Raw genomic sequence first — 144,179 nt, 5'->3', positions numbered from 1 at the left:
GAGGGGATGGGGACTCCAGGAGTACGTATTCAGATGTTTCCCTTTAGGTGAGAGATTAAACCAGTCTTGGATGTATAGATTTATGTGGCCTGAGAAAAGAGTGGCTTTGATGGCAGGAATTGCCACCTTATTCTCATGCTTTTCTAAACATCTTTTCACAACATTAAAATTATGAGGAGGCAGAATAGGAAAGACCTATTTTCTTTAAGTCCTTCCTTAGGTCAATAACTAGCCAGCATAGAATTAAAGACATTGTTAGAAAAATTAGAGGGGAACTGAGGAGAAACTTTTGCACCCAGAGGGTGATTGGGGTCTGGAACTCAGTGCCTCATATCTCATTTAAAACATACTCGAATATGGACTTGACTTGCTGCAACCCTTCATACGCTGCAGACCAAAAGCTGAAAAGTCAGATTAGGCTGGAAAACAGATGATGGGCTGAATGACCTCCTTTTGTGTTCTAAGTTTTTATGTTTCTATGAACGAAAGGCAAGTTCCAGGTGAACATGTTCTGTGCTCTCCCATCACTAACCTGTGTGCTTATTCTTGCGTTTTGGCCAATCTAGGTGTTTACAGCAGCAATCTGCTGTCTGAGCACAGAAACAAGATGCTATATTGTTAATGTTGATAAGCAAGAAAGAAAAATGCTTTAGTGGGAGCTTGCTTAGCTCTCGCTTGTATATCATGACAGAACAATTAAGCAACTGCTGTGAAATCCTTTATCTTTAAATACAAAAAAAAAGAACAATTTCTGTTACTTACCCTGTAGCTTACTCATGAATTACACTGCTTCTACCAACCCACCCACACTATATGTGAAACTAACCACATCCTGGTTACATCTGGACGTATCCTGAATCGGGCAGATTTACTGATAAAGGAAGTGGATGGTAGCATGATCTAAATAGCCCAAGCTTTAACTCTGCCAGTGAAAGGTGGAAGGTTTATAAGCCTTTATTTAAAATGTTTCAAATTACTGATTTACTATTGAAACATGACAAAAGCACGTAGAAGACTATTTTTCACCACGTCATCAGCTTTTGCTGGTAACTACATGGGCAATGGCTGGAGGCCAGTTACGCTTCCATTAACCTCATTCCAATTAGTCATCTTCCAGATATCTCACCCAACGTTTTGAGAAGCCTCCTGCAAGACTTTAAAACTGCATGATCTTTCTTTCATTATTTGTATTGGAATAGTCTTCATTCCTGCCCCTTGGGCATTGATCGACCATTGATTGCTTTGAGGACTCATGGTGTTCTGGCTGGGTGTTTCCATTGCATCATGCTCTGCTTTACACAAGTTTAGAGTTTTATATAATGGATAGACACTTGGGGTGGAAAAAAAAACTAACAATATTTTTCACTCCAGTGTTTCGTAACACTAGAATTTGAAAAAGCAGAAACTTATGACAAATGCTGTTCTGCTAAACATTTAAATGATTGATCCTCTCAGACCACCATTAGCAGTGATATTTGTTATTACACATCAACAAAAATCTATCCCCTAGTAAGAAATTAATTTAAGAGATTAATTTGTGTGAAAAAAGTATTGCACTACATTATGTGTTTGATCAGCTGAATTATGTTAGATCTATGTTAATAGCTTCATAAAGAAAATCCATGGCAGAAACAACACTTCTTTCGCTGCACTTTTCTAATCCAGGCAACAGTGAAAGACATTATTTATTGAGCATCCCTAGTTACTCTGAAGGCACTAAAATTCAATCAGATTATGTGGGGCTAGAGCTACAAGTTATGTCCGACTGGGTAGAGTGACAGGCCCCTCTCTGAGTAAATCAGTTGCGCTTTTACAACAATAAAGCAATTTCTCGTGCTAGCCGTTTCACTACAGATATCTTGAATTCAATTTCACAACTTGTCGTGGTAGAATTTGAACTCCTGAGGCCCGATTTTCAAAGCCCAATGGAAATGGGCAGACCTGCAATCTCCCATCATTGGCTGGCGTGCTGACTTGCTTGTATGTCGCTTGATTTGGCCATTTTGGATCATGTGGTTCCAAAAATGTACTGTTGCACAAATGAGGTAGCCAATTAGGCCTGTTTAAGGGCACAATAAGGCCCTTAGCCATGTTTTCTAGTTGGCAGGCACCCACCCCGTCCCCTTTCTGACAAAACAAGGCCAATGAATGGATGTGACTTCCGGGTGGGGGCCAATGCTCTACCCACCTAGAGAAAGGTCTCCCCTGCACCCAGCACCTCTCATGGCTATCAGGCCACTATTGCAACTGGTGGTCATCCAGTGGAACGGTTGTCCCTTCATAATGATGGCCTGGCAGCCAGGGTGTTTTTTAATTTGAAAATTTCAAGCTACCTTCAGAGTGCATTTGAGATGCCCTCTTTCTCCTACCTCTGTCAATGGGGCAGATGATCTGTGAGTGGTGGAGCATCTCCTATTGGCCCTCCAGCCTTGGAGGTCCACTCACCATCCTTACTTCGACAGTGAGTATGCTCCTTGTCCACTAATGAACCACATCTTCAAAGACCACATAAGTTCCCCTGATGTTAGGCACTCAATCCCATGACCAAATTCCAGCCCCTGATTTCTGGGTAGCAAATTTAGTACCACAACCAGTAGACTACCAACTTCCTCTTTAGATTCCTTTATCAATTACTGCCAAAGGCCTGCACTGAAATATTAATGCTGCTGTTTGCATTTACAATGGCACTTGCATTTGTATAGTAACTTTTGATGAGGTAAGGTGCTCTAATTTATATTAATGATTTGGATGAGAATATAGGAGGCATGGTTAGTAAGTTTGCAGATGACACTAAGATTGGTGGCATAGTGGACAGCGAAGAAAGTTATCTCCAATTGCAATGGGATCTTGATCAATTGGGCCAGTGGGCTGATGAATGGCAGATGGAGTTTAATTTAGACAAATGCGAGGTGATGCATTTTGGTAGATTGAACCAGGGCAGGACTTATTCAGTTAATGGTAGGGCGTTGTGGAGAGTTACAGAACAAAGAGATTTAGGGGTATATGTTCATAGCTCCTTGAAAGTGGAGTGACAGATGGACAGAGTGGTGAAGAAGGCATTTGGCATGCTTGGTTTAATCGGTCAGAATATTGAATACAGGAGTTGGGACGTCTTGTTGAAGTTGTACAAGACATTGTTAAGGCCACACTTGGAATACTGTGTGCAATTCTGGTCACCCTATTATAGAAAGGATATTATTAAACTAGAAGGAGTGCAGAAAAAATTTACTAGGATGCTACTGGAACTTGATGGATTGTATTATAAGGAGAGGCTGGATAGACTGGGACTTTTTTCTCTGGAGCGTAGGAGGCTGAGGGGTGATCTTATAGAGATCTATAAAATAATGAGGGGCATAGATCAGCTAGATAGTCAATATCTTTTCCCAAAGGTAGGGGAGTCTAAAACTAGAAGACATAGGTTTAAGGTGAGAGGGGAGAGATACAAAAGTGTCCGGAGGGGCAATTTTTTCACACAGAGGGTGGTGAGTGTCTGGAACAAGCTGCCAGAGGTAGTAGTAGAGGCGGGTACAATTTTGTCTTTTAAAAAGCATTTGGATAGTTACATGGGTACGATGGATATGGAGGGATATGGGCCAAATGCGGGCAATTGGGATTAGCTTAGGGGTTTCAAAAAAAAAGGCAGCATGGACAAGTTGGGCCGAAGAGCCTGTTTCTATGCTGTATACCTCTATGACTCTATAATTTGTTGTTCTATTTTTTACTCATCTCTCGGCGGTTTGCAAAGGTGGACTGAAACAATTGGCAGGAATTTGGGAGGATGATTGATGGAGTTGAATTATCAATAGGACCTGTATGAGAGTAGTATAGTTATTCTCTTTGCCAAACCCAGCACCAGGACTACTGAATATGCAAGTGATGAACTGTGGATGAGACATTATATTGTACAACACTGTAGCGCAGTGTGTTGATACGTCATGTTGCCAAAAGAAAGAAATTCCATTATGCAATGTTTTTCAGAAATATTTTGAACATTGGCAAAAAATGTAGGACTAACAAATATTTTATGGTGTCAAAGGCTAAAAAGAAAGAAAAACTCTACCCCATTGAGGAAAATGGAATTTACAAACAAAATTAATTTCTATTTAATTAGAGAAGGTAGTTTTAGATAAATCTGAAGCATTCGTCATAATTTGCTTTTTAGTCTAATATTTGTATTTCAGTATGAGCACAGTTGAGTCGAGGTGAGGATTATTGTCCAAAAAACATCAGAAGAAGGTTTATAAAATTGTTTTGTAAAAAGGAATAAAACGCCAAAAAGATAGAAAAGTGATGGACTCTGAAGACTGATGAAACATCAAAATTTATGTTTTCACCTTTCTTTCTGTCTCTGAACTTTTTTGTAATTTTTATTTCCATTTTCAAATTTACAGTTTATATTTCACAGTTAGTCTATAATCCAGTCTTAATGACTTTTTTTGGAATTACCACGGCTGTGATTCTCTGACCTCACTTGCAGCTGGGATTCTCTGATCCCATTGAGGGTCAAATTCTCTGTTCTCACTGGCAACGGTGGCAGGGCAAAAGAGACCGGAGAATTCCGGTCTACATGTTTGCGGCTATTTAGTTGCGGACAGTTGTGAATCCTTCTTAAAATACATTACTGGGACAGGTTATTTGTTGCTATATCTGATTTGATATCACTCTTTCCCTTATAAATGACATTTTTCAGTGACTCTTTTTAAATGGCGATTTCTGGTGTTCGGATAGCAAATTACACGGTATGCGGTTAGTAAATCTATTTGTGAGATTATTTTTGTAGGTGTCAGCTAATTTTCCCCTGTGCAATTACATTTAAAAGATCAAATTGCAGAAGGCAATGGAAGACCACAGTTAGAGTAAAGCAAAAAGTTCTCGATGTTCCATTATAGAAAATACATTTAAGTCAAAGAGATTCTAATATTCACAAGATTGATAATAGGAATGGGAAATTTAGCTTTGATCAGAGTCTTCAGCTACTGTGATTATTGTCATTGGGGTGGAGGAAGCTAACAGGAGTTTAATAGATGTTTTTTAAATTGAAGCATTTTAATAGAATGAACATTTATTTCCTTTAAAGAGATTAGCAATTTAAAATTGTCCCCGGGAGTGAAGGAAGAAGTTAAAGAAATGTTTTTATGCAGCAGGTTGTTGAAAAATGGAATGGTTTACCATTGGAGGTGATTGAGACAAGAAATATTGCACTCTTTAAAGGAAAATGGAATAGTATTTGATGCAGAAAATGATATAAAGCTTTGTGGGGAATGTAAAGTAATGAGAGTTTTGGATTGCTCTAGCGAAGAGTTGCCCCAGGCACAAAATGGCCAATTGACCTGTTTCTATGGTTGTATGAAATACTTGGCTTAAAACATGGTTTATTTTATTTATTATAAGCAGCTATTTCTTGATGAAATAGAAGTATCCTTTTATGATTTAGAAGATGGGCACAATTTTTATTTAAAGCTTCCAAAATGAAGAAAGGGACTATGTTCCTGTTATCTAAACTAGATAGGTATTTCCAAAGCACAATTATATTACAGCTTTTGAGTTTATGTACAGCAATTGCGATTGAGCATCAACTCAAGAACGATTGCATAACCCAGTAGTGGCCTGCAGAGCTGAGCCACAGCTGCATGAAAACTAGAAAGTAGAAACATTTTAGATTTTCTTTTTCATGTTGGCAAAGAGTTAGCATTCTGGTAATTGTCTATTTAGTGTTAAAAGTTAATTTGGTTGAAAAAAGAGAAAATAAAGCAAGAGTGAGAACCCAGGTCAGCCAGCTCAACAAGTCTGATACCAGTATCTATAGGGTAAGTTTCTAATTCAATTTAATTGCCTTCAATGACCTCATTTCTGTAGAAGTAACAGCTTTATGTTTTTCAGGAGCAACAGTAACAATGTCCTATGCATCATAATTACGTATAGATTTACATTCTTCACACAAAGTTCTGGATGTTATTATAATTAATGCTGGGATAACTAGTTCCATGCAATTCATTTGTTATTGTTCAATTCTATCCTTAGTAATATTTCAGAATTCCAGCCTCTAAGCAGTGTAATATTGCTCCACATACTATCTGCAATTTGTGGGATATTGCATTGCATTAAATCAAAGGGGACTATTCCATGGATACAAAATTTTGTAAGAAGTCTCACAACACCAGGTTAAAGTCCAACAGGTTTATTTGGTAGCAAATTTGCTGCCAAATAAACCTGTTGGACTTTAACCTGGTGTTGTGAGACTTCTTACTGTGTTCACCCCAGTCCAACGCCGGCATCTCCACATCATTACAAAATTTTGTACAGACTTCTGTGTGACTCCATGTATGGTTTTCCTTGGTTTCCTGATGATACTCTTTACAATGTCAACTCCATACCCTGTTTACTGCTCCATGGAATCAGACATTTAAAATTCTCAGCTGAATTTGCCGTTCTCATTGTATTCTAGGAGACCATGCAAAACCTGACCTTGCTAATGGTCAGGAAGTGCTTTGCAAATTAAATAGGCTGAATTCTCTGTTTATTACAGTCCACACTTTTCATTTAGTGAGCAGAGAGTTTTTTTAACAGCTGACAAAATAGACTAGTGAGAAACTTTCAAAAATAGACTTTATTTGTGCGACATGTCAATATATCCCCTACGTAGCTAATGATTAGAGAACCAAGGCAAGAGTTACCAAGAATCAAGACTTTGGGACTTCAAAATATCAAGAGATTAAAAGGACAGCTAAAATTAGATAGTTTGCCATTGCTTGTTCTTGCTGAGACCTCTCTATCCATTATGGTTCCATCAGTGAACAAATTTAATTGATCACATAAATTGTACAGATTAAGCCAAATTCATATGCAACTTTACAGTCATGAGTCGGCTTGTATAAATAACAAATATATTCTTCATAATGTAAGGTGGTCAATTTAAATTATTACAGTAAATATATCCTAATTCATTCGATGGGAAGGTTGAGGTTTAAGTTTTGGTCTCTTCAATTTTTGCACAGTAAAAAAAATTTGTTATTTTCATTATCATTTTATAAGAGAGTTGCGAAGATTGATGCTTTTATGCCTTCGATCAAATATCTTCTGCAATGAAATGGTTGAAAACAACATCTTTCTCAACAATGGAAGATGTCATCAAAACTCCCATAACTAATCTAGTTCCAGCAATTTGCTTAAACCAAAATGGAAAAAATAAGCAATGAACAATGATTTGTTTTTTAATGTCTTAATTGTTAACCAATAGTTTGAGCTAGCCTATTGATTGTAGAGACCAATTTTGTGTGTCAGAATTATTGCAAATAAGTTAGTAATTTAGCCTGTGCTTACCTTATTTTGATTGTCAAATAGTCAAAATCCCGTCTTCACTGTAAGTTATTGCACAGTTTGCTGAACACCATTGATGCACCTAACCCAGCCCCATGGCTGCAAATGTCTGATGCGAAAAACGGAAGTAGCAGCAATATTTTTATCTCTCATTGTGGCTTTATCAGATTAACGAAGCAATTTCCTGCTATTATTGGTAACATAAGTGTTGGTTACTGTGTCCACTATTTCTGACAATACCTTATCTAACCTTTCTATACTGTTGTTATAAAGTCTAGATTGTGTTTTACAGTTGAATTCAGTAGTTCCATTAAATAATTTGTGCATTACACTCCTACAATTATCAACCTTGGATACAAGTATTAATTGCTTTTTGTGGGATTCAATCATTGGTGCCTTTTAAAAACATTTTTTTTTCTTGAAACAGATGTCTGCTATTGAAGCTTAATGTTTGCAATGAAAATATCAAGTTATCCTCCTTTAATCAGCAAAGGAATCAACACAGGTCAACACAGTCCTGCATCTGATGGCCGAGCTTTGACTGCCCGACCATGACCAGTGGCCCACGTGTTATCACAAGTCTTCTGTTTAATCCCACAAACTGATTTAAGATGTGAAATTAATTAAATAATGATGAAGTATTTTAAAGCAAGCAACATTAGAGAGGGTAAAGAGAAGATTTATGTTTATGTTGCCAAGATTGGAAAATTGCAGCTATGAGGAAAGAGCGGCGAAGCTGGGTTTGTTCTCTTTGGAACAGAGGAGGCTGAGGGGAGATTTGATTATGAGGGTTTGGATAGAATGAATGGGAACAGCATATTTACTTTAGCAGAGAGGTCAGTGGCTGGGGGTTGGGGAGGGGGCATAGATTAAAAGTGATTGATAGGACGATTAGAGGGGAGATGAGGAAAATTTTCTTCATTCACAGGATTGTGGGAATCTGGAACTCATTACTTGAAAGAGTAGTAGAAGCAGAAACCCTCAAATCATTGAAAAGGTTCTGAATATACACCTCAGGTGCCGTACCTGCAAGGCTATGGAACAATCCCCCTTCTAGTCTCTGAGTTTAAAGGTTCAAGCTTGTAACCCCTCCATATCTTGTTCGTACTACCGTCCAGTGCGTGGTAGACTCTGTTGCTGCAGGTAAACATTGATGAATTGGAAGATGTTGTAGCATCTGGGTACCTTGTTATCTTCCTTTTCCATTTCTTTGTATTAAACCACTCTTTGTTGATTATGGCCATTGTGCTAATACATGGTTGTTGTTCCATCCATTTCTTGCAGGATGGACAAATACTGTGCTCATCTCCATGCCATTTCTTCCTCTGCTTCTTTCATCGCGCAGGTTATCATGGTGTCCTCTGTGATAGAAGATGGCCATTCTGTTACGAGGATGTAGTAGTTTAGTAAGCTCACCTTTCTGTTTGGCTGTGTGGTGTGCTATCCGCACTGGACTGCTGCTACTTATTTCCAGCATCGTCTGTGACACTATCATTCTGGCTGGGGATTACTCTCTGGTCACAATGTTGGTTTGATCAACAGTAGTCAGAGGATGAGGCTCACTGGTTGTGGATTTCTCTCTTGCTCACCCTCCAGTGGAGGCATCATGGTAACCATCGGAGTGGTTGGCTGATCTTTCTGGCACCTGTAACAAAAATGGACAAACCTGCTCCACAAAGAGAGAAGACAGTTCAGATATAAAGATCCAGTCAGAATACTCTTTCTTGTTCGAGTTCTTGGGAATTTGTAGTTCTGTATAATTCACAACAGTGTTTTCTTAACATGTTCTACCATTTTGAGGAGATTCAGGACTACACAGGCATCTCAGCTCAAATGAAAAAAAAAACATGGTTATGGATGACATAAGTTGGCTTGGAGATTTGTTTGCCACCATACCTTAATGGTTCCAGAATCATGCCTATGACTGCAAGTCAGATTCCTCTGGGCCCTTAAAATGATGCGACTGTTGCTCGAAACCAGAGGTCTCTTAACCATGTTTCTTTGTTCAACAGAACCGTAACATTGGCTCCTGTATCCAATTTAAAGTTTGTGAGATGGCCATTAACCTAGATGTTTGCATGTCAATACAAAAATCTAGGAGTTGTGACCTTGTCAAGAAGCATGGCTGTGTGTCCTCTTGGTGTGCAGTTTCACCCTCATGAATCATCTTTGGGTGTTCAGTGTGTTTTGATGTTTTGACCATACACAGCTTGCCAAAGTGTTCAGTTCTGTCACACCGGAAGAATTAAAATGAAACTTGCAGGACATTTATCTCACCTGTGGGTCACTTTGCTGACACAGTTGCTCTACCGGTCAGTTAGCATATTGCTTCCCTTGGTCTGGAGTGTATCTGTTTCAATGCTGTTGAACTAACTGGACTGTGGAGTTTCCTTTGTACGATGGTTTACTTTCTCCTCTTTTTTTTTTATTCATTCATGGGATGTGGGCTTCGCTGGCTTGGCCAACATTCATTGCCCATCCATAGTTGCCCTTGAGAAGGTGGTGGTGAGCTGCCTTCTTGAACTGCTGCAGACTCTGTGCTGTTAGGAAGGGGATTCTAGGATTTTGACCCAGTGACAGTGAAGAAATGACAATATATTCCCAAGTCAGGATGGTGAGTGGCCTGGAAAGAGACAGCCAGTATTCCCAGGTATCTGCTACCCTTGTCCTCCTTGGTGATTGTCTGCCACACATCTTGGAGATGCTATACACTGTTGCTACTGTGGGTCGGTGGTGGAGAGAGTGAATGTTTGTGGAAGGGATGCCAATCAGCTTTGTCCTGGATGATGTCAAGCTTCTTGAGTGTTATTGGAGCTGCACTCCTCCAGGCAAACAGAGAGTATTCCATCATGCTCCTGACTTGTGCTTTATAGATTGTGGATGGGTTTTGGGGAGTTGGAAGGTGAGTCACTCTCTGCAAGATTCCTAGCCTCTGACCTGACCTGTCCTTATAGCCACAGTATTTATATGGCTAGTCCAGTTCATTTTCTGGTCAATGGTAACCCCTAGAATGTTGATAGTAGGGGATTCAGTGATAGTAATGCCATTGAATGTCAAAGGCCAATAGTTAGTTTCTCTCTTGTTGGATATGGTGATTGTCCTAAAATGGAACTGTGCTGCACATAGTGTTCAGATTGCCTAACAATCTTGGTAGCTTTCTCAAGGGTTAGATTTTGCTTTACTTGCAGCATGTCTGAAAGTGCATTGTCTGCTATTCCTACAACTATCCTATCCATGAAAACTTCAGATTTTAGGTCTTTATTTGCAGCCTTCAGCCATCCTGTACAGATTATTAATACATGAGACAACATGTTTTCTGCACTAATGAATGAGACAACAAATCTTTTCTGCACTCTTTCTAGTTTGATAATATCCTTTCTATAATAGGTTGACCAGAACTGCACACAGTATTCCAAATAGCGCCTTCCCAATGTCTTGTACAACTTCAACAAGACGTCCCAACTCCTGTATTCAATGTTCTGACCAATGAAACTATGCATGCTGAATGCCGCCTTCACCACTCTGTCCACCTGTGACTCCACTTTCAAGGAGCTATGAATCTGTACCCCTCGATCTCTTCATTCTGTAACTCTCCCCAATGCCCTACCATTAACTGAGTAAGTCCTGCTCTGGTTTGATCGACCAAAATGCATCACCTCGCATTTATCTAAATTAAACTCCATCTGCCATTCGTCAGCCCACTGGCCCAATTGATCAAGATCCTGTTGCAATCCTAGATAACCTTCTCCACTATGCCACCAATCTTGGTGTCATCTGCAAACTTACTAACCATGCCTAATAAATTCTCATCCACATCATTAATATAAATGACAAATAACAATGGACTCAACACTGATCCCTGAGGCACACCGCTGGTCACAGGCCTCCAGTTTGAAAAACAACCCTCTACAACCACCCTCTGGCTTCTGTCATCAAGCCAATTTTGTATCCAATTGTGCAGTAAGTGACCCACTTCCTGACTTTCCAAAACCTTTTCAGTACCTGCAAGACATAAGATGGGAATTGACGCAAGACAGCTCCAAAAATACTCTAGAAGCTCAACATCATCCAGGACTATGCAGCCTACGTGATCAGTCAACCATCCACCACATTAAACATTCACTCCCTTTGCCATCGGTGCAACATAGCTGCAGTGTATACCGTCTGTAAGGTGAACTGGAACAAGTCTTGAAGCCTCATTTGACAGTACCTCCCAAACCCATGACTTCTAATCCCTGGAAGAACAAGATGAGCAGACTCATGGGAACACCACCACCTGCAAGCTCCTGTCTAAGTGACACAACAATTTGGAAATATTTCACCATCTCTTGTGGGTCAAAATCATGGAAATTTCTCCATCTGCTGTTGTTTTAAAAAGTGGTTCTGCACCCCGCTCCTCAAAGACCATTGGAGATGGACAATAAGCGTAATGGAAGGGCAATGTTTGCAATGTCAACGATGCCCACATTCTGAATAAATTAAAAAAGATCGATTCTACAGAAAAATCTGTAGAAGTGCTTTTGTTTCCACACAAGAAAGGGTTAAAATGGCTTCTGTGTGATGTTATTGTAGGATCAGGAAATCTAGGGCAATCATGATAATATACAGAACACACAAATAGACATTATGAGAGAATTCAAAGAAACAAAAGGAATTAGGAAAGCATTTCCTACGGTTCCATGAGACTCATCCAGGGATTCTGTAGTAGGTCTGGCCATTTTAAATTTGAGGAAAGCTATCCTTCCAGCTTGTCCGTTAGAAAGCGATTTTTAACCTTGTTGGCTACTGATGGGCGCGGTAGTCAGCCTATCAGCAGCAAATACACTCAGAAGCTGGCCTCTGATAGGACAAGATGGAAATAATACAAAGTCAGGATGAGAGTGTGTGTCACTGGGAAGGTGGTGGTAGTGGGGGGGGGGGGGGGGCGGGGGGGTTGGTGGTGAGTGAGAGAGGAGGAGGAGCAGGAGGAGGAGACCCCTAATTGAATTCTGCACTCCCGCCTATGACCAAACCTGCTGTGGCGGGACGGGAGAATTCCACCCCAAGTGTTTTGTTTAGTCCCTACATTCTCAGGTCTTTGTTCGCAAAGGAATTGCGCACAGGTCCAGATAAAGAAAAGTATTGTTATGTTCCAGTTACTGGGCCACTTGTGGGCTGGTGAATTTGATGGCATAGGTTGGAATTGTCCAGCCATCCCTGGTCCCACTAAGTTAATGGCCATTTGCGTTGCTCGCCAGCTGTGCCCAGTGGAACATGCCATGGGGAGGAGGGGGTTTGCCTTCTGCGGGACCGGAAGATCCTGTTGGCAGGAAGGGCCAGAAAATCCCAACCATGGTTTCTATCCCTGATCAGTAACATTTTATTTATATAAGCCTTCATGATTCATTAACATTAGCTCTTAGCTAACAGTTTGACAATTCATTTTCAGAACAACTTTAAATAATTTCTCTCACACAATGATCATGCTGATCTCCTCCATTGCTGAACAGCAAAGAAGGCCAGAACTTCAAAATCCATGAAACAAACTTGATTTGTTGATGTATGTGTAATTTATCTCCTTCTGTTTTCCATTGCTTCAATCTACACATGTTCTCCAGCCAAGCTGAGATGCCCATCTTTTAATCTTTTCTAATACCAAACCGGGAACAAAGTTATGACTAGATCAGCATGCACACCATAAATGGCTTGCTTGTCTCTTCATGGAAAACTAAGCCAATATTGATTAATTAAAAGGATTTACCCCAAAATGAGACATTCCATGGTGGCACAGTGGTTAGGACTGCTGTCTCACAGCGCCAGGGATCTGGGTTCGATTCCTAGCTTGGGTCACTATTTCTGCAGAGTCTGCACGTTCTCTTTGTGTCTGCATGTGTTTCCTCCGGGTGTTCCGGTTTCCTCCCACAGTCCAAAAGACGTGCTGGTTAGATGCGTTGGCCATACTAAATTTTCCCTCAGTGTACCCCAACAGGCACCGGAGTGTGGCAACTAGGGGATTTTCACAGTAATTTCATTGCTGTGTTAATGTAAGCCTACTTGTGACACTAATAAATAAACTTTAAAGATATCTTGCCAAACTGGCTTTGTATCAATGCAAAGCTCTAACTGGTTACTATCCGAACAAAAAGAGCCTGACACTCCAACATATCCAAACTTGACTCATTCTTCCATTTAATGGTATGATTGACATGAAAAAACCATGGGGAATCATTGTCGCAAAGCCTGTGGTCAACATCTCCACATGGCAATGCATTTAATTCCAATATAATTGTACATTAGGTACAAATACATGTCCTGTATTATAGTGACAAATAAAAAAAAGTTCTGTCAGGTCTTTTGACTTCTTTTGCTGCTACTAGAGAGCCCTCTGATGTTCAATCTGTTAGTATTGATGCAGCCTTATTGTGGTTTTATGCCTGTAGTCATCATGGCCTTTATTTGAAATGAGCTGCCTTGAAGAACTTTTTCTGGCAATAGTTTTGTTGTGGTCTGATGCAGGGTCATTTAGACTCGAAACGTTGGCTCTATTCTCTCCCACAGATGCTGTCAGATTTGCTGAGATTTTCCAGCATTTTCTGTTTTTGTTTCAGATTCCAGCATCCGCAGTATTTTGCTTTTATCTAAGTTGAAACTGTATTGTACAGAGGGATTGGTGTTTCCTCATGCATGAATCATAAATAGTGTGCAGGTACAGCAAATGATTGGGAAGGCAAGTGGAATGTTGTAATTTATTGCAAAGGGAGTGGAACATAAAAGTAGCAAATTTTGCTCCAGTGCATTGTTTGACTATATCTGAAGTATTGAGTTTTGGTCCCTTTATTTGAGAAAGGATATAATTGGAAGCTGTGCACAGAAGTTTACTCGACTAATTCCTGTGATGAAGGGGTTGTCTTACAAGGAAAGGCAGGACAGCTTGGGCCTACATCCATTGCAGTAGAAAGAGGTGACCTTATTGAAACATATAAGATCTTGAGGGGATTTGACAGGGTGGATGTTGAAAGGATGTTTCCCCTAATGGCAGAGAATAAAGGTAGAGGCCACAAAATAAGGGGTCTCCCGTTAAGACAGAGATGAAAAGAATTCTTTTTCTCCCAGAGGGGTGTTCGTCTGTGGAATTTTCTTCCCCAAAGAGCAGAGGAGGTAGGGACATTAAATAGTTTTAAGGCTGAGTTAGATAGGCTCTTGATTGACAAAAGAGTCAAAGGTAATAGGGGGTAGACTGGAATGTAGAGGCCATAACCAGGACAGCCATGATCTTATTGAATAGCAAAACAGGCTCAAGTTGCCAAATCACCTATGTCTGCTTCTAGTTCATATGCATGTATACTTGTATGTAAAATTCAGCGGGAAAGTGAAAAAAGAAATAAGAGAAGAAATATCAGAAGAGACTGGCAGCTAACATAAAAGGGAATCCAAAAGTCTTCTATAGATATAAAAAAATAGTAAAAAAGTGGTAACGGGAGGAGTGAGGCCAATTAATAACCAGAAAGGGTATTTACAGGAGACAGAGGCATTGCTGAGGAACTAAATTAATATTTTGCATCTGTCTTTGCCAAGGAGGAAGATAGTACCTAATTCATAATGAAAGAGGAGGTAGTTGAAACACTAGATAGCAAAGTGTTGGTATTGGACAGGCTGGCTGTACTTGAAAAGTACCAGGGCCAGATCAGATGCATCAAAAGAAAGGGTAGAAATTGCAGTAGGACTGGCTATAATCTTCCAATTTTCTTGAGGACTGGAAAATTGCAAGCGTTACACCCTTAATTGTTCAAAAAAGAGTGTAAAGAAAGTCCAACAGTTACAGATTAATCAGTTTAATCTCAGTGATGCAAAAACTTTGAGAAATCAACAATCACTTGGATTAGTTAAGGAAAGCCAGCATGGATTGTTAAGAGAAAATTGTGTTTAACTAATTTGATTGAGTATTTTGGTGAGGTAACAGAGAGGTTTAATGAGAAAAATGTGGTTGATGTGGTGTTCATGGACTTCCAAAAGGCGTTTGCTAAGCTGCCACACAATAGGCTCGCCAGCAAAGTTAAAGCCCATGGGATAAAAGGACCCTGACAAATGGGTACAAAGTTTGCTGAGTGACAGGAAACAGAGAACAGTGGTGAACAGTTGTTTTTCAGACTGATGGAAGGTATATGAGGCTTCATATTAGAACCATTGCTTTTCTTGATCGATATTAATGACCTCAACTTGGGTGTACAGAGCACAATTCCAAAATTTGCAGATGACGCACAACTTGGAATTATTGTGAATTGTGAGGAGATTAAAGTTAGACTTTGAGATTGTGGATAGGTTGATGGGAACGTGCTGACATTTGGCAGAAGAAATTTGATGCAGCGGAGTGTGAAGTGATACATTTTAACAGGAAGAATGAGAGTCAATACAGGATACAGGTTACAACTCTAAAGGTGGATCAGGAACAGGAAGGACCTGGAGCTTATGTGCACAAATCATTAAAGGTAGCTGGGGCGATTGAGAAAGCAATTAACAAAGCACATGGGATCCGAGGCTTTATATATAGGGTCATAGAGTACAAAAACAGGATTACAATGTATCTTTATAAAATGCTGCTTCAACCTTCTATGAGGTCACTTGCCATATTCTTGGCATCATATCTTAGGAAGATTGTGAAGGCATCAGAGAGGGTGCAGAAAAGATTGAAGGTTCCAGGTATGAGGGAATTTAGTCATCTGAATTGATGAGAGAAGAAGGGGCTGTTCCCCTCAGAGAAAATTTGATAGAAATGTTCACTATCATGAAGGGTCTGGACAGAGTAGGTAGGGAGAAACTGTTGTTCCCTTTGGTGGGATGATCAAGGACCAAATGACATCAGTTTAAGCTGAATGCCAAAATAAGTCAATGCGACATACTACTCTTAGAATCCTAAAATGCGTAGGTTAGAGGGATTAGCGGGTAAAATATGTGGGGGTAGGGCCTGGGTGGGATTGTGGTCGGTGCAGACTCGATGGGCCGAATGGCCTCCTTCTGCACTGTAGGGTTTCTATGATTTCTATGACATGAGCAAAAGCTTTCACACACAGCGGGCAGTTAGGATCCGGAATGTGTTACCTGAGGGTGTGATGGAGGCAGATTTAATTGTGGCTTACAAAACAGAATTGAATAACTATTTAAAAAGAAAATATTGCACGGCTATGGGGGAAAGGCAGTGGAACTAGCTGGGCTGCTCTAAGAGACAGCCAGCGCAACACCACAGGCTTAATGCCTCCTTTTTGTTCGATTGAAGTTATTCACCATGAGCATGTGTAGTTAAAAGTAAGGTCCCTATAGAGTATACAGCTCTGTGGGTAAAGTTCAGGGATAGTCCCATAGAGATGGGAGGGACTCAGTCGAGAATGTTTTTCGAGATATTTCTGCCAATAGAAAATAGGTAAGTTTATGAACAGATTTAGTATTTTTATCTCTGGACATTTCTGAAACACAGACATATCAGCAGTAAAGCTGGATGTGTGCAACATGCAGATTTGTCTAAAAATTGGAAAATCATCAATCCCTACCTCTGGCTCTCCCCAATTTCAGGTAAAAGGTATATCAGTGAATTAAATGTGGTGGGATTTGTTTTTTCAGATTATCAGAGTGTCTTACCGCATCCATGTCTCTGAGGGAAGATGTCAAATGGAACTTTGTCTCTCCAATGGGGGAGGGGGTTGGAGATGGGGGAACTGATCCTTGTATGTTTCCTCAATGGTTAAAAGCTTGTCTGACAGCATCCTGGGGGAAGATGACTTGATATACAACCAAATATGTGACTTGCTGTGTGGTAAAATATTTATCCACTATGTGAACACAGCAGCAAAGTAATGACACAGTAAGTGTGCGTAGAACCCAGTGAAGGGCATTGCACCCAAATTAGCAAAATTTAGTTTGTCAGTGAGTTCAACAAAACTGCTTCAATTGGTTACATTGACAAAAAAATTAAGTTATTTCCCCCCCCTTCCCCAGAATGCTCCTGTTTCTCTGCTGTTTGTGAGGCAGCATCAATGAGAAAAAGTAGAAACTCCCCTTGGGATTTAACAAAAATGTCAATGCTTTTTTTTTGCAATGGATTATTCAGTACCTAGTACACTGTAATTCAATTTTAATTGGTTCTTGGTGCTTTAACATTTTATTAAAATAGGAAAAGTAAGTTAAATGCCACAAGCTATATCAGTATTCAACTGTAAATCTCACATCAAAGCCAGTAGTCGCAGGATAAGATGGAAAATAATGAACATTTTGTACAAATAATCATCAAGTTTACAGAAAAAAGACATCAGAGAGAGAATGATTTACAAACAATTAATGTTGTTAAGGAGATTGGTGACCAACCATTTAAAATGAAAATAGTTTAGGTTGTGAAAGAATAGGATTATAAACATGGGGCCAGAGTTTCATCATGCAGGTGGGTTGCTCAAGCTGAAAAATTTCCCGGCTTGGGACACTACCTTGGAGAAAGTGCCCTGAATGACATGAGGGTGGGGGATGGGGCTGAAGGTGATGCAGGTGAATGCTGCAGCCAACCCCGGACCAAATTAGACACAGCTACAGGGTTTGCCAAGTGGTGAGGTAGGCTGGTTCTATGCAACTTTGTCCCGGCTGTTTTGTTGAATATTAGGTCCTCTAGCCCTCACCCCTCATCACCCACTTTCCATCTATACGAGCTAATGTCCCCACCCACCCCCAATGGCTCCTCATACCCTCCGTGTCAACTCATAGCATGTGCAGAGCCAATGAATTCCATAATAACAGCAGCATGTGTAGAAAAGCTTAAAAATCAGCCATCATAACTTTCTTTAAAAATGCTGCTGCAACAACCCTAATAATGGCAATTATTAGGGTTGGTTTAGCTCAGTTGGCTGGACAGCTGGTTAGTACTGCAGAGTGATGCCAACAGCATGGGTTAAATTCCTGTACCAGCTAAGGTTATTCATGAAGGCTCGCCTTCTCAACATTGCCCCTCGCCCGAGGTGTGATGATCCTCAGGTTAAATCACCAGTAGCTCTTCTGAGGGATATAGCAGCCTATTGTCATCAGGGACAATGGCAACTTTACCTTAACTTTAATAGTGCCAATCAATTATATCTTTAAAGTATCAAAAAGTAAAGTTTATTTATTATTCACAAATAGGCTTACATTCACACTGCAATGAAGTTACTGTGAAAACCCCCTAATGTCCCCTAAAATCCCCTAAGTAACAGGAACTTGACAGGAACCATAGGTCCTTGAGAAACTGACCTGACTCCTTGAAAATTGCAGAGGGCTCGGAGATGCCAAACTCTGCAATTGAATTGGCCAGGTTTTCTTTGTGCAGTAAACATTAAGCCTTTGAGAAAATAAACCTAAGAAGAAAGCACTAGTTGTCAATCAGGTAATGTTTTCCCTTCTCTGTACCTGTTTAACTAATGGAAGTCATGATGTGGAGATACCGGCATTGGACTGGGGTAAACACAGTAAGAAGTCTAACAACACCAGGTTAAAGTCCAACAGGTTTATTTGGTAGCAAAAGCCACTCGCTTTCGGAACAGGCTGTCCCTTCGTCAGGTGGATGGGAGTTCTGATTACAAACAGGGCACAAAGACACGAACTCAATTTACGTGAATAATGATTGGAATGTGAGTCTTTACAGCTAATCAAGTCTTAAAGGTACAGACAATGTGAGTGGAGGGAGCATTAAGCACAGGTTAAAGAGATGTGTATTGTCTCCAGACAGGACAGCTAGTGAGATTTTGCACATCCAGGCAGGTTGTGGGGGTTACAGATAGTGTGACATGAACCCAATATCCCGGTTTAGGCCGTCCTCATGTGTGCGGAACCTGGCTATCAGTCTCTGCTCAGCGACTCTGCGCTGTCGTGTGTCGTGAAGACCGCCTTGGTTGAGACTTCTTACTGTAGCTAATGGAAGTCAGGGCTCTCAGCCAAGTTTCATTATGCATCTAGAGTGCAAGAGGTATCAGTGAGTTCATGATACTTTTATTTCTTTAGATGAATGAACATTTGAGACAATGGACTGGATTTTATCAGAGTCAGTAAGCCCGCACCCTGCATTCCCAACCTGGCCAATTCAATTGCAGAGTTTGGCATCTCCGAGCCCTCTGCAATTTTCAAGGAGTCAGGTCAGTTTCTCAAGGACCTATGGTTCTCAGCCCCTCAGAGGAGTCAGGAATCATAGTCTGGATGTGGGAAGATTTTGAAAGATGTCTCCAAAGGACCCACCCCTGACGATGCTTCCTACCCATCACCAATGGCCCCTCGCCCTCCATGCCAACACATGCCCCTAAGTATCAAAAATCATTTTTAAAAATAATGATGGTATTGGACCTGGAAATTAATGAGCAGCTGCTAATCGACAGAATTCCTCCATTACGTCAAGTCAAGGTTGTGTAGGAATACAACAGCATCTTAACAAATTAAAATATGTATTGCATTCATTATTATAAATCAGTGGGTAGAACCTTGTGGAGGTGATGGGGGTCACAGCTGGTGAGAGAACTACATTGACTCCTTTGGTTTGTGATCTGGCCAGCCTGCCCAAATCACACAATTAAGAGGCTACTGGCAGACCTATCCCCACGATCCCAGGGGTGGAAGTCCCACACAACTGAGAACCTTGCTGGAATCAAAGGTCAACAGCTCTTTTGCTAGGCAGTGTCACTGAGGAGGTAGTGGCTGCAGAATGATAGCTTCTAAAGGCCTATGATTGCAGAGTGACTCAGGTCAGTAAGTGCTGGCGGGAAGTGTTGCAAAGTGTGAAGGTGGTGTCGACGGCAAGGGTAGGGCATGGTTCTCACTGGGGCCCCCCTTCCCAATGCTGGTTTCCTTGATGAAGTAATGAATGCCTTGAAAAAAGGACCTAACCCTGGCCCCCACAAGTCCACGTATCATTCTCCTCATGTGGCAATAGGCCCACCTGCAGCTAGGTTAATATTACTGTCAGCAGGATGATGCCCTTAAGTGATCATTAATTGTTTATTTAAGGGCTTCATTTGGCAGTGGGGCGGGATGGCCAACCATGGGACTTTCCATCCCAGATTTAATTGGGATGGAGTTGGGAAGGTAGTATGATGCTAATCCTATTCCATCTCACCCCAATTAAATGTCTCCCCGCTTCCAAACACACCACTCAAAGAGCGCAGAATATTCCACCCAATATCTTTTGATTTACCTGAAGAAAATCCATGTGAACTCTTCAATAATAAAAAAGTAACAATATTAACAAACTTACAAATGAGAAAATACAAAAAATAATGATGAGCAAGGAAATTTGAGGATATTTAGCAACAACAAATATTTTTTCACTGCCAGTGTTGGGACACCATCATTCTTTTAATTTCCGCTGGATATTTCCAATTGCAAATCTTTGCTTTCTGAAATATGGGACAACTTGCCAACCAATCAGCATCCTTTTTTCATGGAGTATAAATTATTGCCTTTTGAAATTTGACATTCTTGCATCTGTCCAGATGAGTGCAAGACAAAAAGCTTCGACAGCATGTTTCTTCTTTCGGCAATAAACAATCTTTTTCTTACCTTTTAGACAATTCACATCATATTGCAGCAGTAATGTATTTCAGGAAATAATGAAGTAAGTGTTTAATTTCATCCATTAGTTGGGTATAGTTCATATTTTTGTACAGTTCATTATCAGGAGGGGGTTCCAGTCATTAGTTTCCATAAGAACAAGTTCCATTGAGAAACTTGTATGAGGTAATCAAAAATTCATACTTGAGGGTAGTTGTTTGATGGTCATTCACTTGTCATACCTAAATGAAAACATAATGGTTAACAAACTCCAATAGATTTTTATGCTAAATTTGTTCACATGTTGATAAACCCAAGACAAAAATATTATACAACTGTTGTGAAATCATACTACCCAAAGTCATATGAACATTGAAATTAATTGTGCCCGATTTTACCATTGCGTCGCGTTCGTTTTTGAGCGTGAAAACTTGGTAAAGTTGGGCATGAGGCGATTAGCATGATCCGCAACCGTGTCCGTGCAGATGCCTACTTCATCAAGGCCCAAAAATGACTGTGATTCGAACTGCGCCCGAAATGGGTGCAATGGCCATTTAAATGTATTTACATGCATCTAAATTGAATTAATGGGCTGCCTGCCCAACTTTACCAAATTTTCCTCTTTTCCATTGTGTTTGCCCATCCAGATTCAGCACGAAACAGACCTGCTCGGCAAAGGTCTGTTTCAGGCGCTCCAGCTTCTGAAGAGGTATCAGAGCTTCCAACGGCTCTCTAACAGATCGGTGGGGAAAAGGGAGGCCTGATTGTTCTCTGGTGGGGGGGAGGGAGGCGGGTCAAATGCATCTTTGGTAGGGAGGAGGAAGGCCCGATCATTCTCTGGTTTGGGGGGGAGGGAGGAGGGAGGCCAGATCACACTCTGATGGGGGGGAGGGAGGTCAGATCATTCTTTGGTGGGGGGAAAAGAGGAGGGAGGTGGGTCAGATGGATCTCTGGTGGGAGGCAGGGGGGACTGCTGCCACTCTGCGGGTGATCGGTGGGGGGGAAGGGGGGACCGCTGCCACTCTGCGGGCGATCAGTGCGGGGGGAAGGGGGGCAGAGGGTCGCGATCGGTCTGGGTAGTGGGGGGGGTGGGTGGATAAGGGGGACAGTTATGTTGTGGGGGGGTGAGGTGATGTCTGTGGGGGCCATCGCTCCTGGGCTGCTATATCCGCTTTTTGCAGCCTGGGAGTGATGTGACAGGAACGCGTTTTTCAATTTTTTTTTTCACTGCGCATGCGCAGTTCAAAGTTCTGATGTTTCGGGCGCGATAAGCCCCGCCCACAGCGCAATTCAGACTTGTGATTTTTTTTTTCAGGCTAAGTGCGTATGGGGGCGCCTGAGAGCAGTTTTCCAAGTCAGATCTGAATTGCGCCCAGATTCAGCACTTAGAATCAAAATGGTAAAATTGGGCCCATTGAGTCACAAATGACTGTTAGAGTGAATCGAGTGGTATCTGTCAGTCGTTAGACACGTATCCTGCCACAAGTGACAACTTTGTCTATCTGGAACCTTGTTTATCTGAACGTCTGTTAATAGACTGATGTCTGATGTAAATCCACCTTTGTTTTGTATTTTTAAGCACTGTGTGATATTTGTGAAGACAAATCAACATACAACATCTCCCCACACATCCTATTAAGAGAATTAAGTTTCCACACTGTTTCATTTGCATTTAAATAACTTAAAGTTCAATGAATTGTGATCAAAGATGCAGTTAACAGAATTAAGAGTATAAGACAAGAGAATCTTTGAGATTTCTGATTTTGTGCTTTTGTTGCTGAACTCAATCTAAATGCAAGAACTGTGTAAGCATTTGATATGTTGGATGAATTTTACCATCCCATCCACCACGGGAATCGGAGTGGGTGAAGGGCAGACCATGGAAATGGGTGGGATTTTCCGGATTCGGGGTGGGCGAAACCGGAAAATCCCGCCGTTATATTTGTTCATCAGCATGTTGTTGGGAATGCTAGCATGTTCTGCACATCCCTAAACTGACCTCAAGGTGGTGGTGGTGAGCCACCTTCTTGAATTTCATCAATCCATGCAGTGTTGGTAAACACGAGTGTTGTTAGGAAGGAGTGCCAGGATTTTGAACTAATGACAGTGAAGGAATGGCGATATATTTTCATGTCAGGGTGATGTGTGGCTTGGAGGGGAACTTGCAAGTGTTGGTGTTCTGATCTCTCTGCTGCTCTTGTCCTAGCAGATGTTAAAGTTCGTAGGTTTTGAAGATGCTGTCGAAGGAGCTTTGGTGAATTGCTGTAGTGCAACTTGTAGATGGTACACACCGCTGCCACCTTGTGTCAGTAGTGGAAGGAGTGGATGTTTAAGTTGGTGAATGGGGTCCCGATCAAGCAGGCTGCTTTGTTCTGGGTGATATCAAGCTTCTTCAGTGTTGTTGGAGTTGCACTCGTCCAGCAAACTCTTGACTTGTGCCTTGTAGATGGTGGACAGGTTTTGGTGAGGCAGGAGGTGAGTCACTTTCCTGCCTCTGACCTACTCCTGTAGTCACAGTGTTTATATGGCTGGTCCAGTTAAGATGCTGATCATTGGCAACCTCCCTGGATGTTCTTGGTGAGCTATAGTAATGCTTTTGAACATCAAGGAGAGATGGTTAGATTTCTCTTGTTGGAGATGGTCATTGCCTCATACTTGTGTGGCGCAAATGTTACTTGCCACTTACCAGACCAAGCGATAGCCTTTGAGAAATTGTGGTTTTGCCTCTAAAGAAAACCTGAAAATTAACATTTAACATTCATATTAACCTTTGTAAATGATCCAGGTTAACTTGTTTTGTCTTGTTCAAAGATGTCTTGACATAGCAGGAATCCTCTGTGAATAGTAAACAACCTACTGTAGACAGACCAGGGCTGCACCGAATTTTGTTTATCAGAGAGCAAAATGCAGATTTGTCTGCAAAGTGCATAATCCATGTTTTAAAAAAAGCTGCCATAAGGTCACTTCAGTGGAACTATTACATTTAGAGCTCAAGTCTGTGTAGTTTTTAAAACTTGTCAGAATTCAATAATATGACCCACAGCTCTGTGGAAGTAGTAATTCAGGACTTGACCAGTGCTGGAAGGAAAAAAAAAATCCCCAACATGATGACCACTTTCTATTTTCTTTTAATCAGCTGATAAATATTCTCATCACGCCTTTAATTTATGAACATTCTTATAATAGAAACATCCAATGTCTCTACATAGAGTACTGTACAATGCAGCAACAGCCTACTGGACAGTATCTTTGCATATTTCTGAGTTTTAATGCTAATTTTAAATGTTAACACTTACCACTTTAACTATGGAGGGTATTTCACAGGTGCGCAAAGATTAAATCCAGAAGAGCTATCCCCGCTAGGCCCAGCAACATCAAATAGTTTATTTAACCTAAAATAGATTTATTAATATTTTACCAAGCAGGAGATACCAATTGAGATCATCATGCTTATCCCAACACTGACAGAATGACCTACTTAGTCCATGTCTCTTCCCTTTCAAATATTTATTTTTCCAACATTTATCTTCTAAAAATTATTCTGGATTCTGCTTCCACCAAGTTTCATATTCTATAAACTCAGAGTTGACAAAAAAGTCTCCCTTTACTCTGTTCATGAAAGTTCATACAATTTCTGATGAGTGGAAATAGTTATCCCTGATGTATCGAAACTTGTCACAATTTTGAACTTGCTGCAAAATGTTTTACCCTTCGGCGTTTGAAAGAAAATAGTTCCAGATTTCTTGTCTCTCTTCATAATTAAAAGCTCTCATCCCTGGCAGCAGCATAGTTAATCCCTAGTGCATTTTTTAATGTCAGGAGGGGTTAAATGAAAAAGTAGAAACAAAAAAAAATGAACAAAGGAAGAGGCTGGACTAACCACAAGTAGTCATGAATAAGAGTAGGAAAGGGTTAAAATATTATGCCTATGTTCCCTGGTAGTGATTGAATATTATAATTGCATGTGCATGCTTAAAAAAAAAAGAAGTAACCTAGTTGTGTGTATTTAACCAGACACAATTGGATAGAAATAATAGAATGAAAATGTGTAACTTAGTAATTGGTCAATGCAAATGCACTGTTATCTGTAACTCAGTATAAATTTGATGTTTTGTAATTCTTCAAGGAACTTGTACTCCCCTGACATATAACTTCCCTGACATATCTTATTTGGTCGTTGCAGAATCGGAGGGTATCTGAACCTCATTTCAATGCCCTGGACATTTCTCTTGACGTTAGTATACAATATGGACACACTGGGGTGTTCAATGTTAAAGGTGCCATATAAGTGCATCTACAGAGCTGGCAGATTTTGCAGCTGTATTAGACATAGAAATAGAGGAATATATGTGTCGGAACTTCATCAGTGCATATTCTCAGCTGAAATTCTGTGAAGGAAAGCTATAAGTAAAGAGCTTTTGTAGTACAAATCATTGTACCAATTTCTCACCATTGGGATTGGCCCTGTTATATAGGCTGACAGTCATTGGGTCACTGGTTGCGTTACTGATTGGGTTTGCTGCTATGCATCTATACACATGTTGCTCCTCTTCAGTAACACAGTCTATCACAAGCACTGTCCCATCAGATACCTCATTGAGAACTCCAGACAAGGACATCTTTTCCCAGTGAATTTTGACGTTTGTTCCATTGGAGACAGAGCAGCTCAAAGTGATGTTTGGTGAATTCGTACAGTTACCAAGAATCCCTGTCTCAGGCTGGGAAACTGGTTCTGAAATGGACAGATAATAATTAATCTACACAACATAACCATTGCACTTTTGAGTAATTCATTTTAGACATGAAACCTGCCAGGTTTGGAAATAATAGGTTTAATCTCGATCTGTCCTTCATTAATAGTTCTGCTGAAGTGATTCCTGTCTTAGCGTTTGGTCTCTATACATGCCACAGACTGTTTCTTCATGCCAGTTTCAAAGGTTTGCACCACCTGTTCTGCCAACCCATTTAAGAATGGGTGGTAAGGTGGTGTTTTAAGATGTTTGACTCCATTAGAAAGCATGAAGTTTTGGAACTTGCTACTGGTGAAGGCTTGCTTCTCTAGTGTTACATGCAAAGTAGTGGAACTCGTGATGCACCTCTAACTATTTTGAGTGTACATCTACCGGGATCAATAACATGGAGCCCATAAAATCCACATGCATTCTCACCCATGGCCTGCCCGGTCACTCCCATAGTTTTTGATTCTTCTGGAATAGATCACACTGTCTTACTAAGTCAGCAATATCCAAGTCAAGCCAGGCCATCAGACGTAGTTCCTGGCCAGCATTTTCATTTTTTATATTCCAGGATGGCCACTATGTAGTTCCTTGAGTATCCAGTGCCATCCTGGAAGAGGGAAAACCACTCGGGGACCCCCAAAGAATTATATTGTCCTCCAAACTGAGCTCTTCCTTTTTTAGTCTGAGTCTTTGGAGTTCAACATTCCAGATCATGCGCTTCACTTTTGTTGGGTCTCTTTGTGTCCAGGTCTTAATCTGCAGATACCAGTATGGTCTGTAAAAAATTTAAAGTCACTACAACTTCTTCTGGTGCTGGCATTGGAATAGGGCTCATGGGCAACAGAAGGCAACTCAAAACATCGACATAGCCATTCATAACCAGTGCTCTACAAAGTAATTTGTATGCAGCAAGTAGTAGAGCCCAATGTTGTATCTGGGTAGAGGCACTAGCAGGGCTTGCCTTATCCCCTTTGACTAAGCAAAGTAGAAGTGTGTGCACTGTCATTATTATAAAGCGCTTTCATAGAGGTACTGATTAAAATTTTTATGCCAAAGATGACTGCCAAACCCTCTTTTTCTCAATTTGCAAGTACCTCTGCTCGGCATCTGAGAGGGTCCTGAATGCATATGCTATTCTGTTCCACCTTTCCAGCAATGCAAAAACACAGCCCTGATCCCGTAGGGGGATATGTCACACAGGATGAGTCCCTTCCTAGGGTCAAACTAGGCTAACAGGTTTGACAACAATAATTGTTATTTTACCTTGTTGAAGGCCTTAGCCTGGGGTGCCTTCCACAACCATCATTGATCCTTCCACAGCAGGGCGCGCAAGGGTGCCAATAATATAGCCAAGTCCAGAATGAATTTCCTGTAGTAGTTCACTAATCCTAGAAAGGATTTTAACTCTCTGGTATTTTTCGGGGTTGGTACCCCCTTGATGGCCCTTACTGTCTCTTGTACAGTGTGTAAACCTTTTGCCTTCACCCGATAACCCAAATAGGTCACTTCCTTTGCCTGAAAGGCACATTTTTCTCTTTTTAGGCCTACTCCAGTTCTCAAAAATCTTTTTAGCACCTCTTCCAGTTTCACTAAGTCTTCTTGTTCTGAGTTGCCTGTGATCAGAATGTCGTCCAAGTACACTTTCGGTAAACTCTGAAGTATGTTCTCCATCGTCCGCTGGAATATAGTGTGGTGGAAAAATAGGATTCAGAGACAGTCAGTCTGATGCGCGATAAATCACACGGGAGGCAGATGTACCCGGGAAATAAAGGCTTTTATTGCCAACAATAACGGAGCTACTATATACAATATACAATCCCAGACTAAAGGGTCACCAGGCAGAGCAGTGACCTTTGTACCTCTCCCGGAAGGCGGAGCCAACTGGAGTGTACCATAGGACAATATTAACAGGTAGAACAGCCCAACCCTAACCCCAACAGTAACATATCAGACTCATAGTGCTGGCCAAACCATGGCTCAGCACTCCTGGTGGTAACCAACAATGGTTCACCACATTCACCCCTCCTTTAAAAACAAAGGCCGGCGGGGCACAAAAAAAAACAGAACAACTGTTCATCTGTCTATAAGTTCAATCGTTTTGGGGGACCGCACCGTCTCTGCGACCTCCTCAACACTGGCGATGACGCCGGTTCAGGCAATCGCGGTGACCTTCTCTCCAAGGCGGTGTCCAGTAGCTCCTCCAATTCCTCACGGGCAGGTAGACCACGAGGTGGTGACAATCCGCTGGACTCGAGCACGCCTCGAGGTGGCGACAATCTCCTGGACTCAGGCAAGCTGTACACGGGAGGAAGAGGGTTAAGTGGTGGTCCCGATACTGCCCGCGCCGTGTCAGGAGAAGAGATAATGGCCGGGGGGTCCCTAACTGGGGGTGTGGGAGTGACTGGGGTTTCCAAGCCCCCTGCAGGCGCCAGATCTCGAATCGAGACCGTGTCCTCTCGCCCGTCAGGATATGCCACATAGGCATATTGAGGGTCGGCGTGGAGGAGATGGACCTGTTCAACCAAAGGGTCGGACTTGCAGGTCCTAACTTGCCGCCGCAGGAGGACAGGTCCTGAGTACGTCAACCAAGACGGTAATGAGGTCCCAGAGGAAGACTTCCTAGGGAATGAAAACATTCTCTCATGAGGAGTAGCGTTGGTTGCCGTACACAGGAGTGAGCGGATGGAATGGAGCGCATCAGGGAGTACCTCTTGCCAACGGGAGACTGGAAGACCTTTGGACCTCAACGCCAGTAAGACAGCCTTCCAGACTGTAGCATTCTCTCGTTCAACCTGTCCGTTACCCCTAGGGTTGTAGCTCGTGGTTCTACTAGAGGCAATCCCATTTGAGAGCAGGTATTGCCTCAAGTCGTCGCTCATGAACGACGAGCCCCTATCGCTGTGGATATAACAGGGGTAACCGAACAGGGTGAAAAGATCCCGTAATGCTTTGATAACCGTGGCAGCGGTCATATCAGAACAGGGAATGACAAAAGGGAATCGTGAGTACTCGTCAATCACATTGAGGAAGTACACGTTCCGGTCTGTCGAGGGAAGGGGGCCCTTGAAGTCCACACTCAGTCTTTCGAAAGGACGAGTGGCCTTAATGAGGTGTGCCCTGTCAGGTCGGTAGAAGTGTGGTTTGCATTCAGCACATACCTGGCAGCTTCTGGTTATGGACCTGACATCCTCCACCGAGTAGGGTAGATTCCGGGCCTTTATAAAATGGAAGAGCCGAGTGACCCCCGGATGGCAGAGGTCATTGTGGAGAGCCTGTAATCGATTCTCCTGCACACTAGCACATGTTCCACGCGACAGGGCGTCCGAGGGCTCGTTGAGCTTCCCTGGACGGTACATGATATCATAATTGTAGGTGGAGAGTTCGATTCTCCACCTCAAGATTTTATCATTCTTGATCTTACCCCGTAACGTGTTGTTGAACATGAACGCCACGGACCGCTGGTCCGTGAGCAGAGTGAACTGTTTTCCCGCCAAGTAATGGCGCCAATGCCGAACGGCCTCCACAATGGCCTGGGCCTCTTTTTCCACCGCAGAATGCCGAATTTCAGGGCCTTGGAGGGTGCGAGAGAAAAAGGCGACGGGCCTGCCTGCCTGGTTAAGTGTGGCGGCCAGTGCTTTGATGCTAGTGGGCAGGGGGAGTTCGAAGAGGGGACGCATACGGTCTGGATCAGGGCCAAGGACCCCGTTTTCCACCACGTATCCGAGGATAGCTAGGCGGCGCTTGCGAAATACACACTTCTCCCTGTTGTAGGTCAGATTCAGGCGAGATGCAGTGCGTAAAAATCTAAGAAGGTTGGCATCGTGGTCCTGCTGGTCATGGCCGCAGATGGTGACGTTATCCAGGTACGGGAAGGTAGCCCGCAGCCCGTTCTGGTCCACCATTCGGTCCATAGCATGCTGGAAGACCGAGACCCCATTCGTGACACCAAAGGGAACCCTTAAAAAATGGTACAGACGACCATCCGCCTCAAAGGCCGTGTATCTTTGGTCCTCTGGGCGAATGGGGAGCTGGTGGTGAGCAGACTTCAAGTCAATGGTGGAGAACACCCGGTACTGCGCAATCTGGTTGACCATGTCAGATATGCGCGGGAGGGGATACGCATCCAGCTGCGTGTATCTGTTAATGGTCTGACTATAGTCTATGACCATCCGGGGTTTGTTCCCATTCTTAACCACCACGACTTGCGCTCTCCATGGACTAGCGCTAGGTTGGATGATCCCTTCCTTGAGGAGCCGCTGAACTTCAGATCGAATGAAGATCCGATCCTCAGCGCTGTAACGCCTGCTCTTTGTTGCGATGGGCTTGCAGCCTGGCACGAGATTCTGGAATAGGGAGGGTGGAGTAATCCTGAGCGTCGAGAGACTACATGTGGAGTGCTTTGGGCAATTTAGAGGCTGCAGTGCTCCCACTGAAAGCGGAGTGAGTGGCCCATCGTACTACAGGGTTACACTCTTCAGGTGGACCATAAAATCTAGTCCTAGGAGTATCGGCGCGCAAAGGTGCGGTAACACAAGGAGCCTGAAGTTCTCGTAAACCGTGCCCTGCACCGTCAGGTTGACCACGTAGCTCCCTAGCACGGTGACAGACCGGGACCTTGACGCCATCGAAATTGTTTGCTTGACAGTCCGAATCTGGAGACCGCTCCGCTTCACGGTGTCAGGGTGAATGAAGCTCTCCGTGCTCCCGCTGTCAAACAAACAATAAATCTGACGTCCGTTTACCTGTATGTCCATCATGGACTTGTCGAGTCTGTGAGGCTTGGTCTGGTCCAGGATGATTGACGCCACCATTGGATCGTGGGTGCAACTGCAGGCAGCTGAGATGGTTGATGACGGTCCCTGCTGGTCATTTGCAGTCAGTGCCGACCAAAATGGCTGCCCCCATAGGTCGCACGTGGTCGATGGCGCCAAAAACGGCGGCCCCTGCAGGTCGCACGTGTCTTGCGACTCCGTCGTTAGGAATGGTGGCGCTCTGGAATCGCACGTGGTGGAAGACCTCGAAGACACAGAAGACAAGGAGGCCGGCTCCGGGGAATCACACGCCGCACTGCTATGTTTGGAGGGTGGTTTGGTCCGGCATACTTTGGAATAATGCCCCTTCTTGCCACAGGCGGAGCACAATCCCGCTTTAGCTGGACATCGCTGCCGAGGGTGTTTCACCCCCCCCACAGAAGTAACACCGCGGGCCACCTGGAGCTGCTGCCGTCGTCAGGTCCGAGGCTGGAAACGCAACCGCGCAGTTTTTCGAAACCGCTGAATAAAGTGGAGTCTGCGGCTGCACCTGCCACAATGTCCCCATGCGGTCGTCGGGGTACATCTCCAGACTTTTGGAGGCTGTTTCTAGAGCATCAGCTAATTCTACGGTTTTAGTGAGGTCGAGGTTACCTTGCTCTAGCAGCCGAAGGCGAATGTACGACGAGCCGATTCCCGCCACGAACGCATCTCGAACTAGGTCGCTTATATACTGGGCTGCCGACACTGGCTTGCAGTTGCAGGCTCTGGCTAGCTGCTGAAGTTCACACAGGTACTGTTCCGTCGTTTCGCCGGGCTGCCGCCATCGAGTGGCTAGAAGGTGTCGAGCCTGGCTCTCATTCGGCGGTTTGTTGTATCACTTTTTGAGAAGCTCGATGGGTCCTTTGTAGTCTTGGGCCTCACGGATCACTAAGTATACAGCGTCGCTTACCCTCGCGTGGAGGACCCGGAGTCTGTCGGCGTCGTTTTGAACCGCTGTGGAGGCGTCAAGGTAATCTTGGAAACACTTCAACCAATGGTCGAAAGTGTTCGACGCTCCCGCCGCACGTGGATCCATCGTAAGCTGCTCGGGTTTCAGCATTTGCTCCATGGTTTTCTTTTGTTTGTGTCAAAAAAAATTTTGTTGGCAATAAAATTGATGCGCGATAAATCACACGGGAGGCTGGATGTACCCGGGAAATAAAGGCTTTTATTGTCAACAATAACGGAGCTACTATATACAATATACAATCCCAGACTAAAGGGTCACCAGGCAGAGCAGTGACCTTTATACCTCTCCCGGAAGGCGGAGCCAACTGGAGTGTACCATAGGACAATATTAACAGGTAGAACAGCCCAACCCTAACCCCAACAGTAACATATCTACAGACTCATAGTGCTGGCCAAACCATGGCTCAGCACTCCTGGTGGTAACCAACAATGGTTCACCACACAGTCATGGATAGGAACAACGTTTATTTTACTCTGCAGAGGTCGCGTTCCTCCAGCCACTTCAGAGAGTGGGGGGGATGGCGTCCCCGAGTTTACAAACGACAATCTTTATGCCTATTCTACTGCTATGCTGGCTACACAGACACACATGAGCTAATAGAATATCAGTACTTTTCCATTCTGTATTAGGGAGTTGTTTTCCCTTCTGCTGTACTTCCTTATCTTCCTCATTCAGCTAGTTCTAATCAGTCTGCTCGCTTCTGCAGTTTCTCAACCGTCCCCTTGTGCAGCTGCTCAACCTTGAGTTTTAATCATCTTAGTTCCTCCTTATTGAACTAGCCCAAGCTTGGCCATCCTGACCTGTGGTCTGCTTTATTCTTTATGTTAAAATTTTCCATTACAATTGCATATGCTAACATTACCCCGATGGGTAAACGAGTATATTCACATGAGTCCTTGTGTGTTTTGATTGTAACATACTTGCGGGGTGCTTCATCTAGTTCGAGCATGGATATGAGCATGGCTCAAATCCAGCTTTGTGAATGTCTGGCTGCCAGCTAGCTTGATGTACAAGTCTTCAATTCTGGGCATCAGGTACCTGTCTAATTTAGAGATCTGGTTGACCATTAATTTATAATCCCCACAAATGTGGACTGATTTATCCAACTTGAGGACAGGGATGAGAAGTGTGGTCTGCTCTGCAAATTGTATGGGTCTTAATGTCTAGATCTTCAAGACACCTGAGTTCAGCCTAGCAGGGAGTAAGGGACAGGTCTTACTCATTAATATTTGGGTATAAATTTTGGCTTGGATCCCCTCTTATCTTCTTCCCAAGTCCTTCCTGAAAAACTTCAGAATGTCTGTTAATGACTTCATACTTTCCTTGCTCGCCAAGCCAGAAGATCTCCAGCTAATTTAACCTGATTTGCTGCAGCCAATATCTCCTCATTAGGTTCAGTTCTTACTCACGCATGATAACGAGTGGGAGTTGAGCTGATTATAGAACAGTACAGCACAGAACAGGCCCTTCGGCCCACGATGTTGTGCCGAGCTTTATCTGAAACCAAGATCAAGCTATCCCACTCCCTATCATCGTGGTGTGCTCCATGTGCCTATCCAATAACCGCTTAAATGTTCCTAAAGTGTCTGACTCCACTATCACTGCAGGCAGTCCATTCCACACCCCAACCACTCTCTGCGTAAAGAACCTACCTCTGACATCCTTCCTATATCTCCCACCACGAACCCTATAGTTATGCCCCCTTGTAATAGCTCCATCCACCCGAGGAAATAGTCTTTGAACGTTCACTCTATCTATCCCCTTCATCATTTTATAAACCTCTATTAAGTCTCCCCTCAGCCTCCTCCGCTCCAGAGAGAACAGCCCTAGCTCCCTCAACCTTTCCTCATAAGACCTACCATCCAAACCAGGCAGCATCCTGGTAAATCTCCTCTGCACTCTTTCCAGCGCTTCCACATCCTTCTTATAGTGAGGTGACCAGAACTGCACACAATATTCCAAATGTGGTCTCACCAAGGTCCTGTACAGTTGCAGCATAACCCCACGGCTCTTAAACTCCAACCCCCTGTTAATAAAAGCTAACACACTATAGGCCTTCTTCACAGCTCTATCCACTTGAGTGGCAACCTTTAGAGATCTGTGGATATGGACCCCAAGATCTTTCTGTTCCTCCACAGTCTTCAGAACCCTACCTTTGACCCTGAAATCCACATTTAAATTAGTCCTACCAAAATGAATCACCTCACATTTATCAGGGTTAAACTCCATTTGCCATTTTTCAGCCCAGCTTTGCATCCTATCTATGTCTCTTTGCAGCCTACAACAGCCCTCCACCTCATCCACTACTCCACCAATCTTGGTGTCATCAGCAAGTTTACTGATCCACCCTTTAGCCCCCTCCTCTAAGTCATTAATAAAAATCACAAAGAGCAGACGACCAAGCACTGATCCCTGTGGCACTCCGCTAGCAACCTGCCTCCAATCCGAAAATTTTCCATCCACCACCACCCTCTGTCCTCGATCAGACAGCCAGTTACCTATCCAACCGGCCAACTTTCCCTCTATCCCACACCTCCTCACTTTCATCATAAGCCGACCATGGGGGACCTTATCAAATGCCTTACTAAAATCCATGTATATGACATCAACTGCCCTACCTTCATCAACACACTTAATTACCTCCTCAAAAAATTCAATCAAATTTGTGAGGCACGACTTGCCCTTCACGAATCCGTGCTGACTATCCCGGATAAATCCGCATCTTTCTAAATGGTCGTAAATCCCATCCCTAAGGATCTTTTCCATCAATTTACCAACCACCGAAGTAAGACTAACTGGTCTATAACTACCAGGGTCATTTCTATTCCCTTTCTTAAGCAGAGGAACAACATTCGCCATTCTCCAGTCCTCTGGCACCATCCCCGTGGACAGTGAGGACCCAAAGATCAAAGCCAAAGGTTCTGCAATCTCATCCCTTGCCTCCCAAAGAATCCTAGGATACATTTCATCAGGCCCAGGGGACTTATCAACCTTCAGTTTATTCAAAACTGCCAGGACATCCTCCCTCTGAACATCTAATTCCTCCAGCCTATTAGCCTGTAACACCTTCTCTTCCTCAAAAACATGGCCCCTCTCCTTGGTGAATACTGAAGAAAAGTATTCATTCATCACCTCAGGTTATCTCTACTGACTCCATACACAAGTTCCCACGACTGTCCTTGACCGGCCCTAACCTCACCCTGGTCATTCTTTTATTCCTCACATAAGAGTAAAAAGCCTTGGCGTTTTCCTTGATCCGACCCGCCAAGGACTTCTCATGTCCCCTCCTAGCTCTCCTAAGCCCCTTTTTCAGCTCGTTCCTTGCTAACTTGTAACCCTCAATCGAGCCATCTGAACCTTGTTTCCTCATCCCTACATAAGCTTCCCTCTTCCTTTTCACAAGACATTCCACCTCTTTCGTGAACCATGGTTCCCTCACTCGGCCATTTCCTCCCTGCCTGACAGGGACACACCTATCAAGGACACCCAGTATTTGTTCCTTGAAAAAGTTCCACTTTTCATTAGTGCCTTTCCCTGACAGTTTCTGTTCCCAACTTATGCCCCCTAATTCTTGCCTAATCGCATCATAATTACCTCTCCCCCAATTGTAAACCTTGCCCTGCCGTACGGCCCTATCCCTCTCCATTGCAATAACATTACTGTCTGTAAGTCACTGGAGTCACTGTTGTCATGTATTCTTAATGGTTCGCCCTTGTAGGTGGCTAGTCCGGCCTTTGTGTTTTCCAATTTCAAATGTTGTATACCGTTTTGTAAGTGGTGGAAACTCTAGCTCCTGTGTTCACTTCTATTTTCAAAAGGTGCCCATTTACCAGCAGTTATACCGTTATTGGAGTGACACTGGTCGTAACAAAATGATTTAGTTGCATTGTTTCTTGCTCTGGCGATGGATGTACCTCCATGGTGCGGGCCAGTACTTCTGGAGCAACACATGTTTCATTTACTCCTGCAACTGTGCCTTGGCTGAGTCACCTGGCTGTGCCTACAACAGTCTGACATTTGGCACTTGCAACCTTCCAGAGTATATTCTCCTCCACATTTGGGGATATCATTACATTTCCTCAACTGCCTGGTGACACGAGCTGGGCTTCAATATTGTAATGGAAACTCTGACATTTTACTTGCACAGGCGCCCTCGGTTGAGGAATGGTCACTACTGCTCATGGCTCCTCTCCTTATCTGGAGAATGTCGCTTTCTGATGTCCCTTGCAGCTCCTCAGTCCCTTTTTCTGCACTTTGCAGTGACAGGACTATTTCAATAGCTCTCTTTAAGGTTCTACCAGTAGTTTCTTTCAATTATCAAGTTGTTCATTTCACACACGAATCTGTCTCTCAACATTTCATTCAGAACTGATTAGAATTCACAATATGCTGTCAATTTTTGCAATCTGGCCAAAAATTCTGTAATGGAATCCCTGGGAGTTCTCTACCTTGCTGCATTAAAGTGATATCAGAGTGCTTTGGATCATAGTGGTATTTAGCCAAATGTACAAGTTCATTGAAAGTCTTCAAATCATGGGTGCCTGGGTGAGTCAGGCCTGTTGTGCTGAATGTCAGGTGAGTACAATTACTTTCTGTCCTTCATCTCCCTCAATATTATTTGTTCGGAAGAAATAGCGCATGTGCTCTACATATTGTGCCCAGTCTTCTCCTTTCACATCATAAAGTTCGGGTTTACCAAAGAAAGACATTTTTTAGAGGAAACACTGCTTTCTGCTTGATGATAGAGGTTACCAGGAGTAGAAAATAAATCTTGTTCATCTTCATTGCCGATGTAATAACCTCGCCAAGGCCAGTCCTTCAGTATAACACCGTTTTATTAAAATAAAGGAAAGGCTGTGTCCGCAGCTAACAATAAATCTAGGTCTGCATTCTGGACCTACACAACCCCCGGTTGAGGCTGCAAGTGAGTTTTTAAACACCCACCACTCGTCTCTCATTGGGCGAGCTCTTGCTCACTCAATAGGGTATTCCATGAAGCCCATGTGGAAACCTATTAAAGACTCCCTATGTCCTTCACAACCATTATAACAGCATGAATGAGTAGAAATTTTTCAAAAGTTGCCTGTGGAAGAACATAGTTGGGCCAATGGATCCAGAGCAGCATTGATGATGAAACTAGTTATTGTAAGTAAGAAAAGAAGGAAAGACTTGCATTTATATATAGTACCTATCATGATTTCAGGATGTCCCAAAGCACATTGCAATCAATTATGTATTTTTGAAGTGTAGTCATCATGCTGCCAAGTGGAGGCAACATGGCAGCCAATTGCCTCACATTAAGTCCCAAAAACAGCAACGTGATAACAACCTGGATAATCTGTTTTTTTGTATTGATGAAGGGATAAATATTGACCAGGGCATTGGGGTTAACTCCCCTGCTCTTCCTCAGAATAGTGTCACAGGATCTTTTATATTGATCTGATAGGACAGACTGGGCCTTGTTTGAATATCACTCCTGAAAGACTGCACCGCTGACAGTACAGCATTCCCTCAGCATTGTACTGGAGTCTTGATTCTTGTGTTCAATTAAGTCCTGGACTGAAACTTGAATTCACAATCTTATGACTCAAGGGAGTGTGAATTACAAGTGACAGGTTGGTGTAAAATCTTACTTATTGCATTTCTGATATTCTATGAAACCTTTGGTCCAGTTCATTACTTCATGCAAAAGCTGATCAAAAATGATAAAATACCACTTATAGTATTGAACACTTACCAAATACATGCATCCTGAATGTAATTTGATCACGGTTTTTCAGCTCTGTCCCATAGTAGTCAATGTGTATTTCATATTCTCCAGTATCATGAACCTGTACATCATTCAGCACCACAAAACCTCCATAGATTCCAACTCTGTGTTGGTACAGTGGGTGGACAATGTGCAGCTTCTCCAGATTATTGGATTTCCATGTTAAAATCTTAAAAGCCAATGGAAATTTCAATCTAAATGTTACCTCATATTGATCAGTACCATTGTATTGTATAGGGAACAGGACCTGTTCTCCTGCTGTGGCATTAGTGATGGTATCAGGGATGATGAGTAATGTTTCTCCACATGCTACAAACAAATGGAATACTGGAAAACATAAACATAGATTGCACATATCACTTTTCAGGTGTTGGTCTGAGAACAATCAAATGTATTATCAACAACTCATGGCTGGTGAGAATGGATGAAAATGTAAGTAAACTTTTTTAAGTGGAGCGTGCATCAAGACAGTCTGTCAACTAAATTAAAGGGTACTTGCTGAGAATTGGAAGGATTGGTTCACTGCTTAAAGGAGTCTGCAATCTCCCTGCGCTAATGAACTGCATGAATTGAACATCTTCAAACCCAACAGTACTACAATGACCACTTGTTGGGGAAAGACAGCGTTGGGGGAGGGTGATGCAACATTGATTTTTCTAATCATCGCCTACTTTTTTCGGTCCCAGTTAAGTGGCTATGTTCAGATGATGTGGAGATGCTGACGTTGAACTGGGGTAAGCACAGTAGGAAGTCTCACAGCACCAGATTAAAGTCCAACAGCACGAGCTTTCAGAGCACTGCCCCTTCATCAGGTGAGTGGGAGTTGTGTTCACAAACAGGGCATTTAAAGACACAAACTCAATTTACAAGATAATGGTTGGAATGCGAGTCTTTACAGGTAATCAAGTCTTAAAAGTGAGTGGAGAGAGGGCCAAGCACAAGCTAAAGAGGTTGTATTGTCTCCAGCCAGGACAGTTAGCGAGATTTTGCAAGCCCAGGCAAGTCGTGGGGGTTACAAATAGTGTGACATGAACCCAATATCCCGGTTGAGGCCGTCCTCATGTGTGCGGAACTTGGCTATCAGTTTCTGCTCAGCGACTCTGCGTTGTCGTGTGTCATGAAGGCCGCCCTGGAGAAGGCTTACCCGAAGATCAGAGGCTGAATGCCTGTGACTGCTGAAGTGCCCCCTCCCCCCGACTGGAAGGGAACACTCCTGCCCGGCAATTGTCGAGCGGCATTCATTCATCCATTATCGTAGCGTCTGCATGGTCTCCCCAATGTACCATGCCCCGGGCCATCCCCTCCTGCAGCGTATCAGGTAGACAACGTTGGCCGAGTTGCAAGAGCACGCACTGTGTACCTGGTGGACGGTGCTCCCACGTGAGACGACGGCATCCACGCCGATGACCCGGCACGTCCCACAGAGGCCGCGGCGGCAAGGTTGTGTAGTGTCGTGGTCACTGTTCTCCTGAAGGCTGGGTAGTTTGCTGTGGACAACGGCCTACCTGAAGGCAAGAAGTGGGGGCATGGGAATGGTCTTGGCGAGATGTTCGTCTTCATTGATGACATGTTGAAGGCTCCGGAGAAGATGCCGTAACTACCCCACTCCAGGGAAGTACCGAATGACAAAGGGTACTCTGTCCGCTGTGTTTGTCCTCTGAGGAGGTCGGTGTGGTTCCTTGCTGCGGCACACCGGAACTGTTGATTGATGAGTCGAATGCCATATCCTGTTCTTATGAGGGCATCTTTCAGCGTCTGCAGGTGTCTGTTGCGATCTCCTCATCTGGGCAGATCCTGTCTTACGAAGGGCCTGTCCGTAGGGGATGGCTTCTTTAACATGTTTAGGGTGGAAGCTGGAGAAGTGGAGCATCATGAGGTTATCCATGGGCTTGAGGTACAGTGAAGTGCTGAGGTGACTGTCCTTGATGGAGATGTGTATGTCCAAGAATGCAACCAATTCTGGAGAGCAGTCCATGGTGAGTCTGATGGTGAGATGGAACTTGTTGATGTCATCACATAGTTGTTTCAATGATTGTTCGCCATGAGTCCAAAGAAAGAAAATGTAATCGATATATCTAGTGTATAGCATCGGTTGAAGATCCTGTGCGGTGACGAGGTTTTGTTCGAACCTGCATAAAGATATTGGCATGTTGAGGTGCGAATTTGGTCCCCATGGCTGTTCCGTGCGTCTGGATGAAGAACTCACCATCCTGGACCACAACATCTTGAAGGTGAAGATCCTGGACCACAACATCTTGAAGGTGAAGATGTTGTGGTCCAGGATGAAGCGGATGAGTTGTAGAATTGCATCTGGAGATTGGCAGTTGTCAGCGTTGAGTTGCAGCAATGCCGTCATTGTGGAGAATGCTGGTATAGAGTGCCGAGACATCCATTGTGACGAGAGGTGCTCCTGGTTCAACTGCTCCATGTGTGCTGAGTTTCTGTAGGAAGTCCATAGTGTCATGATAGAAACTGGGGGTTCTTTGTAGAATGGGTTTCAGGATGCCCTCCTCGTAGCTGGAGAGGTTCTCACACAGGGTTCCATTGCCTGATACGATGGGACGGCCGGGTGTGTTGGCCTTGTGTATCTTTGGGAGGCAGTAGAGATCTCCAATGCAGAGAGTACGTGGAATGAGAGCATGGAGGGTGCTCTGAAGGTCCTGTTCAAAGGTCTTGATCAGTCTGAGTTGACGGGCGTGTTCTTTGGTCGGTTCGACCAAATGTGTGAGAACCTCTCCGGCTACATCGAGGGCATCCTGAAACCCATTGTACAAAGAACCCCCAGCTTCTGTCGTGACACTACGGACATCCTACAGAAACTCGGCACACATGGAGCAGTTGAACCAGGAGCACTCCTCGTCACAATGGATGTCTCGGCACTCTACACCAGCACCCGCCATGACGACGGCATTGCTACAACTGCCTCAGTACTCAACGCTGACAACTACTAATCGCCAGATGCAATTCTACAACTCATCCGCTTCATCTTGGACCACAACATCTTCACCTTCAACAACCAGTTCTTCTTCCAGACGCACGGAACAGCCATAGAACCATAGAAAATTACAGCTCAGAAACAGGCCTTTTGGCCCTTCTTGTCTGTGCCGAACCATTTTATGCCTAGTCCCACTGACCTGCACTTGGACCATATCCCTCCACACCCCTCTCATCCATGAACCCATCCAAGTTTTTCTTAAATGTTAAAAGTGACCCCGCATTTACCACTTTATCCGGCAGCTCATTCCACACTCCCACCACTCTCTGCGTGAAGAAGCCCCCCCCTAATATTCCCTTTAAACTTTTCTCCTTTCACCCTTAACCCATGCCCTCTGGTTTTTTTCTCCCCTAGCCTCAGCGGAAAAAGCCTGCTTGCATTCACTCTATCTATACCCATCAAAATCTTATACAGCTCTATCAAATCTCCCCTCAATCTTCTACGCTCCAGGGAATAAAATCCCAACCTATTCAATCTCTCTCTGTAACTCAGCTTCTCAAGTCCCGGCAACATCCTTGTGAACCTTCTCTGCACTCTTTCAATCTTATTTACATCCTTCCTGTAACTAGATGACCAAAACTGTACACAATACTCCAAATTCGGCCTCACCAATGCCTTATATAACCTTACCATAACACTCCAACTTTTATACTCGATACTCCGATTTATAAAGGCCAATGTACCAAAGGCACTCTTTACGACCCTATCCACCTGTGACGTCACTTTTAGGGAATTCTGTACCTGTATTCCCAGATCCCTCTGTTCGACTGCACTCTTCAGAGTCCTACCATTTACCCTGTACGTTCTTCTTTGGTTTGTCCTTCCAAAGTGCAATATCTCACACTTGTCTGCGTTAAATTCCATTTGCCATTTTTCAGCCCATTTTTCTAGTTGGTCCAAATCCCTCTGCAAGCTTTGAAAACCTTCCTCACTGTCCACTACACCTCCAATCTTTGTATCATCAGCAAACTTGCTGATCCAATTTACCACATTATCATCCAGATCATTGATATAGATGACAAACAACAATGGACCCAACACCAATCCCTGCGGCACACCACTAGTCACAGGCCTCCACTCAGAGAAGCAATCCTCCACAACCACTCTCTGGCTTCTCCCATTGAGCCAGTGTCTTATCCAATTTACTACCTCCCCATGTATACCTAGCGACTGAACCTTCCTAACTAATCTCCCATGAGGGACCTTGTCAAAGGCCTTGCTGAAATCCAGGTAGACAACATCCACCGCCTTCCCTTCATCCACTTTCCTGGTAACCTCCTCGAAAAACTCTAATAGATTGGTCAAACATGACCTACCACGCACAAAGCCATGTTGACTCTCCCTAATAAGTCCCTGTCTATCCAAATATTTGTAGATCCTATCCCTTATCACACCTTCCAATAACTTGCCCACCACCGACGTCAAACCTACTGGCTGATAATTTCTTGGATTTCTTTTGGAATCTTTTTTAAACAACGGAACAACATGAGCCACCCTCCAATCATCCGGCACCTCCCCCGTGAATACTGACATTTTAAATATGTCTGCCAGGGCCCCTGCAAGTTCAACACTAGCTTCTCTCAAGGTCCGTGGGAATACCCTGTCCGGTCCTGGGGATTTATCCACTCTGATTTGCCTCAAGACAGCGAGCACCTCCTCCCCTTTAATCTGTAAAGGTTCCATGACCTCCCTACCAGTTTGCCCTATTTCCATAGACTCCATGCCCGTTTCCTCAGTAAATACGGATGCAAAAAAACCATTTAGTATCTCCCCCATCTCTTTTGGTTCCATACACAGTGTACCACTCTGGTCTTCAAGAGGACCAATTTTATCCCTCACTATCCTTTTGCTCCTAACATACCTATAGAAGCTCTTTGGATTTTCCTTCACTCTGTCTGCCAAAGCAACCTCATGTCTTCTTTTAGCCCTCCTGATTTCCCTCTTAAGTAGCTTCTTGCACTTTTTATACTCCTCGAGCATCTGATGTGTTCCTTGCTGCCTGTACATTTCATACAACTCTCTCTTCCTCTTAATCAGTGTTACAATCTCCCTCGAGAACCAAGGTTCCTTATTCCTATTTACTTTGCCTTTAATCCTGACAGGAACATACAAACTCTGCACTCTCAAAATTTCTCCTTTGAAGCCTCCCACTTTCCATTTACATCCTTACCAGAGAACAGCATGTGCCAATCCACACTTCCCAGATCCCTTCTCATTTCATCAAATTTGGTCTTTTTCCAGTTCAGAACTTCAACCCGAGGACCAGATCTATCCTTATCCACGATCAGGTTGAAACTAATGGCATTATGATCACTGGATCCAAAGTGTTCCCTCACACTCACATCCATCACCTGCCCTAACTCATTTCCCAATAGGAGATCCAATATCGCATCCTCTCTAGTTGGCACCTCTATGTACTGATGTAGAAAATTCTCCTGAACACATTTTACAAACTCTACCCCATCTAAACCTTTAACAGTATGTGAGTCCCAATCTATATGTGGAAAATTAAAATCCCCTACTATCACAACTTTGTGTTTCTTGCAGTTGTCACCTATCTCTCCGCTGATTTGCTCCTCCAATTCTCGCTGACTATTGGGTGGTCTATAATACAAGCCCATTAATGTGGTCATACCTTTCCTGTTTCTCAGCTCCACCCATAGGGCCTCTGTAGACAAGCTCCCTAATCTATCCTGCCTGAGTACCGCTGTAACATTTTCCCTGACCAACAATGCCACCCCCCCACCTTTTATCCCTCTGCCTCTATCCCGCCTGAAACATTGGAACCCTGGAACATTGAGCTGCCAGTCCTGCCCCTCCTGTAGCCAAGTTTCACTAATGGCTATAATGTCATATTTCCACGTGTCTATCCACGCCTTCAGCTCATCTGCCTTCCCCACAATACTCCTGGCATTGAAATAGACACACCTCAAAAAATTATTTCCACCACACTCTACCCTTGCATTTGTGATTTTGCTTGAACTAACCTGTCTTTTTACCCCTGCTCCACTATCTGCTCTGGCACTCTGGTTCCCACCCCCCTGCAAATCTATTTTAAACGCTCCCCAATAACACTAGCAAATCTCCCTGCAAGTATATTGGTCCCCTTGTAGTTTAGCCATGGGGACCAAATTCGCACCTCAATATGCCAACATCTTTATGCACAGGTTCAAATAAGACCTCTTCACCGCACAGGACCTTCAACCGATGCTATACACGAGATACATTGATGACATTTTCTTCCTTTGGACTCATGGCGAACAATCATTGAAACAACTATATGATGACATCAACAAGTTCCATCCCACCATCAGACTCACCATAGACTACTCTCTGGAATTGGTTGCATTCTTGGACACAAGCATCTCCATCAAGGACGGTCACCTCAGCGCTTCACTGTACTGCAAGCCCACGGATAACCTCACGATGCTCCACTTCTCCGGCTTCCACCCTAAACACGTTAAAGAAGCCATCCCCATACGTACAGGCCCTCCGTATACACAGAATCTGCTCAGATGAGGAGGATTGCAACAGATACCTACAGACGCTGCAAGACGCCCTCATAAGAACAGGATATGGCGCTCGACTCACCGATCGATAGTTCTGGCATGCCGCAGCAAGGAACTGCGCCGATCTCCTCAGAGGACAAACACGGGACACAGTGGACAAAGTACCCTTCGTCGTCCAGTACTTCCCCGAAGTGGGGAAGCTACGACATCTTCTCTGGAGCCTTCAACATGTCATCGATGAAGACGAATATCCCGCCAAGGCCATCCCCATGCCCCACTTCTTGCCTTCAGGCGGCCGCACGGCCTCGGGCAGGCTGTTGTCTGCGGCAAACTACCCAGCCTTCAGGAGAACAGTGACCACGACACCACACAACCCTGCCACGGCGGCCTCTGCGGGACGTGCCGGGTCATTGACGTGGATGCCGTCGTCTCACGTGGGAGCACCGTCCACCAGGTACATGGTGCGTGCTCTTGCAACTCGGCCAACGTTGTCTACCTGATACACTGCAGGAGGGGATATCCCAAGGCATGGTACATTGGGGAGACCATGCAGATGCTACGACAACGGATGAATGAATACCGCTCGACAATCACCAGGCAAGAGTGTTCTCTTCCTGTTGGGGAACACTTCAGCAGTCACAGGCATTCGGCCTCTGATCTTCGGGTAAGCGATCTCCAAGGCGGCCTTCACGACACGCGACAACGCAGAGTTGCTGAGCAGAGACTGATAGCTAAGATCCACACACATGAGGACGGCCTCAACCGGGATCTTGGGTTCATGTCACATTATCTGTAACCCCCACGACTTGCCTGGGCTTGCAAAATCTCACTAACTGTCCTGGCTGGAGACAATACACATCTCTTTAACCTATGCTTGGCCCTCTCTCCACTCACATTGTCTGTACTTTTAAGACTTGATTACCTGTAAAGACTCGCATTCCAACCATTATCTTATAAATTGAGTTGTGTCTGTATATGCCCTGTTTGTGAACACAACTTTTCACTCACATGATGAAGGGGCAGTGCTCCGAAAGCTTGCGCTGCCAAATAAATCTGTTGGACTTTAACCTGGTGTTGTGAGACTTTTTACTGTGTTCAGATAAACAGGAAGTCCACCCCATTACCAGGCCAATGTTATCTCTACATGTGTGAATTGCACAGCAATATCTTTATTTGTAAACACAAGGATGGTGTGTCACCATTAACTTGTATTACCTGAGGCAAATGTGAAGATGTGAACATTTAGTGGATCTGTGAAATGCATCATGTAATTCAGCATCGAATGACCTTTTCCTCCTTTGCACAAAGGGTTGGCTGACCCTATGAACCTAAATTAAGACAGCAAAAAAAAACATTATTCTGACAGGAAGTACAATGCTTCACAGGGAGTCTCCTGGAAGCATCTGCTACCTGGGCATAAACAAAGAGAGACTTGCATTGATATAGCAACTTCTGTGGCCTCAATGTCCCAAAGTGCTTTAAAATGAATGCAGAAAACACAGCAGCCAAATTATGTACAGTAAGATCCCACAAACAGCAATGTGATAATAAACAGATAATCCACTTTTAATAATGATTGTGATAAATATTGGCCAGAAATTATTTGGGAATGGAATATGAATAGAAAGGTGCAGACTCACCAGGAAGAATGCAACCTGTGTGCTAACTGATCCACAAAACCTTGCAGCTATAGTATGTGGTACCAATTGTAGTGAAGCTCACCATTAATTTTCACAATTGCAGATCCTTCTGTGTGAGTATTTAGCTGTCTAGTACAGTTTGAAATAATTGTACAGTCACAGTTAATCCTGCTGTACTATGGCACACATAACTGTAAGGAGTCTAACAACACCAGGTTAAAGTCCAACAGGTTTATTTGGTAGCAAACGCCACTAGCTTTCGGAGCGCTGCTTCTTCGTCAGGTGAGTGGGAGATCACATACTGAGTGATGCACATCAATTGGACACGAGGCTCGAAGCTTCAGTAAAAGAAGGCTTTTATTAACTAACAATGAAGCTATCAGAACTTTAACACACTATCCAGACTGAAGGGGTCCCGCCCGAGCAGGGAGTCTTATACCTCTCCCAGGAGGCGGAGCCCGACTGGGATGTGCCACAACAGTAACAAACACAGGTGTAACAATCCCACCCTAACCCAACAGCAACATTAGCACAATCCCACAGTAACCTATATACATTCCTGTAGTACTGGCCAGCCCTGGCTCAGTACTATCCAGTGGGAACCCACGATGGTTCACCACACTGAGGACACCATTTGTGTTGCCACATTACAGATTGCAATGCAAACATGGCAGTTATGCAGAACAGCAGTAATGCAGAAGTTGCTGGTAGCTTCATAGTGCAACATGCCGGAAGAAAAGAAATAAGCAAATACACTAAGCACTAAGAGAAATTGAAGAAACGTTAGTTCTAATTGAAGTAGCGGTAGGAAGCTGGTTTGTCAAAGTTCCCTTGTACCTCTATATATACTTGAGGTTTCTTGTGCCTTGGCTGTTGCATTTTCCTTAAGTTGATCAACTTAACTGCTAACCACACTCACTTTAGAGACATTTACATTCCGTCTAACTCCAGTTATAATAAGTTACACTCTATTTGAAACTTCAAATTAAGTGAAGCGATTAACTTCCTGATTTACCAAATATGGATATTTTAATATGATGGAAAAGAACCATAAAGACGGGGAAATAAGAATACAGGTCCCAGCTAGTTTCCTAATGTGTGACTGATTGTAACTTGGCTGCTGCTGGTTAGGTGGCAGATTGAAATCAACATCAGCAAAAAGGGGTGTTGTTACATCTGTTGTGTGGGCAACTATCTTCCAAGTCAACGGTAACTGCGATTGCTTTCTTGCTGAAAGTGCAGTCTTATACTTATTTCTGAAGGTGCCCTGGTGTCTCCCTGCAGCTACTTGGATAACTGAACAAATCTTTGCAAGGTTTGTATTGCGTGAAACACAAACATATCCTGTGTTTAAACTCTTTGTCTGTATGAATCGTCAAGTCAAAAGTGAAAAATGTTTTTGTCCCTTCACCTGAAGTTTTCACTCCTGTGCTGGTGATCGGCAGCCAGTTAATGCCTGCAGGATTTTGTCGTCAAAGCAGACTTTGCTGAACCTCTCTTTATTTCCACCTCACAATAAAAAGAGAAACTTTAATGTGGAAACTCACCTGAACCTTTTCCTGAAATTCTCTCCTCCCAATAGTTGTTGTGTGTTGGCTCCTTTGTGGAAACTTTGAGCAATCAGTGAATAGCAGCGACTGAGCAATGTCTCAGTGACAGTCAGGCTGAATTCAGACACATTCATTACTGTCTGTGTAAACTCACCAGCTCGTGTTTGAGGGGACTGGTTCCCTCCTGTCCAGGAGCTGCTTCCCAATCTCCACACACTCACCTACTTCCCCTTATTCACACCGAGCTGAACTTTGCAATCAGCAGCTTCTTTACTTCAACTTCACACCAGCAACTAAAGGAAACGGCGCTTCTAGCAAGAATTGTCATGGTTACAATCTGGATTGCCTAATTCATGCACTGTCATTTCAATTAACCGACTTTGGCACTGATCCATGCTCCGTAACTTGACAGATGGCGGAGTTTTGCTGAGGTATTTTGAAATGAATTGTCATTTTAGATGGTGAAATCAATATTCATGTCTTATTAGAATCTGTTGTTTAGTGCGCCCAAAGTCTGCTGGGGGATTCACTATATTGTAGTTTACTTCCAATGAAACAAAGCACCCAATGACTGGCATTTCCCTTTCTCTTAATAAGGAGTTGGAACTGATTGGCGAGTAGTTTTGAAATTAACAATAACTGGAAAGATTCACTTCCAACTCACAGGAATTACCCTGTTGCCCAGTGTTCCATTTTTAGATGCACTCTCTCTATGACTCGGGGAGGACTTTTTCCCCCATTTTTCGGTGGAGTGTGGCAGCGGGCACGGAAAACTGGGTGAAGCCGTCAGCCCCATTGGTGACTTTCCCCATCATATTGTTTGACTGATAGCTGAAAAGAATGAAGGAGCAAGTCCCACAATGTAATCCCACGATTTAGTATAATTGTGTGTGGGGAATCTAGGATGTGATAACATATCTGGAGCATTCTTGATGCATACTTTAATGACTGGATGTGATTCAGAGTCCATTAATGGTCACGGACACTGATTAGGATCTCTCTAAAAATGCAGAAAATGAGGTTGTAATGTTGTCAATTTTGCTGTAATATCAATGTCCCTGTGAAATAATCCTGAAGTCTACCTGCTTAACCATTCTGATGAGACTAAATAATCACCAGGTTTTATTAATATATGTGTGCAGTGAATGCAAGGTAAGTCTGTGAGGTATGTAACATATTGCACAGCCCAAAACATAATTAGTAGATGATTTGCTGGATAGGTATTCGCCACCCCTTGTAGGATGCTTGAGGCACATGTAATGTTCCTGACAAAGTACAGCAAAACTCAACTTTGTCCTGTAAAAGTACCTTCTAAATGTAAAGGTAGAGGGAGATCAGGTTCGATCAGACTAACAGCTTGCATAATTACCTTTACTGTGATAGTCGTTCCGATCAGGATGAATATGGTCACTTGGGATTTACAGATGCACCATAGAACGCATTCTTTCTGGTTGTATCACAGCTTGGTATGGCTCCTACCTGTCCAAGACCACAAGAAACTACAAAGGATCGTGAAGGAAACCCAGTCCATTACTCAAACCAGCCTCCCATCCATTGACTCTGTCTACACTTCCTGCTGCCTCAGAAAAGCAGCCAGCATAATCAAGGACCTCACGCACCCCAAACATGCTATCTTCCACCTTCTTCCCTCGGGAAAAAGATACAAAAGTCTGAGGACATGTACCAACCAACTCAAGAACAGCTTCTTCCTTGCTGCCATCAGACCTTTGAATGGACCTCCATATATTAAGTTGATCTTTCTCCACACCCTAGCTATGACTGTAACACTACATTCTGCACCTTCTCCTTTCCTTCTCTTTGTACGGTATGCTTTGTCTGTATAGTGTGCAAGAAACAATACTTTTCACTGTATGCTAATACATGTGACAATAATAAATCAAATCAAAGGTGACAGAGAGGCTTTGCCATTTCAGCAAAATTCAGAATAAAAATTCTCTGAAAATTGACCAGGCCTCAAAATGATTGAACAGCAGTTTTAGTTCTTGGAAGTTGCACTCTGTGAATGGCCTCTGTTTTATGAGAGTCAGGACTTGTTCCTTGTGATGTGATTACAACTCCCAGATATGCCACTTGTTCATTGAATTGTTAAACTTTCTGCAGATTTAATTTTAAATCTGCTGGAGTAAGGATTGTTAGCAGCTCACCTGATAGGAACAACCATTCATAAGAACATAAGAAATAGAAGCAGGAGTAGGCCATCTGGCTCCTCAAGCCTGCTCCGCCATTCAATAAGATCATTGCTGATCTGATAGTGGGTTCAGTTCCACTTACCCGCCCGCTCCCCATAACCCTTAATTCCCTTATTGGCTAAAACCCTATCTATCTGTGACTTAAACACATTTAATGAGGTAGCCTCTACCGCTTCATTGGGCAGAGAATTCCAAAGATTCACTACCCTCTGGGAGCAGAAGTTCCTCCTCAACTCTGTTCTAAATTGACTCCCCCGTATTTTGAGGCTATGCCCCCTAGTTCTTGTTTCCATTGTAAGTGGAAACAATCTCGATGTTTCTACCTTGTCTCGCCCCTTCATTATCTTATATGTCTCTATAAGATCTCCCCTCAACCTTCTAAACTCCAAAGAGTACAGGCCCAGTCTGCTCAATCTCTCCTCATAAGCCAACCCCCACATCTCTGGAATCAACCTAGTGAACCTTCTCTGCACCCCTTCCAAAGCCAATACATCCTTTCTTAAATAAGGGGACCAAAACTGTACACAGTACTCTAGGTGCGGCCTCACCAGCACCTTGTACAGTTGCAGCATGACCTCCCTGCTTTTATACTCCATCCCTCTCGCGATGAAGGCCAACATTCCATTTGCCTTCTTGATTACCTGCTGCACCTGCAAACTGAGTTTCTGTGATTCATGCACAAGGACCCCCAGGTCCCTCTGCACAGTAGCATGTTGTAATTTTTCACCGTTTAAATAATAGTCCCTTTTCCTATTATTCCTTCCAAAGTGGATAACCTCACATTTACCAACGTTATACTCCATCTGCCAGATCCTCGCCCACTCACTTAACCTACCCAAATCTCTCTGCAGACTCTCTGTGTCTTCCACACAATTTGCTTTCCCACCCATCTTAGTGTCATCCACAAACTTTGTTACTCTACACTCGATCCCCTCCTCCAGATCGTCTATGTATATGGTCAATAGTTGAGGCCCCAGCACCGATCCCTGCGGCACGCCACTAGTCACGGATTGCCAAGCAGAAAAGCACCCATTTATACCCACTCTCTGTTTTCTGTCAGACAACCAATCCTCAATCCACGCCAACACTTTACCCCCAACTCTTTTGCAGTAACCTTTTGTGAGGCACCTTATCGAAAGCCTTCTGGAAATCTAAATACACCACATCCACCGGTTCCCCTCTGTCAACCACCCTCGTCACCACCTAAGAAAACTCCAGTAAATTAGTCAAACATGACTTGCCCTTCCTGAATCCATGCTGCGTCTGCTTGATTGAACCATTCTTATCCAGGTGTCCTGCTATTTCTTCCTTTATGATAAATTCCAGCATTTTCCCAACTATGGATGTTAAACTAACCGGCCTGTAATTACCTGCCTTTTGTCTGCCTCCTTTTTTAAACAGTGGTGTTACATTAGCTGTTTTCCAATCAGCTGGCACCTCCCCAGAGTCCAGTGAATTTTGATAGATTACAACTAATGCATTTGCTATTACCTCTGCTTCTTTTTTAGTACCCTGGGATGCATTCCATCCAGACCAGGGGACTTGTCTACCTTTAGTCCCATTAGCCTACCCAGCACTACCTCTTTAGTAATAGTGATTGTTTTAAGGTTCTCACCCCCTACAGTCCCATGACCGTCTATTTTTGGTATGCTATTTGTGTCCTCCACTATGAAGACCGACACAAAAAACTTGTTTAAGGCCTCAGCCATTTCCTCGTTTCCCATTATTAAATCCCCCTTCTCATCTTCTAAGGGACCAATCTTTACTTTAGCCAATCTTTTCCTTTTTATATATTTGTAAAAAAATTTAAAATCAATTTTTATATTTTGTGCTAGTTTACTTTCATACTCTATCTTTCCTTTCTTTATTGCTTTCTTAGTAGTTCTTTGTTGCTTTTTAAAGCCTTTCCAATCCTCTAATTCCCCACTAATCTTGGCTACTCTGTATGCATTCGTTTTTAATTTGATACTTTCCTTTATCTCCTTAGTTATTCCTGGCTGGTTATCCCTTTTCTTACATCCCTTCTTTTTCACTGGAATATATTTTTCCTCAGTACTGAGAAAAATCTCCTTAAAAATCCTCCACTGTTCCTCAACTGTCCCACTAATTAGTCTGTGTTCCCAGTCTACATTAGCCAACTCTGCCCTCATCCTATTGTAATCCCCCTTGTTCAAGCAGAGGACACTGGTTTGGGACCCTACTTTCTCACCCTCCATCTGTATTAGAAATTCAGCCATATTGTGATCACTCATTCCAAGAGGATCCCTCACTAGGAGATCATTTATTTTACCTGCCTCATTACACAGGACTAGATCCAGGATAGCTTGCTCCCTCGTCGGTTCTGTAACATACTGTTCGAGGAAACTATTGCGACAGCATTCTAAGAACTCTTCCTCAAGTGCACCGCGTCCAACTTGAGTTGACCAATCAATGTGGAGGTTAAAATCCCCCATGATTATTGCTGTTCCATTTCTACATGCATCTGTTATTTGTTTGTTTATGGCCTGCCCCACCTCGAAGTTATTATTTGGGGGCCTATAGACTATGCCCACCAGTGACCTTTTCCCCTTACTATTCCTTATCTCCACCCACCTTGATTCCACATTTTGCTCCTTCGAGCCTATATCATCTCTCACTACCGCCCTGATGCTATCCTTAATTAACAGAACTACCCCACCTCCTTTTCCTTCCTGTCTATCCTTCTGAATTGTCTGATACCCCTGGATATTTAGTTCCCAGTCCTGGTCACCCTGCAACCACCTTTCTGTAATGGCCACTAGATCATACCCCTATGTACTAATTTGTGCCGTCAACTCATTCACTTTGTTTCGAATGCTACGTGCATTCAGGTAAAGTGTCTTTATGTTAGTCTTTCCTACCTGGACCCGATTTGTTAGTGCATTACTTTGTTTGCCTGCTCTGTCCCTTCCTATCACAGACTGGCTTTTCTTCCCCAGACCAACTCCCTGCGCTGTGTTGACCACCTCCCTTCTCATACTTGTCACCTCTTTTACTCTGCCTGAGATTAGATTCCTGTCATCTTCTATACTCCCCTGTTCTCGTTTTCATTCTCTTTTTCAATCAGCTGGCACCTCATGCTAAAAGGATGCCATCTACTTATTGCAACAGGCACTCAAATTTCAAAAGATCTCTTTGAATTGCTGGCATCTGCTTGTGAAATATTGTATGGGCATTGTCAAACCCCTGAGGCAGGCAAGTCCAATTGTAACTCTGATCTTCAAATGTAAAAGCAAATCTGCATTGATCTTCCTTTTTAATGTGAATACTCCAAAATGTCTCTGGTGGAAGAATACTTGGAACCAACTGAAATTATTGACACTAGGGTGAGACTGTTCTCCACAACAGGAGAACAGGCTGATGATTCAGAATTCACTTTCCAATAATTGCTTGTCAACCTACAATTACCATTCAGTTCCTTTATTAGCCACAGAGGTGAATTTGTTGTAAATGTGCCAAACTTTACAACACCCTGTTTAACTAGCCCATCATCGTGTAGCATTCAGAGTGTGGTACTATATCTGATTGTGACAGGTGAACCTATGGCAATCATCGTGTTCTCGTGTTAGCCTTCATCAAAAACAACAAGAATGAATGGTCTACTATTAGAATCACGTCGGAACCTCAGTACTGATCATTTGAAGGAAGCCTGATGACTTCATTGGGAACCCAATCCCTTTGCTGCAGAGGCATCAGGCCTGGAATTACCCGAACAGTTCACAAATTGTTCTTTGTAAATGACTAATGCTACATTGGCCATTCCTTTGCTGAGAACTTATTTACTTTTGAAGTCGGGAATGGGTTAATAAACTTCAAAACTCAAAGTGTCAAAGTGACCTCTGTGATATTTAGAGCTTGTATGAGAAGTGCTGTAGAATTCATTGTTTTGGTTAGAATTCATTGTTTCTTACGTTCGGACCAGATAAGGGAAAACCGTTGTCTCCTGAATGTATATCAGATTAACTTGTTTGTGCAAAACCTGTAATATTGTTTCAAGGCAATGACGAACGATCGCGGCCTTGGAGATTGCTCATACAGCGAGAATCTGTACACCGAGGGGTATAAAACTCTGTTCTTAACTCATATTCGATGAGTCCACTGTTAGGAACCTCACTTCTCCCACAATTGTGAAAATAAACCTGCACTTTGATCCACTAATAGGGTCAGAGGTTTTTTTTACCTACAACACTTTCATCTTCCATTTCAGAAAATATCAAATTGGTACCTTTCTGCTGTGGGACATTTTGAGTTTTGCTGATATTGTTGATTATACTCAGGTCACTTCTAATTGATGATGGCGGGGTGGGGGGTTGATGTGAGGAAGGTTTATTCCTACTGATGCACCATCAATCGAGCAAAGACTAGTTTGTATGCAAGAACAAATAGGCTTTTATTAGCAAAAGACTTGGAGCACACCCATGCCGTGAACTGGTCCAGACTGAGGCAGGCGGGTGGGGAGCAGTCACCTTTATACCTGGACCGGGGGGGGAGGAGTCTCAGGTAGGGCCGGCAGGGACGTGTCGAGGCATGTCACATATACAGGTAATAAGCTAACAGTGGTTTACCACACCTACAACCCCTTGTAAAATTGTCCATTTTACCACAATGGCTTTCTCTGTGCATGTTGATGCTGGGGCTGCTGATTTAACTATTCAACTGACACAACATTTCTCTTTGCAGTAAGGGGGAATTTTGGACTTTTCCTTCACAGAATCTTGAACAGGCGTCCATGCATTAGCTTCGACCAGGGATTGGTTCCCATTGTGCTCTGAACCTTTGGGTATAATTGTTTGATAAATACACCTTTAAAATGATGTTGATTTTTCCATGCTGCTGGTATTCGAGGGGTTACTTACTGGGAGCGCTGATATAAGCCATACAGTTTGTCACCAACGACATGAGGTGAGTCTAGGAGGAGCTGCCTGGTTTGGTTCATTTACATTTATATTTGCAACCCCTGGAGCATATAAAACAGGCCCAGTATTTCTGCAGAGGTTTGAATGTTGGGAAGTTCGGGGACTGTTATCTTTTAACAAGCAGATAAAAGAATTTGTTTTAAACTGCTATCCTCCAGCTCCAAACGACCTCATCCGAAGTCTGCCCATCATCTGTTTACTCTGAGGGGATTGTCACCATCCTGAATTAATCCTAACTCTGTAACACACGCCTGAACCTCAGTGTGAGATAAGGGAACACATATTTCTTCCTCATTTATAAATGACCTTGCGAATGTAGAACAGTTGTTCATGTTACTTCAGAAACGTGGGCTGGATCTGTTGTAACGTTGGAAGGGAGTAGACGATGATATACCTGCGGGAGTTGGTCATGTCATCGGAGTGTGGGGGTCCCTAACTTTGACTATTTTTCCTGGTAATAGCAGATCTGGTTACTCCCAGTCTGACACACACACACCTCTGACAAATTTGTTTCTGGATCTAATAACAGACCTGGAATGGATTCTCCTCAAGCAACTGAGAAGGTAAATGTGTGCCGTCTCTTTAATCTCCCTTTTAGCTCAGATATCTTTGTTTGACAGCAGGAGTGACCTTCTCTACACTGTTGTTCATTGACATCTTGTTTGTTTTCTGCAACTCGTTGAGACCATAAGATGTGGGAGCAAAAGTAGGCCAATAGGAGTCTGCTCTGCCATTCAATTAGAACATGACTGATCTGATATGATCATCTTCATATTCACTTTCCTGGCCTGTCCCCATAACCCTTGATTCACTTATTGATTAAAAATCTGTCTATCTCAGCCTCGAACATACTTAATGACCCAATCTCCATAGCTTTCTGTGGTAAAGAATTCCACAGATCCACTACTCCTTAAAGCTCTGAGAGAAGAAATTCGTCCTCATCTCTCTTAAATGAGAGACCCCTTACTCTGGGATTATGCCCTCTGGTCCGAGACTCTTCATGATGTGGAGATGCCGGCGTTGGACTGGGGTAAACACAGTAAGGAGTCTCACAACACCAGGTTAAAGTCCAACAGGTTTATTTGGTAGCAAAAGCCACTAGCTTTCGGAGTGCTGCTCCTTCGTCAGGTAAGACTTACCTGACGAAGGAGCAGCGCTCCGAAAGCTAGTGGCTTTTGCTACCAAATAAACCTGTTGGACTTTAAGCTGGTGTTGTGAGACTGCTTACCGAGACTCTTCCACAACTTCTTAGCAGAGTAGGCTGGGCCTGTACTCATTTGAGTTTAGAAAAATGAGATCTTATTGAGACATATACAATTCTTAGGGGGCTTCAGAGATAGATGCTGACAGGTTGTTTCTTTTCTAATCTACTATCCATGCTAATATACTATCCTCAACACCATGGGCTCTTATCTTATTAAATAGCCTTTTGTGCACTACCTTATCAAACGCTTTTTGGAAATCCAAGTATGTTACATCAACTGGTTTCCTTTTATCTATCCTGCTCATTACCAGTACAAAAAATTATAATAAATTTGTCAGACATGATTTCCCCTTCATGAAGCCATGCAGACTCTGTTTGATTATTTAATGGATTTCTTAAATGCTCTGCTATTACATCCTTTATAATGGACTCTAACATTTTGCCAATGACAGATGTTAAGCTAAGTGACCTATAGTTACCTTTTTTTTGTGTACTTCCCTTTTTGAACAAGGGTGTTATATTGGAAGTTTTCCAATCCTCTATTCCAGAATTTAAAGATTCTTGGAAGATTACTACCAGTGCATCCACTATATCTGTATATATTTCCTTTAATATCCTAGGGTGCATTCCATCAGGTCTTTAGCCCCAGTAGTTTCCCTAGTACTTCTTCTCTAGTGCTAGTTATATTTATTGATTTCCACCCCCACCCACTTTTGCCCCTTGATTTATTTAGTATCATTGGAATGCTATTATTGTCTTCTACCATAAAGACTGACACAAAATATTTTATTTAACTCCTCTGCCTTTTCTTGATTCCACATTATTATTTTCAGTCTCATTCTTGAAGTGGCCTCTGTTCATTTTGGTGTCTGTCTTCCTTTTTATATGTTTAAAGACACTCTTACTGTCCATTTTTATATTATTTATCTGCATACCCTCATAGTTTATCTTCTCCCTTTTTATTTTTTGCTCATCTTTTGTTGGTTTTTAAAACTTGCCCAATCTTCCACTAATCTTTGCCATATTTTATGTATTTTCTTTCAGTTTAATACTATCCTTACCTTCCTTGGTTAGCCATAGTCGATTTATCCCCTTCCTGGAATCCTTCTTCCTCACTAGAATATATCCTTGTTGTGAGTCATGAACTATTTTCAGAAACATCTTCCATTGCTGATCAACTGTCTTTTTTGCTAACTCCTTTCCCAGTCCAATCCAGCCAACTTTGCTCTCATTCCTTTGCAGTCACCTTTATTTAAATTTAGCACAATTATTTCTGAGCCAAGTTTCTCACTCTTAAATTGAATGATAAATTCTATCATGATATGGTCACTGTTTCCTAGGGGATTTGTTACTCTGCAATTGTTTATTAAACCTGTCTCATTTCACATTACCAGATCCAAAATAGCCTGATCCTTGACTGGGTCCACAACATATTGGGGGCGATTCTTCCACCCCGCTGCGCTAATTTTGTAGCGCAGCCGGGTGGGAGAATCTCGCGGCCGGGCATGCATGGGATTCGCAAATGCATTCCAGCAGCGAACGCATTTCCCAGCATTGGATTTCTGGCGCCATCAGATCTGCGCTGGAAACCGGCAGGAAGACCAGGTAAGTAATTTTAATCTATTTTAAATCTGTTTTTAATGTAATTAGCGGGCCCAGTTCTGAATTCTCCAGGCCCGCTAGCATCTCCCACCTCGCCAGAATATTTCATTCAAGTGGGTAGGTCCCCACTTTCGGGGAACTATCGGGATGACCCCGCTGGAGTGAAGGGGGCAATTGGGGCCCCCCAGGGGGTACTACCCCCTGGGCATGAGCACCCAGGCACAGCCAGCCTGTGCCCTCAGCACTGTCCAATGGGGCAAATTGCCTATACCCAGGGGACACCTTGGCACTGCCCATCGGGCATTGCTGGGGGGGCAGGGCCTATTGGGGCAGGGCCGGATGGGGCAGGGCCTAGGGGTGATTGGTGGGGGTTCCTGCAGCCACTCTGCATTTGGGATCAGCGATCAGCCGATGGCGGGGGAGGGGGGGGATTCTGCCTCTTTGGGGTCTGCACTGCGGAGGGGGGGGCATAATCACTGAGGGGGGGTTGGAGATCAGGATGAGCTGGGGTGGGGTATGCCTACTGGGGGGGTTGGCAGTGACTGGGGGGGAGCTGTGGGGGGGCTGGAGATCGGGGCACTCTGGGATGGGTGGGCAGGATCAAGGCTGCCCTGGGAATGGTTGGGGGGGCCACCATCGGATTGTGAGGGTTTGGAGGGGCAGTACTCCAGGGCTCCCGGGCTCACCAGGATTGAGCTGGCCAGCGATCGGGAGGATGACACTTTGGGATCACTGCTCATATGCAGAGGCCCGCTGGTTTCAGCCTCTTGGGCGGGAATAGGCCCCACCCTCTGAAATCTAATGATATTTGCGTTGGTGACCTCTGCAGTGCACAGAGTGTGGGAGATTCTAGTCTGAACTCCCACTGAAAAAAACAGCGTGAATTACTCCAGTTTTCCCACGAATACGACACTTGGGGCCCGATTTTACCACTGCGTCGTGCCCATTTTCAGGCGTAAAAACGTGGTAAAGTTGCGTGTGAGACCATTAACGTGATCTGCGCCCACGTCCGCGCAGATTGCCACTTTACCGAAACCCGGGAATGGCAGCGATCCGCTTCGTGCCCGAAACGGGTGCAACGGCGATTTAAATGCATTTGCATGCATTTAAATTGAATTAATGAACTGCCCGCCCAACTTTATCAGCATTTCCCCCTTTACCACCACGTTTGCCAGTCCGGAACCGTGCCGTAATGGACCTGCTAAATAAAAATCTGAATCGGGCGCTCCAGCTACTGAAGAGCGGGTTCAGCGCTTCCAACGGCTCTCTGACTCAGTTCGGTGGTGGGGGGGGTGGGGGGAGGAGGGAGGTGGGTCAGATCATTCTCTGGTTGGGAGGGGGGAGGAGAGTGAGGCCAGATCATCGTCTGGTTGGAGAGGTGGGGGGGGGCGGGGGGAGGAGGAGGCGGGTCAGATGTATCTCTGGCGGGGAGGGGGGGTGGAGGGCCGATCGTTGTCTGGTGGTGGGGGAGGGGGGGAAAACTGATCGTTGTCTGGTAGGGAGGGAGGAGGAGGCGGGTCAGATGTTCCTCTGGGGCGGGTGGTGAGTGAGGCCAGATTGTTGTCTGGCGGCGGGGAGGAGGGAGGCAGGTTAAGATGTATCTCGGGGAGGGGGGCGGGGGATGGCCCAATCGCTCACTGGTGGGGAGGGACAGATGGATCTCTGGTGGGGGGGGAGGGGGGTCCACTGCCACTCTGCGGACAATCAGTGGCGGGGGGAAGCAGGGGTGGCGATCGGTCTGGGTAGTGGGGTGGTGGATAAGGGGGACAATGATGTCTGTGGAGGCCATCGCTCCCGCTTTCACTCCCGAGCTGAAAGCGGAGAAAGTGGCTCAGGAGCGATCTGACACGGGCGCGCTTTTTCAAGTTTTTTTTCTAACTGCGCATGCGCAGTTCAGAGCTCCGATTGTTTTGTCTGTGCTAAGGCCCGCCCATAGCATGAATGGGACTGGCGATTTTTTTTTCCGGGTTGAGTGCGTATGGGGGTGTTTGAAACCAGATTTCTAAGTCTACATTACGCCCAGATTCAGCACTTAGAATGAAAATGGTAAAATCGGGCCCTTAGAATTTTTTTGGGAGAATTCCGCCCATTGTTCGAGGGAAGTGTCCTAGCTTCACTTTATGGATGCTTCTTCATGGCTAGCTTTGCAATGCACATGAAGATTAAAGTCACCCATGATCAATATACTGCCTTTTTTACATGTCCTCATTATCTCTTGATTTATTCTCCATCCTACAGTGTAAGTACTATTGGGGCACCTATAGACTGCCCCCATTAGTGTCATCTTCCCCTTGTTATTTCTTGCCTCCACCCGTAAGGATTCTACATCTTCCAATCCAAGACCATTTCTTGCTATCGTGCTTATTCCATCTCATACTAACAAAGCTATCCCACAACCCTGCCTGTCCTGATCTCCTTGTAACCATATCTCTGTAATAATCCAAAATTGTGCCATTAATTCATTTATTTTATGCCAAATTCTATGTGCATTTAGGTACAGAGCTATTAATTTTTACTTCATATAATTTTCCCTCTTTGACCCTATTTGTTGCTTCTTTAATGTTTGCATTCTCTGTCTGTTCCTGTCACACTTTGGTATCATTACCTAAATAGCTGACTTGCAATGCTGCCATTTCCTTTTGCTTTGTAAGCCTACGTATCCCCTCTCTAGAACCTCCCCACCATCCCCCCTCACCCTCCCCACTCTATTTAGTTTGAAGCTCTTTCTACTTCCCTAGTTACGCCGTTTGCAGGAACACTGATCCCAGTATGGTTCAGATATTGGCTACCCCAATGGTACAGCTCCCACTTTCCTCAGTACAGATGCCAGTGCCCCACAAACTGAAACCCACTTTTCCCATACCAATCTTTGGGCCACATATTCATCTCTTTATGTATCCTGTGCCAATTTGTACATGGCTCGGATGATAATCCAGAGATTATAGCATTGGAGACTCTGTTGTTGAATTTAGTTTCTAGCTCCTCAAATTCTCTATGTAGAACCTTTCTCATTCTACCTATGCCACTGGTACCTACATGGACCATGACAACAGGATCCTCCCCCTCCCTCTGCAAGTTCCTCTCCAGCCCAGAGCAGATGTCCAAAGTCTGGCATCAGGCAGGCAACACAACCATCTGGACTCTCACTCCTTGCTACAGAGAACAGTATCAATCCCCCCCACCATACACTCCCCTATTACCACTACCTTATGCGCCCGCTCCCCCCCTCCCCACTTGAATGGTTTCCTGTACCAAAGTGCTTTAGTCAGTCAATTCATCCATCCTGTAGCCCCCATTCTCATCCAAACAGGCTTAAAGAACCTCAGACCTGTTGGACAATTGCAGAGGCCCTCTATATCCTCTTCCTGCTTCAGCGACAGTCACAACCACCTGTTCCTGACCACTTTCCAAACCAGAAGACGCGATCCTAAGTATTGTGACCACCTCATGAATCAAAGCATGCAGTTAACTCTCTCCTCCCCGATATATCTCCACAGCTCAGCCTCCAACTCAATGACTCTGAGCTGAAACCCCTCAAGCCACAGACACTTAGAAAAGGAGAAAACATCAGTTTCAAACAGCTGTCTTAATTCTTAGACCTCTTGATCCTTATTTTGCATAATACTGCCATTCTTAGTAATACACCTTTCACAAACAATCACTCCCTCCACCATCGATTAACAGTGGCAACCATGGGTGCCATCTACACTTGCCTGGATAAGTGCAACTCCAAGAACATTGAAGAAGCTCAACACCATCTGCAAAGCGACCCACTTGATTCCTACCCCATCCACAAACATTAATTCCTTCCACCACTGACGAAAAGTGACAGCAGCGTATACCATCTACAAGATGCACGACAGAAACTCAGCAAGGCTCCTTAGGCAGCACCTCCCAAACCCACGATCACCACTATCTGCGGAGCTCATTGCAAGCCACTTTGAAGTAAGAGGGACAACCTTGGAAATGTCATTGGAGATACAGAACAGTTATACACACCAGCAGCGTAGCTGCATATGTACAATGTGAAACTGCCTTAAAAATTGGAAATTCACCATCCCAACCTCTACCGCTCCCCCTGTTACAAATAAAGAATTATTTGTGAATTAAGTATCGTTGAACTTGTGCTTCCCCATATCACTGCCTGTTATACCTCATTCATGTCACTAGGGAATATTCTACATAACGATGGGTGAGATTCTGACCCTTACTTCATTTCATCATTTTCTCTTAAATTAGAAAGGAATTGTATGAAATGCTCTGTGTTCTGCCTGACAACAAGCTTGGGAGGGTGGCGGTGGGGTGGGATGGGGGGGTATTAGTGTCTTGATAGTCAAAGTTAATGGGGGGGGGGGGCCCAGATTGTCTCACTGGGAAGAATGTGTTACATGTTCATAAAGGTAGACACCAGCAAGAGCAGTTATGCTGACTGTGGGTAGTCTATTAGGGCTCAATTTTACCATCAAGTTGCGCCCATTTTCAGGCGCAAAACTGTGGTAAAGTCGGGCGTGAGGCAGGTAGCGCGATCCACGCCCACCTCCTCACTAGTTCCCTTTACCAAGACCTGAAAATGGCCACAATCGGGGGGGGGGGGGGGGGGGGGGGGGTGAGGAGTCCGTGATCAGTCTGGGTGGTGGGGGAAAAGAGTGTCAGTAATGTTGTGGGGGTGGTGCAACATCTGTGGGGGCCGGGGGAGGCATTATCTGGCCCGGGTGCAATGTGGCAGGGGAGCGGCATTCTATCATTTCTTTTCTGCACATGTACAGTTGGAGGCGCCGATCGGAGCTGCAGGATTTTGGCCGTGTTGAGCCCCGCCCACAGGCTTCTGCAGCGCGATTCGGAATTGCTGATATTTTTTCAGGCACAGTGTGTATGGGGGCGGCTCCGAACGGTTCTAAAAGTGAGATCTGAAACATTCCCAGTTTCACATCCGCCCAGCACATAGATTGAAAATGGTAAAATAGGGCCCTTCCTCTCCATGTGTCACAATGAGTGTTAGGAATGTCAGACTTCATAAACAGTTAATCTTTAGACTATCAGGTTAATTCCAAGATAGAATGAAGTTGTGGTGTCTAGGAGATCATTAATTCGTGTTTCTACCTGGATACAAGGCTCATGTGATTGACATAGCCATAGATATGAGCTTTGGGGAAGGGGAAAGTCCTTAGAAAGCCACTATATGAATGTGTTATCGGATTTCTAAGATATCCCTGAAACACTCAGATAGAAGCCATCTGAAATGCAGAGACCAGGAGATGGAGGCAGTCAGTACTGAATCTAAAACAGGGAAAATGCTGAATGCAGAATGCAGGTGACAGCTCACACTCCGATGGAAGAGACTAGTCCATAGCAATTTAAAGGAGGTTGGAAGATTCACCTAGTTTGTGCTAAAGGGAAGGAATTTCCAGTGTGACCCTTGCAAAAAACATCAGCTCTGGATTAGAAGTTACTTGGGTGGAAAATACAAAAGAAAGCCATTGGGGGCTGGGAATGCTTTTAAGATGGATCCTGGAGAATGAAGTGTCTACTTAGTCGACTGTGTGAAGTGTGGCCATTGTGAGAGATTTTTAGTTGTGCTAAAAATTAAATGTGGAATTACTTTTCTGTAAGTTAGAGTATAAATTGCCTACAAAATAGTGTTTAGACAGTATTGCCTTTGGAGTGCTTGTTGCAGTAAAATTCTTAACTTGAAATATTATCATGTGATTCTTTCGGTCGGCCACTAGAATTCAAACATCTTTTCAAAAGTTATTGGTGTCCGCAGAATTTGATTATCCAATAGTTACAGAATCAAAAGGAAAATAATACACAGTTTGTACAAATAGATTTATATAAAAAGGACATTCGAGAGAGAATAATTTACAAGCACCTAATTTGGTTGAAACGGAGTAGGATGCTCAACACTTTATTTCAGATTTTTATAAAACAGGATCATAGAATCCCTACAGTACAGGAGGAGGCCATTCGGCCCATCGAGTCTGTACTGACCACAACCCCATCCAGGCCCTATTCCTGTAACCCCATGCATTTACCCTGCTAATCCCCCAACAGTAGGGTCAATTTAGCATGGCCAATCTACCTAACCTGCACACCTTTTGGACTGTGGGAGGAAACCGGAGTACCCAGAGGAAACCCACGCAGACACGGGGAGAAAATGCAAACTCCACACACAGTGACCCAAGGTTGGAATTGAACCTGGGACCCTGGCGCTGTGAGGCAGCAGTGCTAACCACTGTACCCACAGCTTCAGGATTTGAATTATAAATGAAAAGTCTCAAATATTCATCTAAATAAATTTTTAAAAATCATGCTCCCAACAAACAACATTCACATCTAGACAAGTAAAATTCTTAATTTTTAATTTAATGCTACTTTTGGGCATGTAGCTGGGTATTGGAATACTTCATCTGTATAATTCCTAATTACAATCATTAAACATCCTGCCCCTAAAAATACACCTTCAACACAGCAGCAGATTAATATATTATACATCACATTATTATAGATCAATCTTTAACCTTATCATTCGAGAAATCCATGTGATCCCTTCACGAGTAAAAAGTAACAAAAAACACATCATCGTTCTTTTTAATTTCTAGTGGATATTTCACATTGCAAATTAGGACTTTGTAAAAAAAATAATGCAAAATATAAAAATGACTCAACTGTTTGCTTAGCCCATCTTTGACTAGATTGAAGAACCACATGTGGAATAGATATAAATGCTTAAACCTGATCACACGGCGATGTTGTTGTTCTGTTCCTGCATTACTCCATCATAATAGTGGAGACCAGTATGACTCAACTCCCAAAAGAATTCAGATTCTCAAACTGCTTATAGGATCAAGTTAACCAAAGAAGGAATCAATACTAGACTCAAATTTGCACAAATGTATTTGGTTTTAATTCATAGTTTTTCTTTTGTTGCTCATGTATTTTCACAAAGCAGCTTAAGAAGGCAAATTGGCTAATTTATTTTGTCTGTTCAGAGCATATGAAGTGATGGAGGTGAATAGCAGATACATTCCAGAGGAAACTAGGTAAGCACAAGGGAAGGAATAGAAGCATAAATTGATCAGGTGAGATGAAGTATTGTGAGGTGTAGCTTGTGAGCGGAATAAACACCTCAAAGAATGATTTGAATAAATTGCCTGATTTGGCACAGAGGTGAATCAACTATTTAACACCTCATGCCAATACTTTTATTACCTGTAGTTTGACCTGAATTTTCACTTGAGGTTCGTGAACATTTCTGTTTCAGTAATATAGATAAGGCTGACTTATCAGTAGATAATATAGATCTACAAACTATTCATCAAATACTTCCCGCAAAGATAATTCAACTTTTTTTTCAAAACAGCCACAACCTATAAATTTGTACTTTTTTAAAAAAAAGTAGTGTACTGAGGAAATACTGAAGTAAATGTTTAATTTGATCCAACACTTGGGTGTAATTTTCATTCTTGCATTGTTGGTCACCAGGAGAGCTTTCTAATCACTAACTGTCACAAAACAGCTGGGCAGCACAGTGGCACAGTGGTTGGGTGGCACGGTGGCACAGTGGTTAGCACTGCTGCCTCACAGCACCAGGGACCCGAGTTCAATTCCCAGCTTGGGTCACTGTCTGTGCGGAGTCGGCACATTCTCCCCGTGTCTGCATGGATTTCCTCCGGGTGCTCCAGTTTCCTCCCACAGTCTAAAGATGTGTGGGTTAGGTGGATTGACCATGCTAAATTGCCCCTTAGTGTCAGGGGGACTAGCTAGTGTAAATGCATGAGATTATGGGGATAGGGCCTGGGTGAGATTGTGGTCGGTGCAGACTTGATGGGCTGAATGGCCTCCTTCTGCACTGTTGGATTCTATGAAGAATAAGATCCTCTGAGAAAATGGTGGCAGTTGTTCAACAAAGCGTACTTGAGGGTGGTTTATCATTTACTCGTCCTATCTAAAAATCCTAGGACATTAACATAAGCTAATACATTTTAATGTACAATTCTTTCATATGTTGACAAATCAATACAAAAATATTATACGATTGTTGTGAAATCACAATATGCAAAGTCCCAGTAGCATTGATTTAATCTGGCCATAGTTTACTATAGGAGGGAATCTAACACCAGCTGCCATTTGGTACTCTTACCCTTGCATGTTTAGGCTTTTAAGATTTACGGGTTAGATTTTACACTGGGGCAGAGTCGCCCATCAAATGGTTGCAGCTCACTGGTCCCAACAGCGCCATTGGGAACAGTGACCACAGCTGGGATTAGATCCAGTCCCCAATGCAAACATCCACCAGATGTGAAGGTGTGAAGTATGGGAATAGACAGGCCCCAGTGTGGGGGTGGAGGGCCAGAATGGTCTGGTCAAGGGGGAAGGGAAATGCAGGGTCTGGAAGATGTAGAAGGAAGCTTTCGATGGACAGAGGGGGCTCCATAAACGAGGTACCTCACCCCAGACCTCCCAGTCCCCCAACATTAATCCGAGCAGTGGAATATACACACTTGGCAACAAGCCTCCCATCGCAGGTGAAACCCCAGTAGCTGTGGAAGGAGGCTTTTAAGTGGCTATAAATTGATCTTTCAATTGGCTGATTGGCATGTGGACCTTCTAAAACCTTCCCCCATGGGTAAAATTGTGTAGTGAAGGTTGCATATGGCATGGTGGCCAATTTTACACCCTAACTGACCAATCCATCCCAGGGAGGTATAAAATACTGGCCATGTGGGCAAGTGGCTGAAAATGCGACATTAATGAACATGAGAAGAAACTGCGTATCTTGTTAAACAATTAAATTGAAGAATTGTGAAATTAACAATGGAAGGACTGAGAAGGAAGTATAAATTAGAGTGGAAAAACTCAAAGTCAAATCAGTACAGAAAGGGAAAGAGATAAAGATACCATTTCTCAGCCCAAACCTGAATGTTGCCCAAGCCTTGCTGCATTTGGAAATAGATTGCTTCATTATCTGAGGAGTTACATTTCGGCAGCACACAGAGCAAACATAGGCAAACGTCCCCACTTCCGTCCTTAGGATGGAGGAAGGTCATTGTTGCGGCAGCAGAAGATGGCTATGCCTAAGATACCACCCAGAGGAATTCCTGAAATGATGTCCTGGATGATGATGATTGGCCGCCAACAACCACAACCATCTTATTCTCCGCTAACCATGATGAATCTTCCTTGATTCCAATTGACTTAAACTTTGCAGGGGCTCTTTGATGGTGTACTCAGTCAAAAGCTCCCTTGATATCAAGCGTAGTCACTATCACAGGTTAATTTCAGACAACCAAGTACAAGAAACACATTGAGAATTTTTTCAGCACAGAACATCTATGTTAAGCACTGATGTTGTCCCATAGAAAGGAGGAATGAAGAACTGAATGTGGGTTTGTGCTGTGGTGGGGTTTAACTATCCAGCTAAAAGAATCACATTGAGGATATTTTGTTGTTAACAGTTCTACTCTGATATATTGAGTATTGTACTGATTTGGAGAGATTGATTGGCACTGCATACAGAACTATCATGTTGTGTTTTCAGAATGTCTCCAAGTGGCACCATTTGGATTGTGTCTGGAAGAACAGAATATAGGTCTAGATGTAGGAGCAGCAGTCTCCTGTCTGGTTAAGGATTATTTTTTGCAATATTCCTGCCAATATAAAAGAGATGCATTTTTGAACAGATTCAGCCTGGTCATCCCGAGCCCTCTCTGAAATTCAAGTGGAAAGACATGGAGCTTGATTTTTGCAAAACTGTCTAAAAATTGGAAATCCACTAGCCCCAACCCTTCCACTAATAAAGATGAAAGTCATTTTTGAATTAAGTGTGGTAGAATTTATATTTCCCATATCACTGAGTATCTTACTTCATCTAGTTCACTGTGGGCATAATACTAAGTGAAACTCTATTGTCTCCGCACGGAATGATGGGTTGGCAGTGACCCTTGCATATCAAGGGTTATAAACATGGCTGACTGAACCTGGGGGAAGTCCACTTGCTGCTATTGCTCTCTGGAAAGATTTTAACTGCTCTGAACATAAGCATTATGCCCAAATTGGGAAAATTGGGTTTGCGTGTGAATTCAACAAAATTGGTCTAATTGGTAGCTTTGGCAATATTTTAAATGATTTCTCCATTCTGGTTCTCCGCTGTCTATGTGACAGCATTGGTGATCAAATATAACTCTCCCTGTGATTTAACAAGAAAGGCAATGACTTTTTTTGCAATGGAGTTATTTAGTACCTAGTACATGGCAATCAAAGGCTAACCAGTGCTTTCTGTTGCAAGTTTTATTACTGAAATTGGAAGATTAAGGCAAAAGTCACAAGCCATTTCAATCTCCAAGCATAAATCTCAAATTAAAATCAAATCCAACAGTCAGAAGAAAGTAATGTATATACAAATAAATTCAACGGTTTAGATACAAGACCATAATTGAATCAAAGACAAGCAACCAATACCTTATCCATCTAAAATAAAAACAGATGTAAGTTGTCAAACAATTGATCTTGAATATAAAATTAAATATTTTGAATATTCATTCATCTGTACAAGTAAAAAAATGTCAACACACATTTGTCATAGTATGCATACAAAAGACCACTAATGTCTATAGGGAATGAAATCTTCCATCCTTATCTGATCTGGCCGACAGGTGACTCCAGATCCACGGTAACGAGGTTGACTCTCAACTGCCCTCTGAAATGTCCTATCAAATTACTCAGTTCAAGATGCTGGCCAGCCAGTGACGTCCAGGTCTCACGAATGAATTAAAAAATAAATATCTGAAGTATTTTAAAAATGGCAGTGATTTCATGCTGGTCTTGGACCTGGAAATTTATGAGCATCTGCTAATCTGCAAAATTCTTTATTTACGTGGCAGTTCAGTGGTTGGCAGGGACCCGAGTTCAATTCCAACCTTGGATGACTGTTTGTGTGGAGTTGCACGTTTTCTCACTGGGATTCCTCCAGGTGCTCCGGATTCCTCCCGTGCTCTGGTTTCCTCCCACACTCCAAAGATGTGCGGGTTAGGTTGATTGGTCACGCTAAATTGCCCCTAGGTGTCCAAAGATGTGTAGGTTACATGGATTAGCCATGGTAAATGCATAGGGTTTTGGAGATAGGGCGGAGGGGACAGCCTGGTTGGGATGCTCTTTCGGAGGATCGGTGTAGACTCGATGGGCCAGATGGCCTCTTTCTGCACTGTAGGGATTCTAGCTCAATTCAGTGTTGGAATAAGTCAGAAAAGTAGCTGCCTCTTAGTACTGCAGGAGACAGTGTTGTAGTGATAATATCCCTGAACTAGTAATCAATAGGTCCAGGCTAATACTCTGGGGACATGGGTTCAAACCATGATGAATCCCCTGGATCAGATGAACTTCATTGGAGAGTGCTGATGGAGGTGGCTAAAGAGATAATGGATACATTAGTGGTTATCTTTCAAAATCTGATAGATTTCAGAAAGTTTCCTGGGAACTGAAAAGTAGTAAATGTAATCTCACTATTAAAGAAGGGAGGAAAGGGGAGAATTGTGAACTACAGACCTGTTAGTTTGACTTCAGAAGTTCTAACATTTTTCTGTACTAATTAGAAAGAATGTGGACATTTAGAAAAATATGGTAAAACTGGGCAGAGTCGACATGGATTTATGAAAGGGAAATCAGCTTTGACAAACATATTTTTGAAAATATTACTTGCAGCATTGATAAAGGAGAACCAGTGGATGTAGTGTATTTGGATTTTCAGAAGGCTTTTCATGAAGTTCTATACAGCAGTTTAGTAAATAAAATTAGAACATGTAGGATTGAAGGAATTGGGGCAGGAGATTTAGACGGGATTTGAGGGGAAACATTTTCACCTAGAGGGTGGAACTCATACCTGAAATGGTGGTAAAGGCATGAAACTTGACAACATTTAAGAAGCATTTTGATGAGCACTTGAAATGCCACAGCGTACAAGGATCAGCGCTAGGTCCACAGCTATTCACAATCCATACAAATACATGTGGTTCGGACTGCTGCCGCACAGCGCCAGGGACCCGGTTCAATTCTAGCCTTTGGTCACTGTGTGGAGTTTGCACGTTCTCCCAATGTCTGCATGGGTTTCCTCCCACAATGAAAAAAGGTGTGTGGTTTAGGTTGATTGGCCATGCTAAATTGCCCCTTAGTGTCAGGGGGACTAGCAGGGTAAATACGTGGGGTGACGTGGGGCCTGGGTGGGATTGTTGTCGGTGCAGGCTCAATAAGCTGAATAGCCTCTTCTGCACTGTAGGGGATTTATGATTATAAACGATTTGGATGTGGAGACCAAGTATAATATTTCCAGATTTGCTGTTGGCACCAAACTGGATGGGAATGTAAGTTGTGAAGATAATGAAGGGAGAGGGACATGGCCAGGCAGTGGCCTGGCAACATCCCCTGACTGTGTGTGTGTGTGTGTGTGTGTGCGTGCGTGCGTGTTGGGGGTGGAGGGTTTGGAGAGGCCGGGGTAGGACGAAAGAGAAGTGCTGATCGGGGGTGGACAGGAGAGCCCAAGACCTACGTGGTGGCAGGAAAGTTTGTTCTTGTTCTGATTGGGGTGCCCTTTAAAGAAGAATCCTGATCTCAGTGCAGCCAGGTTTTGTTGACATATTTAGGACCCCTCCCACAGGAGAGTGTGAAACAAATCCCCCCCTTGATTTTTTGGTTGTGTGTTGCAAGATCTGGTGAGAACATCGGTGATGCACCTCAATGAGCACCCGGAAACAAGGCTTTAGAACTGAAGGCTTTAATACATTAACAATGAAACTACTAACACAAATTCACCCGTTCAGACTGAAGGGGTCCTGCCGGAGCAGGGGGTCTTATACCCTGCCACCGGAGGCGGGACCCCACTGGAGTGTGCCATGATAACACTTAGGACAGGTAAACACCCTATCCCAACAACATAGTACAACCCCCATAACAACAACACCCTAGCCCAACAGTAACACAATAACAACCCCAGTGGTGAACCAACGATGGTTCACCACATTCACCCCTCCTTTAGGAACCAAAGGTGGCGGGGTGGATGAAAACAGACAATGACAAAAAAAAATAACAGGATTCACAAGTCCAGACGGTCTGGAGGACCACACCGACGCTGCGATCTTCTCAACACCGGTTGCGAAACCGGAGCAGGTGCTTGCGGTGGCTCTCTCAAAGCAACATCTGGCTGTCCCCTCAAAGACTCCCGGGCCGGCCGGCCCTGATGAGGCGATGGTGTAGGGGATCCTGGAACGTTTGGTGGTGGTGGTGGTGGTGATGATGGTGGCGCCGATCTCCGAGTCTCAGGCAAGCTGTACATGGGAGTAAAAGTGTTATGCACTGGTCCCGGTGCTGACCGCGCCACGTCTGGGGAAGTAATGAGGAGTAGTGGATCTGTGACTGGGGGAATAGGAGCGACAGGAGTTGCTACGTCCCCTGCGGGCGCCAGGTCTCTAATGGAGACAGTGTCCTCTCGCCCGTCAGGATATGCCACATAGGCATACTGAGGGTTGGCGTGGAGGAGTTGGACCGGTTCGACCAAGGGGTCGGACTTGCGAGCCCTCACATGGCGCCGCAGAAGGACGGGTCCTGGGTACGTCAACCAGGCTGGCAATGAGGTCCCCGAGGACGACTTCCGAGGGAATGAGAACATCCTCTCGTGGGGAGTAGCATTGGTTGCCGTACACAGGAGGGAGCGGATAGAATGGAGCGCAGTTGGAAGGACCTCCTGCCACCGGGAGACTGGAAGGCCCTTGGATTTCAGTGCCAGTAGGACAGCCTTCCAGACTGTAGCATTCTCCCTTTCCACCTGTCCGTTACCCCTAGGGTTGTAGCTCGTGGTTCTACTAGAGGCAATTCCGAATGAGAGCAGGAATTGCCTCAAGTCGTTGCTCTTGAACGACGAGCCCCTGTCGCTATGAATATAGCAGGGGTACCCGAACAGGGTAAAAAGCTCACTGAATGCCTTGATGACGGTGGCAGTCGACGTGTCCGCACAGGGGAAAACAAACGGAAACCGGGAAAATTCGTCTATTATGTTAAGAAAATAGACATTCCGATCCGTTGAGGGAAGGGGGCCCTTAAAATCTACACTCAGCCTCTCAAAAGGGCGAGTGGCCTTGACCAAATGTGCCCGGTCTGGTCGATAAAAGTGTGGTTTGCATTCTGCGCAAATCCGACAACTTCTAGTAACTGACCTGACCTCCTCCACCGAGTAGGGTAGGTTGCGGGCTTTTATGAAGTGGTAGAGTCTGGTGACTCCAGGATGACACAGATCATTGTGGAGAGCCTTCAAGCGGTCCTCCTGCATGATGGCGCATGTTCCGCGCGAGAGGGCATCCGAGGGCTCATTGAGCTTCCCTGGACGATACATAATATCGTAATTATAGGTGGAGAGCTCAATTCTCCACCGCAAGATCTTATCGTTCTTGATCTTGCCCCTCTGCGTGTTACTGAACATAAACGCCACGGATCGTTGATCCGTGATCAGGGTGAACCGCTTACCTGCCAGGTAATGGCGCCAGTGTCTGACTGCCTCCACAATGGCCTGAGCCTCCTTTTCCACCGCTGAGTGCCGAATCTCTGGGCCTTGAAGGGTGCGGGAAAAAAACGCGACGGGCCTGCCTGCCTGGTTTAGTGTGGCGGCTAGGGCGAAGTCCGATGCATCACTCTCCACCTGGAAAGGGATGGATTCATCCACCGCGTGCATCGTGGCTTTCGAGATGTCGCTTTTCAAAACCTTGAAGGCCAATTGGGCCTCCGGCGTAAGTGGGAAGGTCGTGGACTTAATGAGCGGACGAGCTTTGTCCGCGTAGTTGGGGACCCACTGTGCATAATACGAAAAGAACCCGAGGCATCTCCTCAGTGCTTTCGTGCTAGCGGGCAAGGGAAGTTCAGTGAGTGGGCGCATACGGTCTGGATCAGGGCCAATGACCCCGTTTTCCACCACGTATCCGAGGATGGCTAACCTATGCGTACGGAATACGCACTTCTCCCTGTTATAGGTCAGATTCAGGCGAGATGCAGTGCGTAGAAAGTGTTGGAGATTCGTGTCGTGGTCCTGCTGGTCATGGCCGCAGATGGTGACGTTATCCAGGTACGGGAAGGTAGCCCGCAACCCGTTCTGGTCCACCATTCGGTCCATAGCACGCTGGAAGACCGAGACCCCATTGGTGACACCAAATGGAACCCTGAGGAATTGGTATAGACGACCATCCGCCTCAAAAGCCGTATATTGTCGGTCCTCTGGGCGGATGGGGAGTTGATGGTAGGCGGACTTAAGGTCTATGGTAGAAAACACTCGGTACTGCGCAATCTGATTGACCATATCAGAAATGCGCGGGAGAGGATACGCATCCAGCTGCGTGTATCTATTAATGGTCTGACTATAGTCGATGACCATCCGAGGTTTGTTCCCGCTTTTGACTACCACGACCTGCGCTCTCCACGGACTAGCACTGGCCTGTATGATCCCTTCCTTGAGGAGCCGCTGAACCTCAGATCTAATAAAGATCCGGTCCTCAGCGCTGTAACGCCTACTTTTAGTAGCGATGGGCTTGCAGCCAGGTACCAGATTTTTAAAAAGGGATGGTGTCGTGATCTTCAGGGTGGATAGATTGCACGCGGGGCGCTTTGGGCAATTTGGAGGCTGCGGCTGGTTCCCTACTGCCAGTGAAGGGAGTGGCCCACCGTACTGTAGGATCACACTCTTCATGTGGACCATAAAGTTTAGTCCGAGGAGAATTGGCGCGCAAAGGTGAGGTAGCACAAGGAGCCTGTATTGCTCGTAAACTGTGCCCTGTACCTCAAGAGTTACCATACATCGTCCTTGGATCGGTACAGACCGGGACTGTGATGCCATGGAAATTGTCTGTTTGGCAGGGAGAACCCGGAGTCCACACCTTTTAGCAGTTTCAGGGTGTATGAAACTTTCGGTGCTCCCACTGTCAAACAGACAATTCACAGTTCTGCCACTAACCTTTACCTCCATCATGGAATGTTCCAGTCTGTAATGCCTGGTCTGATCCAGAGAGATCGACGCCACCGTTGGCCCCTGGGCGTCACTGCATGCTGCCGATGTGGATGCTGAGGACCCCTGCTGGTCGCTGCTGCATGCTGCCGATGTGGATGCTGAGGACCCCTGCTGGTCGCTGCTGCATGCTGCCGATGTGGATGCTGAGGACCCCTGCTGGTCGCTCCTAGTCGTCGTGGACCATGATGGCCGCCCCCATGAATCGCATGTGGCCGAGGGCTCCAAGCGCAGCGACTCCTGGTGGTCTTCCTCCTCCTCTGTCTGCCACGATGGCGCCGTCCTGAGATCGCACGTGGTCGGACCTCGTGGGTACTGCAGCGCCGAAAGAGATGGTCTCCGTTCTGGAGGGTTACAAGCTGCACTGCCGTTTTTAGGTTTGGACCTGCAGACTTTGCCGTAGTGGCCTTTTTTACCGCACTGGCTGCAGATTGCCGTTCTTGCCGGACACTGTTGCCGTGGATGCTTGAACCCACCGCAAAAATAGCATCGCTGGCCACCTGGAGCTGCCGCCGTCGTCGAATCGATCTGGGAGCGCGGGTTCGCGGGGCGAGGAGGGAGCAGAGCTTGCTCCAACCACGTTGACTGCACGTGGTCCTCGGGGTACAGCGCCAAGCTCTTCGACGCCGCCTCCAACCTCACGGCCATCCCCATTGCCTGGGTCAAGTTGAGTTTCCCCTTTTCTAATAATTTAAGTCTGATGTACGAGGACCCTACCCCTGCTACGAACGCGTCTCGGGCGAGGTCTTGCATGTACTGCTCGGCGGAGACATCCTTACAGTCACAACCCCTGGCAAGCTGCAGGAGTTCATTGGCGTAGTCTTCTATGGTCTCGCCCGACTGCCGACGTCGTGTAGCGAGGAGATAACGAGCGTGAATCTCGTTGGGTGGCGTAATGTACCTATTCTTTAGGAGCTCGACGGCACCCTGGTAAGTGGAAGCTGCACGAATGGCTAGGTAAATCGTGTCGCTTACCCTTGCGTGGAGGACCTGGAGTCTATCACTGTCTGTAGTGATAGCTACCGAGGCTGCCAGGTAGTCCTCGAAGCACTTCCACCAATGTTCGAACGTGTTAGCTGCACCGACCGCACGTGGGTCCAGTGTCAGACGATCCGGTTTTAGGATCTGTTCCATATTCTCAGTTAATGTATTAAATTGATGCACCTCAATGAGCACCCGGAAACAAGGCTTTAGAACTGAAGGCTTTAATACATTAACAATGAAACTACTAACACAAATTCACCCGTTCAGACTGAAGGGGTCCTGCCGGAGCAGGGGGTCTTATACCCTGCCACCGGAGGCGGGACCCCACTGGAGTGTGCCATGATAACACCCAGGACAGGTAAACACCCTATCCCAACAACATAGTACAACCCCCATAACAACAACACCCTAGCCCAACAGTAACACAATAACAACCCCAGTGGTGAACCAACGATGGTTCACCACAATCGGCATGTTTCTTGACAGAAACAACACTGCTATTTTTTGGCAAAATTTCACCCATTATCTTCTGCCTTACATGAAAAAGCCCATATGATCCCTTAATGAACCAAATTTATATAATGTAGTTCAAGGCCTATGAGTGTATAACAAAAGTAAATACAGTTATACCGCTAGTAATCGCGCACACCATCAATCTTTACAAAATCTTCGTTATTTCTCATGCAGACATTGGATTTCTGTAAGATGAATATGAAAAGTAGAAACATCACTTCTATTTGATATGTAACAGCTTTTCAAATGTCTTCTGGAAATCCTAGTATACCACAACTTATTGGCTCCAATTTCCTTTAGCAGCTGTTGGAAAAAATTGGAAAATCGGAAGGCATTTATTAAAAGGATGATGGGCCTGCATGTTCATGAGCTAACAAACTATCCTATTAGCATATCAATAATAGTTCCTTTAAACAAAATTGTTCCATGAAGAAATTACATGCCAGTTATATCTTAATTACTTAAAACACATTTTTCATAATATCCAAACTTCCATCTTTTAAGTTTGGTAAAATCATTGACAGTCAATCCTTCTTTCCCATCTCTAAGGCAGTAATGAACAACCAGCTAGTTACCCCATTACTGCCAGAGTAACTTGCACAGGTTTGATATTGAACCTGGGACCATTTAGGTCTGATTTAGTCAATATTCCAACAAAGCTGTTAACTAATGTTCCAACTTCTTGCTTTTATACCGTTCCTTCATATGCATGACCTGACCTCAGCCACTATCTCGCTTTGTGGTAGGCTGGTCCAATATTCCCCAGAGCTCCAGTCTTTGAAGAAGGGAAGAATAAAGTGTGTTTGACAGAATTGCATCTCAGGCATAATGATACAATGGATAGTAGCATTAGGCCTAGACATCACCATTCACCCATCTTTCATATTAATCTTGATTTTTATTGCAAATTGTGAAATTTTGCATTGGTTTATTTTTAATGTAAAAGTATTTTCCATTCTGGCGACTAAGTCCAGTGGTAAGAACAGAGTTGGAATGAAGACAGCTGGGCGACTGAACCCAAAAGATCTAGCGCTAGTCAACTAATTAATTATGCATCTCCAAAGAGCATATTGAATTCCATGTCGGGGCAAGCAGCAAGTGGCCCATCCAGTTGTTACCTCATTAGTTCCAAAGACCAGATGTCACATGTAAACTGCACATGAACAGCCATTCAATCTGCCACTCTGCTCCCTGATTGCACCCACAAGTCCTGCCTTGATCTCAGCCTCTGCTATTCCAGCCTTGATGCAGCTTGCATTCTCTGATGGTGTAAGAGAAAGGTAAAAGCAGCATCTACTGAATACAAAGTCCAGGAAGATCTACCTCGCTAGTGCATGCCACTTATGTACAATCACAAAAGAGAGTGTTCTAAATGTCTATGGACTGGGCACTTAATTTGAAGGGAGAAAAAGATTCCGATATGTTTTAGTCTTTTCATAAGTATTCATGAGATGAATAAGCTGTCAAGAAAGTCAGGAAAATAAGACCCTAAACTGATTTCACATAATCACAAACTGATTTTTGGCTTCCTGCCAAATCTTGTTTCCCACCTGACATGATTCCAGATGCTGGTGGAAGTGGAAGATTCTGCCTACAGTCTGGTCAATCTAAGAATAATTAGATTTGTGTTTTTAGCCTATTGATTGTAAATCAAAGAAGCTCATGTTAAATAAACATCAGAAAACTATCCCTGAAGGGAAAATCTATTGCTCAGAAGTATTTTGTGTAAATAATAGTTATCCAATACATGTGAAGGCAGTCGATATCCCAAAATAACTTATAGGGGGCGACCTTACCAAAAGAATTCCAAGTGCTGAATGAAACAGAAGAGATCGCATCAATTTTTTGGGTGAGCTCCCAGTTGCAATCATACGGCACTTAGTTGATAAAAAGGGACAGGATCTGATTCTCATCATTAGGGGGCGGGACAGAGCCCCAACTTGTCTGTGAAGCCAGCTGCTGAGCTCTAGGGGCGCCATTGCACAGGCGTCCTGATCGCCCAGTGTACTATGCACGGCACGGCCCTGCCCCCACCACCTGGGGGCTTCAATGGCCTCTGGCAAGGCCATCTTGTCTGGTCCCCGTAGATGGGGACAATATGTGATCCTTGACCGCTCAGCAGGTAAGAACATTTAAATCAGGTAATGAATATTGAAATTGGCTTTGCGCCAGTAACATCGCGATAGGCAAAAAATTAGGCGCAAAGCTGATTTTGCACCTCTCGCCCGATCATACTGGCTCGCCTTGCTGATCAATTGGTGGGACGAGCTGGTAAGATTGCCCCCATAGTATCTGACCACACTCCGTGTATTCTACTAAGTGATATTTCCTTAATAATTTCACTGTCCTTTATAAATTTAATTAGTTGTTCTTTCTACAGAGCTGTCTTATCATGTGACATTTTTCAGCTTTCAAAAGATTAAAGACATAACAGGGATCCTTCTTGATTATTGAATAACCAACTGTAAACAGACAAGTCTTGCACTTAACAATACACGTCAGAAAGCATTTTGCAAATTTGTTCATATGGAACATGATTCATATCAAATAATTCTATCACCTTATTTCAGCCAACTTACGCCAAGTAATTTATCAAAAATATTGTCAGGATTCCATAGTGTGACCTGAAGCTCTGTGCACTTAGGAATTCAGTACTGGACCATTACTGGAAGGAAAAACTACATCCCAACATGATAACCTCTTCAAGTTTTCTTTTGACCACCGATAATTGTTGTTATTGTTCCTTTCATTTTACAATTAAAAAAAGTGTCTGTAGTTAGTATTTCATAATGAAGTAGATCACTGGATAGTGTATTTGTATTTTTCTATGGCTTATGTTAATTTGAAATGCGGCACTTACTGCTTGAACTGGAGAGAGTAAACCAGAGGTAGTACCCAATGATTAACACCAGAACTGCCATCCCCAGAAAGACCAGAACTGTCAAGTGGTTTCTTTTACCTAAAACAGATGAATAGTATTTTATGAAACAGGAGAAAACCATCCAGTTCATTATACCCACCCCTACTCCGAGAGAACTACCTACTTTCCTTTTCCCATAATGTAAATGTTTATTTTTCCAACATACATCCACCGCTCAGTTAAAATCCATTCTGGATTCTGCTTCTACAAATGATTACAATGAGGCATTCTATATCCATTCCATATTTTACAGTACATAAAAAATCTCCTACTCTATCCTTTAACTCTATCCATGATAAATTGATGTCCTAATTGATGTGTAGAAATAGTTCTTCAGGATTTCGCAAATCACATCATGATTTTGAACTTTACTGTCAAATCTTCTTTCCTCTTCGAAACAAAACAGCTCCAGAATCTCTCGCCCCTTTCATAATTAAAAGTTTTTATCCTTGATTTAATCTTTTATCATCACTACTGCAGTATCTCCATGTACGAGGCATCATTCTAAAGGCAGGCACGTAATCTAGATACATTGGAGTCTGTTATTACGTTTAAGTTGCTTTATAAATGCAGGTTATTGTTGTAGTACCCCCATTTACAGATGTCAGCAATTTGGCAGTTGCATTAGACAAGGAAATAGAGGAATATTTAGGTCAGAAAATATCAATACACATTCTCAGCTGAATTCTTGCATAGGGAAACAACAAATAAAAGTGTTCCTGTTATAGCTTAGATAAGTTTTCTTATTTCTCACCCTTTAGATTGACCCCATTATATCGACTGACAGTCACTGGGTCGCTGGTTGCATTACTGACTGGGTTTTCTGCAATGCATCTGTACACATGTTGCTCCACCTCAGTTGCACAGTCGATCACAAGCACTGTCCCATATGTCTCATTGAGAACTCCAGACAAGGACATCTTTTCCCAGCGAATCGTGTAATTTGTTCCTCTGGAGACAGAGCAGCTCAAAGTGATATTTGGTGAATTCACACAGTTACCAAGAATCACTGTGACAGGCTGGGAAACTGGTTCTGAAATAGACAGTTAATAATTCACCTTAAACATGAGATATTTCTGAGAGATATAATAAACCAGAATACGAATGAAAATATTTCCATTTTGTTCTGTATTTTAGACAGACTAATGTTAAAGCCTGAAGTTCCAATAGAAGTCCTGATATTAACTCATGCATTATGTTTGTGCTTTACAAATGCATCCAGTTTATGGATGATGCAAGATACAATGGGACTGTAGAGTTAGAATTTTCATACATACTGGGAATTCTACTGCTGCTGAGAATGAAAAAGAAATCAATCCAAATTTATTTTCCAATTAGCTTTAATTACTCAAGTTCTAATGGTATTCTGTATTCATAATGACAATAAATCAGCTCGTGAGAAAGCAGAAAATAAGTAGTTCAACAATAAATTCAAGAATTTTCTGAATGTCAACACTATGTTTTGTGTGCAAACCATTATGCAGAACCCAGTATGTCCGAAAACAGGGACAGGAAATGGTGCCAATTATTGAGACTTTATTTGGGACTGATTTGGGGTAATTGAAATGCTAAAGAAATATTTCCATTAAGGAACTTAGCCACTAGGGCTATAATGCCACCCTCAGAGACAGTTCCTCTTAAACAGGAGCCTGAATACTTTGGATGATAGTGTCTTATCCTGCAGACTGTGAGTGCCCCAAAGCCATTTCACATTCAAATGAATGTTATGCAGCTGCAGGCAGGACTTCTGTCCCTCACTCAGGAGGAAGTTCCACCTTAGGGAGCTATTGGCCAATCTAACTGTCTGGCAGCTCTACAGTCCCTGCAGTGACTGTGCTACAGTGCACAGAAGAAGAAATGCAGGAGGACTAAGACTAAGGGCAGAAATTGCAACAACAGTTTCGGGTGGCACAGTGGTTAGCACTGCTGCCTCATAGCATCAGGGTACCAGGTTGAATTCCGGCCTCGGGTCACTGTCTGTGTGGAGTTTGCACTTTCTCCCCATGTCTGCGTGGGTTTTCTCTGGGTGCTCCAGTGTCCTCCCAAAGATGTGCAGGTTAGGTTGATTGGTCATGATAAATTGACTCTAGTGTCAGTGGAATTAGCAGGGTAAATATGTGGGGTTACGGGAATAGGGCTTGGATGGGATTATGATTGGTACAGACTTGATGGGCTGAATGGCCTCCTTCTGTACTGTAGGGATTCTATGGAAGTATGTTCTCTGGCAGGAAAAGTGGAGGGCAGCCTGCCCATGGTTTCAGCTGACTCACTTGGTAAACTCAATGGTTGTACGGGTTATTTTTCACAATTACACGTTTGGCTCAGTAGCAGCTCATTATGAACATCAGAATCTTTAAACAAAAATTAGAGCAAGCGGTTGGTGGGGGAAATAATCACTCTTTCTTTTCACATGTTATAGGCCCTTATTCAGGTTTGTTTGGTGGCCGTGTCAGTGTTGGCTTGTTTTGCATGAGTAAACTGAGATCTTACCTGTGGAGAAACCTGGTTCTCAGTTGCTTCAGTGGGGCATTAATGATGAGGTTAGTTTTTAAGTATGTTGCAAATGAATTGTTGATGCGAGTGTATAGTCTGCATTATTGATATTATGTGAAGGATTTGATCCAGTTCTTTACTTAAAACAGAAACTATTTAGCTTGATCACAAACTATTTATATCATGTGCCCTTTCAGCCCTCAATCAAAAAATGTTTTTTATACTGTTATGTTGTTACTTACAATCCTCAAAATTAGCAAAAGCTTCAGTATTGAACACTTACCAAATACATGCATCCTGAATGTAATTTGATCACGGTTTTTCAGCTCTGACCCATTGTAGTCAATGTGTATTTCATATTCTCCAGTGTCATGAACATGTACATCATTCAGCACCACAAAACCTCCATAGATTCCAACTCTGTGTTGATACAGTAGGTGCACAATGTCCAGCTTCTCTGGTTTATTCGATTTCCATTTTAAAATCTTAAAGGGCACCGGAAATTTCAAACTAAAGTTAACGTCATATGGATCAGTGCCTTGATATTGTACAGGGAACAGGACCTGTTCTCCTGCAGTGACATTAGTGACGGTATCAGGTCTGATGCGCAATGCTTCTCTATATACCACAAACAAACGGAATACTGGAAAACACAAACATAAATCGCACACATTAATTTTTAATTGTTATGCATACTGGGCCTGATTTTACGGGGCGCGAAAACTTGGTAAAGTCGGGCGTGAGGCCATTAACGCGATCCGCATGCATTTAAATTAAATTAATGGGCTGCCCGCCCAACTTTACCAGCATTTCCCTCTTTACTATCGCGTTCGCCCGTCCAGATTCAAACAGATATGCTTGGCGGAGGGAGGAGGGAGACCAGATCGTTGTCTGGTGGGGGGGAGGAGGGAGGCCACACCATTGCCTGGTTTGGGTGGGGCGGGGGGGGGGGAGGGGAGAGAGGAAGGAGGCTCGATTGCTTACTGGTGGGGGAGGAAGGCCAGATGGATCTCTGGTGGTAGGGGGCGAGGGGGGGGGAAGGCGGGTCTGCTGCCACTCTGCGGGCGATCGGTGGGGGGGCGGAAGGGGAGTAGAGGGTCGCGATCGGTCTGGGTAGCAGGAGGGGGTGGGGGGGGAGAGAGGTGGGTGGATAAGAGGGACAGTTATGTTACGGGAATGGGATGACATCTGTGGGGGCCATCGCTCCCGGGCTGCTTTATCCGCTTTTTGCGGCCGGGAGCGATGTGACAGTGGCGCATTTTTCAATTTTTTTTCTCACAGCGCATGCGCAGTTCAAAGCTCCGATCAGACCAGCAGCGATAAGCCCCACCCACAGCGCAATTCAGTCTCACGATTTTTTTTTCAAGCTAAGTGCATATGGGGGTGCCTGAGAACAGTTTTCCAAGTCGGATCTGAATTGCGCCCAGATTCAGCACTTAAAATCAAAATGGTAAAATCGGGCCCGAGTGAGGTTAGAGGAGAAAAATAGGCAAAGCATTTTTTTTGAGGTTCAGTTTGATAGATTAGGATAGCTTGAAATGGTGCCTGTCTAATCTGTCGAGAAAGTCAAAAGGATGCTTGGTGAGAATCGGAAAGGTTCATTTGTCTATTTATTAGTGTCACAAGTTGGCTTATATTAACACTGCAATTAAGTTACTGTGAAAATACCCTGGTCGTCACACTCCGGCACCTGTTTGGATACACTGAGGGAGAACCTAGCACACCCAATGCACCTAACCAGCACATCTTTGGACTATGGGAGGAAACCGGAGCGCTCGGAGGAAATCCAAACAGACACGGGGAGAACATGCAGACTCCACACAGACAGTGACCCCAAGCCAGGAATCGAACCCGGGTCCCTGGCGCTGTGAGGTTGCACTGTTTACGGAGGCTGAATTTCACACTGTGCTGGTAAACTATGTGACTTGAGCAGTTTGAGCTGCAGCAATAACAATGTGGACACTTACCAAATACTTGCATCCAGAAAGTACTTTCATTATGTTTTCTCATCTTTGTCCCATAGTAATCAATGTGTATTTCATATTCTCCAGTGTCATTAACCTGGACATTGTACAGCATCACACAATCTCTCTGGATTCCAACTCTGTGTTGGTACAGTGGATGCACAAAGTGTAGATTCTCTGGATTATTCGATTTCCATGTTAAAATCTCAATGGTTCGTGGAAATCTTGATCTAAATGTTACATTATACTGATCTTCCCAGCCTTGATTCTGTAGAGGGAACAGGACCTGTTCTCCTGCTGTGGTATTAGTGATGGTATCCGGTTGGGCGAGTAACGCTTCTCCACTCACTGCAAACAAATGGAATACTGGAAAATACAAGCATAAATCGTACATCAGTTTTTTTGTTGCTGATCAAAGGAGTTATTTTGTTTTATTCTTCATGGGATGTGGGTGTTGCTGACTAGACTGGCAGTTTCTCCCCATTCCTAATTGCCCTTGGAAAGGTGGTAGTGAACTACCTTCTTGAACGGTTGCAGTTCATGTGGTGTAGGTACACCCACAATGCTATTAGGGAGATCTGGATCACATGTAGGCTAAAATGGGTGAGGAAGGCAGATTTCCTTCTCCAAAGGACATTAATGAACCATATGGGATGGAAAGGAGGTGACTGATGAAGCAGCTGAAGATGAATGTGTCTTGGACACTTCTCTAAACAACTCCTGCAGTTATGTCCTTGAGCCGAGATGATTGAATTTCAACAACCACAATCATCTTCCTCTGTTCCAGGAATGATTCCAACCAGCTGGTTTCCCCCCTCATTCCCACTGACTCCAGTGTTGATAAGGCTCCTTGATGCCGTACCCAGTCAAATGCTGCCTTGATGTCAAGAGCAGTCACTCGTCAGGTGGAGTGGGAAATCTGCTCACAAACAGGGCATACAGAGACACAAACTCAATTTACAGAATAATGATTGGAATGCGAGTCTTTACAGCTAATCAAGTCTTAAAGGTACAGACAATGTGAGTAGAGAGAGCATTAAGCACAGGTTAAAGAGATGCGTATTGTCTCCAGACAGGACAGCTAGTGAGATTTTGCAAGTCCAGGCAAGTTGTGGGGGTTACAGATAGTGTGACATGAATCCAAGATCCCGGTTGAGGCCGTCCTCGTGTGTGCGGAACTTGGCTATCAGTCTCTGCACAGCGACTCTGCGCTGTCGTGTCGTGAAGGCCGCCTTGGAGAACGCTTACCCGAAGATCAGAGGCCGAATGTCCGTGACTGCTGAAGTGCTCCCCAACAGGAAGAGAACAGTCTTGCCTGGTGATTGTTGAGTGGTGCTCATTCATCCGTTGTCATAGCGTCTGCATGGTGATCAATGTTGATTCACAAGCTGAATGGGGAGGAGATCTCGGTTGCGGGAGGGCGCAGTCAGATAATGAACATAGAACATAGTACAGTACAGCACAGTACAGGCCCTTCGGCCCACGATGTTGTGCCGAACCTTTTCCGAAACCAAGATCAAGCTATCCCACTCCCTATAGAACATAGAACAGTTGCTAATAATGGTGGGGGATGAGGTTGCACCTGCTAGGGTGGGGGGGATTATTGGGTCGGGTTGGGCTTGCATTGCTGGGCGGGCCTGTGTCAAACCTTGGGTGGGTATGGGGGAGGGATTCGGGATCATAGAATGGGTGGTGGGATGCATCCTATGTTTGGGGTAGGGGGTGGGGTGGTTTTTACAATAGTTACCCAAAAGTTAGAAGAGATTTTAATTGTTCTCCCTTTTTCTGATTAACTATTAGGAACCATCTGAATGAAATTTAAATCACTCTTATCTGGTCTCTGGATTACTAGTCCAGTGACTGGACCACTACACCACCATAAAATATACCAGCTTGTGATGAGTGAGGGTGGATGAGTCGTTTTACAGCTGAATTTGCTTAAAGACAAAATATGGCAGATTATTATTGAGTCTGTGATTGGTTAAAGGAGTCTGAAATTCTCCATGCTACATGCTTTGGTCAATTGCTGCACTAATACTCTGCACACTTGAGTGAGGAAGGCTTCTGACTTTGTCTTTCCATTCAGCATACATCCTATCAATGCTCAGGTAAATAGAGATGTTTCTATGGGCAGAGTCGTTCATTGTATAGGGCAGTGGTTCCCAAACTTTTTTCACTGGGTCGCACTTTCGGAATAAAAATTTGCTCGCGCCACACCGAATTCTTTATTGATAAGAAATACACTCAAAAACAAAAAAAAAACACCTAGCAGAGCTTGATTCATAACATAGAACACAACTACTTTATAATATGATCATGGGACATCCAGAAAGTATAAAACAATGCTTGTTTAAACCATGTTTAAATGTTTCTTTGATTGTCCTTGAATCTTCCCGCCACACTTGCCATCTTCTCTCGCCATCTTCTCTCGCCGCACCAGTGTGGCGCGCCGCACCCTTTGGGAACCACTGGTTTAGGAGGATGATTTTACATCTCCAAGTTACATTCACAACTGATTCTATATAGGGATATCTAAGACCAGAGGACATAGGTTTAAGGCGAGGAGTGAGTGGTTTAGAGAGGATCTGAGGAAAACGATTTTCACCCAGAGGGTGGTGGAAATATGGAATGCACTGCTTGAGAGGAAAGTGGAGGCAGGTATTCTTGCAACATTTAAGAAGCATCTGGACGAGTGCTTAAATCACCAATGCATGGTAGACTATGGACCAAGTACTGGTAACTGGGATTAATTAGTACAGATTGGTGTTTGATAGTTGGCATAGACATGATGGGCCAAAGGGCCTGTTTCTTTGCTGTATGACTCTGTGTAAATTACACAATGATACAGTTTCCTGTAAACATAAGGATAGGTTGCCACCGTGTATTACCTGAGACAAGTTTGAAGAGGTGAATACATATTGAACACGGGAACTTCATTGTATATACTGCATCAAAATGACCCTTTTCCTTTTCTTCATGAAGCTGGTTGACTCTAAAGAAGGGGAAAAAAATATTCTTACAGAAAGCAGCAGACTCAGCCTGCCAGCATTAGCTACATAAACATGAACAAACAGAGACCTGCATATATAGATAACTTTCCAACGCGCTCTTCATGTAGTGCCCCAAGTGTCTGAGGATTGCTAACCCATGGCTCACCATGTGTCTCTACGCCATGATATCACGATGGGGCAAGGAGAAGAGACAGACCCAAAAACTCTCAATCTATGCAGTGACTAAAACTGTGTTGTTGGCATTAAACACCACACTTCAGCTACCTCAGCTAACCAGCCAGAACCAATACACTTTGCAGCTGATGAAGCACTTCTGAAGTTTAGTCATTGTTCTAGAAACACAACTAATTTGCTCATAGGACGGTCCCACAGCAGCAATGTGATAATTATCAGATAAACTACAATATGAAAACCAGCTTAAGGGATAGACATTGGCCAGGAATATATTTGGAAATGTAATGTGAACAGAAAGGTAGAGAATAAGGTTCCACAGATTCAACAGGGAGAATTAAAATACAAACTGATCCACTAAACCCAGGTAATATAGTAAACCATTTATCATGCAGTGAAGCTCACCATAGAGTTTAATCATTCTCATCACAAGATCCTTCTTTGAGAGTATCGCACATTGGCTATCTAGCATCTTTTGAAACTGCTTCCTTATGATTCTTTAAGTTGAATCTTAACTGAGGACAGTTAAGTTTACAGTGCAGTATATTTGGAGAAAAGTAATTCCAGAAATATACTGATGTTCCAAATGAACTCACGGTTAATTCTAATTGAAGAAGTTAGTTTTGGTTTATTGAATCTGCAACCTCCATATAGGTTTCTCAACCTGTCTATGGAGTGAGAACAAATAGCCCTTTTGTGAGGAAACTGTCCCTGTGTGGGTTTTCTTTAAAAACAGCTTGGTTTGGAGGCAGCCTCAAGGAATTCCCTCCAAATTCCTGCTGTTCCCAATCTTGGATAATGGTGAATAACATTACAGTAGATTAAGGAAATGAGGTGCATTGTATTCACAGCACAGAAATGGGCATTTGGTTCAACTACCTTCAAAAGGACATTCATTCTAAGGTTGCTCACTTCCTTTTCTCCTCTCACTCTTGAGTAAACCAATTTAACTAAATTAAACAAAGTAAGGGGTAAAATAAAATGGGCATCTCTTAAAGGGAAAATCACCCAAAACAAGAACAAATCACAAATGAAACTTAAAACATTAAAACAAAAGGTGATTAGCGGGGTCAATAACACAGCCCATTCCCTGCAGTGCTCAATGAGCATGGAAGGCCTTGATGGTGCCTGTGGACATCGCATGCTCCCTCTCCAGGAACACCTGACCGTGAATATAGCTGCAGTAGAGAGGCAGACAGTCAGGTTGGATGACCCCCTCAATTGCCCACTGCCTGGACCTGTTTATGGCAAGTTTGGCCAGGTACCGGTTCATGAGGAGGTCCTCCTCCTTCCCTGCCCTTTCCACACCAGCTGCCTGTAGATCAGAAGCGGGAGCCTGAAATACACCAATAGTAAGAAACGCATCTTTAAAATAACTGAAGTGGAAGTGCAGCCTAAAACCCCCGATATGCATGGTCCGCGGATTCCGCAAGACCGCAAAAGGGCCAGGCTAATTGGGAGTCCGTGAATCGGTGCAATTGACGATTGCATGGGACTGCTGCATGCAACACCCTCCATCCAGGTTCCCAATGTTAAGGGGAGGACCGCTCCATAGAGGGAGTTAGGTCTTGGGGCCAATGTTAAAATCCACCCGAGCAGGGTTGCGCTCAGACAGGAGTCCACCTCACAGCTGTGCCTCCTTGCACCACGAGTGACGTTAGAACTGAGCATGACCATTTTCAGGACATGGATGGCATCAGTCGTGAGCTAAATGCTCACCATCACATGACGAGCCAACTCATGGGACATCATTTAGCCCATTCCTCTTCCACCCATCATGTCCCGACACTGGTCACCCTGGCTGCACAGCCCACCCCTTCGCCAGCCATCTGAAATGGTATTTGTAGAGGAGCCGATTCCTGAGCAGCGTCTCCCTTACGACAGCCACTACTCCAGATTGGGGAAAGCTGTGGTGCGGGGCAACCATGTCCCAGACCTTAAGCATGTCCTGGTAAAATGCAGCAACACCTACAAGGAGTTTCAACGACCCCTCAGGTCTATTAACAGGAGCTGCACGTCATAATTCAGGCCATGCTCCTGGAGGAAGAAATGCGCCACAGGGCACCTTTTCTCCTCTCAGCTTATTCCCATTTATCATGTAACCGTTTGCCTTGTGTGACCTCCTGAAACGCATCACCTCAATCTTCACCAGGTTAAATTCCTTTTGCCACTTTTCTGCCCACCTGACCAATCCATTACTATCTTCTTGCAATCAGCAATTATCCTCTTCACTATCCACCTCATGGCCAATTTTTGGTCTGCAAACTTCTTCATCATTCTCCTATATTTGTGTCCAAATAATTAATACCACATAAAGCAGGGGACCTAGTACTGAGCCCTGTGGAACCCCAATGGAAACAGCCTTCCAGTTGTAAATACATCGATTAACAATTACCCTTTGCTGCCTGCCACTGGGCTAATTTTGTGTCCAGCTTGCTACAATCCCCTGGGTCCCAAAGGCTTTTATTTTTCTCACCAGTGTGCCAATTGGGAGCTTGTTAAAAGCCTTACTAAAATCCATGTGGATCACATCAACCGTCCAACCATTATCAATGCTCCTTGTTACTTCCTCAAAAAATCAAATTAGTCAGACACAACCTTCCCTTAACAAATCCATGCTGACTGTCTTTACTTAACCTCTGCCTTTCGAGCTAAGTTATTCCTGTCCATTAGAATTGATTCTAATGATTTTTCTATGATGAGGTCAGTGACTGGTCTGTAATTATTCAGTCCATATCATGCTCTCTTTTCTAAGAAAAGGTTCATCATTAGCAGACCTCCAACACCACAGCTATATCCAAGGGGATTGGAAAATAACAATAAACCCCTTCAATTTTCTCTCCAGCTTATTTTAACAGCCTGTGGTGCATTTCGCCCATTGACTCAGAATTCCTACAGGGCAGAAAGAGGCCATTCAGCCCAGCGAGTCGACACCAACTCTCCAACACAGCATCTCCCTGGTGATAATTCCTTTCTCCTTATGTTTATCACATCCAATGTTTCGTACTCTTCCTCCTTACCTCTTTTGTGAAGATGACATAAAGTACTCAGCAAGAACTATACCCACATCCTCTGCCTCCACACAAACCTTTTGGTCTTTATGGGCACTGATTTTTTAAAAACTCATTCGTGGGACATGGACATCGCTGACTGGCCAACATTTATTACAAAGTCACGGGCATTCAGCCTTGGATCTTCAGGTAAGCGTTCTCCAAGGCGGCCTTCACAACACACGACAGCGCAGAGTCGCTGAGCAGAAACTGATAGCCAAGTTCCGCACACGAGGACGGCTTAAACCGGGATGTTGGATTTATGTCACATTATCAGTAATCCCCACAGCTTTCCCCCTGATCTTGCAGAATCTCACTAGCTGTTCTGTCTGGAGACAATACACATCTCTTTAACCTGTGTTGAATGCTCCCTCCACCCACATTGTCTGTACCTTTAAGACCTGGCTGGCTGTAGAGATTTGCATTCTAATTAGTATTCTGTAACTTGATTTCTGTGTCTGTGCACTGTTTGAGAGCAGATATCCACTCCATCTGACGAAGGAGCAGTGCTCCGAAAGCTTTTGGTATTTGCTACCAAATAAACCTGTTGGACTTTAACCTGGTGTTGTGGGACTTCTTACTACAACATTTATTGCCCATCCCTAGTTGTCCTTGAGAAGGTGGTGGTGATCTGCTCTCTTGAAACGCTGCAGTCCACCTGCTGTGGGTTGACCCACAATAATTTCTTTAGTTATCCTCTTACTCTCGAGGTACTGATAAAAACCTCTTCAGGTTCACCCTGATCTTGTTTCCCAATTTCATTTGATATATTCTGCAATTCTCTCCCTTTCCGCACTGTGGTGCAGCCACACTTCAGGAACTGCAGCGGTTCCAGTTTCAGAAAGCTCACCACCTTCTCAAAGGCAATAAACGCCGACTTCATCCTGCAAATGACTTTTTAAACAAAAATCTCTCTCGTTGTTTTCCTAATTTATTTCACCTCTACTCGCCCTGGCCAGAGGTGTAGCCAGGTTCTAAAGTTAGGGGGAGCGAGCACATAAAAAAGGCGCCCGTGTGATTCTGCAGAAGGTTTTAAATTCATAAATCAACATTTATTTACCCGCTGTTTTAATCGCCTGAGGGAATGAAATGTAAATATCGACGTGCTGCCAGTGTTTTGGGGACATTCCAGCTGGCTTTAGGGGAGGTGGCTGGGGGTTTCTGCCCGATGAAGTGGGTCTGAGCTGCATGAGGAGCGCTCTGCTTTTGCTACCAAATAAACCTGTTGGACTTTAACCTGGTGTTGTCAAACTTCTCACTGTGTTTACCCCAGTCCATCATGAGGAGCGCTCCACCAATGACCCTCAATCCATGTCCTGGGAGCCCAGTGGGACGGGCATTCAGGGGAGAGACGGAGAGGGATGTCAACTGCGGAGTTAGCGAAAGGAATATAAAAGGGTTTAGCCTCAGGCTGTTGTAGTGATTCATGCAGGGCAGAGACTACAATAGTTTGTACATCAGGTGTTGTGAAAGATGAAAAAAAACACACTGAGCTCATCCCGGAAATTTCCAGAGCAGGTGGAGTCCCGATCTCTTCAAACTTGGAAAAAGTATTTATGGTAAACTCCACTTTATCCAATACATCTCACCGATTTTTAATAAATCCCTGAAATCGGCCCTTTCAATAATTTGAAACGAAAGAACAATCCATTCCTTTGGCCCAAAGACCATTTCCACCCCAAAAGCTACAGTCGTCCACATAGTTGGATTTCAATGAGATGTATATTCTATTAATCACCTAATAACCTTTCTCCGTGAACTGGTGGTAATTGTGTGAGACTGTCAGGTGGAGGAGACTGTTTTAGTTAGGATCTCTGATAAGTTATTAAATATAATTTTGAACCTGTCTCTTTTAACTCTGTTCGTGGGAGGTCGCTGTTGGGAAGCGAAGTACTTTCATTGTAATGTAACCTCCCGTTCAGATTCCTTGGATCGAATTTCACTCGCGCTGATCGCATTCATCAGCAAAATGCGGTCGCTCCCCCTCTAGCTACGCTATTGCCTCCTCTGGGCAGCTCAACATCGCAGAACTCCTGCAAGTTTTTATGAATAAACGAACCAATATGTTTTGAGGGGAAAAAATACTCAGCGGTCTGCAGCTTTATGGTGAAGAAATAGTTAACCGCTCTTGCCATTTAGCTGGCAGTTGTAACTTTTGAGTAGTTCCGTTTCCGTTAAAGCCCCACATGGCACCGTTTCAAATTTAACATAGACAAGCGGGGATTGGTTAAAATATTTTGAAATGAATTGCCTTTTTGAAATGTTGATAGTGGAATCAGTGTTCATGTTTCACTGAAATCTCGTTTATTGTTGGGGTTAACCGATGCTATTGATGGATTATTGATACATTGTTACCAACGCGTTTAAACTTGTGAACATTAAAATACTTTCCAATGATTTCATTCACGAGTTGTAGCTGTCAGCGCTGAACCCGTCTTTGCAAACAAGGGATATATGTTCAAAACCTGCAGCTTGGTTTTCGCTGATGCTCAAGTGCAAAACTTGCATTAAAATTCTAGTAGTTTCAGAACCCAGCAAAGAAAATTCACCCGAGTCACAGAGAGAGAGAACAGGATGTACAAACTAATCCATTTCCTCAAGCAAATGTGCGAGCGAATTGGCTGGATCCATCACTTAGAAAACTCCGAATTGCTCAATCCAACCTCCTAAATATAGCGGACACCGATAGATTTTATTATCAGCTAATTTTCTAAGTAACTTCCAGATCTAAACATTATGAAAATATTTCTCCCTCCAAATCTACCATGTGGAGAACATGAAGTTTAAGATGCAGAATGTTTTCAAATGCTTATCCATCGTCTGAACCATTATTAAATCAAAAGGAGAGAAAAGAAATGTTCATTTTTGTCCTTCACTGGAGAGATACATTTCCTGTGCTGATGGTTAAGGCAAAACATATGCAGAACATCAAAGAAGATTTTTCTAAACCTCTCAATATCCCTTTCCCAACCACAATAAAACTTTAACGTGGAAACTCCCCTGAACCTTTTCCTGAAATTCTCTCCTCCCAACAGTGGAAACTTTGAGCAGCCAGTGAATTGCAGCGACTGAGCAATGTCTCAGTGACAGTCAGGCTGAATTCAGGCACATTCATTACAGTCTGTTCAAACTCACCAGCTCGTGTTTGAGGGGATTGGTTCCCTCCTGTCCAGGAGCTGCTTCCCAATCTCCACACACACGCCTACTTTCCCTTATTCACATCGAGCTGAACTTTTCAAAAAAGCCAACATTTTGGCGCCATTTTTCACGCTTACGTCGTTTATCGATGACTGAGATTTCCGGGATTTCACTTCAACGAACCGCCTTTGTGCTGATCAAAACACATTGAACTCGAAAATGCAGGGATGTTGTCAAATCCCGCCCCGATCAACAGCCCCCTCCACCCGCCCCAACACACAACTACCTTCCCCCGGGAATAATAACACACTAAAAGCGTCTTCTCTGCTCCCACATCCACTCATTGTTTGCAATATACTGCAATTTTGGTCACTACATTATGTTTCTATTTCTAAATCATTTATGTGACTCTGTAACAGTAATTTATCTAGCTCTATGCCATGAGGTACCCCACACAAAACTCAGGTCAGTGTGTGGGGTTTGCATGAAAAGGGCATTACAGGCAACAGGGCATTACAGGCAGCAGACCACCTCCACTCTGATGTACATCCTGAGAATACATCTCGATGTAGTGGGAAAATTCACAAATGTAATGAATTTAGGGCACAGCATGGGCATGGGCGAAGTTAGGCACAGGTAGTTGGGGGGGCGGGGGGGCAATGCCACTTCATAGAATCATAGAATCCCGACAGTGCAGAAGGAGGCCATTCAGACGAACACAATCCCACCCAAGCCCTATCCCCATAACACCATACATTTACTCTCGCTAGTCCCCCTGACACTAAGGGGCAATTTAGCATGGCCCATCCACCTAAACCACAAATCTTTGGACTGTGGGAGGAATTGAAACGCCCGGAGGTAACCCACGCAGACATGGGGAGAACGTGCAAACTCCACACAGACAGTGATCCAAGCCGAGAATCGAACCTGGGTCCCTGGCGCTGTGAGGCAGCAGTGCTAACCACTGCGCCACCGTGCAGGGGATAGGGTTTGTTGCATGCTGGTCCTACACCATGAAGGGACAGGTTGGCTGGGCGTCTCTAGCCCTCCTGCCCATGCATTTCCTTGACCCTGCCTGGCCTCCATTCTCTGACTCCTCAGTGGCCTCTTTCTTAACCCCTTCCTGAAGATCCTCATCATCCGAGGAAACACGCCTCGCCACCATTTCTTCCTCATGAATGCTGCCATCCGCTGCAGAGCCAGATTATGTAGGGCACAGCAGACCACCACGATACAGGAGATGCTCTCGGGGGCTGTACTGTAGGGCCCCTGTGGACCAGTGGATGCATCGAGTGCATATCTTCAGGAGGTTGATGCACCGTTCAATCACAGACCGGGTGGCACCTAATGAGCCATCCTTACAGCCTGGGATGAACTAGAAAATGCCAGGGATCTGATTGCCCAAGGATGTAACTATCATCCATGCTCCCTGGAAAACAGGCACACACATACATGAATCGCAGGTGGTGGTCACACACCAGCTACACATTGGGGGAGAGGAACCCTTTCCTGTTTATGAAGGGGACGTGCTGATGCCAAGGGGTGCATAGAGTGATGTTGTGAACTTTCCCACTACATTGAGGTGTGTTCTCAGGATGTACATCAGAGTGGACGTGGCCTGCTACCTTCCTGCCCTGTTGCCTGTAATGCCCTTGGCATGCAAACCCCACACAGTGACCTGAGTATTGTGTGGGGGACTTCAGGGCATAGAGCTAAGTCAATTACTGTTACAGAGTCACATAAATGATTTGGAAACAGAAACGTAATGTAGTGACCAAAATCGCAGGATATTCCAAACAATGAGTGTTTGTCAATTGCCCCCTGCACCTGTGGCAGACCAGCCAAATCTGATAGTCCTTGTGTCTTGCTGGGCCTGGTCCAGGTCAAAATGAATAAAGTCCTAAGCCCTTGCATAGAGTGCACCCATTATGCACTTATAAGCGGTAGCCTGTGAGATGTCACACAGGTCCCCTGTGGAGCCCTGGGAACGACCCAATTGTGTAAAAATTGAGGGCTGCCCTGACTTTTATGGTCACAGGGAGTGGGTGTCCTCTGCTGCCACATGTAACAGTTTCCCTGGCGTGGTGGAGTCTCCAATGACATGTTACCTGACAGCTCTATGAAGGCCACTTGAGTACTGTGTATCCTCGGGCCCCGAAAGAGACTGGCCCAAAAAATATAGCTTCAACTTAGCAGCAGATTAAAATATTATACATCACACTCATTATAAAACAATCTTCAACCTTACCATGCGAGAAGTCCATGTGAGCTCCTCATGCGTCAAAAGTAACAAAAAAATTAAAGAACTTAAAAATCTGGGAAGTCAGACAAAATAAATTGATACAATAATGATCAAGGCAAATTTGAACAAGGTCAGAAATAACAAAATACATGAATACTGCTGGTGTTGGGGACACATCAACATTCCTTTTAATTTCCAATGGATATTTCATATTCCAAATTGGGCTTTGTGAAGAATAATGCAAAATATACAAATTAATATATAAATGCTTAGCCCGCCTTTAACTAGATTGAAGAAGCACCCGTGGTTAGATATGAATACTTAACACTGATCACATTATTATTATTGCTCTATTCCTGCAATATTCCATCGTCAGAGGTTTAACACCAGGTTAAAGTCCAACAGGTTTATTTGGTAGCAAAAGCCACAAGCTTTCGGAGCCTTAAGCCCCTTCTTCAGGTGAGTGGGAATTCTGTTCGCAAACAGGGCATATAAAGACACAAACTCAATTTATAGATTAATGGTTGGAATGCGAATACTTACAGCTAATCAAGTCTTAAAGGTACAAACAATGTGAGTGGAGAGAGCATTAAGACAGGTTAAACATTTAATCTGTCTGGAGACAATACACATCTCTTTAACCTGTCCTAATGCTCTCTCCACTCACATTGTTTGTACCTTTAAGACTTGATTAGCTGTAAGTATTCGCATTCCAACCATTATTCTGTAAATTGAGTTTGTGTCTTTATATGCCCTGTTTGCGAACAGAATTCCCACTCACCTGAAGAAGGAGCTTAAGGCTCCGAAAGCTTGTGGCTTTTGCTACTAAATAAACCTGTTGGACTTTAACCTGGTGTTGTTAAACTTCTTACTGTGTTTACCCCAGTCCAACGCCGGCATCTCCACATCATATTCCATCGTACCAGTAGAGGCCACTATGACCCAACTCCCAAACGAATTCGGATTCTCAAACTGCTTTTGGATCAACTGGTGTCTTAACTCAAGAAAGTGTCTATGCTTGACTCAAATTTATACAAATGTATTTGATTTAAAGTAGTTTTTTTTATGCTCATATATTATTACAAAGCAGGTTTTTAAGAAGGTAAATGACCTGACTTATTTTATCTGAAGTGGAGATGCCGGGGTTGGACTGGGGTGAACACAGTAAGAGTTTTAACAACACCAGGTTCAAGTCCAACAGGTTTATTTGGTAGCAAATACCATTAGCTTTTGGAGCGCTGCTCCTTTGTCAGATGGAGTGGAAATGCACTCCATCTGACGAAGGAGCAGCGCTCCGAAAGCTAATGGTGTTTGCTACCAAATAAACCTGTTGGACTTGAACCTGGTGTTGTAAAACTCTTACTATTATTTTATCTGATCAGAGCAGTGAGGGCACAGGCCCTGCTACCATATGGAGTGATATAGAGGAATCACATAGATGCATATAGAAGATTAGATAAGCACAAAGGGAGGAAGGAGTAGAAACATGAATTGATCAGGTGAGATGAAATAGTGTGAGATGTAGCTTGTGAGCGGAATAAACACATTCACAGAAAAATATGAACAAATGGCCTGATTTGGTGCTGTAATTTTTTATAGAAGTTTATGGATTAAATCTGAGGTAAAGCAAACATTGAACACCTCATGCCAATATTATTATTAACTGTAGTTTGAACTGAAGTTTCACCTGAGGACATTTATGCTACAGTAAGACAGATAAGGCTGATTTATCTGTATATGATATAGATATAGCAGAAGGAGATCATTCAGACCATCAAGTCTGCACCGACTCTCGAACAGAGCATCCCGCCCTTGCCCTATCCCCGTAACGCCATGTAGTTATCCCACTAATTCCCCTCATCTACACATTCTGGGACAATAATTTTGTATGGCCAATCCACCTAACCCCCACATCATTGGACTGAGGGGGGAAACCGGAACACCCAGAGGAAATCCATGCAGACACACGGAGAACGTGCAAACTCCATACAGTCACTGATCTACAAACTGCTCAAATACTTCCCACAAAATGTTTATATTAAATTAATATTCAAAAGCAGGAAATACTAAAGTAAATGTTTAATTTGATCCAACACTTGGGTGTAATTATAATTTTTGCATTGTTGGTCACCAGGAGAGTTTTCTAGTCACCAGCTGTCACAAGAATAAGTTCGTCTGAGAAAATGGTGGCAATTGTTCAACAAAGTGCACTTGAGGGTGGTTTCTGGATGATCATTTACTTGTCCTATCTAAAAATGATATCACATTAACATAGCCACATACATTTTAATGCATAATTCTTTCATATGTTGACAAATCAATACAAGATATGATTGTTGTGAAATCACACTGTGCTAAGTCACAGTAGCATTGATTTCATTTGGCCATCGTTTACTATAGGAGTGAATCTAACGGCATCTCTCATTTGGTACTTTTGCCTTGGATGTTTCGGCTGTTAAAATTTATGGGGTACACTGGGACAGAGTGCTCCGGTTTCCTCCCACAGCCTGAAAGATGTGCTGGTTAAGTGCATTGGCCATGCAAAACTCTCCCTCAGTGTACCCAAACAAGTGCACTACATAAATCACCTTGAGGATATTTTGCTGATGACATTTCTGGCCCTACTCAGACAATGTGAGCATTGTCCAGGCTGGGTGGGGTCCTTGATTATGCTGGATGTTTTTATGAGGCAATGGGAGTGTGGACAAAATCAATCGATGGGAGGTTGGTTTGCGTCATGGACTGGGCTTCAATCATGACCCTTTGTAGTTTCTTGCGTCCCAGGGCAGAGCAGGAGCCATATCAAGCTGTGATTCACCCAGAAAGAATGTTTTCTATATTGCATCTGTAAAAGTTGGTGAAAGTTGTAGCTTCCTGAGAAAGTGGAGACGTTGGTGAGCTTTTTTAACTGTAAGTTATTTTAAATATATTGCACTTTTTCAAATGTTTTCTGGATATCCAAGTACATCATAACTATTTGCTCTACTTCATGTTCCTTTTGTGCCTGTTGAGAAAGGTTGGAAAACAGGATGGTATTTATTAAAAGGATGATAGGCCTGCACAATTAAGAGCTAACAAATCATGTCATATGCACACTGTAGTACTTTTTAAAAAATGTTCAGTGTGCAAAGAAATTACAATTGCATCTTAATTACTTAAAATCCAAACCTTAAGAAATTTAAATTTTCCAACTTTTCATTTCACCTTTTAAGTTTGGTAAAATCACTGACAATCAATCCTTCTTTCCCATCCCTAAGGCAGTAATGAACAACCCCCTAGTTACCCCATTACTGCCAGAGTAACTCTGCACAGATTTGATATTGAAACTGGGACTACTTAGGTGTAATTTAGTCAGTATCCCAACAAAGCTGTTAACTAATGTTCCAACAGCTCCAAGAAAAACACATTGTTCTTGCTTTAAAGTGGTCCCTCGTGCCCATGACCTGACCTCTAAAGACAGCCACTGCCTCCCTTCTGTGGTAAGCTGTCCAATATTCTGGTGCTGTGGTGAGAACAGAAGTTGGAGTGAAGTCTGATGTACAGCTGGGTGACTGAACCCACAAGATCTTATGCTGTTCAGCTAATTAATTATGCACCTACGAGACAGTAACCCGAGGCTGGAATTGAACCTGGGTCCCTGGCACGGTGAGGCAATACTGCTAACCACTGCGCCACCATGCCGCCCAAAATCTGTTGAAAATCAGCTATTGAAATCAGCTTTGTGCCAGTAACATCGTGAGGGGCAAAAAATAGGGCACAAACCCAATTTTGCGCTTCTCGCCCTATCATACTGGCTCGCCTTGTGATCAACCAGTGGGGCGAGCCGGTAAGATTGCCCCCATAGTATCTGACCACACTCAGTGTATTCTACTAAGTGAGCCTTGCTTAATAATTTCACTGTCCTTTATATATTGAATTAGTTGTTCTGTCCACAAAGCTGCCTTGTCATGTGACATTTTTCATCTTTCAAAAGATTAAAGATATAACAGGGATCCTTCTTGATTCCTGTAAACAGACGAGTCTTGCACTTAACAATACTCATCAGAAAGCATTTTTCACATTTGTTCATATGGGACGTGATTCATATGAAACAATTCTATCACGTTATTTCAGCCAACTTATGCCAAACAGTTTATAAGCAATATTATCAGAACTCCAACGTGTGACCTAAAGCTCTGTGTACTTAGCAGTTCAATACTGGACCATTGCTGGAAGGAAAAAATATATTCCAACATGATAACCTCTTCAAATTTTCTTTATCAGCTAAAATTGTTGTCATCATTTCTTTTATTTTACAATAAAAACAGCGTATCTGCAGATAGTATTTCATAATGAAGTAGATCATTGGATAATGTATTTGAACTTCTGTTGTTTACACTAATTTGAAATGTAGTACTTACCACCTTATATAGAGTAGGATGCAGAAAATGATGGGCACCAGACATGCCATCCCCAAATAGACCAGAATCAAACGGTTTCTTTTACCTAAAACAGATGGATAGTATTTATGAAACAGAAGAGACCATCCAGCTCATTATACCCATCCCAACTCTCAGAGAGAGAACTACATAATTATTCCTTTTCCCATAATGTAAATTTTATTTTTCCAACATACACCCAATTCTCATTTAAAATCCATTCTGGATTCTGCTTCTACAAGTGATTGCAGTGAGGTATTCCAGATCCAAAAACTTACAGCACATAAAAATTCTCTTACTCTATCCCTTAACTCTATCCATGAAAAATTGATGTCCGAATTGACGTGTGGAAATAGTTTTTCCTGATTAATCAAATCACATCATGATTTTGAACTTTACTGTCAAATCTTCTTTCCTCTTCTAAAGAAAACAGCTCCACAATCTCTTGTCCCTTCCATAATTTAAAGATTTTATCCTTGACAATATTTTATAATCACTACTGTAATACCTCTATGTATTAGACTTCCTTCCTAAAGTCAGTCATGTAATCTAGTTATATTTGGAATCCGTTATTATGTTTAAGGTGCTTTATAAATACAGGTTTTGTTGTTGTACCCCCATCTACAAATGTTGGCAGATTTGGCAGTTGTATTAGAAATGGATATTGAGGAATGCTTGCGTCAGAACATTATCACTGCACATTCTGAGCTAAATTCTGAAGGAAATCTACAAAAATTGTTCCTAAAATAGTTTGGATAACTTTTCCAATTTCTCACCCTTGGGATTGGCCCCATTAGATTGACTGACAGTCACTGGGTGGCTGGTTGCATTACTGACGGCGTTTGCTGCTACGCATCTGTACACATGTTGCTCCTCTTCAGTAACACAGTCTATCACAAGCACGGTCCCATCATACGTCTCGTTGAGAACTCCAGACAAAGACACCTTTTGCCAGTGAATAAAGTAATTTGTTCCATTGGAGACAGAGCAGCTCAAAGTGATATTTGGTGAACTCAAACAGTTACCAAGAATCACTGTGACAGGCTGGGAAACTGGTTCTGAAATAGACAGATAATAATTAACCACTTAGTCATTGCACTTTAGAGTAATTCATTTTAGATATGAGATATTTCTGAGTGATGAAATAAACCAGAATAGAAATATTTCCATTTTGTTCTGTATTTCAGACAGGCTAATGTTAAAGCCTGAAGTTCCAATAGAGGTCCTGATATTAACTCATGTCTTGTGTTTGTGCTTCACAAATGCATTCAGTTTATGGACGATGTAAGATACAAAGGGACTCCACTGTTAGAAATTTCATATGTAACAGGAATTCTTCTGCTGCTGAGAATGAAACAAATCAATCCAAATCAGTTTGTAAAAAATGCAGATGGCATGAGGTTTCAACAATTGAATTCAAGTATTTTCTGAATGTCAACACTTCGTTTTCTGTACAAATTGTAATGCAGAACCCAGTTTGTCCAAAATCAGTGACAGGAAATGTTGCCAGTTATTGAGACTATATTTGATTTGGGGTAATTGAAATGCTAAAGAAACATTTCCATTGAGGAACCTGCTTTATTCTTAGCCACTAAGCCAATAATGCCACCCTCAGGGACACTTCCTCTTAAACAGGAGTCTGAATTCTTTGGATGGTGGGGTCTTAGCCTGAAAATTCCAAATAACCTGCAGCTGATGTGGCTGCAGGATGGGTGGCTGGGAAATGGGTTGCTGGTACAGTGAGGACGATCGGACCCTCAGGGCAAAGGTTGGGGTGCGGATATACTGGACCTTAAGATGATTGTGCTGACTTCAGAAGTTCCTGTGGAGAAACTTGGTTAGATCAGTTCAAAGTACAAGGAACAGTATAGCAGGGGAAGAGGCCCTTCGGCCCTCCAAGTGTGTGCCAACACAGATGCCTCTCTAATCTAATATTTTCTTGCCTCTACGTGGCCCATATCCCTCTATTCCCTGCTTATTCATGTATCTATCCAGATGCCTCTTGGACATTGTTATAGAATCTGCTTCCACAACTTTCTATGGCAGTGCGTTCCAGGCACTTACCACCTTCTGTGTAAAAAACATGCCACTTATATCTCTTTTAAACTATCCCCCTCTCATCTTCAACCTCTGCCCCCGAGTAATTGACCCTTTGTTCCTGGGAAAAAAGATTCTGACTTTCCACTCTATCCAAGCCTGTCACAATCTTGTAAACCTCTATCAGGTTCCCCTTCATCCTCTGCGCTCCAACAAAAACAGTCCAAGTTTGTTCAACCTTTCTTCATAGTCCATATCCTGCAAACCAGGCAAAATCCTAGTAAATCTCTTCTGCACCCTTTCCAATGCACCAACATCCTTGTGGTAGTGTGGCGACCAAAATTGTACTCAGTACTCCAAATGTGGCCTAACCAAAGTCTTATACAGCTGTAACATGATTTTCCAATGCCTATACTCAACACTCCATCAATGAAGGGGCGTTAATGTGAAACTAGTTCTGTTAAGTATGTTGCAAATTAAATGTTGATGCAAGTGTACAGACTGTATTACTGATATTACGTGAAGAATTTGACCCAGTTCTTTACTTAAAGATGAAACTATGTAATTTGATGATAAACTATTTACATCATGAACCCTTTCAGGCATCAATGAAAAACTGTTCACTCCTCAAAGTTAGCAAAAGCTTCAGTGTTGAACACTTACCAAATACATGCATCCTGAATGTAATTTGATCACGGTTTTTCAGCTCTGTCCCATAGTAGTCAATGTATATTTCATATTCTCCAGTGTCATTAACCTGTACATCATTCAGCACCACAAGACCTCTGTAGATTCCAACTCTGTGTTGATACAATCGGTGCACAATGTGTAGTTTCTCTGGATTATTTGATTTCCATGTTAAAATATTTAAGTGTACTGGAGTTTTCAATCTAAATGTTATATCATATTGATCAGTGTTTGGATGTTGTACAGGGAACAGGACCTGTTCTCCAGCAGTGGCGTTAGTGATGATATCAGGTCTGATTCGTAATGCTTCTCCACTCACTACAAACAAATGGAATACTGGAAAACATAAGCATAGATTGCACACGTTAATTTTTAATTGTTGGCCATACTGAGTGAGGTTGGAGGGGAAAGGTAGGTAAACTGTTTCTTTGACGTTTAGTGTGACAGGAGAGTAGAATGGCTTGATCTTCTGCAAAAGACTCAGTAATCTGTTGACAAAGACAGTGGCCCTATTTTACCATTTTAATTCTAAGTGCTGGGCGGTCTTGAAACTGGGAGTGTTTCAGATCCGACTTTTAGACCAGTTCTCAGGCGCCCCCATACACAAACTGCCTGAAAAAATATCAGCGATTCTGAAATGTGCTGAAGAACCCTGTGGGCGGGGGCTTAACGTGCCCAAAATGCTGCAGCTCCGATCGGAGCCTTCAACTGCACACGCGCAGCAAATACAAAATAGAAAAAGCTCCCCTGCCACATTGTTCCCAGATCGGATAATGCCTCACCCAGGCGCCCACAGACAGCCCCACCCACAACATAACTGATCACCTTATCTGCCCCCCCCCCTCACTGCTACCCTGACCGATCGCGGCCCCCTTCCCCCCCCCCCACCAATCACACGCAGAGTGGCAACGGCCCTCCCTCTCCCCCTATGGATCACCAGAACTCACAACCAAGCACCAAGACCTGGCTTGGCTGGTGGTGAGAAGGGCACTCCCCGTCAGATCCTTTGTGCACGCTCGAGGTCTCAACATCACCGCCCGCTGCCCTTGAAGTAGCTGCGGGGGTGATGAGACGGTCACACACCTCCTTGTGGAATGTGTCTTTGCAAAGAAGGTCTGGAGTGAGATGCAGTGGTATTTGGCACGGTTCATCCCGAGCAGTTCGGTGACGCAGCACTCTGTGCTCTACGCGCTGTTTCCAGGGACGCACACCGAGACAAATATCAACTGCTGCTGGAGGGTCATCAACTCGGTGAAGGACGCACTTTGGTCCGCCCAAAACTTGCTGATCTTCCAGTTGAAAGATTTGTCGTCGACCGAGTGTTGCAGACTGGCACATTCCAAGGTCCAGGACTATGTGCTGAGGGACACACTCAAGCTTGGGGCAGCCGCCGCAAAGGCACAATGGCGAAAGGCCACAGTGTAAAGCCTTTCAACGGAGGCAGACCGAGGGCCCGGTAACTGCAGAATACCCTTGGCCTGCGTAACTGTGTGCTAAACTGAAAAATAACAGCACAGTAAAATCTGATGAGGAAATCTTGATCGAAATGTTACACTATAGTAATGGTCTCTGCTTTAGTTCTGTATAAGGAACAGGACTTGTTCTCCTGCAGGGGCGTTAGTTTTGATATCAGGTCTGGTGAGTAATGTTTCTCTACGCAATACAAACAAAAGGAATACTGGAAAATACAAGCATAGATTGCACACATCAACGTTTTTGTTGCTGATCGAAGAACAAAAACTTAAAATGTATTTACGGGATTTGAGCGTTGCTGATTAGGCCAGCAATTTTTCCCGATCAGTCATTGCCCTAGTGAAGGTAGTTTAAGCTGCAGTCCATGTTGTGTAGATACACCCACAGTGCTATTAGAGAATCGCAGGATTTTGACGCAGCAACAGTCATGGAACAACATGGTGGGCAGGATTTTACGGTCTCGCTCGACCCGAGACCGTAAAATCCTACCCGAGGTCAATGGACCTTCTGATTGTCCACCTCTCACCCGCTCCAATTCCCATGGCAGGAGGGGCGGTAGAATTCCTGCGTATATTTCCAGGTCAGTTTGATAAGTGGTTTGGATAAGAACTTCCAGATCTCGTCGTTCCCATGTGTGAGCTGTCCTTGCCTTCTAGATAATAGTGGTTGTGAGTTTGGAAGGTGCTGTCTGAGGAGCCAAGGAACTAAGGTGTGAGTTCTGCAGTGTAGATGGTACACACTGCTGCCATTGTGTGTCAGTTGGGGAGGGGGTAAATATTTGTAGACTGCTTAGTCCTGATGGTGTCAAGCTTCTTCAGTTTTGTTGGAACTGTGCTTTGTAGATGATAGTGTACCAAGAACGTTCCTTGCCCGAGCCAACCAAAGCCTGGATATTGTTCAGATCTTCCTGAACTTGGACATGGACTGCTTCAGTATCTGAGGAGTCATGAATGGTGCTGAATATTATGCAATCATCGGCGAACATGGCCACTTCTGACCTTATTACGGAAAGCAGGCATTTAGTGAAGCAGCTGAAGATGGTTGGCCTGGGACACTACCCTATGGAAGAACCTACAGTGACGTCTAAGAACGGAGATGATTGGCTTTCAATAGCACAATCATCCTGCTTTGTGCCAGGGGTGTGGGGGTATTTGTACTTCAGGGAGTGGGGGTGACCTCAGAGGGGGGATTGGGTTGGATCAGCAAGGGTGGCGAGTTGGGCTTGCAGGGGGAGTTCAGACCTGCAGTATGGCTGGGGTGGCTCTGGTCAGCTGGGCCTCAGCTGGTGTAGGGGTGAGAATTGGGACTGCAAAGTGGCTTGTCAACTAAACCAAGTGATTCACTGGTTAGAGGAGTCTGAAATTCTCTGTGCTGGTCAGCTACATGATTTGCACAATTTCACTATGTGAAGGAGGTTTCTCACTCTTTGGGCCTGATTTTACCATTTTCATTCTAAGTGCTGAATCTGGGCGCAATTCAGATCTGACCTGGAAATCTGCTTTCAGGAGCTCCCATACACAATTAGCTTGAAAAAGAAAAATCACGAGTTTGAATCGTAGGTCTGAATCGCGCTGTGGGCGGGGCTTAGTGCATCTGAAACGATTGGAGCTTTGAACTGCGCATGCGCAGTTAGAAAAAAATTTGAAAAAGCGTGCCCGTGTCACATCGCTCCCTGGCCACAAAAAAACAGATAAAGCGGCCCGGGAGCAATGGCCCCACAGACATCATCCCCACCCCTACAACTTAACTGTATCCCTTATCCACCCACCTCCCCGCTACCCAGACTGATCACGACCTTCTGCCCCCTTCCCCCCCACCAATCGCCTGCAGAGTGGCAGCGCCCCACCCCCCCGCCCACCAGAGATACATCTTACCCGCCTCTCTCCCCCCACCCCCCCCCCCCCCCCCCCCCCCCCAAACCAGAGATCCATCTGGCTCCCCACCCCACCAGTGAGCGATCGGGCCTCCCCTCCCGCGATACATCTTACCTGCCTCCTTCCTCCCCCCCCCCCAAACCAGAGAACAATCTGGCCTCACTCTCAGCTACCCCCCCCAACCCCCAGAGAATGATCTGGCCCGCCTCCCCCCCGCGCCACCAATGATCTGAGTCAGAGCCGTTGGAAGTTCTGAACTTACCTGTTCAGCAGCTGGAGCACCCGAAACAGACTTTTATTTAGCATGTCCATTTCGGCGCTGTTCCAGATTGGCAAACGCGGTGGTAAAGGGGGAAATGCTGATAAATTTGGGTGGGCAGTTCATTAATTCAATTGAAATGCTTGCAAATGCATTTAAATCACCGTTGCGCCTGTTTTGGGTGTGAATTGGAACGCGGCCATTCCCGGGCCTTGGTAAAGTGGCCATCTGCACAGATCGTGTTAATGGCCTCACGCCCGACTTTACCATGTTTTCGCGCCCGTTTATGATAAAATCGGACCCTTTGTCTTTCCATTTAACACCTACATCCAATCAAGGTTCAGGTGAGTCGATGTAGTCCTAAGGACAGGGAGGTTCATTCTCTGGAAGGATAATGTTACATCTACATATGTAATTTACTCAATGATATCTTTTCCTGTAAACATAATAGTTTGCCTCCATTAACATGTATTACCTGAGGCAAGTTTGAAAAGATGAATGCTTAGTGAATATGGGAATATCATTGTAGATACTGTGCCAGAATGTCCCTTTTCCTTTTCTTCATGAAGATGGTTCTTCCTAAAAAGAGGAAAAAAAAAATCTTACTGAAAGAAGTATGTCCGAGCAGACTCTTCCTGCTGGCATTTATTCATTAACATGAAGAAAGAGAACTGCATTTAGAGAAGTTCCCATTATGCACTTGTCTTCACGTAGTGTCCTAGGTTTGCTAACAATGGCTCACCATGTGTTTCTATGCCTGATATCAGAATGGGCAAGGAGAAGAGACAGACCCAAAAACTATCTCTGTCTATTCAGTGACTAAAACTGTGCTGTTGGCATTAAGCACCACACTCCAGCTAGCTGAGCTAACCAGCCCCACTCAATGCACTTTGCAGCTAATAAAGCTCTTCTGAAGTTTAGTCATTGTTGTAGAAACACCACAAATTTGCTCAGAGAACAGCCCCACAACAGCAATGTGATAATTATCAGATTAACTACATTATTAAACACAGCTTAAGTGATAAATTTGGCCTGGAATATATTTGGAAATGTAATGTGAACAGAAAGGTAGAGTATGAGGTTGTGCAGCCTCAACAGAGAGAATGTGACTGAAATACTAACTGATTCACAAAATCCTGGTGATTTAGTAAATCATTTATCGTGCAGTACCAATTGCAGTAAAGCTCACCATAGATTTTCATTATTCTTATGACAGTGTAGAATAATGGCTACCTAGCATATTTGAAATTCCTTCCTTACGCAACTGTGTTTACAGTGTAGCATCTGTGCCGCTGCAAAGAAAACCCAAGGTTAGTTCTAGTTGAAGGCGCAATAGGAAGCTGGTTTCAGTTTATTAAAGTCTATGTTTTTACACAATTTTTGAGGGTTCTTCAGCCTTGATAATTGCAACATCTAAGTAGCTCAGCTTTGGAAAATGGTGTCTGCACCAACAGGGATACAGCCTGTGTGCTTCATGTGAGGAAAACAGAAACTGTCCCTGTGTGGCTTTTTATTAAGCAGCTTGGATTGGACCCAGCCTCAAAGCAAAGGTTTATTCCCTCTAAATTTCTGCTCCTCCCAATCCTGGATACCAGTGAATAACATTACAGCAAACTAATTAGTCAATAGAGGTAAATTGTATTAAAAGCAGAGACATAGTTTATTCAGTCCCACTGGTCCCTGCTGGTATTTTTGCTTCACGTGAGTCTCCTCCCATGATGCTTCTCAGCATAAACTTCTTTTGATTTATAAGTGATTATCTTATATTTATGGCCCCCAGTTTTGCTGTCTCTCCCAAGAGGTATACAAGTCTTGGTTTCTGTACCCAAGGAAGGATATAGTTATCATAGATGAGAGTGCAATAAAGCTGTACTAGATTGATTTCTAGGATGAGGGTATTGTGCAATGAGAAGAGAATGAATGTCTAGGTTTATATTCTCTGGAGTTTAGAACAACAAGAGTTGAGCTCATTAGAAATGTAAAGAATTCTTAGTTTCTATCCTTTCAAGTCCACTCAGAGGCTGTTTCCCCACATTGGAGAGCCTAGATCTAGGGGGTGCTCTCTGTCTCAGAATAAGGAGGTTGTCAGTTAGGTCCGACATGAGAATTTTCCAGCCCTTCCCACCATCGGGATCTTCTGGTCCTGCCAAAGGCAACCTCCAATCTGATTGGTTAACAGCTCTCCAAGGCGGGGCTTTCATCCAATTGAGGATTCAAGTCCTTCCAGCTGTCAATGTTCATTGAGCGTAAAATGGCAATGGGCCTGTCAGTCAGTGAGTGGGGAACGATTCGCCGGAGGGGTGCGGAGCGCCATCCTGAAAATTCAGGCCACGGTTTAATGTAGCAGCTAAAATATAAATGACACTCAAAATAAAATTGATTATTTTTAAAAATCTATGAAATTTTTATCATAGAATGGGTGGCACAGTGGTTACCACTGCTGCCTCACAGCACCAGGGACTCGGGTTCGATTCCAGCATCGGGTGACTGTGTGGAGTTTGCACAATCCACTTATGGGTGGCACGGTAGCACAGTGGTTAGCACTGCTGCTTCACAGCTCCAGGGTCCTGGGTTCGATTCCCGGCTCGGATCACTGTCTGTGTGGAGTTTGCACATTCTCCTCGTGTCTGCGTGGGTTTCCTCCGGGTGCTCCGGTTTCCTCCCACAGTCCAAAGATGTGCGGGTTAGGTTGATTGGCCAGGTTAAAAATTGCCCCTTAGAGTCCTGAGATGCGTAGGTTAGAGGGATTAGCGGGTAAAATATGTGGGGGTAGGGCCTGGGTGGGACTGTGGTCGGTGCAGACTCGATGGGCCGAATGGCCTCCTTCTGCACTGTAGGGATTCTATGATTCTTGTGTCTGATTGGATTTCCTCCAGGTGCTCCAGTTTCCTCCCACAGTACAAAGATGTGCAGGTTAGGTAGATAGGCCATGTCAAATTGACCTTTAGTGTCCCAAGATGCGTAGGTAAAGGGATTTCCAGAGTAAATGTGTGGGGTTACAGGGATAGGGTGGCCCTGGGTAAGATGCTCTGTCAGAGGGTTGGTGCTTCTGCACTGTAGGGATTCTAAGATAAAGCCAAACTACCTGAAAACCTTTATCAAACCATTGAGCCATACTCTGTGGTAACGACCAACATGGCAAGTTGATAAGATCATGCCCTCTGTTTATTTTCATGCAGTATCCTTTAAGGAACTGCAAGGTACTTGGGAGTCATTGTTCAAGATTCTCTTAAGGTTGACGTGCAGGTTCAATCAGCAGTTAGGAAGGCAAATGCTACATTCACATTCATGTCGAGTGGGCTAGAATACAAGAGCAGGGATGTACTTCTGAGGCTGTACAAGGCTCTGGTCAGACCCCATTTAGAGTATTGTGAGCAGTTTTGGCCCCCGTATCTAAGGAAGGATGTGCTGGCCTTGGAAAGGGTCCAGAGGAGGTTCACAAGAATGATCCGTGGAATGAAAAGCTTGTCATATGAAGAATGGTTGAGGACTCAGGGTCTGTACTCGGAGTTTAGAAGGATGGGGGGGATCTTATTGAAACTTAGAAAAATATCAGCCATGATTGAATTTAGTTTATTTGGTTAATGCAAAGAAGCACAAACACAGCTCTGATGATAGATTTAGAACTATGTATCTATGATCTAATGTGCCGAGTCTAAATAAATAAAACATTTACACATTTCACAATTGCATAATGGACTGAAAAATAATTTGAAGTTAAAATCCCTGTTGTACACACTGGACTACATAATGGGTCGAGCACGGTGAAGGCATTTGTCCTTTGAGACAAAAGGTACCCTCAGCTGGTGAAATAGGTATAGGAACAGCCAGAATCCACATATTAACTGGGTTTCTCTCTCCAGCATCCACCTGTAATACTGCGCAAATGGTCACAGTATATGGTGAGCTAGACTGCGAATATTATTCAGAATGTAGTTTTATATTCATGTATGAGCCACCATCAAGACAAATGTAGAATAAAAATGTTCATTATAGTTTATGCTTGCAGAATATCGTCATGAAAACAAACTTTTATAAACCTCTATTCTCTCCCCCAGAGCAAAAGGAGAATCTTTCATGCAGAAACTCACCTGAACCTTTTCCTGAAATTCTCTCCTCCCAGTAGCTGTTGTGTATTGGCTCCTTTGTGGAAACTTTGAGCAGTCAGTGAATAGCAGCGACTGAGCAATGTCTCAGTGACAGTCAGGCTGAATTCAGACACGTTCACTACTGTGTGTTCAAACTCATCAGCTCGTGTTTGTGTGAAACCAAAAGTTCTATGTTCTATACCGTCCAACCCCCGAGTCCAACTCCGCCCAGAATTCATCAAATGCAATTCATTCCCAGTGCAAGAAAGCACCAACTGACAATTTAATCTCAAATTGTCCTATTTCGAAATAGCTGCTTGAATCTGTAGCCCTGTCTGCACCCCCTCCCCCCCCCCCCTCACCCCCTCCTCACCCCTCACCCCCGCCTCCCCCCAGCTCCTCCCCCCTCACCCCCCAGCTCCTCCCCCCTCACCCCCCAGCTCCTCCCCCCTCACCCCCCAGCTCCTCCCCCTCACCCCCCAGCTCCTCCCCCCTCCCCCCCCAGCTCCTCCCCCCTCCCCCCCCAGCTCCTCCCCCCTCCCCCCCCAGCTCCTCCCCCCTCCCCTCCCCCCCAGCTCCTCCCCCTCCCCTCCAGCCGCCCCCCTCCCCCAAGCCCTCCCCCAAGCCCCTCCCCTCCCCCAAGCCCCTCCCTCTCCCCAAGCCCCTCCTCCCCAAGCCCCTCCTCCTCCCCCAAGCCCCTCCCCCTCCCCAAGCCCTTCCCCCTCCCCAAAGCCCCTCCCCCTCCTCTCCCCCGAAGCCCAACCTGGTGTTGTGAAACTTCTTACTGGGTCCCCAGTCCGACGCCGGCATCTCCACATCTTGTTCGACAGAATGTTTTTTCTCAGTGTCATTAAAGTCTGAAAACAGGAGTGTGCCACACCGTTTTGTTCGGCCAGTTCCAGAATGCCCACATTCTGTCAGTTTTTTTGACAGCCGGGAGCTTTCGGCAGGCGCAGCCTGAGACGGCGAAACTGGCTGCAAAACTGGTGAAATGCCTGCAGGGATCTTAAATATCATAGAATCCCCACAGTGCAGAGGATGCCATTCGGCCCGTCGAGTCGCCACCGACTTTCCAACAGAGCTGCCCTACCCTTTAACCCCACGTATTTACCCCACTAATCCCCCCTAACCACAGCTTGGGCAGTTTGGCATGGCCAATCCACCTAATATCCACATCTTTGGAGTGTGGAAGGAAACCGGAGCACCCGTGACCCAAGGCTGGAATTGAACACAAGGTTCTTGGTACTGTAAAGCAGCAGTGCTAACCATTGTCGGGCTGTGCTGCCCACCCTTATAGATTCTAAACTTGTAACCTCATAACATTTTATAAACCCCGATCCTCTCTCCCGGAGCAAAAGAGAAACTTTAAAGTGGAAACTCACCCGAAATTTTCCTGAAATTCTCTCCTCCCAATAGTTGTGTGTCAGGCTCCTCTGTGGAAACTTTGAGCAGTCAGTGAATAGCAGCGACTGAGCAATGTCTCAGTGACAGGCAGGCTGGATTCAGTCAATTAATTACTGTCTGAGCAAACTCACCGGCGCGTGTTTGAGGGGATTGGTTCCTTCCTGTCCAGGAGCTGCTGCTCAATCTGCACACACTCACCGACTTCCCCTTATTCCCATCGAGCTGAGGCTATATTTTGACGTTATTTCTCACGCTTACGTCGTTTATCGATGACTGAGGTTTCCAGGATTTCACTTTGTGCTGATCAAAACACATTGAACTCGAAAATGCAGGGATGTTGTCAAATCCCGCCCCGATCAACAGCCCCCTCCACCCCCGCCCCAACACACAACTACCTTCCCCCGGGAATAATAACACACTAAAAGCGTCTTCTCTGCTCCCACATCCACTCAATTGTTTGCAATATCCTGCAATTTTGGTCACGACATTATGTTTCTATTTCTAAATCATTTATGTGACTCTGTAACAGTAATTGATCTAGCTCTATGCCATGAGGTACCCCACACAATACTCAGGTCACTGTGTGGGGTTTGCATGCCAAGGGCATTACAGGCAACAGGGCATTACAGGCAGCAGACCACCTCCACTCTGATGTACATCCTGAGAACACACCTCGATGTAGTGGGAAAATTCACAAGTGTAATGAATTTAGGGAACAGCACAGGCATGGGCGAAGTTAGGCACAGGTAGTTGGGGGGGGGGGGGGGAGCGGGGGGGGCAATGCCACTTCATCGAATCATAGAATCCCGACAGTGCAGAAGGAGGCCATTCAGACAAACACAATCCCACCCAAGCCCTATCCCCATAACACCATACATTTACTCTCGCTAGTCCCCCTGACACTAAGGGGCAATTTAGCATGGCCCATCCACCTAAACCACAAATCTTTGGACTGTAGGAGGAATTGAAGCGCCTGGAGGTAACCCACGCAGACATGGGGAGAACGTGCAAACTCCACACAGACAGTGACTCAAGCCGAGAATCGAACCTGGGTCCCTGGCGCTGTGAGGCAGCAGTGCTAACCGTTACGCCACTGTGCAGGGGATAGGGTTTGTTGCATGCTGGTCCTACACCATGAAGGGACAGGTTGGCTGGGCGTCTCTAGGCCTCCTGCCCATGCATTTCCTTGACCCTGCCTGGCCTCCATTCTCTGAATCCTCAGTGGCCTCTTTCTCAACCCCTTCCTGAAGCTCCTCATCATCCAAGGAAACATGCCTCTCCACCATGTCCTCCTCATGAATGCTGGCATACGCTGCAGAGCCAGATTATGTAGGGCACAGCAAACCACCACAATATAGGAGACGCTCTCGGGGGCTGTACTGTAGGGCCCCTGTGGACCAGTGGATGCATCGAGTGCGTATCTTCAGGAGGCTGATGCACCGTTCAATCACAGACCGGGTGGCACCTAATGAGCCATCCTTACAGCCTGGGCTGAACTAGAAAATGCCAGGGATCTGATTGCCCAAGGATGTAACTATCATCTATGCTCCCTGGAAAACAGGCACACGCATACATGAATCGCAGGTGGTGGTCACTCACACACCAGCTGCACATTGAAGGAGAAGAACCCTTTCCTGTTTATGAAGGGGACGTGCTGATGCCAAGGGGTGCATGGAGCGATGTTGTGAACTTTCCCACTACATCGAGGTGTGTTCTCAGGATGTACATCAGAGTGGAGGTGGCCTGCTGCCTTCCGTGCCCTGCTGCCTTCCGTGCCCTGTTGCCTTTGGCATGCAAAACCCCACACAGTGACCTGAGTATTGTGTGAGGTACTTCAGGGCATAGAGCTAAGTCAATTACTGTTACAGAGTCACATAAATGATTTGGAAACAGAAATATAATGTAGTGACCAAAATTGCAGGATATTCCAAACAATGAGTGTTTGTCAATTGCCCCCTGCACCTGTGGCAGACCAGCCAAATCTGATAGTCCTCGTGTCTTGCTGGGCCTGGTCCAGGTCAAAATGAATAAAGTCCTAAGCCCTTGCATAGAGTGCACCCATTATGCACATATAGGTGGTAGCCTGTGAGATGTCACACAGGTCCCCTGTGGAGCCCTGGGAACGACCCAATTGTGTAAAAATTGAGGGCTGCCGTGACTTTTATGGTCATAGGGAGTGGGTATCCTCTGCTGCCACATGTAACAGTTTCCCTGGCGTGGTGGAGTTTCCAATGACACGTTACCTGATAGCTCTATGAAGGACACTTGAGTACTGTGTATCCTCGGGCCCCTAAAGAGACTGGCCCAAAAAATATAGCTTCAACTTAGCAGCAGATTAAAATATTATACATCACACTCATTATAAAACAATCTTCAACCTTACCATGTGGGAAGTCCATGTGAGCTCCTCACGCGTCAAAAGTAACAAAAAAATTAAAGAACTTAAAAATCTGGGAAGTCAAACAAAATAAATTGATACAATAATGATCTAGGCAAATTTGAACAAGGTCAGAAATAACAAAATACATGAATACTGCTGGTGTTGGGGACACATCAACATTCCTTTTAATTTCCAGTGGATATTTCATATTCCAAATTGGGCTTTGTGAAGAATAATGCAAAATATACAAATTAAAAATATATAAATGCTTAGCCCGCCTTTAACTAGATTGAAGAAGCACCTGTGGGATAGATATGAATACTTAACACTGATCACATTATTATTATTGCTCTATTGCTGCAATATTCCTTCGTCAGAAGTTTAACACCAGGTTAAAGTCCAACAGGTTTATTTGGTAGCAAAAGCCACTAGCTTTTGGAGCCTTAAGCTCCTTCTTCAGGTGAGTGGGAATTCAGTTCACAAACAGGGCATATAAAGACACAAACTCAATTTATAGAATAATGGTTGGAATGCGAATACTTACAGCTAATCAAGTCTTAAAGGTACAAACAATGTGAGTGGAGAGAGCATTAAGACAGGTTAAAGAGATGTGTATAGTCTCCAGACAGTTTAAATGTTTAGCCTGTCTTAATGCTCTCTCCACTCACATTGTTTGTACCTTTAAGTGGCTTGATTAGCTGTAAGTATTCGCATTCCAACCATTATTCTGTAAATTGAGTTTGTGTCTTTATATGCCCTGTTTGTGAACAGAATTCCCACTCACCTGAAGAAGGAGCTTAAGGCTCCAAAAGCTTGTGGCTTTTGCTACCAAATAAACCTGTTGGACTTTAACCTGGTGTTGTTAAACTTCTTACTGTGTTTACCCCAGTCCAACGCCGGCATCTCCACATCATATTCCATCATACCTGTAGAGGCCACTATGACCCAACTCCCAAAAGAATTTGGATTCTCAAACTGCTTTTGGATCAACTGGTGTCTTAACTCAAGAAAGTGTCTATGCTTGACTCAAATTTATGCAAATGTATTTGATTTAAAGTAGTTTTTTTTGATGCTCATATATTATTACAAAGCAGGTTTTTAAGAAGGTAAATGACCTGACTTATTTTATTTGATCAGAGCAGTGAGGGCACAGGCCCTGCTACCATATGGAGTGATATAGAGGAATCACATAGATGCATTTAGAAGATTAGATAAGCACAAAGGGAGGAAGGAGTAGAAACATGAATTGATCAGGTGAGCTGAAATAATGTGAGATGTAGCTTGTGAGCGGAATAAACACATTCACAGAAAAATATGAACAAATGGCCTGATTTGGTGCTAATTTTTTATAGAATTTTATGGATTAAATCTGAGGTAAAGCAAACATTGAACACCGCATGCCAATATTATTATTAACTGTAGTTTGAACTGAAGTTTCACCTGAGGACATTTATGCTACAGTAAGACAGATAAGGCTGATTTATCTGTATATGATATAGATATAGCAGAAGGAGGTCATTCAGACCTTCGAGTCTGCACCGACTCTCGAACAGAGCATCCCGCCCTTGCCCTATCCCCGTAACCCCATGTAGTTATCCCACTAATTCCGCTCATCTACACATTCTGGGACAATAATTTTGTATGGCCAATCCACCTAACCCCCACATCATTGGACTGAGGGGGTAAACCGGAACACCCAGAGGAAACCCATGCAGACACACGGAGAACGTGCAAACTCCATACAGTCACTGATCAAATACTTCCCACAAAATGTTTATGTTAAATCAATATTCAAAAGCAGGAAATACTAAAGTAAATGTTTAATTTGATCCAAAACTTGGGTGTATTTATAATTTTTGCATTGTTGGTCACCAGGAGAGTTTTCTAGTCACCAGCTGTCACAAGAATAAGTTCCTCTGAGAAAATGGTGGCAATTGTTCAACAAAGTGCACTTGAGGGTGGTTTCTGGATGAGCATTTACTTGTCCTATCTAAAAATGATATCACATTAACATAGCCACATACATTTTAATGCATAATTCTTTCATATGTTGACAAATCAATACAAGATATGATTGTTGTGAAATCATACTGTGCTAAGTCACAGTAGCATTGATTTCATTTGGCCATCGTTTACTATAGGAGTGAATTGAACGGCATCTCTCATTTGGTACTTTTACCCTTGGATGTTTCGGCTATTAAAATTTATGGGTTATACTGGGACAGAGTGCTCCGGTTTCCTCCCACAGCCTGAAAGATGTGCTGGTTAAGTGCATTGGCCATGTTAAATTCTCCCTCAGTGTACCCAAACAAGTGCTGGAGTGTGGCTACTCGGGGATTTTCACAGTAACTTCATTGCAGTGTTAATGTAAGCCTACTTGTGACACTAATAAATTAACTTTAAAAAAATACCACCATACACGTCACCCAAAATAAAATCAAAAGAAGGACATTGTACCCAAATTGGGAAAATGTGGTTTGTGTGAATCAACAAAACTGGTCCAATTGGACACTTTGCCAATAATTTAAGTCATTTCTCCATTCTGGTTCTCCACTGTTTATGTGGAGAATGTTCCTGATGGCTGAATACCACTGGGGCTGCAGCTCACTGGTCCCAACAGCGCCACTGGGAGCAGGGGCCACTGCTGGGATTGCATCAAGTCTACAATGGCAATCATCAATGGAGGTGAGAAGAATAGGAACCGCCATGAGATGAGCTGATTGGCCTCCAACAACCACAACCATTTTCTTTTCTGCTCGATATAACTGCAACTATGGTGAGTCTTCCTTGATTCCATTGACTTAACTTTTGTTGGGGCTCTTTGATGGCGTGCTCAGTTAAAAGCTGCCTTGATATCAAGGGGAGTCACTTACATCACAGGTTAATTCTAGACTGGGCTGAAAAATGGCAAATGGAGTTTAACCCTGATAAATGTGAGGTGATTCATTTTGGTAGGACTAATTTAAATGTGGATTACAGGATCAAAGGTAGGGTTCTGAAGACTGTGGAGGAACAGAGAGATCTTGGGGTCCATATCCACAGATCTCTAAAGGTTGCCACTCAAGTGGATAGAGCTGTGAAGAAGGCCTATAGTGTGTTAGCTTTTATTAACAGGGGGTTGGAGTTTAAGAGCCGTGGGGTTATGCTGCAACTGTACAGGACATTGGTGAGACCACATTTGGAATATTGTGTGCAGTTCTGGTCACCTCACTATAAGAAGGATGTGGAAGCGCTGGAAAGAGTGCAGAGGAGATTTACCAGGATGCTGCCTGGTTTGGAGGGTAGGTCTTATGAGGAAAGGTTGCGGGAGCTAGGGCTGTTCTCTCTGGAGCGGAGGAGGCTGAGGGGAGACTTAATAGAGGTTTATAAAATGATGAAGGGGATAGATAGAGTGAACGTTCAAAGACTATTTCCTCGGGTGGATGGAGCTATTACAAGGGGGCATAACTATAGGGTTCATGGTGGGAGATATAGGAAGGATATCAGAGGTAGGTTCTTTACGCAGAGAGTGGTTGGGGTGTGGAATGGACTGCCTGCAGTGATAGTGGAGTCAGACACTATAGGAACATTTAAGCGGTTATTGGATAGGCACATGGAGCACACCAGGATGATAGGGAGTGGGATAGCTTGATCTTGGTTTCAGATAAAGTTCGGCACAACATCGTGGGCTGAAGGGCCTGTTCTGTGCTGTACTGTTCTATGTTCTATGTTCTAGACATCCATGTACAAGAAACACACTGAACATTTTTTCCATCAATGAACATTTATGCTATATACTGATTTTGCCCCATGGATATGAGGAATGAAGTTTTTTTTTGCTGTGGTGGGTTTCAATAACTATTGCACTACATAAATCACATTGACGATATTTTGTGTTGCTATTCTGTCTCTACCCAGACATAGTGAACATTGTCCAGGCTGGGTGGGGTCCTTGATTATGCTGGCTGTTTTTATGAGGCAATGGGAGTGTGGACAAAATCAATCGATGGGTGGTTGGTTTGCGTCATGGACTGGGCTTCAATCATGACCCTTTGTAGTTTCTTGCGTCCCAGGGCAGAGCAGGAGCCATACCAAGCTGTGATTCACTCAGAAAGAATGTTTTCTATATTGCATCAGTAAAAGTTGGTGAAAGTTGTAGCCTCCTGAGAAAGTGGAGACATTGGTGAGCTTTTTTAACTGTAAGTTATTTTAAATATATTGCACTTTTTCAAATGTTTTCTGGATATCCAAGTACATCATAACTATTTGCTCTACTTCATGTTCCTTTTGTGCCTGTTGAGAAAGGTTGGAAAACAGGATGGTATTTATTAAAAGGATGATAGGCCTGCACATTTAAGAGCTAACAAATCATGTCATATGCACATTGTAGTACTTTTAAAAAAATGTTCAGTGTGCAAAGAAATTACAATTGCATCTTAATTACTTAAAATCCAAACCTTAAGAAATTTAAATTTTCCAACTTTTCATTTCACCTTTTAAGTTTGGTAAAATCATTGACAATCAATCCTTCTTCCCCATCCCTAAGGCAGTAATGAACAACCCTCTAGTTACCCCATTACTGCCAGAGTAACTCTGCACAGATTTGATATTGAAACTGGGACTACTTAGGTGTAATTTAGTCAGTATCCCAACAAAGCTGTTAACTAATGTTCCAACAGCTCCAAGAAAAACACATTGTTCTTGCTTTAAAGTGTTCCCTCGTGCCCATGACCTGACCTCTAAAGACAGCCACTGCCTCCCTTCTGTGGTAAGCTGTCCAATATTCACCCGAGTTCCAGTCTTTGAAGAAGGGTCTGACAGGATTGTCGCTCAGACATAATGATACAATGGATAGTCGCACCAGGTCCGGCCATCACCATTCACACATCTTGAACATTCCTCTTAGTTTTTATTGCAAATTATGAAATTTTGCATTGGTTTATTTTTATTGTAAAGACAGTTTCCATTCTGGAGACTGGTGCTGTGTTGAGAACAGAAGTTGGAGTGAGGTCTGCTGGACAGCTGGGTGACTGAACCCACAAGATCTTATGCTGTTCAGCTAATTAATTATGCACCTACGAGGAGCATATTGAATCTCGTGTTAGGGCGAGCAGTAAGTGGCCCACCCAATTGTTACCTCATTGGCCCCAACAACCAGGCATCACATGTAAACTGCACCTGAACAGCCATTCAATCTGCCACTCTGCTCCCTTAATACACCCATAAGTCCTGTACTTGATCTCACTCTCCGCTGTTCCCAGCCTTGGTGCAGCTTGCATTCTCTGTGATGGTGTGAGAGGAAGATGAAAGCAGCATTAACTTAACGCAGAGTCCAGGAAGGTCTACCTCACTAGCGCACGCCACTTATGTACAGTCATAAAAGCAAGCTCTAAATGTCCACTCGCTGGGCAATTAATTTGAAGGGAGATGATGGTTCTGACATGCTGGCCTTTTAATAAGCATTCATGAGATGAATATAGGTTTCCTAACACAGCTCTATGAAACACTTGATCTACCTTTAAGCTGTCAAGAAAGTCAGGAAAACAAGACCCCAAATTAATTTCTCAATCACAAAACTGATGTTTGGCTTCCTACCAAAATACATTTAAATCAGGTAAGGAATATTAGAAGAATCACAGAATCCCTACAGTACAGAAGGAGGCCATTCGGCCCATCCAGTGTGCACGGACCACAATCCAACCCAGGCCCTATTCTCATAATCCCACATATTTAGCCTGCTAATCCCCTGACACTAGGGTCAATTTAGTATGGCCAATCAACCTAACCGGCACATCTTTTTGTTGAGAGGCATAGAGCAGGTGGAGTCTCAGAGGCTTTTTCCCAGGATGGAAATGTCTACTATGAGAGGACACAGGTTTAAGGTGCTGGGAGGTAGGTACAGGGCAGATGTTAGGGGTAAGTTTTTCACACAAAGGGTGCTGGGCGAGTGGAATCGGCTGCCGTCAGGGGTGGTGGAGGCGAACTCAATAGGGTCTTTTAAGAGACTTCTGGATGAGTACATGGAGCTGAATAGGATGGAGGGTTATAGGTAGGTCTAGAAGGTAGGGATGTGTTCGGCACAACTTGTGGGCCGAAGGGCCTATTTGTGCTGTAGTTTTTCTATGTTCTATGTTCTATCTTTGGACTGTGGGAGGGAACCGGAGCACCTGAAGGATACCCACGCAGTCACGGGAGAATGTGCAAACTCCACACAGACAGTAACCCGAGGCTGGAATTGAACCTGATCCCTGGCACTGAGACAATACTGCTAACCGCTGTGCCACCATGCCGCCCAAAATCTGTTGAAAATCAGCTATTGAAATCAGCTTTGTGCCAGTAACATCGTGAGGGACAAAAAATAGGGCACAAACCCAATTTTGCGCTTCTCGCCCTATCATACTGGCTCGCCTTGTGATCAACCAGTGGGGCGAGCCGGTAAGATTGCCCCCATAGTATCTGACCACACTCAGTGTATTCTACTAAGTGAGCCTTGCTTAATAATTTCACTGTCCTTTATATATTGAATTAGTTGTTCTGTCCACAAAGCTGCCTTGTCATGTGACATTTTTCATCTTTCAAAAGATTAAAGATTTAACAGGGATCCTTCTTGATTCCTGTAAACAGACGAGTCTTGCACTTAACGATACTCATCAGAAAGCATTTCTCACATTTGTTCATATGGGACGTGATTCATATGAAACAATTCTATCACGTTGTTTCAGCCAACTTATGCCAAACAGTTTATAAGCAATATTGTCAGAACTCCAAAGTGTGACCTAAAGCTCTGTGTACTTAGCAGTTCAATACTGGACCATTGCTGGAAGGAAAAAATATATTCCAACATGATAACCTCTTCAAATTTTCTTTATCAGCTAAAATTGTTGTCATCATTTCTTTTATTTTACAATAAAAACAGCGTATCTGCAGATAGTATTTCACAATGAAGTAGATCATTGGATAATGTATTTGAACTTCTGTTGTTTACACTAATTTGAAATGTAGTACTTACCACCTTATATAGAGTAGGATGCAGAAAATGATGGACACCAGACATGCCATCTCCAAATAGACCAGAATCAAACGGTTTCTTTTACCTAAAACAGATGGATAGTATTTATGAAACAGAAGAGACCATCCAGCTCATTATACCCATCCCAACTCTCAGAGAGAGAACTACATAATTATTCCTTTTCCCATAATGTAAATTTTATTTTTCCAACATACACCCAATGCTCATTTAAAATCCATTCTGGATTCTGCTTCTACAAGTGATTGCAGTGAGGTATTCCATATCCAAAAACTTACAGCACATAAAAATTCTCTTAGTCTATCCCTTAACTCTATCCATGATAAATTGATGTCCTAATTGACGTGTGGAAATAGTTTTTCCTGATTAATCAAATCACATCATGATTTTGAACTTTACTGTCAAATCTTCTTTCCTCTTCTAAAGAAAACAGCTCCATAATCTCTTGTCTCTTCCATAATTTAACGATTTTATCCTTGACAATATTTTATAATCACCACTGTAATACCTCTATGTATTAGACTTCCTTCCTAAAGTCAGTCATGTAATCTAGTTATATTTGGAATCCGTTATTATGTTTAAGGTGCTTTATAAATACAGGTTTTGTTGTTGTACCCCCATCTACAAATGTTGGCACATTTGGCAGTTGTATTAGAAATGGATATTGAGGAATGCTTGCGTCAGAACATTATCACTGCACATTCTGAGCTAAATTCTGAAGGAAATCTACAAAAATTGTTCCTAAAATAGTTTGGATAACTTTTCCAATTTCTCACCCTTGGGATTGGCCCCATTAGATTGACTGACAGTCACTGGGTGGCTGGTTGCATTACTGATGGCGTTTGCTGCTACGCATCTGTACACATGTTGCTCCTCTTCAGTATCACAAGCACGGTCCCATCATACGTCTCATTGAGAACTCCAGACAAAGACACCTTTTGCCAGTGAATAAAGTAATTTGTTCCATTGGAGACAGAGAAGCTCAAAGTGATATTTGGTGAACTCAAACAGTTACCAAGAATCACTGTGACAGGCTGGGAAACTGGTTCTGAAATAGACAGATAATAATTAACCACTTAGTCATTGCACTTTAGAGTAATTCATTTTAGATATGAGATATTTCTGAGTGATGAAATAAACCAGAATACAAATATTTCCATTTTGTTCTGTATTTCAGACAGGCTAATGTTAAAGCCTGAAGTTCCAATAGAGGTCCTGATATTAACTCATGTCTTGTGTTTGTGCTTCACAAATGCATTCAGTTTATGGATGATGTAAGATACAAAGGGACTCCACTGTTAGAAATTTCATATGTAACAGGAATTCTTCTGCTGCTGAGAATGAAACAAATCAATCCAAATCAGTTTGTAAAAAATGCAGATGGCATGAAGTTTCAGCAATTGAATTCAAGTATTTTCTGAATGTCAACACTTCGTTTTTTGTACAAATTGTAATGCAGAACCCAGTTTGTCCAAAATCAGTGACAAGAAATGTTGCCAGTTATTGAGACTATATTTGATTTGGGGTAATTGAAATGCTAAAGAAACATTTCCATTGAGGAACTTGCTTTATTCTTAGCCACTAAGCCAATAATGCCACCCTCAGGGACACTTCCTCTTAAACAGGAGTCTGAATTCGTTGGATGGTGGGGTCTTAGCCTGAAAATTCCAAATAACCTGCAGCTGATGTGGCTGCAGGATGGGTGGCTGGGAAACGGGTTGCTGTTCCAGTGAAGGCGTTCGGCCCCTCAGGGCAAAAGTTGGGGTGCGGATACAGAGATCTGGAAGCGACTGGACCTTAAGATGATTGTGCTGACTTCAGAAGTTCCTGTGGAGAAACTTGGTTAGATCAGTTTAAAGTACAAGGAACAGTACAGCACAGGAACAGGCCTTTCAAGTACAGATGCCTCTCTAATCTAATATTTTCTTGCCTCTACGTGGCCCATATCCCTGCTTATTCATGTATCTATCCAGATGTCTCTTGGACATTGTTATAGAATCTGCTTCCACAACTTTCTCTGGCAGTGTGTTCTCGGCATTTACCACCTTCTGTGTAAAAAACATGCCCCGTATATCTCTTTTAAACTTTCCCCTCTCATCTTCAACCTCTGCCCCCGAGGAATTGACCCTTTGATCCTGGAAAAAAAGATTCTGACTATCCACTCTATCCAAGCCTGTCATAATCTTGTAAACCTCAATCAGGTTCCCCTTCATCCTCCGCGCTCCAACAAAAACAATCAAGTTTGTTCAACCTTTCTTCATAGTCCATATCCTGCAAACCAGGCAAAGTCCTGGTAAATCTCTTCTGCACCCTTTCCAATGCATCAACATCCTTGTGGTAGTGTGGCGACCAAAATTGTACTCAGTACTCCAAATGCGGCCTAACCAAAGTCTTATACAGCTGTAACATGATTTTCCAATTCCTATACTCAACACTCCAACCAGTTCTCAGGCGCCCCCATACACAAGCTGCCTGAAAAAATATCAGCGATTCTGAAATGTGCTGAAGAACCCTGTGGGCGGGGCTTAACGTGCCCAAAATGCTGCAGCTCTGATCGGAGCCTTCAACTGCACACGCGCAGCAAATACAAAATAGAAAAACGCTCCCCTGCCACATTGTTCCCAGGTCGGATAATGCCTCACCCTGGCGCCCACAGACATTGCCCCACCCACAACATAACTGGCCACCTTATCCGCCCCCCCCCGCTACCCAGACCGATCGCGGCCCCCTGCCCCCCCGCCCCCCACCAATCACACGCAGAGTGGCAACGGATCCCCCTCCCCCCCCCATGGATCACACAGAGTGGCAGCAGTCTCCCCCAGCCCCAGCCCCTGCCCCCCACCAGAGAGCCATCTGACCCACTTCCCTCCCCCCCAGCAGAGAGTCATTTGATCCGCCTCCCTCCCACCACCCCCACCAGAGAGCCATCTGACCTGCTTCCCCCCCGCCCCCCCCCCCCCCCAACCACCACCACTGATCTGAGTTAGAGAGCCGCTGGAAGCTTGGAACTTATCTCCTCAGAAGCTGGAGCGCCTGAATCGGACCTTTGCAGACTATGTCTGTTTCATGCTGAATCTGGCGGCAAATGTGGTGGTAATGGGGGAAGTGCCAGTAATTTGGGGCATGCAGCCCATTAAGTCAATTTAAATGCATGCAAATGATTTTAAATCGATGTTGCACCCATTTTGGTTGCGGTCGTGATGGCGGCTATTTTCAGCCCTTGGTAAAGGGGAAATTGGCACAGAGGCGGGGGCGGATCACGCTACTCGCCTCACGCCCGACATTACCAAGTTTTTGCCTCCAAAAACGGGCGCAACTTGATGGTAAAATCGAGCTCATAGGATGAGAACTGGAAAGATTCATTTGTTAATGGAGGCCAAATTTTGCAATGTACTGGTAAGCTCTGTGATTTGAGCAGTTTGGCTAAAATCAAGTGCAGTTTTGTTGTCCTGCACTTGGTTGAAGTCATGAGGTTACACTGAGGCTTCATTTGAAGCAATTTCTTAAAGCAAAATCGAGGTATTTTGGTTAAGATGCAAATGAGATCAAGCCTTAGAGGAGGTGCAATGCCTGCTCCAATCAGTTTGGATCATGTTGATCAAGCCCAAGACAAGAAGTGGTGAGCCTGTCTTGTCAGCTTGGATCAGAAATGTCTCACTTGTGGAGAATCTGAATTGGACTTTGTTTGGATTGAATTGGATTTCAACAAAAAAACATTGAGCAGTTTGAGCTGCAGCAATAATAATGTAGACACTTACCAAATACTTGCAAATTGAAAGTACTTTCATCATGTTTTTCCAGCTCTGTCCCATGGTAGTCAATGCGTATTTCATATTCTCCAGTGTCATTAACCTGGACATTATACAGCATCACACAATCTCTCTGGATTCCAACTCTGTGTTGGTACAGTGGGTGCACAAAGTGTAGATTCTCTGGATTATTTGATTTCCATGTTAAAATCTCAATGGTTCGTGGAAATCTTGATCTAAATGTTACATTATACTGATCTTCCCAGCCTTGATTCGGTATAGGGAACAGGACCTGTTCTCCTGCGTTGGTTTTAGTGATGGTATCCGGTCTGGCGAGTAATGCTTCTCCACTCACTGCAAACAAATGGAATACTGGAAAATACAAGCATAAATCGTACATGTCAATTTTATTGTTGCTGATCAAAGCAGTTATTTTGTTTTATTCTTCATGGGATGTGGGTGTTGCTGACTAGACTGGCAGTTTCTCCCCATTCCTAATTGCCCTTGGAAAGGTGGTAGTGAACTGCCTTCTTGAACCGTTGCAGTTCATGTGGTGTAGGTACACCCACAATGCCAGTAGGGAGATCTGGATCACATGTAGGCTAAAATGGGTGAGGAAGGCAGATTTCCTTCTCCAAAGGACATTAATAAACCATATGGGATGGAAAGAAGGCGACTGATGAAGCAGCTGAAGATGACTGTGTCTTGGACACGTCTCTAAACAACTCCTGCAGTTATGTCCTTGAGCCGAGATGACTTTCCTTCAACAACCACAACCATCTTCCTTTGTGCCAGGAATGATTCCAACCAGCTGAGGTTTCCCCCCTCATTCCCACTGACTCCAGTGTTGATAAGGCTCCTTGATGCCGTACCCAGTCAAATGCTGCCTTGATGTCAAGAGCAGTCACTCTCATATGGAGTGAAGCAAATTGGCTGAAGACTGGTCAAACGTGGGCAACTTTCCACATTGTTGGCGAGATGTCTATGTTCCAGCTGTACTGGAACAGCTTGACTAGGGGTGTGACAAGCTCTGGAGCACAAGCCTTCAGCACTATTGCTGGAATATTTTCAGGGTTCATAGCCTTTACAGTATTCCGTGCCTTCAGCCATATCTTAATATTACATGGAGTGAAGCAAATTGGCTGAAGACTGGCATCTGTGATGCTGGGGACCTCTGGAGGAGGCTGAGATGTATCATCCACTCAGCATTTCTGGCTGAATATGATCGAAATGCTTCAGCCTCATCTTTTGCAGGTCTGGGCTTCCCCCATCATAGTCATAGAATCATAAGAATTTTAAAGCACAGTAAGCACCTATCTATTCTAATCCCTTTTTCCAACATTTGGTCCATAGACTTGTATGCTATGGCATATCAACTGCTCATCTAAATGTTTCTTCAATGTTCTGAGGGTTCCCACCTCTAACACCCTTTCATGCCGTGAGTTCCAGATCCCCACCAACCTCTGCGCGAATAAGCTTTTCCCCAATCCCCTCAAAATCTCCTGCGCCTTAACTTAAATCCATGCTCCCTGGTTATTGACCCCTCTATAAGGGAAAAGCTTTCTTCCCGATCCATCCTATCTATGTCCATCATAATTTTGTGCCCCGCAATCTGCTCCCCCTCAGCTTTCTCTGCTTCAAGAATAACCCCAGCCCATCTTCATAACTGAAATGTTCCAGCCCAGGCAACATCCTGGTGAATCTTTCTGCACCCGTTCTAGTGCAATCACTTTCTTCCTTTGTGTGACAAACAGAACCACACACAGTACTCTAGCTGTGGTCAAATGAGCATTTTATATCGCTCAATCATAACTTCCCTGCTCTTATGTGCTATGCCTCAACTAATAAAGGCAAGTATCCCATATGCCTTATTAAACAACTTATCTACCTATCCCAAGATGTCGTTTGGACATGCATTCCAAGGTTGCTCTAGTGCTCTGCAATTCCTAGTGTCCCACTGTTCATTGTGTATTCTCTTGCCTTGTTAGTTGCCCCAAAATGTATCACTTCACAATTTCAGAGTTAGGTTTCAGGGTTAAATTCCATTTGCCACATTGAGGTTGGTTATTTGTGTAGCCTCCTCCTCCAGAGAATTGTTTGATAGTCCAACATCATTCACAGCTGGATATGGCAGGACTACAACGTTTATGGGCCGGGAGGCATAAGCGAAGGCCAAGTAGCAGGCTTGCCGCTGGACACCACGGTTACCACGTGTCTCCGACCGCCGGATTACTGGCGTCGTCAACTCCACACCAGAAATTGGAAATTGGCGTGGAGCTGATTTAAATATGATAATCTTCATTAACATCTGATTAGCGGGCCTGTGACTGAAGTCTCCGGGTCCTCCAGCCTCTTTCTCCCACCCCCCTCGGTGGAATGTATCACTCCAGTTGGGTTTACAACAGCTGTGGCAATGCCCAGGGGGGCACTTTGGCACTGCCCACCAAGCTTTGGGCAGTGCCAAGGGGACAGAGCCAGAGTCTACAGGGGGTGTCCCGCTGCCACTCTGCACTTTGAATTAGCGACAGAGGGAGCGAAGGGCTGATTGGGGCTGGCCATTGGGGTGGGGGTGTGGGTCGTTGGGGAGTTCAGCACTGTCGCTGATGGTGGAGGAGGAGATCGGGGCTTTGCGGTGGGGGGAGGGGGGGGGCGGGGGCGCGGTCAGGACTGGCCCAGACACATCCAGGAGGGCAACAAAGGAGGGGGAGATTTGCAGAGCCCAGCAATACAGGGTCAGAGGGCTGGCCAGCGATTGGGAGGCCAGCAGTGCGGGCTACTGCACATGTACCAACCTCTGTGTTGACAGAACAGCATACGTGCAGTAGCCCACTTAGCGCCCTGCTGCCGGCCTGTCCAGTGGGAATAGGCCCCATCCCTAGCTTTTCTTCACGATTGACTCGAGGGCTCTTTGTGATGCATAGAGTGGGGAACATTCATTTTGAGAATCCCCCTAAAACAGCAGCGGGATTTACTCCAGTTTTTATGCGAATTCGGCACTTTGAATTTGTTTGGGAGAATTCAATCCTTGATCTGAACTGTTGGCTCTGGAATTGCTTAGCTCTGTCTATTACTTGCTGCTTACGCTGTTTGGTTTGCTAGTAGTGTATTGTAGCTGCTTCAGGTTAAGACTTCATTTTTAGGTATGCCTGGTATTGCACCTTGCATGCCCTCTTGCACCCTTCATTGAATCAGGCTTGATCACCAAACTTGGTACTAATGGTAGAGTAGGGATATTCCAGGCAACGAGGTTACAGATGTTGGTTGAGTACAATACTGCTGCAGCTGGTGGCCCACAGTGCTTTGTGGTTGTCCAGTATTGAGTTGCTAGATCTGTTAGAATCTATCAATTCAGCATGGTGGTAGTGCCAATCAACACAATTGAGGGTATTCTCAATGTGAAGACAGGACTTTGTCTCCACAAGGACTGTGCGGTGGTCACACCTGCCGATACTATCATGGATAGATGAATTTAATGCAGGCAGGTTGATGAGGACGTGAACAAGTAGGATTTTCCCTCCTTATGGTTCCTTCACTAATTGCTGCAAATCCAGTCTCGCAGCTGTGTCCTCTAGAACTCAGCCAGCTCAGTCAGTAGTGCTGCTACCAAGCCACTGTTGCAAATGAACATTGAAGTCCGCCAACCAGAGTACATTCTGCCACCCTCAGCAATTCCTCCAACTTGTACTCATTGTGATCAATGTTGATTCACAAGCTGAAGGGGGAGGAGATCTCGGTTGCGGGAGGGAGCAGTCAGATAATGGTGGGGGATTAGGTTGGACCTGCAAGGGTGGGGGGGAATTATTGGGTCGCGTTGGGCTTGCATTGCTGGGCGGGCCTGTGTCAAACCTTGGGTGGGTATGGGGGAAGAGATTTGGGATCATGGAATGGGTGGTGGGGTGCATCCCATTTTTGGGGTAGGGGGTGGGGTGGTTTTTACAATAGTTACCCAAAAGCTAGAAGAGGTTTTAATTGTTCTCCCTTTTTCTGATTAACTATTAGGAATCATCCGAATGCACTCTTATCTGGTCTCTGGATTACTAGTCCAGTGACTGTACCACTACACCACCATAAAATATACCAGCTTGTGATGAGTGAGGGTGGATGGGTCGTTTTAGAGCTGAATTTGCTTAAAGCCAAAATATGGCAGATTATTATTGAGTCTGTGACTGGTTAAAGGAGTCTGAAATTCTCCATGCTACATGCTTTGGTCAATTGCTGCACTAATATTCTGCACACTTGAGTGAGGAAGGCTTCTGACTCTCTGTCTTTCCATTCAGCATACATCCTATCAAGGCTCAGGTAAATCGAGATGTTTCTATGGGCAGGGTCGTTCGTTGTTTAGCAGGATAATTTTACGCCTACAAGTTACATTCACAACTGATTCTATATAGAGGTGTCTAAGACCAGAGGACATAGGTTTAAGGTGAGGAATGAGTGGTTTAGAGAGGATCTGAGGAAAACGATTTTCACCCAGAGGGTGGTGGAAATATGGAATGCACTGCTTGAGAGGAAAGTGGAGGCAGGTATTCTTGTAACATTTAAGAAGCATCTGGACGAGTGCTTAAATCACCAATGCATGGTAGACTATGGACCAAGTACTGGTAACTGGGATTAATTAGTACAGATTGGTGTTTGATAGTCGGCATAGACATGATGGGCCAAAGGGCCTGTTTCTTTGCTGTATGACTGTGTAAATTACACAATGATACAGTTTCCTGTAAACATAAGGATAGGTTGCCACCGTGTATTACCTGAGACAAGTTTGAAGAGGTGAATACATCTTGAACACGGGAACTTCATTGTATATACTGCATCAAAATGACCCTTTTCCTTTTCTTCATGAAGCTGGTTGACTCTAAAGAAGGGGAAAAAAATATTCTTACAGAAAGCAGCAGACTCAGCCTGCCAGCATTAGCTACATAAACATGAACAAACAGAGACCTGCATATATAGATAACTTTCCAACGCGCTCTTCATGTAGTGCCCCAAGTGTCTGAGGATTGCTAACCCATGGCTCACCATGTGTCTCTACGCCATGATATCACGATGGGGCAAGGAGAAGAGACAGGCCCAAAAACTCTCAATCTGTCCAGTGACTAAAACTGTGTTGTTGGCATTAAGCAGCACATTTCAGCTACCTCAGCTAACCAGCCAGACCCGATGCACTTTGCAGCTGATGAAGCACTTCTGAAGTTTAGTCATTGTTCTAGAAACACAACTAATTTGCTCATAGAACGGTCCCACAGCAGCAATGTGATAATTATCAGATAAACTACATTATTAAAACCAGCTTAAGGGATAGACATTGGCCAGGAATATATTTGGAAATGTAATGTGAACAGAAAGGTAGAGAATAAGGTTCCACAGATTCAACAGGGAGAATTAAAATACTAACTGATCCACTAAACCCAGGTGATATAGTAAACCATTTATCATGCAGTGAAGCTCACCATAGAGTTTAATCATTCTCATCACAAGATCCTTCTGTGAGAGTATCGCACATTGGCTATCTAGCATCTTTTGAAACTGCTTCCTTATGATTCTTTAAGTTGAATCTTAACTGAGGACAGTTAAGTTTGCAGTGCAGTATATTTGGAGAAAAGTAATTCCAGGAATATACTGATGTTCCAAATGAACTCACGGTTAATTCTAATTGAAGAAGTTAGTTTTGGTTTATTGAATCTGCAACCTCCATATAGGTTTCTCAACTTGTCAATGGAGTGAGAACGAATAGCCCTTTTGTGAGGAAACTGTCCCTGTGTGGGTTTTTTTTAAACAGCTTGGTTTGGAGGCAGCCTCAAAGGAAAGGTTAATTCCCTCCAAATTGCTGCTGTTCCCAATCTAGAATAATGGTGAATAAAATTACAGTAGATTAAGGAAATGAGGTGCATTGTATTCACAGCACAGAAATGGACATTTGGTTCAACTACTTTCAAAAGGACGTTCATTCTAAGGTCGCTCACCTTTTCTCTTCTCCTCTCTTGAGTAAACCAATTTAACTAAATTAAACAAAGTAAGGGGTAAAATAAAATGGGCATCTCTTAAAGGGAAAATCACCCAAAACAAGAACAAATCACAAATGAAACTTAAAACATTCAAACAAAAGGTGATTAGAGGGGTCAATAAGACAGCCCATTCCCTGCAGTGCTCAATGAACATGGAAGGCCTCGATGGTGCCTGTGGACATCGCATGCTCCCTCTCCAGGAACACCTGGCTGTGAATATAGCTGCAGTGGAGAGGCAGACAGTCAGGACAGTCAATTGCCCACTGCCTGGACCTGTTTATGGCAGGTTTGGCCAGGTACTGCTTCATGAGGAGGTCCTCCTCCTTCCCTGCCCTTTCCACACCATCAGAAGCGTGAGCCTGAAATACACCAATAGTAAGAAACGTTTCTTTAAGATAACTGAAATGGAAGTGCAGCCTAAAATCCCCGATATGCATGGTCCGCGGATTCCGCAAGACCGCAAAAGGGCCAGGCTATTTGGGAGTCCATGAATTGGTGCAATTGATGATTGCATGGGACTGCTGCATGCAACACCCTCCACCCAGGTTCCCAATGTTAAGGGGAGGACCGCTCCATAGAGGGAATTAGGTCTTGTGGCCAATGTTACAATCCATCCGAGCAGGGTTGCGCTCAGACAGGAGTCCACTTCACAGCTGTGCCTCCTTGCACCACGAGTGACGTTAGAACTGAGCATGACCATTTCAGGACATGGATGGCATCAGTCGTGAGCTAAATGCTCACCATCACATGATGAGCCAACTCATGGGGCATCATTTAGCCCATTCCTCTTCCACCCATCATGTCCCCGACACTGGTCACCCTGGCTGCACAGCCCACCCCTTCGCCAGCCATCTGAAATGGTATTTGTGGAGGAGCCGATTCCTGAGCAGCCCCTCCCTTACGACAGCCACTACCCCAGATTGGGGAAAGCTGTGGTGCGGGGCAACCATGTCCCAGACCTTAAGCATGTCCTGGTAAAATGCAGGCAACACCTACAAGGAGTTTCAACAACCCCTCAGGTCTATTAACAGGAGCTGCACGTCATAATTCAGGCCATGCTCCTGGAGGAAGAAATGCGCCACAGGGCACCTTTTCTCCTCTCAGCTTATTCCCATTTATCATGTAACCGTTTGCCTTGTGTGACCTCCTGAAACGCATCACCTCATTCTTCTCCAGGTTAAATTCCTTTTGCCACTTTTCTGCCCAACTGACCAATCCATTACTATCTTCTTGCAATCAGCAGTTATCCTCTTCGCTATCCACCTCATGGCCAATTTTTGGTCTGCAAACTTCTTCATTATTCCCCTATATTTATGTCCAAATAATTAATACCACATAAAGCAGGGGACCTAGTACTGAGCCCCGTGGAACCCCAATGGAAACAGCCTTCCAGTTGTAAATACATCGATTAACAATTGCCCTTTGCTTCCTGCCACTGAGCTAATTTTGTGTCCAGCTTGCTACAATCCCCTGCGTCCCAAAGGCTTTTATTTTTCTCACCAGTGTGCCAATTGGGAGCTTGTCAAAAGCCTTACTAAAATCCATGCGGATCACATCAACTGTCCAACCATTATCAATGCTCCTTGTTACTTCCTCAAAAAATTCAAATTAGTCAGACACAACCTTCCCTTAACAAATCAATGCTGACTGTCTTTACTTAACCTCTGCCTTTCTAGCTAAGTTATTCCTGTCCATTAGAATTGATTCTAATGATTTTTCTATGATGAGGTCAGTGACTGGTCTGTAATTATTCAGTCCATATCATGCTCTCTTTTCTAAGAAAAGGTTCATCATTAGCAGACCTCCAACACCACAGCTATATCCAAGGGGATTGGAAAATAACAATAACCCCCTTCAATTTTCTCTCCAGCTTATTTTAACAGCCTGTGGGGCATTTCGCCCATTGACTCAGAATTCCTACAGGGCAGAAAGAGACCATTCAGCCCAGCGAGTCGACACCAACTCTCCAACACAGCATCTCCCTGGTGATAATTCCTTTCTCCTTATGTTTATCACATCCAATATTTCGTACTCTTCCTCCTTACCTCTTTTGTGAAGATACTCAGCAGGAACTATACGCACATCCTCTGCCTCCACACAAACCTTTTGGTCTTTATGGGCACTGATTTTTAAAAAACTCATTTGTGGGATATGGACATCGCTGACTGGCAAACATTTATTGCCCATCCCTAGTTGTCCTTGAGAAGGTGGTGGTGATCTGCTCTCTTGAAACGCTGCAGTCCACTTGCTGTGGGTTGACCCACAATAATATCTTTAGTTATCCTCTCACTCTCGAGGTATTGATAAAAACCTCTTCAGGTTCACCCTGATCTTCTTTCTCAATTTCATTTGATATATTCTGCAATTCTCTCCCTTTCCGCACTGTGGTGCAGCCACACTTCAGGAACTGCCGCGGTTCCAGTTTCAGAAAGCTCACCACCTTCTCAAAGGCAATAAACGCCGACCATATCCTGCAAATGACTTTTAAACAAAAATCTCTCTCGTTGTTTTCCTAATTTATTTCACCTCTACTCGCCCTGGCCAGAGGTGTAGCCAGGTTCTAAAGTTAGGGGGAGCGAGCACATAAAAAAGGCGCCCGTGTGATTCTGCGGAAGGTTTTAAATTCATAAATCAACATTTATTTACCCGCTGTTTTAATCGCCTGAGGGAATGAAATGTAAATATCGACGTGCTGCCAGTGTTTTGGGGACATTCCAGCTGGCTTTAGGGGAGGTGGCTGGGGGTTTCTGCCCGATGAAGAGGGTCTGAGCTGCATGAGGAGCGCTCTGCTTTTGCTACCAAATAAACCTGTTGGACTTTAACCTGGTGTTGTCAAACTTCTTACTGTGTTTACCCCAGTCCATCATGAGGAGCGCTCCACCAATGACGCTCAATCCATGTCCTGGGAGCCCAGTGGGACGGGCATTCAGGGGAGAGACGGAGAGGGATGTCAACTGCGGAGTTAGCGAAAGGAATATAAAAGGGTTTAGCCTCAGGCTGTTGTAGTGATTCATGCAGGGCAGAGACTACAATAGTTTGTACATCAGGTGTTGTGAAAGATGAAAAAAAAAACACACTGAGCTCATCCCGGAAATTTCCAGAGCAGGTGGAGTCCCGATCTCTTCAAACTTGGAAAAAGTATTTATGGTAAACTCCACTTTATCCAATACATCTCACCGATTTTTAATAAATCCCTGAAATCGGCCCTTTCAATAATTTGAAACGAAAAAACAATCCATTCCTTTGGCCCAAAGACCATTTCCACCCCAAAAGCTACAGTCGTCCACATAGTTGGATTTCAATGAGATGTATATTCTATTAATCACCTAATAACCTTTCTCCGTGAACTGGTGGTAATTGTGTGAGACTGTCAGGTGGAGGAGACTGTTTTAGTTAGGATCTCTGATAAGTTATTAAATATAATTTTGAACCTGTCTCTTTTAACTCTGTTCGTGGGAGGTCGCTGTTGGGAAGGGAAGTACTTTCATTGTAATGTAACCTCCCGTTCAGATTCCCTGGATCTAATTTCACTCGCGCTGATCGCATTCATCAGCAAAATGCGGTCGCTCCCCCTCTAGCTACGCTACTGCCTCCTCTGGGCAGCTCAATATCGCAGAACTCCTGCAAGTTTTTATGAATAAACGAACCAATATGTTTTGAGGGGAAAAATACTCAGCGGTCTGCAGCTTTATGGTGAAGAAATAGTTAACTGCTCTTGCCATTTAGCTGGCAGTTGTAACTTTTGAGTAGTTCCGTTTCCGTTAAAGCCCCACATGGCACCGTTTCAAATTTAACAGAGAAGCGGGGATTGGTTAAAATATTTTGAAATGAATTGCCTTTTTGAAATGTTGATAGTGGAATCAGTGTTCATGTTTCACTGAAATCTCTTGTTTATTGTTGGGGTTAACCGACGCTATTGATGGATTATTGATACATTGTTACCAACGCGTTTAAACTTGTGAACATTAAAATACTTTCCAATGATTTCATTCACGAGTTGTAGCTGTCAGCGCTGAACCCGTCTTTGCAAACAAGGGATATATGTTCAAAACCTGCAGCTTGGTTTTCGCTGATGCTCAAGTGCAAAACTTGCATTAAAATTCTAGTAGTTTCAGAACCCAGCAAAGAAAATTCACCCGAGTCACAGAGAAAGAGAACAGGATGTACAAACTAATCCATTTCCTCAAGCAAATGTGCGAGCGAATTGGCTGGATCCATCACTTAGAAAACTCCGAATTGCTCAATCCAACCTCCTAAATATAGCGGACACCGATAGATTTTATTATCAGCTAATTTTCTAAGTAACTTCCAGATCTAAACATTATGAAAATATTTCTCCCTCTAAATCTACCATGTGGAGAACATTAAGTTTAAGATGCAGAATGTTTTCAAATGCTTATCCATCGTCTGAACCATTATTAAATCAAAAGGAGAGAAAAGAAATGTTCATTTTTGTCCTTCACTGGAGAGATACATTTCCTGTGCTGATGGTTAAGGCAAAACATATGCAGAATATCAAAGAAGATTTTTCTAAACCCCTCAACATCCCTTTCCCAACCACAATAAAACTTTAACGTGGAAACTCCCCTGAACCTTTTCCTGAAATTCTCTCCTCCCAACAGTGGAAACTTTGAGCAGTCAGTGAATAGCAGCGACTGAGCAATGTCTCAGTGACAGTCAGGCTGAATTCAGGCACATTCATTACAGTCTGTTCAAACTCACCAGCTCGTGTTTGAGGGGATTGGTTCCCTCCTGTCCAGGAGCTGCTTCCCAATCTCCACACACACGCCTACTTTCCCTTATTCACATCGAGCTGAACTTTTCAAAAAAGCCAACATTTTGGCGCCATTTTTCACGCTTACGTCGTTTATCGATGACTGAGGTTTCCGGGATTTCACTTCAGCCTTTGTGCTGATCAAAACACATTGAACTCGAAAATGCAGGGATGTTGTCAAATCCCGCCCCGATCAACAGCCCCCTCCACCCGCCCCAACACACATCTACCTTCCCCCGGGAATAATAACACACTAAAAGCGTCTTCTCTGCTCCCACATCCACTCATTGTTTGCAATATACTGCAATTTTGGTCACTACATTATGTTTCTATTTCTAAATCATTTATGTGACTCTGTAACAGTAATTGATCTAGCTCTATGCCATGAGGTACCCCACACAAAACTCAGGTCAGTGTGTGGGGTTTGCATGAAAAGGGCATTACAGGCAGCAGGCCACTTCCACTCTGATGTACATCCTGAGAATACACCTCGATGTAGTGGGAAAATTCACAAATGTAATGAATTTAGGGCACAGCATGGGCATGGGCGAAGTTAGGCACAGGTAGTTGGGGTGGGGGGGGGGGCAATGCCACTTCATAGAATCATAGAATCCCGACAGTGCAGAAGGAGGCCATTCAGACGAACACAATCCCACCCAAGCCCTATCCCCATAACACCATACATTTACTCTCGCTAGTCCCCCTGACACTAAGGGGCAATTTAGCATAGCCCATCCACCTAAACCACAAATCTTTGGACTGTGGGAGGAATTGAAACGCCCGGAGGTAACCCACGCAGACATGGGGAGAACGTGCAAACTCCACACAGACAGTGATCCAAGCCGAGAATCGAACCTGGGTCCCTGGCGCTGTGAGGCAGCAGTGCTAACCACTGTGCCACCGTGCAGGGGATAGGGTTTGTTGCATGCTGGTCCTACACCATGAAGGGACAGGTTGGCTGGGCGTCTCTAGCCCTCCTGCCCATGCATTTCCTTGACCCTGCCTGGCCTCCATTCTCTGAATCCTCAGTGGCCTCTTTCTCAACCCCTTCCTGACGCACCTCATCATCCGAGGAAACACGCCTCTCCACCATGTCCTCCTCATAAATGCTGGCATACGCTGCAGAGCCAGATTATGTAGGGCACAGCAAACCACCACAATATAGGAGACGCTCTCGGGGGCTGTACTGTAGGGCCCCTGTGGACCAGTGGATGCATCGAGTGCGTATCTTCAGGAGGCTGATGCACCGTTCAATCACAGACCGGGTGGCACCTAATGAGCCATCCTTACAGCCTGGGGTGAACTAGAAAATGCCAGGGATCTGATTGCCCAAGGATGTAACGATCATCTATGCTCCCTGGAAAACAGGCGCACACATACCTGAATCGCAGGTGGTGGTCACACACCAGCTACACATTGGGGGAGAGGAACCCTTTCCTGTTTATGAAGGGGACGTGCTGATGCCAAGGGGTGCATGGAGCGATGTTGTGAACTTTCCCACTACATCGAGGTGTGTTCTCAGGATGTACATCAGAGTGGACGTGGCCTGCTGCCTTCCTGCCCTGTTGCCTGTAATGCCCTTGGCATGCAAACCCCACACAGTGACCTGAGTATTGTGTGGGGTACTTCAGGGCATAGAGCTAGATCAATTACTGTTACAGAGTCACATAAATGATTTGGAAACAGAAACATAATGTAGTGACCAAAATCGCAGGATATTCCAAACAATGAGTGTTTGTCAATTGCCCCCTGCACCTGTGGCAGACCAGCCAAATCTGATAGTCCTCGTGTCTTGCTGGGCCTGGTCCAGGTCAAAATGAATAAAGTCCTAAGCCCTTGCATAGAGTGCACCCATTATGCACATATAGGTGGTAGCCTGTGAGATGTCACACAGGTCCCCTGTGGAGCCCTGGGAACGACCCAATTGTGTAAAAATTGAGGGCTGCCGTGACTTTTATGGTCACAGGGAGTGGGTATCCTCTGCTGCCCACATGTAACAGTTTCCCTGGCGTGGTGGAGTTTCCAATGACACGTTACCTGATAGCTCTATGAAGGACACTTGAGTACTGTGTATCCTCGGGCCCCTAAAGAGACTGGCCCAAAAAATATAGCTTCAACTTAGCAGCAGATTAAAATATTATACATCACACTCATTATAAAACAATCTTCAACCTTACCATGCGAGAAGTCCATGTGAGCTCCTCACACGTCAAAAGTAACAAAAAAATTAAAGAACTTAAAAATCTGGGAAGTCAAACAAAATAAATTGATACAATAATGATCTAGGCAAATTTGAACAAGGTCAGAAATAACAAAATACATGAATACTGCTGGTGTTGGGGACACATCAACATTCCTTTTAATTTCCAATGGATATTTCATATTCCAAATTGGGCTTTGTGAAGAATAATGCAAAATATACAAATTAATATATAAATGCTTAGCCCACCTTTAACTAGATTGAAGAAGCACCTGTGGGATAGATAGGAATACTTAACACTGATCACATTATTATTATTGCTCTCTTGCTGCAATATTCCATCGTCAGAAGTTTAACACCAGGTTAAAGTCCAACAGGTTTATTTGGTAGCAAAAGCCACTAGCTTTTGGAGCCTTAAGCTCCTTCTTCAGGTGAGTGGGAATTCAGATCACAAACAGGGCATATAAAGACACAAACTCAATTTATAGAATAATGGTTGGAATGCGAATACTTACAGCTAATCAAGTCTTAAAGGTACAAACAATGTGAGTGGAGAGAGCATTAAGACAGGTTAAAGAGATGTGTATTGTCTCCAGACAGTTTAAATGTTTAGCCTGTCTTAATGCTCTCTCCACTCACATTGTTTGTACCTTTAAGTGGCTTGATTAGCTGTAAGTATTCGCATTCCAACCATTATTCTGTAAATTGAGTTTGTGTCTTTATATGCCCTGTTTGTGAACAGAATTCCCACTCACCTGAAGAAGGAGCTTAAGGCTCCAAAAGCTTGTGGCTTTTGCTACCAAATAAACCTGTTGGACTTTAACCTGGTGTTGTTAAACTTCTTACTGTGTTTACCCCAGTCCAACGCCGGCATCTCCACATCATATTCCATCATACCTGTAGAGGCCACTATGACCCAACTCCCAAAAGAATTTGGATTCTCAAACTGCTTTTGGATCAACTGGTGTCTTAACTCAAGAAAGTGTCTATGCTTGACTCAAATTTATGCAAATGTATTTGATTTAAAGTAGTTTTTTTTGATGCTCATATATTATTACAAAGCAGGTTTTTAAGAAGGTAAATGACCTGACTTATTTTATTTGATCAGAGCAGTGAGGGCACAGGCCCTGCTACCATATGGAGTGATATAGAGGAATCACATAGATGCATTTAGAAGATTAGATAAGCACAAAGGGAGGAAGGAGTAGAAACATGAATTGATCAGGTGAGCTGAAATAATGTGAGATGTAGCTTGTGAGCGGAATAAACACATTCACAGAAAAATATGAACAAATGGCCTGATTTGGTACTAATTTTTTATAGAATTTTATGGATTAAATCTAAGGTAAAGCAAACATTGAACACCGCATGCCAATATTATTATTAACTGTAGTTTGAACTGAAGTTTCACCTGAGGACATTTATGCTACAGTAAGACAGATAAGGCTGATTTATCTGTATATGATATAGATATTGCAGAAGGAGGTCATTCAGACCTTCGAGTCTGCACCGACTCTTGATCAGAGCATCCCGCCCTTGCCCTATCCCCGTAACCCCATGTAGTTATCCCACTAATTCCGCTCATCTACACATTCTGGGACAATAATTTTGTATGGCCAATCCACCTAACCCCCACATCATTGGACTGAGGGGGTAAACCGGAACACCCAGAGGAAACCCATGCAGACACACGGAGAACGTGCAAACTCCATACAGTCACTGATCAAATACTTCCCACAAAATGTTTATGTTAAATCAATATTCAAAAGCAGGAAATACTAAAGTAAATGTTTAATTTGATCCAACACTTGGGTGTATTTATAATTTTTGCATTGTTGGTCACCAGGAGAGTTTTCTAGTCACCAGCTGTCACAAGAATAAGTTCCTCTGAGAAAATGGTGGCAATTGTTCAACAAAGTGCACTTGAGGGTGGTTTCTGGATGAGCATTTACTTGTCCTATCTAAAAATGATATCACATTAACATAGCCACATACATTTTAATGCATAATTCTTTCATATGTTGACAAATCAATACAAGATTATATGATTGTTGTGAAATCATACTGTGCTAAGTCACAGTAGCATTGATTTCATTTGGCCATCGTTTACTATAGGAGTGAATTGAACGGCATCTCTCATTTGGTACTTTTACCCTTGGATGTTTCGGCTATTAAAATTTATGGGTTATACTGGGACAGAGTGCTCCGGTTTCCTCCCACAGCCTGAAAGATGTGCTGGTTAAGTGCATTGGCCATGTTAAATTCTCCCTCAGTGTACCCAAACAAGTGCTGGAGTGTGGCTACTCGGGGATTTTCACAGTAACTTCATTGCAGTGTTAATGTAAGCCTACTTGTGACACTAATAAATTAACTTTAAAAAAATACCACCATACACGTCACCCAAAATAAAATCAAAAGAAGGACATTGTACCCAAATTGGGAAAATTTGGTTTGTGTGAATCAACAAAACTGGTCCAATTGGACACTTTGCCAATAATTTAAGTCATTTCTCCATTCTGGTTCTCCACTGTTTATGTGAAGAATGTTCCTGATGGCTGAATACCACTGGGGCTGCAGCTCACTGGTCCCAACAGCGCCACTGGGAGCAGGGGCCACTGCTGGGATTGCATCAAGTCTACAATGGCAATCATCAATGGAGGTGAGAAGAATAGGAACCGCCATGAGATGAGCTGATTGGCCTCCAACAACCACAACCATTTTCTTTTCTGCTCGATATAACTGCAACTATGGTGAGTCTTCCTTGATTCCATTGACTTAACTTTTGTTGGGGTTCTTTGATGGCGTGCTCAGTTAAAAGCTGCCTTGATATCAAGGGGAGTCACTTACATCACAGGTTAATTCTAGACTGGGCTGAAAAATGGCAAATGGAGTTTAACCCTGATAAATGTGAGGTGATTCATTTTGGTAGGACTAATTTAAATGTGGATTACAGGATCAAAGGTAGGGTTCTGAAGACTGTGGAGGAACAGAGAGATCTTGGGGTCCATATCCACAGATCTCTAAAGGTTGCCACTCAAGTGGATAGAGCTGTGAAGAAGGCCTATAGTGTGTTAGCTTTTATTAACAGGGGGTTGGAGTTTAAGAGCCGTGGGGTTATGCTGCAACTGTACAGGACCTTGGTGAGACCACATTTGGAATATTGTGTGCTGTTCTGGTCACCTCACTATAAGGAGGTGGAAGCGCTGGAAAGAGTGCAGAGGAGATTTACCAGGATGTTGCCTGGTTTGGAGGGTAGGTCTTATGAGGAAAGGCTGAGGGAGCTAGGAGGCTGAGGGGAGACTTAATAGAGGTTTATAAAATGATGAAGGGGATAGATAGAGTGAACGTTCAAAGACTATTTCCTTGGGTGGATGGAGCTATTACAAGGGGGCATAACTATAGGGTTCATGGTGGGAGATATAGGAAGGATATCAGAGGTAGGTTCTTTGCGCAGAGAGTGGTTGGGGTGTGGAATGGACTGCCTGCAGTGATAGTGGAATCAGACACTATAGGAACATTTAAGCAGTTATTCGATAGGCACATGGAGCACACCAGGATGATAGGGAGTGGGATAGCTTGATCTTGGTTTCAGATAAAGCTCGGCACAACATCGTGGGGCGAAGGGCCTGTTCTGTGCTGTACTGTTCTATGTTCTATGTTCTAGACATCCATGTACAAGAAACACACTGAACATTTTTTCCATCAATGAACATTTATGCTATATACTGATTTTGCCCCTTGGATATGAGGAATGAAGTTTTTTTTGCTGTGGTTGGTTTCAATAACTATTGCACTACATAAATCACATTGACGATATTTTGTGTTGCTATTCTGTCTCTACCCAGACATAGTGAACATTGTCCAGGCTGGGTGGGGTCCTTGATTATGCTGGATGTTTTTATGAGGCAATGGGAGTGTGGACAAAATCAATCGATGGGAGGTTGGTTTGCGTGATGGACTGGGCTTCAATCATGACCCTTTGTAGTTTCTTGCGTCCCAGGGCAGAGCAGGAGCCATACCAAGCTGTGATTCACCCAGAAAGAATGTTTTCTATGTTGCATCTGAAAAAGTTGGTGAAAGTTGTAGCTTCCTGAGAAAGTGGAGACGTTGGTGAGCTTTTTTAACTGTAAGTTATTTTAAATATATTGCACTTTTTCAAATGTTTTCTGGATATCCAAGTACATCATAACTATTTGCTCTACTTCATGTTCCTTTTGTGCCTGTTGAGAAAGATTGGAAAACAGGATGGTATTTATTAAAAGGATGATAGGCCTGCACAATTAAGAGCTAACAAATCATGTCATATGCACACTGTAGTACTTTAAAAAAATGTTCAGTGTGCAAAGAAATTACAATTGCATCTTAATTACTTAAAATCCAAACCTTAAGAAATTTAAATTTTCCAACTTTTCATTTCACCTTTTAAGTTTGGTAAAATCACTGACAATCAATCCTTCTTTCCCATCCCTAAGGCAGTAATGAACAACCCGCTAGTTACCCCATTACTGCCAGAGTAACTCTGCACAGATTTGATATTGAAACTGGGACTACTTAGGTGTAATTTAGTCAGTATCCCAACAAAGCTGTTAACTAATGTTCCAACAGCTCCAAGAAAAACACATTGTTCCTGCTTTAAAGTGTTCCCTCGTGCCCATGACCTGACCTCTAAAGACAGCCACTGCCTCCCTTCTGTGGTAAGCTGTCCAATATTCTGGTGCTGTGGTGAGAACAGAAGTTGGAGTGAAGTCTGCTGTACAGCTGGTTGACTGAACCCACAAGATCTTATGCTGTTCAGCTAATTAATTATGCACCTACGAGACAGTAACCCGAGGCTGGAATTGAACCCGGGTCCCTGGCACGGTGAGGCAATACTGCTAACCGCTGCGCCACCATGCCGCCCAAAATCTGTTGAAAATCAGCTATTGAAATCAGCTTTGTGCCAGTAACATCGTGAGGGGCAAAAAATAGGGCACAAACCCAATTTTGCGCTTCTCGCCCTATCATACTGGCTCGCCTTGTGATCAACCAGTGGGGCGAGCCGGTAAGACTGCCCCCATAGTATCTGACCACACTCAGTGTATTCTACTAAGTGAGCCTTGCTTAATAATTTCACTGTCCTTTATATATTGAATTAGTTGTTCTGTCCACAAAGCTGCCTTGTCATGTGACATTTTTCATCTTTCAAAAGATTAAAGATATAACAGGGATCCTTCTTGATTCCTGTAAACAGACAAGTCTTGCACTTAACGATACTCATCAGAAAGCATTTCTCACATTTGTTCATATGGGACGTGATTCATATGAAACAATTCTATCACGTTATTTCAGCCAACTTATGCCAAACAGTTTATAAGCAATATTATCAGAACTCCAAAGTGTGACCTAAAGCTCTGTGTACTTAGCAATTCAATACTGGACCATTGCTGGAAGGAAAAAATATATTCCAACATGATAACCTCTTCAAATTTTCTTTATCAGCTAAAATTGTTGTCATCATTTCTTTTATTTTACAATAAAAACAGCGTATCTGCAGATAGTATTTCACAATGAAGTAGATCATTGGATAATGTATTTGAACTTCTGTTTACACTAATTTGAAATGTAGTACTTACCACCTTATATAGAGTAGGATGCAGAAAATGATGGGCACCAGACATGCCATCCCCAAATAGACCAGAATCAAACGGTTTCTTTTACCTAAAACAGATGGATAGTATTTATGAAACAGAAGAGACCATCCAGCTCATTATACCCATCCCAACTCTCAGAGAGAGAACTACATAATTATTCCTTTTCCCATAATGTAAATTTTATTTTTCCAACATACACCCAATTCTCATTTAAAATCCATTCTGGATTCTGCTTCTACAAGTGATTGCAGTGAGGTATTCCAGATCCAAAAACTTACAGCACATAAAAATTCTCTTACTCTATCCCTTAACTCTATCCATGAAAAATTGATGTCCTAATTGACATGTGGAAATAGTTTTTCCTGATTAATCAAATCACATCATGATTTTGAACTTTACTGTCAAATCTTCTTTCCTCTTCTAAAGAAAACAGCTCCACAATCTCTTGTCCCTTCCATAATTTAAAGATTTTATCCTTGACAATATTTTATAATCACTACTGTAATACCTCTATGTATTAGACTTCCTTCCTAAAGTCAGTCATGTAATCTAGTTATATTTGGAATCCGTTATGATGTTTAAGGTGCTTCATAAATACAGGTTTTGTTGTTGTACCCCCATCTACAAATGTTGGCACATTTGGCAGTTGTATTAGAAATGGATATTGAGGAATGCTTGCGTCAGAACATTATCACTGCACATTCTGAGCTAAATTCTGAAGGAAATCTACAAAAATTGTTCCTAAAATAGTTTGGATAACTTTTCCAATTTCTCACCCTTGGGATTGGCCCCATTAGATTGACTGACAGTCACTGGGTGGCTGGTTGCATTACTGATGGCGTTTGCTGCAACGCATCTGTACACATGTTGCTCCTCTTCAGTAACACAGTCTATCACAAGCACGGTCCCATCATACGTCTCGTTGAGAACTCCAGACAAAGACACCTTTTGCCAGTGAATAAAGTAATTTGTTCCATTGGAGACAGAGCAGCTCAAAGTGATATTTGGTGAACACAAACAGTTCCCAAGAATCACTGTGACAGGCTGGGAAACTGGTTCTGAAATAGACGGATAATAATTAACCACTTAGTCATTGCACTTTAGAGTAATTCATTTTAGATATGAGATATTTCTGAGTGATGAAATAAACCAGAATTCAAATATTTCCATTTTGTTCTGTATTTCAGACAGGCTAATGTTAAAGCCTGAAGTTCCAATAGAGGTCCTGATATTAACTTATGTCTTGTGTTTGTGCTTCACAAATGCATTCAGTTTATGGATGATGTAAGATACAAAGGGACTCCACTGTTAGAAATTTCATATGTAACAGGAATTCTTCTGCTGCTGAGAATGAAACAAATCAATCCAAATCAGTTTGTAAAAAATGCAGATGGCATGAAGTTTCAGCAATTGAATTCAAGTATTTTCTGAATGTCAACACTTCGTTTTCTGTACAAATTGTAATGCAGAACCCAGTTTGTCCAAAATCAGTGACAGGAAATGTTGCCAGTTATTGAGACTATATTTGATTTGGGGTAATTGAAATGCTAAAGAAACATTTCCATTGAGGAACTTGCTTTATTCTTAGCCACTAAGCCAATAATGCCACCCTCAGGGACACTTCCTCTTAAACAGGAGTCTGAATTCTTTGGATGGTGGGGTCTTAGCCTGAAAATTCCAAATAACCTGCAGCCGATGTGGCTGCAGGATGGGTGGCTGGGAAATGGGTTGCTGGTACAGTGAGGACGTTCGGACCCTCAGGGCAAAGGTTGGGGTGCGGATATACTGGACTTTAAGATGATTGTGCTGACTTTAGAAGTTCCTGTGGAGAAACTTGGTTAGATCAGTTCAAAGTACAAGGAACAGTATAGCAGGGGAAGAGGTCCTTCGGCCCTCCAAGTGTGTGCCAACACAGATGCCTCTCTAATCTAAAATTTTCTTGCCTCTACGTGGCCCATATCCCTCTATTCCCTGCTTATTCATGTATCTATCCAGATGCCTCTTGGACATTGTTATAGAATCTGCTTCCACAACTTTCACTGGCAGTGCCTTCCAGGCATTTACCACCTTCTGTGTAAAAAACATGCCACTTATATCTCTTTTAAACTATCCCCCTCTCATCTTCAACCTCTGCCCCCGAGTAATTGACCCTTTAATCCTGGGAAAAAAGATTCTGACTTTCCACTCTATCCAAGCCTGTCACAATCTTGTAAACCTCAATCAGGTTCCCCTTCATCCTCTGCGCTCCAACAAAAACAGTCCAAGTTTGTTCAACCTTTCTTCATAGTCCATATCCTGCAAACCAGGCAAAATCCTAGTAAATCTCTTCTGCACCCTTTCCAATGCATCAACATCCTTGTGGTAGTGTGGCGACCAAAATTGTACTCAGTACTCCAAATGTGGCCTAACCAAAGTCTTATACAGCTGTAACATGATTTTCCAATGCCTATACTCAACACTCCATCAATGAAGGGGCGTTAATGTGAAACTAGTTCTGTTAAGTATGTTGCAAATTAAATGTTGATGCAAGTGTACAGACTGTATTACTGATATTACGTGAAGAATTTGACCCAGTTCTTTACTTAAAGATGAAACTATTTAATTTGATGATAAACTATTTACATCATGAACCCTTTCAGGCATCAATGAAAAACTGTTCACTCCTCAAAGTTAGCAAAAGCTTCAGTGTTGAACACTTACCAAATACATGCATCCTGAATGTAATTTGATCACGGTTTTTCAGCTCTGGCCCATAGTAGTCTATGTATATTTCATATTCTCCAGTATCATTAACCTGTACATCATTCAGCACCACAAAACCTCTGTAGATTCCAACTCTGTGTTGATACAATCGGTGCACAACGTGTAGTTTCTCTGGATTATTTGATTTCCATGTTAAAATATTTAAGTGTACTGGAGTTTTCA

General features: G+C 43.8%; 5 protein-coding genes and 1 pseudogene across 7 annotated transcripts in view; all 6 read right to left on the bottom strand.

The window, feature by feature from the left end:
• LOC144491356 (cell adhesion molecule CEACAM21-like) overlaps positions 1-8,736 on the bottom strand; it is a 22,481-nt gene extending 13,745 nt beyond the window's left edge. The window contains exon 1 of the mRNA XM_078209053.1: positions 8,344-8,736. The gene's annotated coding sequence lies outside the window, so the exon portion shown is untranslated. The remainder of the gene's footprint in view (positions 1-8,343) is intronic.
• Positions 8,737-20,626: 11,890 nt separating this feature from the next.
• On the bottom strand, positions 20,627-47,120 carry LOC144484199 (hepatic and glial cell adhesion molecule-like). The gene is made up of 5 exons (XM_078202737.1): positions 46,802-47,120; positions 44,830-44,942; positions 37,078-37,437; positions 25,289-25,570; positions 20,627-21,080 (listed from the first exon to the last, which is right to left on the bottom strand). The coding sequence occupies exons 1-5, from the start codon at positions 46,936-46,938 to the stop codon at positions 21,064-21,066; spliced, it is 909 nt and encodes a 302-aa protein (XP_078058863.1). The 5' UTR covers positions 46,939-47,120; the 3' UTR covers positions 20,627-21,063.
• Positions 47,121-73,976: 26,856 nt separating this feature from the next.
• On the bottom strand, positions 73,977-91,178 carry LOC144491352 (hepatic and glial cell adhesion molecule-like). Of its 3 annotated transcripts, XM_078209044.1 has the most exons (7): positions 91,026-91,178; positions 84,547-84,650; positions 81,662-82,024; positions 79,978-80,337; positions 77,956-78,234; positions 77,142-77,240; positions 73,977-74,584 (listed from the first exon to the last, which is right to left on the bottom strand). In XM_078209044.1, exons 2-7 carry the CDS (start codon positions 84,593-84,595, stop codon positions 74,559-74,561), a joined length of 1,176 nt encoding a protein of 391 aa, XP_078065170.1. In that variant the 5' UTR covers positions 84,596-84,650; positions 91,026-91,178; the 3' UTR covers positions 73,977-74,558. The 3 variants fall into 3 exon arrangements, with proteins under 3 accessions (XP_078065170.1, XP_078065172.1, XP_078065171.1); XM_078209046.1 differs by lacking the exon at positions 84,547-84,650 and having other exon boundaries at positions 91,026-91,168; XM_078209045.1 differs by lacking the exon at positions 77,142-77,240 and having other exon boundaries at positions 91,026-91,148.
• Positions 91,179-94,849: 3,671 nt separating this feature from the next.
• On the bottom strand, positions 94,850-108,495 carry LOC144484187 (hepatic and glial cell adhesion molecule-like). Its single transcript, XM_078202728.1, has 6 exons — positions 108,110-108,495; positions 104,494-104,597; positions 100,389-100,748; positions 98,465-98,746; positions 97,671-97,755; positions 94,850-96,274 (listed from the first exon to the last, which is right to left on the bottom strand). The coding sequence occupies exons 1-6, from the start codon at positions 108,343-108,345 to the stop codon at positions 96,253-96,255; spliced, it is 1,089 nt and encodes a 362-aa protein (XP_078058854.1). The 5' UTR covers positions 108,346-108,495; the 3' UTR covers positions 94,850-96,252.
• A 7,545-nt stretch (positions 108,496-116,040) lies between these two features.
• LOC144491824 (hepatic and glial cell adhesion molecule-like) lies at positions 116,041-134,517 on the bottom strand (annotated as a pseudogene).
• Positions 134,518-137,608: 3,091 nt separating this feature from the next.
• The window catches only part of LOC144484177 (hepatic and glial cell adhesion molecule-like), a 13,432-nt gene continuing 6,861 nt past the window's right edge, over positions 137,609-144,179 (bottom strand). Inside the window, exons 3-6 of the mRNA XM_078202721.1 lie at positions 143,955-144,179; positions 142,031-142,312; positions 141,237-141,321; positions 137,609-139,844 (exon numbers count right to left, since the gene is read on the bottom strand). The exon at positions 143,955-144,179 is cut by the window's right edge and continues 135 nt beyond it. Coding sequence (XP_078058847.1) covers positions 139,823-139,844; positions 141,237-141,321; positions 142,031-142,312; positions 143,955-144,179 — 614 coding nt within the window. The 3' untranslated portion in view covers positions 137,609-139,822. The remainder of the gene's footprint in view (positions 139,845-141,236; positions 141,322-142,030; positions 142,313-143,954) is intronic.

Source organism: Mustelus asterias, chromosome 3, assembly GCF_964213995.1.
Source record: "Mustelus asterias chromosome 3, sMusAst1.hap1.1, whole genome shotgun sequence".
Lineage (NCBI taxonomy): Eukaryota > Metazoa > Chordata > Chondrichthyes > Carcharhiniformes > Triakidae > Mustelus > Mustelus asterias.
This window is presented reverse-complemented; position numbering and strand designations above follow the sequence as displayed.

Excerpts from the sequence above, each read along its gene's own strand:
- LOC144484199 (XM_078202737.1), bottom strand. The coding sequence starts at position 46,938 with ATGAATGTGTCTGAATTCAGCCTGACTGTCACTGAGACATTGCTCAGT. Across the intron at positions 37,438-44,829 it reads CATCTTCACATTTGCCTCAG|TATTCCATTTGTTTGTAGCA; the intron begins GTAATACAAGTT and ends TATGTTTTCCAG. Across the intron at positions 25,571-37,077 it reads ATTCAGGATGCATGTATTTG|AACCAGTTTCCCAGCCTGAG; the intron begins GTAAGTGTTCAA and ends TGTCCATTTCAG.
- LOC144484187 (XM_078202728.1), bottom strand. The coding sequence starts at position 108,345 with ATGAATTCTGGGCGGAGTTGGACTCGGGGGTTGGACGGTATAGAACAT. Across the intron at positions 104,598-108,109 it reads AATTTCAGGAAAAGGTTCAG|GAAGAACCATCTTCATGAAG; the intron begins GTGAGTTTCTGC and ends TCCTCTTTTTAG. Across the intron at positions 96,275-97,670 it reads ATCCTACTCTATATAAGGTG|GCACAAAAGGAACATGAAGT; the intron begins GTAAGTACTACA and ends CTTTCTCAACAG.
- LOC144491352 (XM_078209044.1), bottom strand. The coding sequence starts at position 84,595 with ATGAAGTTCCCGTGTTCAATATGTATTCACCTCTTCAAACTTGTCTCA. Across the intron at positions 77,241-77,955 it reads TAATGGGGTCAATCTAAAGG|GTAAAAGAAACCACTTGACA; the intron begins GTGAGAAATAAG and ends CATCTGTTTTAG. Across the intron at positions 74,585-77,141 it reads TACTCTCTCCAGTTCAAGCA|CTGCTAAAGGAAATTGGAGC; the intron begins GTAAGTGCCGCA and ends TTTTTCCAACAG.